At 37.0% G+C, this 144,179-nt stretch overlaps 1 protein-coding gene across 1 annotated transcript; it reads right to left on the bottom strand.

Annotated features, from left to right (window-relative positions):
* Positions 1-16,382: 16,382 nt before the first annotated feature.
* On the bottom strand, positions 16,383-75,828 carry AHR (aryl hydrocarbon receptor). The gene is given in 12 exon segments (XM_032692834.1): positions 16,383-19,356; positions 19,358-19,438; positions 22,667-23,948; positions 24,742-24,883; positions 26,378-26,487; positions 28,245-28,447; positions 29,263-29,393; positions 33,641-33,764; positions 35,425-35,514; positions 38,909-39,024; positions 67,767-67,954; positions 75,505-75,828. Coding segments are annotated over 12 exon segments (2,622 nt in total). The 5' UTR covers positions 75,561-75,828; the 3' UTR covers positions 16,383-19,257.
* Positions 75,829-144,179: the final 68,351 nt, after the last annotated feature.

A 144,179-nucleotide genomic window follows, 5' to 3' on the forward strand; every position in this document is an offset into this window, starting at 1 on the left:
GTGATTACCTTTGGTTTACATCAGTATAAATGAGAAAAGGAACATGCTTACCACTTACAGACAATCATACTATCGTATTCTCAAATGTAGCCTCTGTAAAAAGAACATTTTAAGTTATTTTTTTCCCTTCTCATATTGAAAGCTGTACTTGGTATCTATCTTTGTTGTGATTTTTTTCTTTTGTGGGAAGGATGATTAAATTGATTTCAGCAGCTGTTGAAATTTTCAAAAGGAGAAAAAAACATTTATTATATAGTAGAGCTTTGAACTAAACAGATAGTTTTGTCCAAAAGTCTTATTTCTGAATTGTTTGGAAACAAACTGTACATGCCACAAAAAAGCCCACAATATTATAAGAATAGATAATCCCACATTTCACCTGAGATTCTAAAATTTAAAAAAGAAAAAAGAGAAATCTTCTTTTTGTGAAGAAGTGAACTCCACACATTAGAAAGACAATACTTTTCTAGCTAAAATAGTACTAGATTCTTTAATGAAGGCAGATATCAGTCATTTATCCTACTTGTTATTACTCCTTTGAAGCCAAATGCTCAGTGTAGATTAGTAGAATTCCTAGCAGTCACAGAAAACACCACTGTTACAGCTGGAGAAGAAAATGTTGGCAAAATATGGGAGAGTCATGGTTAATCTCAGGAAGAACAAGTTCTTCAATTAAAAAAATGGGAGTTTCTGCACTGCAGTAATTTTATATCCCCCATTTAAAATGAAATAATAATCAAACAATTTGCTGTGCAGATGCATTCTCATTGCATTAACTGAGGCAGAGTGAACAAGTTCTAACAATATGGTGATTAAAACTGGTCATATTTCAATCCAGAGCTAGAATAGACTGGAAGGTTCCAGTAGATAAGTACTGCAAGAAAGCATCTTTCATCTTTCTCTAACTGGCTGGAAGCAGACCAGGTCAGTAGTAACCAGAAATTTTTATTGTCCTGAAGAAAGATCTTCTGAAGTTTGTTTTCTTGGTGAAATGAAGAAGCAGTTTCAGTTCCATGTACCAGTAAACCTGGTAAAACTGTTGTCAGGGGCTTTGTGGGCTAGCTCAGCACACTAGCAGGAGTTCAGCATTCAGGACTATGCATTTACATCTCCCTAGGAATATTCCCCTGGAGAACAGGTTGGGAAAGCTTGCTGTGGGAATGTCAGAAGGACAAACAGTATTAAAGTCACACATGCTAAATTAACATGTAAAATATACAAATTATTTCAAATAATTATACTTTTTTATTTGACACGTTGAGACCTGCTACAGACCTGCTAAGCATCTTTAGAGGCTGCAGGAAATATACTCTAAGTCACATGATGCATGATATGAACGTCAAACTGCAGAGTGTAGGAAGACTCTGCTCTATCTGCACCTTCTGCACTATTTCTGTTGGTTCGTCTTTTGTAAGAGAGTTATATTAACACTCAGTGAGAACCTTATACTGCTTGTTTCTGAATTTGAATGAGTAAGGAAAAAGTCTGCATTAAATTTAGAAAGAAAGACTTGCCTTCTTTCTTTATTAGTGTAAATAATCTTGCTTCGAGTCAATACCAACCCCAGAGCTGTCAGACTTATGGGAAATGATAAGTAGACCTCTGCTTTGCATGTAGGAGAAAAAGGCAGGAGGGAAAATCTGCCTAATTTGTTTGTGTGAATTATAGTATTTTTCTTCTGCACAGTGCTTGAGGTAGTCTCGTTGAGGAGCTGTTGTTCCAGTTTTGGAAATGATGCACTGTAGTGAATCTAAGCATATCTACAAAACTGGAGGCAAAGAGAAGGCTGGCTGATGGGAGGGCAAGAACAGCACACATCACTGTGCAAACAGGCTCAGGACTCCTGCCTGAGTAAAATATAGCTTTCAACATGGTAGACTGACTGAAATAATTTTTTCATAAGATCTTGAATCACTCAGCTCTATTTAGATGTTATTCCTCCTACTGAGAGCTTCTCTGTGGGACTGCTCAGGCAATAGCTGAATTAATGAGCTAAATTTGTGAAACCAGAGCACTTAGTTAATGCTACAGAGACAGCTCAGGTCAGACTCATCCTGCCTCTTTGAGCAGTCTAGGCAGATGGGCATGTAAAATCAATTTGGGGTGAGAGGGAATTGTTTGCCAATTATCCTGGAACTAATCAGTTAAATTTCTGAACTGCATGCCTGATACTCATTTATTCTCTTCTAGCTTCAGATTCTGTAAATATCTTCCCAATCAAAACCAGCCTGTATTCCCAGAGACCTTAGGATACTTTCAAAGAATCACTGAAAACATCACTGGTGGCAAGGACTGTTCGTGACCCTCTGCCCTCCAAGTTCAGCCTGAATATGACCCTGCAGGTTTTTCCCATGTACTGAGAAAATAAAAATGTTCTAGAGCAGACTGGTAACTTGCCCTCTTGCTTTTATGTCCCTATCACAGCATGTGCACTAATGACCAAAGAGATGGGAGCCTATGAAGTTAACTCTGTACTTGATATGTATGTATCTTGTAAGTATGACAGGCAGTTAGTTACAGATTTTTGCTTTTGCTCTTGAACAATGGTAAAAGAGTATGTTGGACAAGAGAATCTACTTGACTATTTTCAAAGTTCAAAATGTATTTTTGGAGAGCTGGGAAAGAATAAAAATAACTCCAGATTCAAGAAATTTAATCTTTCAGAGTATGAAAAAAACCCTGAAAGTCTTGAAAAACAAAGAGGTTTAATAAGCCAGATACATAAACATTTCTTGAAAGTTGCTGCTCATGCTACCAAGAAAACCATAGAGTCACTTTGCACACATGACAATGTCACTTCCTAGTAAAAAACTGTAACTTGATGACGACTTTTCACTCTGAAGGCAGGAGCATGAAGATGCTTTTCTATGGTGCCCACAAATAAGCCTAACCTTGGGCATGCATGAAGTTGATTATAAGAAAGCTGACTAGAAGGAAATCAAAGAAATTAAAAGGACACACATTAGAAGTGTTCTTGCTGCAAATGAACCACATTTTGAACTCTAATGGATTCTGGTTTGGCTATAGTGTTGTGTGCAAGCTTGAATTGTAATGTTTTATGCACATGTAATGGTAGGTTAAAGTTACATGTTTATTAAAAGAAAAGCTACAAGGCTTAGCCAATATATGATCATCCTAGATAAAAGCTGATTCACTTTGGCCCAAGGGCAGAATCACTGGGATAAATCCTACTAAGCGCTAAAATCAGAAAGAATCAAAGCTACAAATCTGGCATGCAAGAGCTTTAATCTAGAAGCACTATATACATTGTATTATAGTTTTGATTTTAATGTACTCATTGCTTGAGGAAAAACCATCTGCTTTACATTATGCCTGTGGTGCAGAGTACATTGATTTCATCACATCTCTGTACAGCATAACAATAAATGGACTGTGAACCATTCTTCAAATAACTTCTTTAAGAATATAACAACTGGTATAATATTTCAAGGTATGAAAACACAACAAGAATGAAACAGAATAACTGCAAAAATGCACTTTGAAAGCATGATTCAGAATGATATTGGTCATCTTTCATTTATTTTATTGTCCATTTTGATGGTTGGCTATCTTCAGCTGTCACTGAAAAAATTCATTCGAAACCTTCACTTTGTTCCTGCTTTAGAGATACTGTATTATATTCAGAAGAGATATTGATCCTCTGCAACATGAAAAATGCAGGATGTGTCCTGTGTTTTTTGGTTTTTTTTTTTTTTTGTTTTTGTTTTTTTTTTTTTTACAAGAAAGTTATTACTTAAACACTAAGGAAAAAAATTAGAGAACTTCGGATTTCCAAGAATAGATTAAGGCAGAAAACATTTCTAGACTTTACGAATAGCTGGGTTTAGAAAAAGTTGTCAGGTTGCTTTCTGGAATAGGACTTTCAGAACAAAATAAAATACCCAAAACAAACACAAAAGCACAGTGCTTGCAAGCGTTTTGCAAAAGAAGGCAGTAACCTGTTTGGACACAGAAGCAAATCTAACTATCTGGAACTTTTGGAAAAGCAGCATAGATGTGATGATGAGCATAATGTTACACAAGCTTTATCATTGTGCAGGCATTATCTACAGCATAGGGTGACATACATGGTTATTATGCTCTTTCAGTAGTAGCCAAAACAATACTGAGCTGGACTTAAGTGACTGCATGATGTGAGGAGCAAGCCCTTAAATCCTATTGTTCTATCACTGTATGATTCCCTGGCTTTGGAGGATAAATAATCACTGACCAATCACAATTAGGTGAGTGATTAGAAAATTTGTCCTAGCCATCAGAAAAATTCAATGGTGCTTGATAACTTTGTGTGTGGGATGGTATGATCGTACTCCTTTAACACTGAAGGTCTAGCTCTGGTGATCTAGCAGTTCTTCTCAACTGATATTGGAGAGCCTTTCTGTTTACACTAGACCAGACTCCAGTATCTGAATCATTCTCCAGATTTCACTTGACTGTACATCAAGATCTTTGCAGACAATAATAACTGAAGTATGGGCATTAAGCTCACATGTAGATTCTAAAATTAGGCTGATGCTACTCCCCACCCTTTCACTCTGCTGTTGTTACTGCTGCACTTCTTTTTCAATTGTATGAGTCAAGACAGCAGTAAGTAATGGCCATGCAGACTAGCTGGCGCGGATCATTCTGATTCATCCATGAGTCTGTAAGTCAAAAGAAGTTTCAAATGCTCAGTAAAATGGTCTCACATGCTGAGGTCTGCATACGTGCAATACGAAACCACTTTTTTTACTCAAGTTTATTTAAAGGGCCTCACGTCTACATGGGGATCTATAGAGTAGTTACATTTTATCACTGGAGTAATCTCCTATGTTTTGGGTGAGCCCCACTGCATGACTCAGTGCTTCACAAGTAAGCAACCAGGAATGCAGATTCCCCATTTCCATCAAGAGCTAGCCATACTTATGAGAGAAAGTGAACAGCTCACTTTGGAATGGAATTTGCTGCTACAAATGCAATAAAAGGAAAATAGGTAATCTTTTGCATGGGAGTCCACTAATTCTCCCTGCTCAAACCAGAAAGGTCCATCTCTAGCAGGTTCTATGACTGTGCCTGACTCTGTCCGGAGAGAAAGTACCTGAGCTCTTCTGTGAGTACATCAAATAAGCTACATTTCTTTGAACCTATTTTGACATATTTGTGAAGACAGAAAAAACAGGAAATGCCTCACAAAACATGAAATGTAGGTAAGAGAACCCCAAACTAGTTTACGTTTACGTTTACATTTCTTACTTTACATTTTATTTTAACCTGGGACTGAAAACAATTCTGATGCAGGAGATCATTGAATCATAGAGTATCTCAAGTTGAAAGGAGCCCATAAACGACCATGTTATACCCTAAGCCTTCATTTTTCATGTGTGTGGACAAAGCACACTTCTTTCACTGCAGTAGGCAGAGGAAGTGACCATACATTAAAGTTCCCTTTTTGGTACCTAAAAGAAGACTATGAAACTAAATGAAATCACTTTTGTGTGACGTGGCATTGTAGATATTCTTTTCTTCTTCAGTGTAATTCAGTGGGTCTCAGCATACAACAGAATCCAATTAAATCATGATAAACATAGATTCAAACAGAAGAGAGGGCTTTAACAAAACTAGTCAAAACAATGGGGAAGGACTGCTAAGTGGGTCAAGGGGATAAAGCAAAATATTATGCTATTTTACACTAAACACAAAGGAGTCTGATGACCTGACCTTACCTGACATCTGTCGGGACCCAGATGTCAGAACATATCTGTAATGTTCGGAGTCTGGTACAAGTGGTCAGTGGCTGTATGACTTCAAAGGACAGTCATCCCCAAGCAAAATGTGTTGTACAAAGAAAACCCCTTAAGTAAATGACCTTTCTGATAAAGACCATGTTGGTATTTCAGGTAAATCAGACAGTGCTTAAACAACAAAAAAAAAAGGCAGTAAAACCCTAATGAATGCTCCTGCATTTGGCGTAAAGCCAAAGAAAAATGTTGTACCACTGCTTTTCAGAGAAAGTGAAGTTACTATTCACTTCATGGGTGTGGGATAATTGTTTTGCACTTCTTTGAAGCCAAACTTTTTAAAAGGCAATTTAAAGCATCAAGTAAATTGCATGTGTTTTGAAAATAAAATACCTTTTATTGATGATACAGACATTTGGCCAGGAGGAAATCTATAAAAGGAGCATATTTATAGGCAGAAGTGATAGGAGGGTTTTCTAAAGATTAGAACTCTATAAAATACAATCTTTTGGGGGGTTTTATTTGTGATTCTTACTGCATCTATTCTAACAAGATGATTTCAGTGGGAATTTGGTTCCTGTGTGTTTATACATATATATATATATATACATATATATATATATGTATATAAAACTGCCTGATTCCCCTATGCCCAGATCTTGGTGAATGATAGGAGTTCTCAGCCTTATTCACTTTATAGGGGACATGCAGATTTTCAGTACACTTCCTGGAACCTCTCTGCTCATATTTTAACTTTATTTAGAATAAAATCTTCTCCTGGATAGATAGTCTGAACAATTTAATCACTTGCAACAGCTTATATGAGGGCTTACATTGTGCACATGTCCCAGGTGAGTTGTCTGAATTTTTTCAGTCACAGATCAGCCAGTTTGTAGAACTGTGAGGCATTGTCCAGAGAATTTTTTGGCCTGGTCAGCAAACTTGTCTTTAGCCAATTACCTCATCTGCAAACCGAAAGATTACTCAGAACAAGAAATAGGAGATAAGAGTGGAGCAGTTATGGCAGAGCTCCTATTGGAGAAGTGGATGCATCATCTATGAAAAATATCCAGTAGTGTTCCAGCTAGCTGATGCTAGCCAGAAACATGCAAAGGATATGCCTGAGGAATCACAAGGAGCTTTGAAAGACTTTGCTTCAACAATATCTCTTCAGAAATGTTCTTCCTCCTTATCAGGGCAGAAACCTGGAGAAAAAAGAGTTAGCACAGAAAACTAAGCTGAGTACCAGCAGTTTCAGCAGAGCTGAATCTGGCTGTATCTGGTTTTTGTGCCCTCCTAAGGCAGCCTGGACCAATTGCTGTAACACCCACTGGTACTGGCAGACAGCCTACACTCTGCACTGTAAAAGCTTTCTGGTCAACTTTTTTATTCCCTGTCACAGAGAGGGAAATAGGTAAGATGTCACTAGCAGCAACAAATGGATGATTCCAAAGGCCTTTTGCTCCCAGAACACTTAGTTGCACCCTAGTTGAATGTGTTGGATAATTGATAGAACGATTTTATATTGAAGGCTGAGCACCAGAGGCCAGAACTGAATTGATGAGGTGGTCAAATTTGGACATAAGTGCTATGTTTTCTTCAGGGAGATGAGATGAGATTGTCAATTTTTTGCATGTAAAAATATCAGTGGCTTCTGCATTCCAGATGCCTTGGTGATACAATTATCTCTTTCAAATTTTAAAAAAAAATTATCAGTACAACATAGACCAATTATGAACAAAAAACGACTGTGACCTGGAGGTGGATTAAAAAGATGTTATTAAATTCAGTTTTGCCCTCCTGATTTTCATGCCTGTGAGAGGGTACTTAACTCAAACTAACTGCCTATCAACATCTTAAAAAAATCCACATGTTGATCATGTCAGAATGTAAAAGAGATGTAATTATTTTATAATTTTTTCCTAATGCTCCTCAACAATGTGTAGATGTCACAATGTGGCAGTGATTCCTGTACATGGAATAGGCACCAATCTCTCCTGGCCTACCAACTGCTGCTGTAAAAGGTTGGGAAATTGCTAATGCACATACATTATATAGCCTATAGCTAAAATGGCACTAGATGCCTGTGTTTATCTTCCAATGCATCATTCATCAACGTGAGTAGGAGATTGAATTTATGAGTTCAGAATTTCAAGATTTATTTGTGTAACCACTAGCTACACCCTAAGCAATTAAACAGCTTATACCTTAGTCATGCTCTTGATATTCTGTAAAATACAGAAGAAAGGTACGTCTAGCATTACATCTGGTAACAGATCCTTTCCCTTTGCAACAGTGAAGTATTTCAAATAGTCACTTTTCATTCCTCAGACTTAAGAGCAAAATGGATGATGACATTATTGCTGAGCGAGAAAGAAAATATGCATGCCAGTAAGAGTGTGTCAGGAGATTGCTAATTGCTGTGTCAGTAGATTGCAAAGGGTTCAATTTCTCAGTGAAGGGCAGAGACTACATTCTTTAAAACTACACAGATGCTGAGGAAAGGCTGAGTGGCTGAGGAAAAAAAATAGAAATTAGGAACAACACAAAAGCTGATTTCTCCACCTGTAGAAAAGATAATCTTCCAAAGGTGTTTAGAAAATAAACCACATTTTTTTCTATTGCCTCAACCTCTTTAAATAGTATATCATCATTTATGAAAAACATCTACCAAGGAGTGGCAGGACTGAAATGTGGAAAGAGCCCTGGTTTTGTTCTATTATCATCAGTTTCTATCTTCCCTTCTTTGATGCTGAAACAGTTGTAGCACAGATCAGAAAAATAAGGTTAAGAAATTACCACAGTCAGTGTTTTCCAAGGTATATATATTCATTTTTTAAATGGACATAAGAGCTTTTCTCTGTTTTGTGTGAATGACAATCACCTCCATCTTCAGAGGCAGTAACTATTACTGCTGGGATGGGAACAAAGTTAGGAGACCCAGAGGTGACATTCAATGCCAGAGACTGCCAGAATTGCTTTAGATGTATGTGGACAGTACAGTTATTTTCACAAATATGTTCTGTATTTTTCTACGTGGGCAGGCAGAAATGATCTCTTTCCTGAGGCATATAGTTCCTAAATAAGGTAGGCCACTTCTAAACTCACCTGTCAGCTTTAAACAAGGTAATTTTCTTACTTTGCAGACTGAACCAAATCCACTGTGACTGGGCCTCCAGGTGAGGAAGAACAGTCAACAGCACAGACACTGGCAGGGATAGAGTGGAACACAGAATGTCAGTGGGTAAATCTATACTTATCTTTTTGTTTGCTTGTTTTTCCTATAGGCCAAAAGGGTTCCGCAAAACATTGTCTGAAATACTGAGAACTGGCAAATATAGGATTTACATGCAATTTTTGTGAAGAATCTCAGATAACTTATCCTGCAGTTTGTCAAGTTCCATGAGGTAAAATAATATCATAAGCAAAGGAAGATGTATGTTCAGCTGCTATAGAGCATTTTGATGATAGCTGAGAAAATCTTCTGCAGGCTGAGACATGACACACAAAGGCTGTCAACTAGGGAGTAAACACCTTCTCTTTCCAATTATTCTGGATGAATTTTGAAGTGTTTGTATGAGTAATTTCCAAAGGTTTTGTATGATTTTCAAAAATACATGAAACCAAAAAGCAAAGGCAATTCGGCAGGAATCTATGAACCTTTTAAAAGCACACAAGCAAGCACCCACTCTTGGGCTGTGCACACATGTTTTTTCCATAGAATGAAAGGCCCCAGTCATGGACTAAGCAGAATCATGAATTAAAGATGGGAGAAACCCATTAAGTCATATAAATTGTTCCCAGAGTACAAGCTAGCTCAGTCTAGGTCCAAGTGTCCTACACAATGGCATCTCTAACTAACACCCAAGAGACCGTTACTAGATGTCCTATTACTCCCCAAGCTTCTTTAATATTGTGTTTTATCTTTCTTTCATGATGTTATCTAACAGCTCCCTGCTGCATCCTCTTCTGTCAGAACAGATCTCCCTCACCTTTTTATCTTGATTGTTTTGGAATTGCAGACTGTCACCTCTTTCAAAGTAGGAAGAAAAAAAGGGAATTCTTAGTGATGGAGAAAGAGACACTGGATATGCACTTGACATGAGTTTGCAACATAATATTCAGCAAAACCAAACCAATAAAAATTTGGCATGCATAAGGAATTTCTTCATATAAAGGAGGCAAGAGATTTTCTCACGTGTGTATGTTTCTAATACGATGAACAGCCAATTCAACTAATGTCTCTTTGTCCAGCACTGACATAGTAGACTGTATTCACTTTCAGAAAAACAAACAAACAAAAACCTACCACTCTTTCCCCCCCAAAAAAAAAACCCAGCTTGCTGAAACAAAAGTCTTTTGGAAACACAATAATAAAAATGTTACAAGGGGAAGGTTTGGGGATTTTTATTGAAGAATTATCCTGACAAGAAAAAAATAGTAGCTTGTCACCTGTCACTTCTGCTGGATCAGTTTGCTTCTTTTTACTTGTCTCTTCATACCAATTATTTTATAGCATGGTGTATGGAAATACCAGTCCCTGAATACGCATTGTTCAAATTGACTAAGGGTAATAGTCAAGAAATATTTTGTTGTGTGGCTTTCTGGAAGGCAGCATCTTGAGATAACTACATAAAGAGACTAGAGGGAAGCAATGAAGAGCAGAAAAAGACAGGATGAATGAAGGGAAATCTTTCTCCCAAGGGAGAGCTAATACAGGCCTGCTGGGATCTTGAGTGAATAGGAGGTACCACAGTTGTCCTAGTCAGACAGATGAAGCTTTTATACAACAACAAGGAATCCTGTTCTGTCAGTGAGAGATGATGTAAGAGGTCTTTGCATCATTCTGTGACTCACTAGTAATGTTTCTGTTTACTGATTTGAATAAATCAGTTGAATAAAGTTAGTCAGGTTATGTACTTCTCCTAAATGCTCTGCTGTGAAATAGCCACTTTGAGGATTCCTTACTGATAAGCAGTGATTAAACAGTCTGATCACAAGCTGTAGAAAACCGTAGGTCATAGCTTGTTTATGTTGCTCCCCAGAAAATGCTTAGAAGACCAATGACAAGACTTTATATGAGCAGGGTAAAGAGCACAGTAGAGATATAATTCAAAGCTCTTGACTATTTTTAGTTTCTAGTGTGCCTAAAAACAGGCTTTGAAACATTATGAATCAGAAAAATCAGAACAGGATGCAATTTATCCTGCAAGGCCAAAAATCTTAGCCTAAAGGTCTCTTTAATGTGATCTTAATGGCACTGTACTGACATTCATCTGATGTGAATGATTTTGTTTAGGCAGACTAACAAAAAAAAAGGCACAGAGCCTGCACTGTGGTTACAAATGAGTATGATCCCAGAAGCAGATAAGTAGCTGATTTGCTCCAAAAGGGGCAGGATCTCAAAATACATTCATGGTGGGTGAGACTTTTTTAATCTCCAGCCAAGAGTTACTATATTTTCTCCTTCTGCTACTAGGCAAAATGTGCCTGGACATTTTACAGTGTGTCATAAATTAAAGAACACCAAAGGGACCTTTCCTCTTTATTATAGCAATCCACACCAAAACCACAGTCTGATTTTATATTGTAAATTAAACAACATATCTGGTTTCTAATTCCAGCGAGCTGAGCAGCTAGTTGTTAATGTGGCCCTGGAAAAGCATTTCATGCATGATTTAAGAAGCTGAGTGTAGATAATTGTATCTGAAATTATAGCACTAAAAATACAGTCTGGTAAATGAGAGGTCAAGTACTGGCTTTTGAGGGATGGAAGGAGATTCCTTCATCATTTGTTGCATGCAATTTCTAAAGAAGTGTTTCTCAAATTTTGGGTTACAATTAGGAAGTTATAAAAGGTTTCAAAGACTTAAGGGGTGGGAGAAGTATGTACAAGTTCTATTCCTCTAACATGGGGAATGACGAGTGAATACGAGTGGGCTGTAATACCTGGCTGGGTACGTTTATCTTAGCCAGAGAATTGCTACCTACCTCTCCCTGCTGGCATTGGCTTGGTTCCTCCTTGGCAGAAGAATTGACTCAGGGCTGCATGAAGACTGACAGGCCAAAAAGTTGAGAAAGATTACTTGAGAGAAGACATTGCTCAGAAGCAATTGGCAAAGCGAGAGCTGAACTATTGCTTTGAGTTTGGCACAGGGGCAAGGTCCCTGTTCCCAGCATGGAGGGGGCAGAGGAGGAACAGTGATGACAAGGGGCAGTCCCAAGACAGGTATTCTACTTGCCAACTCTGCTGTTAGACAGATGGTCAAGGTCTAAAAAAAAAACCAACCAAATCAATCTCTCCTCTAAAGCTTAATAAAGAAGTATTATTCAAAAATTCCCTTTATGCTGCAAAGTAGTAAAAGCTGTTTAAGCTAACACATATAAACATGTATGTTAGGTATCTGTGTTACTCCCAGTGCTCTGAGCTGCTATAGCAGGAACCACTCACTCTGTTCCTTGCTTTGCTATCTGCTCTCTTTACCGTGGCACAGAGGCCAGTGAGAAGTTGTAAAGAACAGTAGCAAAGAAGTGTGGCAAAGCTACACAAAGCAGATAAGCAACTTAGCAACTGTTCAGATTAGGTCCTGTTACCCAATAGATTTTATCAATTGAGGGCTGCTACTTTAATGATATTTCAAAGTAGACAAGAACTGACCCAGCAGTTGTCACATTAGAGGAAAACTGATTCTAAAATAGTTTGGTATTTGCTTTAGGCATTAGGTGTTGTAAATCATCCTGTTTACCTAACTTCTTGGAATTTTCTTTCTTCCCCCCACCCTTAAATAACAACATTAGGTGATCTGTGTTTGCAAGTGGCTCATTTTGAACATCAGTTCAGATCTGTTATTCTAAGTTCCTGGGTGGAAGCTTAACTGGTGTGTTTGTTGTGATGCTCCACATTTGAATGCAGTCCTTCCTGATGCCAGTCAAGCCCTGGCAGAAAGCTTGTACTAGAACCACAAGGCTATTGCATAAAAGGGAGTCACCAGTCAGACAAGTCTGGTCTAGGAGCTTACAGTTGGCTCTGGGCCCTGTGGAGTGAGCATTACTTAGCACTCTAGATCTCCCTGCACTGTCTGTACAGGAGTTAAGAGCCTTGGCAGCAATTCCGAGCCATATTTGTCCTTTGCATATCCTATTAGTGACTTCAGCTACTGTGCAGTGTAGCGGCAGGAGTCTAGCTACCTTGTTCCCCGACAAAATGGGCAACTGCTCCAGCCATGAAGCAACTGTTCCTGCTCTACAGACTCCCATAGGCTAAACTCATCTGCCTTTACCATCTGGGAGCTATCTGCCAAAGTGATTTGAAGAGACTTTTATACTATGGCCCTTCTGCAGAAGCTACACAGTTGTCTTCATTCAGAAGCAGCAGAGGCTACAAACGACATTGGTAATATCTAAACCTTAAGCTTAAATTGATCTTCTTGTACTCTTATCTATTGGAGCAGGTTCTGTGTAAGGTTTATAGGACCCCTGAGAGTGGGTAGGCAAGTGTTTCCATTAATATACAAATATCCTAGTTCCAAAAATAAATAAAAGTAATGAAAAATGTTCCAGTGGTACATCCACTCAACTCTGGATCTTTTGCCACATGTTTCACTTTTGTCCAGATTCTAGCATTAGAGAGCAATGGGCATGCTGACTTCAAAGCACTTTGAACTTTCAGAAGTTTTGAAGTCACAGCTGAGTCAGAAAATCTGTATCTTTTTCATGTGTAGCAAGAAAGATTTTAAATGCTGGTTTTAGATGTCCGCAAAACAAGGAGGGAATGAAACAAACTTGATGAATGTGACTTCATACAGCTGTATTTGAGGGGAGAGGCAAGAGCTCAGAAACATGTCGATGAGGTTTATCTACATTCTTTAAACTGATCATTTCCACATTTTTTCTGCTTAACAATAATATTCTTGGTCTGAAGATCCTGTGATTTTTAATTTGCTTTGTAATATTAAAATTTAAATACAAAGTTAGCTTTTTTTTTTTGCCTGAGAATTTCCTTTTATTTATTTTGTTAAGAACTATTGAGAGACTGAAAATAGATTTGAGCCATAAAGCTAAGTACATAAAAGTTTACGTACTGATAAGTCTCTGAAGTTGAACGCAGATCCTTCTTTATACTGAATGAGGCATCACAGCCCCTTTCAAGGTTTGATTAGATGCCAGTATAATTAGAACATTCTTTGGCACTTATCACGTGTCTTCATGATCACAGGCTGCTTTGTGTGCATGCATGTGCATGTTATGCAGCAATGCTACTGCCACACACCATGGACTCACAAATGCTATACCTTTTTGTCCAGTAACTTTAGGGACTTCTGCAAGCAAAGGACTGTTTTATTTTTCATGATTGGCACTACTGTGAACTCCTACCAGCTCTTGGCATTGTATTTGAAGTTCTACAAGTAGAAAGTCATTCTGCTCTTACTCCACAGTTCTATTTGTAACTCGGAAGTGCAACTTGCAGCTTTGTAGAAAAAGGTCTCAGAGACACCTGTGATTATAATGTTGACGAGAACTTGGAAAATAAGCGCTTTAAAAACCTATATAGCAGCATGGACAGCTAAAATCAAAAGGAATAAACTCTCTGATAAGGCCATTTATAGCATATTTCAGCTGCAGAAATTCTTCATCTACTGCAGATGTAAAACCAAGTATGAAAGTCATGCTGTTTTGTTTCGTTTGTGGGCTTTTACATTTAAACCTCCATCCAAAACGGATTACATTTACCCTCTAGAGAATAAAAAAGATGCTGATGAAAAGCTGAACAAGTGTCCTAACTGCTGGGTCATAGACTGCCCTGGGCACATCCAGACAATTATGATCATACATAACCTTCAAAACAGTGTTAAAATATCTGCTGAAGTTATTAATTCCTGAATGTTGTTCATAATTTTATTTACATCCGGGCTGGATTCAAGAGAAGATAAGAGCCTGTTGGCTTTGGCATAAATCATAAAAATATTTAGGGTCGAGGAACTCTTTCTCAAAGACTGTCTGCTTTGGAAACTAAAGTGTATATAGCTTTATTTGATGCTAATAACCTTGTCAGCTGGACATTGGATAGAAAGGTCAGGTTATGGAGAAGAAACTCCATTATCCCATCGACTGATCACATTTTCAATTTCACATATGCAGTTGAGTCTTTAAAAATTATTCACTTAGATGTTGATGGCTTACTATTATGGCTCTTCTTTACCTGTCAGGAAGATGAACTTCAAGAGTTTGCTAAAGTGGAAGAATGGGTGTTTCTCTATAGAGCTGGCTCAGATTCCCTGGTAAGTAATTAAAGTGAGTATTGGTCCCTGGAAAGAATGAAAATGATATAGGGGAAACCAAACAGTGCCCCATGCTAGAACTCATTACATGTTCAGATTTTGTAAAGTGTACAGTGGGTGGAATTTCAGTATTAGTTTTAGATGTCAACATTTATTCTAGATGCCTAAAAATGTTTTGGTCTATTATTACTTATTTAAGACTACAAGTGTCAGCTATAGAGAAAGATGCTTAGGCAGAGAGGGAAAAAGGTAGGAAGATAATTTGTCAAATTCATCAATGAAAGAATAAAAATATTAAAAGTGGAATCAGGCTCTTACTCCAGACAAAACCTTTAACCTAACTTACTAAGCTAGTTCTCAGATGAACAAAATCTGAAAATAAAGCAGCTCTCAGATTAAGTGTGTGAGTGGAAAAAATAGTTGCTCATTAGGAAAATCTTCAAAAGTTTTCCAAAGCTTCAAAATCTTTTCAAATAGCTCAAAAGAACTATTTGGGAAAGCTTCCCTCTGACAGAGCCTTGAGTAAATTGATGACTTCTACCAACAAACTGCCTGACTCTACCAACATCACTGAGCTTTTGATGCAGTGGCCTACTGCAGGTTAGGGACCACCATGGTCGTTAACTTTCATGTTGAATTAGAAATAGAACCGAACTTCATTAATCATAAAGAAAATGGATTTCTCCAGAAGAAAGCATCTCTCTCCTTCAAACAAAACAGGACGGTGAGGTCCTATGCTTCTGGGAATAGGCTGATGTGTGTCTTGAAACTTTTAACAAATGCAACAGACTACAAAAAAAGGATGACCAGTGTTGCTTATATTATTGCTTGATTATTTCCAGATGTTACTTAATAGATTTGAAGTCTTGTTGAATTATTCCAGTATCTTGGTATGTCTTTTTGTACTATGCAAGAACAGTAAGCCACAGGACTGACATACAGAGTTCACAGCCTAGTACGGATTCTGGATAAGACGTGTCAACGCATTACAAGACAATAGTGTAGTTGAAACCAATTAAATTCATCTTCTCATTAAATTTGGTAAACTGCATGGGGGGTTACAGCAAAACATTTGCTTCAGCGTTACACTTGATTTTAAAAGGTTATCATGCAAAGACAATGTAGCACACAGAAAACAGCAATATTAGTAAATAGAAAGAAACAAAAAGAATTGTTTTCTTAACTTAGAGTCACTATTTATGAACCAGCAGTAAACAGTGAATAGGTGACTAATCGCCAGCTACATATCATAAAAGAGAACATGCTTCTTTCTAGCAGCATCTATGCAGAAATCATTCCTACCTCAAAACTGTTCAACTGTGAATTTACTGTGACTAAGCAATGAATATAAGAGCCTTCCAACTACTAATTGTGGCTTACTATTTACAAACTTTATTTATAAACTCATTTTCATGCAAGTATAAAATACTAATTTCATGGACAAATACACATTTGTTCACCACTCTAAATTATATACACTGTATTTGCATCTAATATTCAGAGAAGTGCAAAGTCCACAGTGACGTAAATAACAAGTTTTGTAAACTATTAGATGACAAGCTCTCAAAAGATAGTAGTAACAGCATGATAATGTACTTTTGTTGTATACTGCTGAAATCAAACATTTTTGCAGTAAAAGAACATACATTTCAGCTACATTCAAGTGATTATTTTATTACCATGTATTATGTCTTACAAACTTTAGTGGAGATGAGCAAGAGCGCTACAGAACCATACGTTAATGCAAGAGGTGTATTGCATGGTATGTGCAGGCATAGCAAAGGAGAGATAAGAACTGGAAAGAAAAACAAGGTAAGAAAACTTGTACAAAAATGGACAGTAATACTGACTAACACTGGGTTATAATCTTACTTATAACAGACCTGAAGGGCTAATAGAGATCCAATTCAGAAACACCTGTGCACTGTAGGTACAGTTTGGTGCAGATCAAGAGTGCACTAATACAGTCAATGTTTTACGCTTAAGATAATGCACAAAATACGCTGATATGCATATAAACAACTAATTTGTTTACATTAAGTAGAGCAGCACAGTTTTAGTACTGCATCCTTGGCACTTAGTGATAGGACAACATGTATTTGGTTTAACTAAATTCATAAAGAGGATATATACTGGTTTTGTAAGATGGAAAACATACATTATCCCTTTGAACCTTCCAGTTTTACAGCATTATTCTAATTTTCAAGTTCAAATGCCAACATGATACACTAGCTAGATATGGAAGACGTTTCAGATATTGGCTTAAAACAAGACCTTCAATAAAAAACCCTACAGAATCACAAATTAATTCAAATGATACTAAGTAAATCTGCTACTGATGTAATTTGTGCTGAAAACAAATTCTGAAACTTTAAAAGAAAAAACCAACCTCGTAATACAACCCACAATGTCTTTACGGGCTTTTCCTGAATAGTAATTGCTTCCTTAATGTCCCTTTCATATATGGTAATTTTACTTAAAAGAACTGCTGAAGTTATTAATCTGAACATTTGTAACTGAGTTAGAAGTTTGGCCTAGCATATCATATCACACAGAATGGAAGAAAATATGCTCTTCTTCAAAGGAGCATGTTTCAGCTATGAAAGAATTCCAGTTTTATGTGATTGTCCTTTATTAAACAATATTAACAACTGTCTGGAGAGAGTCAATTTACTTTTGCCTGTTTAAAACAAACTGGCTAAATTGCCATTTTATATTACATATAACAAATGTTATACAATTGTTCTTAACATATGGTGATGTAACACTTTAAAATTAACTGTTTAAAATATTTTACAAAGACATTTTATTATATATGAACTATACAACACACAAGCGTATGAAATATTTTGAACATATACACACTTCTGTATTTTTCATGTAGATTATTATTTTGCACCAAACATTGGTGTCAGCAATTTAACAGTCCTCTCAGATAAAAGCAAAACAAAACCTCAGAATGTTTAGTGAATGTGTTTAGGTTTTTTTCTTTCCTGAAAATAAAACATATTAGAAGAAGAATTTCTCTAATGACTTTTTTCTTTCCCCAATTTCATATTTTGGACAAAGCTTTTCAAATGGATCAACATACACAAAAAAGAATAAACTCTTGCAGTGCAATTTGCCAGAGATAAAGTTTAAACCAAAACTGACTCTTTCCCCACTAGTAACATTGAAAATTTAATCCTTTTCAAAATCCATTTTAATGAAAATATTTGCATAGAGCAGCCTTGTATTATTTCTAAAGAACATTATGAGCGTTTTAACACAAGATAAGGCACATGTTTTTCAGCATTAATAATCTAAAACTAATCCTGAGGATCTGCTCCTCCCCCTCAGCAAAATCTGCTTTTTTAATATACCCTGTATTACCTGAAGAAAGCAGAAAAGCAGTATAGAATAAACCCAAACTCTTTAGCTGAACTAAATTCAGAACATCAAGAACTCCTGATAATAGTGTAACAAATCCACAGATAAAGAGTTAAGTCACTCTCTAAACAAATTATCGTTAGAGGGAAAGAAAAAAGATACAGCCAGTAGCACTGTAGATGTTAGCTAAAAGTTCACAGACTACGGATGACATTTATAGTGAGTTTTGCTAAAATAAGCTCCCATCAGAAACAAGGTAGCTAAATTGTGAGGCACTTAAGGTTGACATGAAAAGGAGGAATGCAAGGGGTCTGTTTCATAGAAAACCTGAAGTTGCATATCATATCCTTGTATTAAGCCTTCTATTAAAGTGCTAGAAATGGAGACTTAAAACAAAAGGATTTAAATACAAAATAAGTGATTAAAGAGCTTAGTATGCATTAAAATGAAGTGCTTTCGATTCTTATGAATTTAGAGCTTTTTAATAGATTTTAAAAAATAAAGTCTGGAAATAATCCACGTGTGAAATCATCTTCCTTGTGCCATCGATGCTATTTGTAAAGTGCCCAATTATTTTCTAAACAACAAAACCATTTGCCTTATCTTATGTTGTATAGCATGACATACTCTGTAGTACGTATGTAATCCATACTGCAATGACACAGTCAATCTGATGGAAAACAGCACATGCATACTTTTAGTCAGAAGTTTAATTCCACCTGTCACACTAAAAACCCAGGTCTTAGATTACATATCCACCAGTATATAGTGCAACCAATCTCATATTCTCCAAACGTAATTTAGCTGTTAAAGTCTGATGCTCAAAGAGAGACTTATCAAGCTTTTCCTCAGAGCAGCCTGATGCCCAGACAAAATCACAGATGGAGCTCTAGATCTGAATCACATAAATCCACTAGATGCCAAATCTGAGAAGGATCTGGGTTCTTTCGGATGATGACGAGGCTGAAGATGTGTGGCAGTCTGTGCATTACTGATCACATCTAACTGAGAGGGATATGATTCATTTACGTTTCCTCCATTGAAACTGTTTGGGAACTGGCAGGAAAAAAAGAGAATATAAACGGTTAGTGTGGGAAAGCAATTTATTTATAAGTATTTAAAAATCCTCCTAAAGACATATACTGGATGAAATAATCTTAAAATACATTGATTAGCTGTAAAACCTTTTTTTTTAATGATGAATGAGAAGTTAATTTGCATTAAAGCAGGGACTGACTGAATCATCATGAAAACTTACCCATGCTGAAATCAGCGGAAGCCCTACTTCTGGCTAAGTAAAGAAACAGTTCTGTTATCTAAAGCATAATATAGAAAGTACAGTCTGACTGAGCACTCCTGCCACATTCAGCTGTTACGTTTTAAAAGCAACCTATTTACATCTTTCCATGTCTGCAATGGCATCCAGATTTTACAGCTCTTCCAGGAATGCACATGCAGTCCTATTGGTAAGCTGAAGTGCACTGCGTTCAATCCACTGGTTGAACTATTGCAGGATGGGCTTTTTTGACAAAGGGTCTTCATATTGACAATGCCAAGTAAGAGCAATGAATGGTTTTCATCAGTTTTAACATAATTGTTCATAGGATTATTTTAATCAACTGATGTAATGCTTCCTGTCATGCTATGGAAAAGTCACTTTATCTACAAAATACTCCCTTCAGTAAAAGAAAAGACAAATGCAAAGAAAATACAACAAAGTATTTTAAACATTTCCATCATCTCTTCAGGAGTAGCTTATATCTTAAGTACTCATTCATTCAAGATTTGTCCTCGAAAACATGTCTTACACATTCATTCATTCATTCATCTATCAAAATATGCTGGGTTTTGGTTCTTTTTTTCCTTCAACATAAGCATTGAAATGTGACTAACTGTGCACAGTTCTGCTAAGTTTTTAACAACAAGACTATAGCCATGTGAATTAAGTTTTTAATCAAAGTTGACATACTTTTAAAGACAGCTACGACAGCATACATTAGGATTACTTTTGACAGAAGCAGATTACTTCAATATTCTTCACCAACAAGATGACCATGGTCATTTAAATTTTTAAGAACATTCTTGACACAGAATCTAGTACTTAAGAAGCACTAGTACTGCTTAATAAAGAAATACTGACCCCAAACAAGCAGCCAAACTAGGCCTTTCTGTCCACCTCCATCACTGAAAATGATTTTAGACTACATTGGATATGATCCTACCACAATTACAAGTTAGGCAGAAGGTTAAGGCAGATGACCACAACAGACCCTTCTGCCTTTCTAATCCTCTAGTCTTTTCATGTAGAAATCAATGGGAGTTAGAAGTCTGAGGAAAGGATAGCAATCATGGCTTGTGCAGCAACATCTGTCCTCTCTCTAGGCTCTAACCACTGACAGGGATGTCAGTGTGCTAAATCCAGCCACAAAGACTGTCCTACTTTGGTTTGGCTGTGTGAACATAGGCTCAGACAGCAGTATCCTATCTGCTTAGTCGCATGAGGCTTCTGCTTATGCAGTGCTACGCAGCCCCACAAAGCACAGGAATACCCTAACGAAAGGGGCTGAATTTGCCTCTGGACAACTTAAGTAAAGATAATTTTTCACTAAGTGGCCTTTGTTCATTTTTTCGACAACAAACTAAATGCAATATTGTTATTGCAGCACAGCATTCTTGTAAATATGAAGCAATAGACAATATCTTTTTCAGAGGTGCTGTCTTAGTCATTAAACTTTTTACAGGTAGATGTGAAGAAAATGTAAGGAAGAAAATAACAAAAAGGGGTCATGATTAAGGTAGTGTAATGACAAAATAATCTGCAAAATGAATGTAATTGAAACCAAATATTAAAAATAAAGAAATGAGAAATGGAATTGTGAATGCACTGGTTGTTCAAAACTGATGCATCACACCGGTATAGTATTTGTGAAAAGAGCAATTCTTTGTTGTTATACAGGCAAACTTGGATGACCCTGGAACTGCTCTGCAATCCTATTATCAAGCACTACGAAAGACTAATAACACTGATACAGCCAGGCAACATACAGCCAAGCAGTGCTCAAGTTCGCACACAGCAGTTCATCAAAGTCACTTCATGCTATTTCAGCCCTTGGGCACTCAGGGAGAAGCTATTCATCTTGCTGAACTATTCTATATTTTAGGGAAATTTCTGCAATTCTGCAATTATATTTTTTTCCAGTAGCGAAGCAGTTTTAAAAGGGTATGTTTTGTACTTGTATTAAGCATATCAAAAACCTGGATATGTTCTAATTGCATTCCTCACCTTTGCCTTGCACAGGTTAAATGCCAATTAATACTTTAATTCTGTAAATGCTTATGCATGTGCATAAGCATTTGCAGGATCAGTACTTCAGAACATTAACTCATTGAGGAAGGAAAAACAAAGAATTGTCACTCTGTACTTGAGCAGCATTAACAGAAATAAATGGTACAATTGAAAGTACTTCAACAAAGGTTATTCAGTATCAAGAATTTGTAATTTTTTTTTATTTTAAAGTTAATTTTACCTATGAAGTACTGTATTTAAAACTGTAGTGTGTGCTACTGCCAGGGTGCTCTCTTCTAAAGCTTTTATTGTGCATTCTCCTTTGTGAAAAAGGTCTAACTTATTGCAAATATAACTTTTTCCTACTCTCTTGTCTTTGACAGATAATTTAGACAGCAGCTTGAGGAACTAGCTGACTTTCACTTAAAGAAATATTTTTTTTTTTGCAGTAATATTGTGTGCAGGAGTACAATAGTTCATATTTCATGCCATTCATATATTATAATCTAATACTTTCAGTAATCCTAAAATCATTGAGGAACCTGAGTAGCTAGAGAATACTAACACTTTAAAAACAAGATTTTTTTTTTCATACTTACAACATATTTAATGAAAATCAATGTGCCAAGCAATATTACTGACATCACTCCACTCCTCTAAAAAAGGTGTATAAACAAATTCCAAGCTTTTGATCAATCTACTTTTGTTTTGCTCCTACCAGGAAAATTACTGGTAGGTACAACAGACCAGTTCACTCACTCTTGATTAATATGGCCAACGAGAGCTATCAGGCTGCAGATACACATACATGTAAACTTGACCAAATGCAACTCTCTTCAATATAATGAACAAATAAAGTAAAGACATTCACACACTGCTAATCCATCTGTCTCAAACTCAGCAATTCATTCATGACAAACTCTGCACCCTGGTAGCCACCCAAAACAATATAAACTCAATTCAAAATGCAAGTAATGCAGCAAGGCTGTTTACCATACCTTGTTCACCAATGTTTGTTGTTGTTGATTTGTCATCATAGGATCATATTGCATTTGATCCACGCAGCTGGGCTGTGCCTCCTGCGTGCACTGGTACATAGAAACAGCGCCTGCATAGCACGTTTGAGGAGTTAGCATAACTGACTCAGAGTTTATCCCACACTCGAGATTTTCAGGGACTTGCTGTAAACAACTGAGAAAATCCTCAAAGTTGGAAGAAGCGGAATAGGTCGATCTGTCAAAAGCTGATGCAGGGAAATCCATTTGAGCAAAATTAGAAAGCTGTGGCATCATTGCTGTGGGTTGCTTGTAAGGAATAAACTCTTGCCTACACTCATAAGGAGAAGTGTTCACTTCTGATTTGTAAGAGAACTCGGATGTAGCGGCATGCATGCCAGGGAACATGTATTGCTGGGGCTGCTGCTGCTGAGAGCAGCCAAGAGGCATGCTGATGCCAGAGTTCCAATTTGTGAACATCCCATTGACTTGCATATGTTTCATCTTTTGACAGAGCTGCTGCTGTTGTTGCTGTTGTTGCTGCTGCTCCACGAGCTGTTTCTGGTGCTGATGAAGTTGATGTGGATCTAAGTCTTGCTGTACCAAGCAGCCTTCATTCTGGACCAATGGCTGCTGCTGGTTACACTCTGAATATAAAAAGTCAGATTTATTTAAGGAATCCTGAACATAAGTCAGGATTTCATCAGTTATGTTGATGTCCCCAATGTCATCCACATCAGATAATTCAGTTTTAAAGAACTCCTCATCCTGCTGAATACACTTTAGATCTTCAAAGTCAATACCCAGATTTTTCATGATGCTGTACAAATCACTGGTTTTGTTATCCTGAAAGAGTGCTGCACTGTCTTCAGGAAGTTCAACAGTACTGTCCTGGGAACACTCCATCAGCTCCCGTTTGAGAATGTTGTGACTTCCAGCAGGTAGGAGATTATCTGTCCAACCACTGCTAACAACACCGCCCAGTTCATCCCTACTGTCCGCAAAGAAGTTCCGCTCAAAGGAAAGTTTATGTGATGCTGGAGGGCAGAGATAAACAGACTCATCTTGCCTTAACATGACACCTAGAAGGGAGTTTGGATCAACGGAATCATTGTGTAGCGTTGCTTTGGCTCCTTTTCCCGCTGTGCTTTTACTCTTTGTCTGAGAGGGATCCATAAGGCTTGACATAGGGAAAGATACCTCATATAACACAGCCTCACCAGTGGCAAACATGAAGGGCAACTTCATGTTACGCTTCCGTAGATGTTCTGCCCCTTCTTCATCTCTGAAAATAAATCAGATATGTGCTATAATACTGCACTACTAAACAGTTACCATAATCTTTTTGTCCTCTGGAATTAATATAAAAAACCTGAACTATTCTATTTGTAGGCATTTTTCAAATTCCTGACTATTCCAGCTCAACTTGCCTGAGTTAAACCAAGAGGCAGATTATGAAATAAGGAGCTTATAACTGTAATACCACATTTACATATTAGATTTCTAATTAAATCTAGATAGCATACACCATTTTCTGTGCATTATGGGTTGAAATAAAAATAAATGGGCTTTGTTCCATGTATTATGCTTTTCCTGGTATAGCAAGTAAATGAATACTTGAAGTACCTCTTTTTCTCCATTTTTACAGACTCCTTAGCAAAATTATTTAACCTGTATGAAAATGCTGAATTCCATATTAATTAGAAGTCAGTTCGACACCATAAAGGACTGAATTTCTTTATATTATTTGTTGGTGAAATCCAACTGCAGTTGGATTTCTCAATTTTTGCTAATGAGGATACCGAATTAAAAATAGGGTGGATGGAATGTGCTTGTACCACTGCCCTTACTCTCTGCACGAAATCAATGTCTAAAGTTTTACTCAAAAACGACTATGCCACATAAGTACTGAAATACCAGAATTTTTTTAAGCGTTTGTTAGCAAATTTAAAGGTTTTCTTTCTGGAATTCAAAATCTAAAGGGCGTTTATTAAAAACAAAGAAATCCTTTCTGAATATAAACAGCTTCAAAAGGTTTCAGTTTTCGAAGTATACTACTTCATGCAGTAATGACTTACGTAAGAGGTCTTTGCGTGGCAATGATGTAATCTGGTCTTCCATTTTTGTAGACAAGACGAGCATTTGCCTGTACCCAGGCCCATCGATTTTCTTTGGTTAGAAGCCTAAATACAGTCATTCCACTCTCACCTGTCTTCATCACTAGAGTTAAAGAGTAAGCATTCTTTTTACTGTCCAGCAAACAAAACCACCAAAGTCTCTATGACAGTCATGAAAGCAATCCCATCTGTGTAGCAATTTTACAAATCTCATGTCCTCAATTACCCAATTCTGTGTGGCACTAATGCATTTCCAGTGAAACAGGATGATTGATCACTTTAAGAGGTCTAATTTACTGGTAAAATAAAAGTCAAAAGTGCAAGCAATTGTAGGCTATACACTACAGACTGGTAGCATTCTGTATTGAGCTTCATCCTTTATTTCTTCAATAACAGAAATTAATAAATATTAGAACTTGTAAGTGACAAAAACCTAAGACTCTCCTGTTTCCAAAAAGTGACTATTACTTAAGCAGTTAGAAAACACATTCGTTCTGAATCCAGTACTTTCACATTTTGACTGGTTAATGCAGAGGTACTTCAAAATCTATTTTTCACTCACACTACCACCTCACTAACAATGCTTGATAAACATACTACATTTTCATTGTACATTGTTGAAAAAAAAGTATTTCTAGATAGAAAAATTAAATAAAAAGTATTAGGAAAGCTTAAGAATCCTAACCAAAAATAATCTTTGATACAAGACCTCTTGTTTTAATCTTAGCATCCTAAGTGGAGCAAAACCAGTTTTAAGACAAAATTTCAAACTGTTCATTCTGAATTTACATCCCAATCTATTCTGGAACCATTTCTTCCTTATTCTTTATGAAAGAAACAAAAGCACTGACAGGCAACAGTGACTGAGCTATACTCGAAACAGAAAATGTGCTTAATAAAGGCTGAGAACTAACATACTGAGGGAGCTATTTAACTTTATATAAGGGGACAAAACAAAAAACCACTTTCAAGAGAAGTCAGTAGAAAAGAAGAAGCACCAAAATGTCCTGAAGATGACTCTGTAAATTCCAAAGACAAATATGTTGCAACTAACAAAAAAGTAAAACCTAAGTCCACTAAATAGTTGTAGATTAAACAGTTGATACCTATTTCCTTAGCTTAAAACAACATACTTCTCTCCATAAAATGTTAGTTAAAGCAAATCAAGCTGTCAAGAATCAAAACCAGAAATGGGTAGGATACTAGCATGTTAAATCACAGATTAATTTCTGGTAAAAATCTTATACCAGTATCAAAAGAAAATGCTTCATTTAACCTGCTAACAGGAAAGCTATCTTTGAAATAGTCTCCTTGCCCAAAGGAAGTTGTTGAAATAGCAGAAGTTGGGTTGAGCAGAGAAGGAAGTGAGAAGAGCAAGATGTGACAGAGACTGGAATATATATCCTACAAGGGCCTAGATAGGAATAGTAAATATTTCTTCAACCACTATAAGTTTTTATAGGGAGGGAAAGATTGCATGAAATAAACAGTGTTCTTTTTGTTAACTTTTTCTTTAAACAGTTCTTCATATTACATTCATACTGAAAAAATACTCCATACTTCGATTTTTCAGCCTTTCTTGGGGAACAAAACTTACTTCTAATATGATTTTCAGCACAATAAAGCATATCAGCTGCATGAATAAACTGGTATCCTGTTCCTCTCATACACAGCTCTGCTTCAGTGTATCCCAGGACAATCTTTCCTCTGGAAGTTAAAAAAAAAAAAAATTGCAACGCTGCTGATGAACCAAGTCACAGAATAAATGCCAAGCAAGTTAATTATGGCTAGAACATTTCAGACACAAGTGCTAACTATACTTTGTTGCAATATCAATTGTATGCGGAAGCAGGGCAGCTGTAATAAAAAATACAGTTAACAAATCATAACATCTTAACTAGTCTACCAGTTTGCCTTCAATGACTAGAAATGGTTTCAAAAGCTGTTAGATCATAAAAAAAAATGTGGATGCCTCCATCTGGACTCTCAAATCCATACTTTTGAACATATTCACTTCTAGCAGGCAGCTCCCATTCATTACAATGAAAGACACTGTTTTCTTAGCCCTATTTCATAGCATTTACCTGTAGGTGCTTGCATGTAGAATTAAGTAGGGGTTTAACTTTACCTATCTAAATCTTCTTGCCTAATTCAGTATTTTTAGTATCTTAAAGTTCAAAACAGAGTGTATCTCATAACTATACCCCCTTTGCTATTTACTGATTTGGGACCCTTGCATTTGCATTTAAACAAGATACACCTCAGAGGAATACTGTCAAGAGCCATGTTTGACCCTGGTAACTAAAATTAGAGTACTTTACTAGAGGTCGGGGAGATGAAAAACTTAACAGCATTCATGTGATCTCTATGAGATACATGATAAAATAGTAAAAAAGAGACTTAAACAGGACTTGGAACAAGGAAATGGAGAGCCAAAGACAGGATGGTAAAAAAAGGAAAAAGTAGGGATGGGGAACAATATATGTAAGAGTAAAAACTGTTACAAAAATTGAAGGTTTCAAGCGAATGAAAAAAATCAGAAGAAAGAGATGCCTGTGTTAAGATTTTGCTAACTTTTACTTGTATCAGTTTACAGAAGTCAAGTAAAACATTTTGGTCTCACAGTAGACAGAATACTGAGTAATTTGATTCTATTCTACAACTAGGCATAGAAATCCATATGAGGTTCCACTGAAAATTCATCTGAAAGCATTACCAGTCAAAAATAGGAGGGAAAGGAGAACGAAGGAAGGAAGGAGGCCAGAGGCTTTTATTTTGATAAAGAAGCATCTTAATGGGCTTCTTGCCATGTTGATGCATAGTTACATTATTTTGATCTAGTAATGCACTAGTGTTTCCAAATCTCACATAGGGAAAAGAATGGTTTGGAAATGGGTAAAAGTAGTAATATAAAAAAGGACTTAATTTGTTTATTTTGAAGAAAATGACATTTCCATTGTATTTTACATCTATTTGAACTGAATGAGAAAATATGCATGTAGAATAAATTGAAATGCTTTTTCTATCTGTTCTAAAACCAAATTTCAAAACAGATTTAAATATGAAACTTTTCTTAACTCAGTAGTATTCTGCCTTTTGGGCTTTTTATTTTGGGTTGGGTTTGTGCCTTCTTTGCTTTTTGTTTTGTCTTGGTGTGTTTGGTTTTTTTTGGGTTTTTTTTTTTTGAGAGAGTCAGTGGTGCTGTTCTGTTTTTTAAACAACTGAAAGTCAGAAAGCAGTATGCCATTTCAAGGAAGTAGTCTATGACAATCCCATTTCTGTTTACTTACTAAGAAGGCTGAAGAGAAAAACCATAACAGTTTCTGAGTGATCATCACTGAATCAGCATACGTACTGAAGGAGTAGCCTGCTTTATATTTCAAATGAAATACATGAAATGTGAAACATGAAACCTATCTCATCAGAAAATTATTAGACTATTATGCAGAATAATTTACACCTACTTTGCATCACAGCCAGTAGGTGTGAAATCCAGTTTGTGTTTAGTTCTGAAGATGAAGTTTTTGGTTCGTATCTCAAGGATGGATGGTGGCTGAAGGGGAGTAGCTACTGCAAACAGAGCAAGCTGAGGAGACAAAGTAGCACCATCCTTCCCTTTCTTGTTTTGTCCATGGAGAAACTTTAACCGTCCTTGAAAGTTCATAGCCTTAGGACGAAGAAAAAAGTAATTGTTATATGTTGAAAATATTTAGGAGTAAGATATTTCTGTTATGAAATAAAACATACATTTTTATTTTTTCTAAGTTCATCAGATTCAAACTTTGTAGCATGGCACACATGAAAGTTACCTAGCAAGTATAGAATACTGTTGTTACACTCCTGAGTGTGACACTTCAAGATCTACTAATCAACACAAAAAGGAATTAATGAAAGGTTGTTCTGGGAAAAAATCTCCAAACATGCAACAGCAAGTGTCAACTGGGGCTTCTAATATTCTAAAAAACATGGCATTATACATCCATATAATTATAACAACATTTATCTTGCAGATGTATATATTTCATTTTGCAATGACAACCAATTCTATTTGTAGAAAGTCACTAAGAGAATGATAACATATTTGTTCCAAAATCTACACAATTGACTACATTAAAAAGACTTTCCATAATAAGGGAAACTATGGTCCTGTTAGTTACTATAACTTAGTGCATCTCAAGATACCCAACAGAAAATAATCTTGTAATGCTTTTTTATCTGCAAATCCCACAGTACTTTACAAAAGCAGATGCTTATTTGCATTTCACTGAGGAAACTGAGCCATGAGAAATGAGGGAACCTGCAGCTGGTCATGACAACATGTTGAAGGAGACATATTCAGTGTCACTAGCTGAAACATTCTGGTTCAAGCAGCTCAGATATCTTTGGAGACTTAACAAATAAGTTTCTGTATATCTTGTTAGAAGAATGCAGATGCCCAACTTTTAAGCATATGTGGAAGATTTTACATAACTCTATACTCACCAGGAATCCAGATGAATTATCGAGGAGGCATCGTAACCTGCAGATGAAATTCCTTTCCATAAAGGAAGAATTCTCTGGAGGAAGTTGGTCTGGGTTATAATAGGTTGCTGGCTGTGAAAAGCCATTATCTTCTGCAGGAAAGGATTATTTATAAGGATTATTTTTAGAAGAACACCTAGTGAAGTCTATCTATAACAAACAATCTTCCGTCTCATAAACAAAGCATCAGGTCATGACCAGAGCAAGAACAATGTAAACTGGAAACATCCTCAGAACCTATAATGATTGCAACACTGGTTAGTTATCAGTTCTTCTGATGGGATTATGTTTTACAGGCTATGGTATTTGAAAACTGCATACAATTTATTTTAAAGTATTTTTTCTTTGGGGTTTTTGTGTTTGTGTTTTTAATTTATTCATTATGTTTGTCAACAACCTAGATTCTGAATCAGTTGCAGAGAGCAGAGTTCTCAGCAGAGAGCACATCCATGTATCCTATAACAGTAGAGTCTGCAAAAAGGGTCCCTGTAGTAGCAACTACAGGAACCGGGTATTCAAAAATGCAGGAGATCAAATGGTTACTTTTCAGACAGCCAGGTGAAAGCTGTAGCAATAAATAAAAATAAGCATCTTTAGGAAACCACCACAATAAATCAATGTGGGTACTTTCTCTAATGGATGCAAAACCACCGCTAAGCAGTGAAAATATTTCTGGGCTCTGCTGATCAAAACACCCTAGTTACCTCTCCAGAGGTACTTGGAATACTTGTGTTTTGTGGATTGTTTTAAAAAATACTAAAAATCACGACTGTCAGCTAGGATAACAACACAGTTAACCCCTTTAGGAAAAGCATTTGCTGCTAAGTGGCATTTAAAAAACAGACTTAAACATTTGGAATATAAAGTAAAAACAGAAGGTAAATCAAAAACTTCCAATAGAATACATATGGTCTGCATGAGACTACATACACAGAAATACCAGAACATGTCTACTCACAGCAAATTTAGCAAAGTGATCATGTTTACAATACATATAAAACCCCACAAACTGGTCATTCCTTAGGAATTTATATATGTAGAATACTAAGTAAAAACTGTTTAAAATGCTACTGTAGAGTGTTAAATACTCTGTTATTTAAAAAAATAGTCCATGTACTCTGAGAGAACTGATTGTCATATATGGACAAAAGAACAGTACAGATTTTAAGAACCCATATTGACCTTCCAGAGTCGGAGATGAGGTGGAGAGAGTATATCACTTCATAACGCACCACATTATGTTTTCTGGAACATAATTTTGTCTCTTGGACAGCTGGAAAAACTTACAGATAGGTTCAGTGGTTTGCACAATGGCAAACCAAACCCAAAGGAAAACAAATCCTTACCAAAAGCCAGTTCAATTTATTCTCCTATTAATTCAAGGGTCAGAACTGGAGCCAAATGAGATTGCTGATGGCTCACCAAGAGGCCTTGCAACCTAAGGCCATCTAAATCCAACAAAAAATGTTGAGTTATCCAGTTTTTCAGATAAATCAGGAGATATCTTTTTTTCTTAAAAGAACTGCTATGCAAGGTCAATTTTTTCTGAACAAACTTCAACATATTGAGAAAAAGAAAAAGGGCTCTAGGCTATAGTGTATACGAAAAGGGATAATCTGAAATTACAGCCATCTGCAAAACTGTGCATTGGCCAAAGCGACCATTATGAGCTAATCCCACAGGACCAGAAACTCAGATCCCTGTAGTCCAAGATAGCTACCAGCTAACTTTGATACTATAAAATAACAAATTCCCACACTCATCATATGAATGCTTCTCAACAGACAAAGCAAACTTAATTCCTTACTTTCTGCTGTTGCAGATTTTTTTCTTTTTTTATTAATTCCCTAAATGCTGGTGAGAATTTTCAACACTTCTGAGACAGGTTGGATGCTCCCTGAAGAAGCAATGATTATGAAGAAAGAGCAAAGAAACAGCTTTCAGATCCTAACTTATAATTCAAAAATATCAACTCTGACTGAGTGCAGCTCCAGCACTCAACAAGAAGTGCAAGTCCTTCTGCTGGCATCATTGGCCCTGGTATGCTGGTATGCTCTTCAGCATTTCTGCCACAGGAGAAACTCAGTGTTATTCTTCTGGTAAATACAGAGATGAAATCTATAGGTTCAGCAGGTTCAGCTGGGTTCTCTGAAGTGTTTGTCAACTTTCATAGTAAAATGGGCAGTTCCCAAGAGTGAGCAAAGCTTTGGTGGAAGAAGTAGCTCTTGAGACGAGAGGAATTGAACTTGAAACATGAGGGAATGGGCTTCAAGCCCAAGCCTCCTACATTTGAGAAAGGAATAATACTGCGCTTTCCCAGGCAGGTAGGAGGCAGAGATGCTTTACTGCCAGGACCTTGTGGTGAAGTGACTCACTGTAAGAGGGCAAAGAATCTTACAGAGCATCTGCAATCCCTGGAGCAAAACTACCAGTTAACACTGCAGGGGTTAGAACCCATATCTCTCATGAAGCTCACACTGGATCTCATCAATACCATGGAGCGATGCCCATAACATGCAGTGCATTAAGTCTTTGTCTTTAAGCTCAAGACCATACATGGTTGTGTAGCATGTGAACTTTAAAAGATAATCCAGACTTAAGGCCCCAAAGCAGACTGAAAAATTAGGATTTTGCAAACTTCTCTGGAAATAAGACAGAACTGGGAGGATTGTCTGGGAAGTACAGTAACAGCTGAGGAAACCAGTGGTTTAGGGGCATACGAGAGTACTGAGTGAGAAATAACCAGTCCAGGCTAACTGAAGCAGTATTAGTTCCCAGACTCAGACTGGAATCTGTGCTGAAGCCTGAGAACAATTATAGTATATCTATAAATATCTACATAATGCTAGATGAATGTATTAAAAAGGAAATCAATTAACTTGGCAAAAATGGAGAGCACTCTCATGATCATAGCATTATCCTTTGTTGTAAATCTGAATTCAGTTTAAAAATCCTCAACATCCAAACCTTTTATGCTACCCAAGGCTCAAAAGTCATTATAGAATCACAGAATGGTTTGGGTTGGAAAGGACTTTAGAGATCACCTAATCAAAGCCCCCTGCCATGGGCAGGTACATGTTCCACTAGACCAGGTTGCTCAAAGCCCCATCCAACCTGGCCTTGAACACTTTCAGAAATGGGGCATAACTAGCAGCTTTTAGTAAATCAGAAACACAAGATATGAAACAAACAATTGCAATCCTGCTCAGCACTTTCAGTGATTCAGTCAAATCTGATGTCAATTCAACCTGGTGTTGTACTTTTTAAACATAACCTTTCATAAATTCATATGCACTTGCTTAAGCGCTATAGAACACCATTTCACTCTAAAGCAAACAGTAAGTCACCACATAAAAATCTGGTTTCTGAGTGCCAGCAGCTGTTTGCTATACTAAACTGTACTATTAACTACTTGTGCAGCATATGCAGCAGGACTGTTTAGATTGATCCATAGATGATATAACAATGTTGACCACTAAATGAAAAAATGAAATATACTGAGCTGTGTTTCAAACATCAGATTTGTTGTTATTAATTTCTCTATCAAATCATGACATTTCCATACTCTAAAATATTAAATATGAAACTGCTAAGAGTTTAAAATCAAGTTACTTTATGAATGGTAGATTTATTAAAAAACACTATGGACTTCTTACAGATTAAAAAAATACCTATAATCAAGTCACAGTAACAGAGAATTTTACCTACATATTTCATTAGCAGTTGTGTAAAATGGAAAATTAAAATAGAGCAGTTATTGTAATTATAAGGCAGGCACATGCTTCCTGTATTACATGTAACTATCTGTACCTACACATCTTTGTTCTGATATATAGGCAATGCCTTTCCCATTAGTTTTTTCTCAATACAGCAGGACACTTAAGCATCAGCCAATAACGTGACAACCCAATGCTCTAATAAGCATACTATTTGATCTTAATGGCTCATCTATTTCATCTTTTATTCCTCTACCCCTTTTATGGCCAAGAGAAGTGCTGGTCTATGTGGCAAGGAATGCACTGTTCCCTATATTAACACCATCACTAACACATTCTTAGACTGATCAGACATGTAAGACATTGTCATTTATGCTCCAAATTAAAATTTTCCAATTTAAAGTATAATTAATATTTTTATGATGCTGTGCTATGAATAGCAGTGCTTATTTAAAGTGCAAAATATAGTAATTCTTACTGTTGCCTAAATAAAATTCTAGTAAGTTTAAAAGAAGTTATTCCTTCCTTTCTTCACATAAAGTTATCTAAACTTTTTTACATACACAAATTAAAAAACCCCAGCTAATCAGACAGACAAACACAGAAATTGGCTGCATTCTCACCTTGTGTACTTGGTCCAGAATCTGCTGACTGGGCAGGATTTAATGCCCAATGTAGCTGTCGCTGAAACTCAGGTCTGTCTTCTGTGTGAATCAATTCAAACACACTCTGGTGTATAATATCCGACTATGTACAAATGAAAAAAGAACAAGATACATACAATCACATGCACGTGGCAAAGCCTCACAAAACAGTTTTTAGCAGCACAGAGAATTCATGTACACCCATGACTGCAAACATGGGAAACAATATTAAAATATATTTTCTTAGGAAAAAAAAATAACACTATGTCAACTATCTCTTTACCTGCTTTTATCTAAGAAAGGTTGGAACTTTTATGCTTAGGTTCTGTTTAAGTAATTTAACTTTACATACTGGTAAATAAAGTACTTGCCAGCTAGTACTTGACTTGACCCATTATACGTGCTACAGCAATACAAAAGAAACCAAGCAGATTATGAACAGTGCATTTGTTTGCCTGAAAGCTTTGTCACTCCTTAAGGATGTGTAAAACATGTAATTATTAAGCTCTTATATCACCACCAATTGTGTTGTTAGGAATGTAATCTAAATGGCAAAGGTACAACACTGAGGATCAGTCATTGAAGGAAATTAAGGAGGAAAAAAGCACCCAAAATATTCAAGATAAGACTCAATCGACTGAGAGGAGTTAAGTTCCCTGTTTTCAGCATGTTTCAAAGACCCGACCATTATATAAACAGAAAATATTTAAAATGAAACATAGAGCTAAAGTAATTGAGGTGAACTGGCAAAAGCAGAAGTTTAACTCAAATTTGGCTTTGATGAATTTAATAAAACAATCAGTATTTTCCAGAACAAATTGCCAGAAATGCTAGTTTTTGTAAATTTAAGACTTCACTTCTATATCATGCACTTGATTTACTAGTATTACTATATAAATTTTATGCCCAATTTGTTTCCCAAGCTTTTCTCTTTTTTCATTCCCCAACACTGAAAGAATATGTATCCCCAGGAATAATGATGTTTTGTTTGAAATACTTTCTTTTACACAAACATTCCTCAGTTCAACAGTTATCTAAAATTGCAGACCAACCAGAATTTCTCCCTATTTTTAGACAGCAACTGAATCTATCAACATTCAGCATCCACAGATATACACTGATAACTATAACTAAGCTTCTATCATCTCCACATAAAGTAATCCCAGGAGTTCTGTAATGAAGGCAACATTTGCCTACTATGCTTTGGTCTTTATTAGTTTGGTACCTGGCTTGAAAGCCCACTAAAGTCAGCCATATGCGATCTGCACCATAAATAGTAAAGAAAAAAAAAAGCTTGTTTTGAAAGAAATAATTAAATAAATAAACATGACCAAGAGAACACTAAAATTCTAAAAATACTAAAATTACTCACTTGATACTTAAAATCTCAAGCCATATGGTAATAATTTTGCATGAAAGGTTTCTATTAAAATAATTACCTTCCCATTGAATTATGTCTCACTCAGCATCATAAACTGGGTAACACCACAGTATAAATTTCAAACAGTTGTTACAGTGAAGACTAATTAAGTGTGAAAACTTCCTATCTTGCCTAACTCAACTTTGGAAATTATATTCCTGTTGTGCTTGGCCTGACATCCTGGCTATGTAAGCCGATAGAAAAGTAATATGGTTTCAAAGTGATCCAACCCAAAGTACCTAACTGAGATTTTTATTACACAAACTATCAGACCCTAAATACAAACAATGTCCTCTGAAAGTAAGCAAAACCTCTGCAAAAAAAGAGGAAAAAATAAACTTACTTGTTGGAAGCCCAAGTAGTCTTGGATGGTAGAAGAGACGTAAAAAACCAGAGCATCTGCTGTAACAACTAAGACAAACCCATTTAATGCCTGGGGAGGAAACACACCAATCTGTCACCTTCACAGACAAAATTCCAGACAATTATTGCGGCTGTAAGTCTGCCTATACTCTACTTTCCCAATAAAATGTGAGGCATGCAAAACCATATCATTATCTAACAGCATAAACAGAAGGATTCTTCATTGCATCTCTCTACCTGTTACAATGAAGAAAACTAGCTCTAATGGAAAAAAAAAATAAAACTGTTCTTTTGGAAAATTCAGGGGAGAAGCCAAACCCTGTTGATGACTTTTAAATACTTCTGACTGTGGATGAGGGACAACAGTATGAACAACTGTAAGTTTTTCTGATATCAACCACAGTTCACTATGCTTGCGTGGCTCAAGCCTTTGTTACCCCCAGCTGCCCACCAGCACATACAAGAGCCATGCCACAAAACCAGTCCCAAAATCCACTCTATTCATAGTGCAGGCAGGCCTCTGTGAACAGGAAATCAAGCTATCAAGATCATCCATATAGTCCAAGAAAACATTTTATAGCTTACTTAAAATAGAAAACCTCTGCACAAGTGGACTGTTGCAAGTAAACAATGTTTTTGAAGAGATTTCCCCCTCCATGAAGCAGCAGACTAGGCGGCTCCACACTCAAAGTCACGCAAAGGGCATTTATCTGAACTCCCAATCAATACGGTTCATGGCAATTGTTGTGATAGCAAACAGTAAATTTGTGACTTGGCAGCTCATCTGAAAGGTGCCGATTTACTTCTATGGATTTCAGTCAAGATTTAACAAAAGGCTGTCTCAAGGGGCTGGATTAAGTACATTGTGCCACTTAATTTCCTCAACTGCATTCAAAGGGAAATTTGGCCAGCATATCCAAAACATTTTTTAAAAACTTTATTATGCAAAATAATTGTAACACAGAAAACGTTAAGTAAGTGAAGGATATGCTATATCTTACTGTAAAAACTTAATAATATAGAGGTTAAATATCTGATTAAATGACTGGCCTTTAAATGCTGTGAACCACCCCTATTTAATGTGTAGACATATCTTAATCTACTCTCATAGAGTTGTGAGCTCTGTAAAAACTCCTTATACAAGTTTAGTGAATTTTACATTAATAAAGAATGAGCTAAAAAAACCTTAATAATCATTTGAAATTAAATAGCATAGCCAATCCAAGAAATCTTTATTTGTTACATAGAATCCTTGGGTTTGCTGAAGTTTGCAGTAATTTCAAGAGAGCAGAATGCTGCAATGGCAGGTGCTTGTGTCCTCTGCTGACCTACTCTGCAGGGCATTTTGCCTCAAGTGCTGGATATAAAAAGTCTGCAAGCTGCCCAGTATCTAACTCTGTCTCAAACGTTAAAATTGGTTATTCTGGTCTGTATCATATAAAGCTACGTACACCTCCTGTACCTGGATTGCAACCACATTTTACTGTGGCTCTGGTACACAGTTCACCCTGAACCAGGATTGCTACTGAAAAAATCATATGCATTCTGTAAGCCAAAAATACTGTAAAATGCATGTATCCGGATATATCAATAAATGGGAGGTAAGTTCTGATGGAGGCTTTTGCAAGATGCAATCCAAAAATAATTCTTTTTAAATAAATAGTGAAATTTCTCAGGCAGCACTCTGGAGCACTGAAGATAAAATTTGTGCCTCTAAAAAATGCTCTCAATACTCCTAATACAAAGGCAGTTACAAAACTGTTCATTACTGGTGAGAAGTCATTTGCCTTGCACTTTTTATCATAGACTTGCTTAGACCGTAATAGATCATGTATTTAAAATAAGTATTGGAAATAATTTTAAAAATTATGAAGGACATAGTTTTGATTTTAAGGAAGGCACATTTGTGTATTTGATCTCTACTTCCACAGTATATTGAATTGGTAAGGCAGTTGCAATGTTGACAATTTAAGACAATTTCCCGTTTGTTAGGAAACAAGAGAAAACATCTGATGAACAAACAGAAAAAAATACAAACAATATGGTGTGTATTCATACCACCTTTGCAAAAAAACCCAAACAAACTCATCAATTATACTTTAAGGGAACGATTTTATCAATATTTACATCTTACTGATTCCCTGTATCTTCTAGAAAATTCCCACTTTCATCTCTCATGAATTTTTACATTACCTAAGATAACTCTATTTGTATATTCATTCTCATAATTTTTTCACATATATAAAATATTTACAAAACCAACTCCTTTAGGAAATTCATTTAATTTACTTACTTCACAAGATGGGGAGAATTTACAGTAAAATAAGTATATTATCCATTTAATTTTCATACTGGAAAACAGTTCCCTCATATCACTTCCACTTGGAAGTCATAGAACCCCCCCTATATTTCACATAAAATAGATGCTTCCAATATAAACCTTATACTTTATCTTTTCAGATAATTCTTGCTTAAAAAGAAAGCTGTTCACCTGCAGTAATTCCATAACTGTTCTTCATGATACTTTATTAAGGTTAGAAAATTACATACATGTCCTAGTTTTTTAGTTGGTTAGAAAACAATTTTCAACTAGTATTAATTTAAAGTAATTGTTTTGTGAGATTCTTAGAACTTGTTTTCATTTCTACTCTTTGAACACCGAAATTAATTTTGCTCTAAGCAAACAATTGACTCTGACAATGATTTGCCATTTCTAATAGATACATCAGTGGGAAACCTGGGAAGAAGACAAATTATCAGCATATTTCAAATGAAGCTGCAGGTCACAGTAAAATCTATTCTGTGAAACTAATTAGAACATTGGAATACTTTTATTAGTAATTTCCCAAGTTTAATCTGGACCTAGTATTATATCATTATTCATATGTTTTGACACTCTGGGACATCAAAACAGGCTAAAGAATTTAAGAAAAAAGAGAAAACCACCAATACTCTTTTTTATTAATACTTTCCATTAGTTCATAATATTGAAAGTTATGAAAGCTGAGATACTTTTTAAATTTTGTCCTGAACCTACACTATGGACACTGAGTTCTTTCAAACTACCAAGAAAGCTAGATATTTCAGCAACCCTGAGGTCTTTTAAAGAGAAATTGTTTCTTTTAGACAATTAGTCACCAAATTTACAGTCAATTACTAACTTATCTGACCCTTACAAAGACCATTACTTTACATTAATATCTTTATTAACAATAGATGCAAAGAGCTGGGAAAGAAACCTCCAACAAATTACTTGGAAACACTGAAGTGGAGCACATATTCTAACACCACTCTACATCACTAGCAGAAAAAGTGCAAGAGTACTTTTTACCTTAAAGAAAACGAGAAAAGGATTTTACAATAAGAAAACTTACTTTTTCAATCTCATCAGTGAATATAGTATGCTACATACAATAGTTTTTTTAATGTAAATCTTTGTACAATATATCCTTTGCAAAAAATACCTGCAGTAGGAGTTCTCCTTCCAGGATCTGCATTCCTTCTCCACACTTTGCTGTTCTACAGTTTTCCTGAATGCCATTTCTTTCTGGTCTTGTAGAGTTAGAAGATTTTAATGCAACTAGAACAAAGAAAGAAAAACGTTGAGCTATCTTTGAAAGGTTCATTAGAAATTTACATAATGATGTGCTATTTTGTGTAAGAAAAAATGTATTTAAAAGACACCATTAAAGTCAATCTAATGAAAATTTCTGTTTCCATGTCAAACTTTTTCCTTACCTTTAGAGCTAACCTCCAGATTTGTCATCCTTCTCATTCTATACTATAATACTTTCACTACAGAAGTAGTAATATTGAAATCAATCCAAATCTCATTACTTTATACCTCTTTTTTTCCTTCTTCTTGTCTTTACTATAAGACTCACTTCTAGTCTGTCACTCTCGTGACAAACAAATGACACTTGTTTTCATACAACAACCTCCTATAACCTGACAACAACTCTGTATTAAGGTATGAAAACAGTGCACTTATCTAATTTCAGACATCAAACTATGGTTCATCAGATACACAAACCTGCTCTAGACATAAAGCTCCCTTCAGGGAAAGGAAGGAAAGAAACATGAACCCTAAATGTGCATTACACACTAAAGAACACAGAGAAAGGTATTTCAAACAAAAATATTTGGGTTGGGGTTTCTTTTTTCTACCATAGTTAAATTTTAACCATTTAAACAACTAAGCAAACTTTCCCAATTTCAGATAAAATACTGAAACCATGAATCATCATTATTCACGTCACAAACACATCCAACTAAAAGAAAAAAATTATTCAGTGACTAAGAGATTGAGAATCAGACATTCCCATCTCTGCATCCTTCCAAGAAACAAGATGCTATCAAGTAAAATTAGTTACCAGCAGATCACCTATAACTCAGAATTTACCTACCTTACATAGTTCCCAAAAAGAGAGAAAAAAAAAAATTCTTCAAATCTGATATTAGTCTGAGTAGGTCTGCAGTGCCAAAAGAGCTTAAAATTACTTGAGCAATTGTACCTTAAACCTTTGCCATAAAGCTAAAGGTCACCACCTGCCCTAACCCCAAAATTTCTAAGCTGTAAAGCAAGGGAAATTTATAAAAACAACTGCACTTCTGTAAAATACCACAGTTTATCTCATAGCCATGAGATATCCACCCTAAATTCCAACCAATTTTTCAACCTGCTGAAAACTTTCATTTTTCCACTGCTCAGAACTTTAGTCAAGAATCCTGAAGAACTTCTGTTCACTTGCTTTTAAACTACGCTAAATGATATTTTACACTACCTATAATGATGCCTTTCAGGTTTTTTTAAGCTATCACTGCATCTTACAACTTTAAAGCCAGACAGTTTTCATTAAAATATCCCTCAAAGGCAGTGTAGAAGAAAAACGTGTTCTAAAATGACATTAACTGAATAATCAGATCAGAATTTATCTAAGGGTTTGCTTTGAAATTTAAACCTTAATGCTGTTCTTCCTACCAGATAGGTAAAAAGTCCTGCAACAGACCACACAGAGTTGCAGTTGCAAATTCACTTTGAATTCAAGTGAATGGGATATGTAGCCAATTTTTTTTCCTGAGCATTATTTGAAAAGGATACCTAGAATATTCACTAAACACTACTGAAGTCCACAATCAGTAGAAGAAAACTTATTATCTTTTTAATTTATATTTTATGATTATTGAAAAAGCCCCATTCAGCTGTGGAAGTTGCAAGTAAAGATGCCTAATCACACTTACCATTCTGAAAAATTCCATATGTAATGATACACAGGTGGTTTCTTTATCTTTTATAATGTTTTATGGAATAAAATCTGATAGATAAAATCTATCAATTGACAGAGCTCTAGAGCTCAAACACAGATGATGCACTAGTGGCTATATTCCTCTTAACTTTCCAAGTGTACAAGAGGTACACATGAAGTTAAACATTTTCCTGAATTGGAACCTACACTTTTTGCAGAAATCAGAATGTGGGTGGAATCAAGCTGGTGTAGACTGAGGCAGATGGAAAATTGCTGACAATCTGGATTAATAAAAATGGAAGATATAGTGGAAAAATAGAGCGGTGTATAGCTCTTGAAAAAAAAAAGAAGCAACAAATCCAAATTTACCTTGTTTTGACAGATAAATCACAGGCCTGTTAACACCTGTTACAAGCCACCCAAATCCCTGGCACTGAACAACCCTGGCTATGTGAATGCACACTAGCAATGTGTGGTTCTATACAGTCAAACTGAAGGCTACTAGAAACAAGGGACCTCACAGTAAGGCAGTAATTCTGAACAGACATGGTCACAGCACACAATGATGTGGTCTTGGAAACATCAGCTGGAGATATAGTAACACATAATGAAAAGGAGAACTAAATCTAAAAAGCATAACTTATCCAAAGGTAATATTACAGTCAACATGACCTAGCTTAAAACGAGCCATGTGTTCTGGTAGTTCTCAGTCTATGTTACTCATGTCATCAGACAAAATAATCCCAATGGTTCATTACTTTGTAATCTTTGAATCTCTGAATTAAGTACAACTCATTTTGGCCTATCCCCTCTTAATTTTCAGCCATGGGAAATTAAAACATGAATACTCCCACAGAGTAAATAGAAAAAATCTGTATACATAGTCTAGAATACATTCACAATCAAATTACTTCTCAGAATTTCCCATTAATAACTTTAAATCAACAAAAATAAATCAAAGTTGTTCATACCTGTAAAAAACCAAACCAACCAAAACCAAACCCAAACCAAAATATATCTGTTACACAATTCTAGCAGGAGGGCTGGATTGTAAGCACCTGCTTTCCAAGTTAATGATTGTCATTTAATCCTATGTCCAGCAATAAGAATCATTTCCATTGCCTAGATTTCCCTGATTAGAAGTACAAGCTGAATCCCAAAGACAATAAAACCAGATAGTGACCTTTGATAGATTTTTTTAGACATAAAACAACATTGTATTTTCTAGTACATTTCCTTCATAGTTGTGAAATGCTTTAGCACCCAAACCAGCAAATGTAAAAGACAGTCGGTTTTACATTTTATCTATAAAGATAAATTAAATAACAATGCTGACATCAGTGCTTACCAGCTTCTTATCTCTGGTTCTAACTGTTACACTCAGGTGATAAGAGACTTGTATGGAGATGCAGTGTACTTTATTAGACTTAACAGTATGTATTGGGGAAAAAAAACCCCAAGTTTGACATACAACTACTTCTTCAGGTCTGAAAGAGAATTCCAGCAACTGAGTTCCACCTACTGCCAAAAGCCATCTTTAATTTTAAAGCCACAAAATTATTCATTAAAAAAATTATATTCAATACCTAAAGACAAGAGGTATTAAGCAACCTTTCTTCTTTCCAGGGAACAACAGTCAGTTATACGAATGAATTATAAACAGCAGGCTGAATCAACTGATAATACATGATAGATTAATTTAATGAATTATCTGCTGAGATATTCAGAAGTTAATCTAATATGATGAAAATTATTAAAAAAATAAGTCTATCCACCATCTCATTTAACCTCCACGTTGTTCTCATAGAAAGGTCCTAGTCCAGGATGAAAAAGGTCTTTTGCACCTTCAAAACCTTGATCTCTAGGGATTATACTTAGTAGGTATACTCCCTGCCCCCAGCTTCAACTCACAACTGGTGTTCTCTTGCTTCCAGGCTTTAACTCCGGTTCTCAATGAGAGCCTTTGTCACGACTTCCTCACTTGACAGCCAGCTGCTCCAAAGTCCCAACTCCACTATTTCATTCATTTCAGCTTGCAAAATCAATGACCATGCAGCCACCTGTACCTATCAGAGCACTTTCAGCAGGAATCTTGTAAATGATGATTTCTTACTCTGTCACAGAGCAAGTGCAAATATACTCTACTGATTTCTTTGGTAGGCCTCTACCTGTACTAATTGTTCCAACCTTAATAAAGTAACTGGAGATGCAGAGAATTCAGCATAAGGTATATGTCAGCAACTATTAGCCACGTTTCTGATGGGCATTTATATAGAAGCCTGATTTAACACACATATATTTGAGATGTCGACTTTACTATTACATTAAGAGAATAATATTAACAGTTAAATTGCTTAAAGTAATAGAGAGGCATTTAAAAACTGTTCCAGTTCCCCTTTTCATGAAAGAAGTGACAAACCTACAAATACTTATACAAATATTCAAAAGACATATCAGTAAAAATGAAATCTAATAAAAATGCCTCTAACATGCATGTGACTAATGCCTTATGCAATAGTCAGTTGTCTGTCCATAGAACAAGAGAGTGGTATTCATCACAGCATATATCAGGACACTGTCAATACTCAGCTCATCCAAACCAAGTTTATTATACTGTTTTCCTCAAATCCAGAAACTACTACAGTTGGAAAAAAACCCCAAACAAACATTTTGCTTGAAAGCATCAGAAAGAACAAAATAAACAAGAAAAAATAATAGAAGTAGGGTTTTTTTCTGTGTTGAGTGACTAAAGAAGTTTTTCTGACATAAATCAAGAAAATACAACACATTTGCTAGTGCTCAGCTGTGGAGTCTGGAGATAATATTCTCCATTGAAACCTGAGCATTTGCAAACCAAATGTCTCTTCTTATTATCAAAGGAGTGAAGAAATGTATGATTAAACTTTCCATCTCAAAATTCATCTAAACCTGCCTCGTGTTATTAGAGTGGTGAATATAAACCGTTTCAGCAACCACTGGCTGAAAAGCTTCACAGAAACCATACCAAGATACTCTGTGGTTAGAACTTTTTCTTTTTGCTACATTTTCTTCACCAAAGAAAAAGCATAGTAAATAGTTTTAGAGGAGTCAGAGTAGCTCACTGCAGAGAGGTGTAGAGAATGGAAAATAAAAATGGCAAGCTTTAACCAGACCTTCTAAAATCATATTGACATGCAACAAATTTCTTTAAATCGGGCTCAAGATAATTTTTACTTTTAGGTGAATGATCTCTTCTAGGCTAAAACTGTATTAAAGTAACACTTGCCTAATATCACAAGTATATTGCTAGCACACCAGTCATGCAGTCCTGAAATTTAATCTTAAAAAGGTTCACAGAACTGCTGTATATCTAATCTTGGCACAGTTTCCACAATTCGGCCAAACAGGTCAAAGTTTGCAGTCAAAGCCAATTGAGACTGCTTCATAACCTTTTCAGTAGATTTATAAATTCTACTAGTCTGTTCTGAATTACTTTAAAAAAACCAACAGTTCTCTTGAGGGGGGTGGTCTTACTCACTTCAGCAACAAATGCTAACCCACAACATGAAGTTCACCAGCCAAAACAAGACAAGGAGGGCACTGCTGAGAAAACAGAGATTAATATTAAACTCTTGCCTAATCATTAACATAAGATGAACTGTTTATACTGGCAAAAGATCAATTTTACGTGGAAAAAAATATTATATATACCCACATTTTGCACCTGCAATCTCTGATACTGTAAAGGTAAAAATGTTTATAGAAGTTAAGTGACATGAAGAAAAAATGCAATTAGTTTTCTAGAAAGATAAAAGATGCATTGACTGCACATTTTGTAAATAGCTACATTTCTATACAGCAGAAACTCTACATTTCACTAATAAAACTTCTGAAGGATTGCTTCATATTCAGAGATACAAGAGAAAATAAATACAGTTCAGAATTATCATACCTGTAGCTCTAAAGTTTTAGTTATGCTACACAAAGAGGCAAGATGAACTTCTGTGTAGGCTGCATGTACAAATAAAATATGTTACATGTATTGGCGGTAAGTTTTCCTCTATTTTTCATACTTAAATTTTCCATTTACTATTTTTCATTTATGAATTCTGAGTAACTTTCAAGACAGCTTTATAATGGGTCATGTGGATGGAGAAATGTATAAGAACATGCATATTCCATTACTATCAAACCTCCAAAATGTAAACACATCAATAAAAATGTAAAAAATACATCACTTTTCTGACACAGTCCAGAGCAATATCGGCAGAAAACATCTTACAAAAGTAGTCATGGAAGTTGAATTACCAGATTTTGTAAAAAAAAGAAAAATGAAGGTGATAATGTACATTTGGAAGTGACTAGTAACAAAGGATACCTTTTTTCCTCTTAAGCATCAGTGAATGCACCAAATTATGACAATATTAATTATTGTCATATTTATTCTTATAACACTAATAATATATTTTAAAGCAGAAAAGTTACCAATAAAACATAGGCAGGAGCTGCCTATGTTTTCCATAAAAAAAGCCAAAATAGCTTATAAAACTAGTAACAACCAACCTTCAGCCTCAGAAGACACAGTACTTTGATTCATGAGCATATTTTCAGCTAATGTGGAGACATATAAACATGTCTACATACTTAGGGAAAGCAACTGAAAGAACCATTGAGCCACAAATGACAGGTATTTCTTGATTTGGCCTCAAAGAAATCGTTCATGGTTCAAGAGAGAAATTGCCATGAAGCAGCTATCACAAGAGGATAAATCATCCCACCGTGAATATTTTAAAGAAATATTAGTAGGTTATGTAGGTTGATGAAGGAAACAAAAAAGAGATTGAGGGGAAATAACACTTTTGCCAGAATAAGTTTTAACAAGTAAGATTAAAATAAATTCATTTTCACTAATCAAAAAATGAGAAAGGAACAAGGGTAAAAAGTAAGTGGTCAGGTTCTGGGCAGTTGAGAGTCAATAACTTAACTGCTGTACAGATATAGATTGCCTACTAATGTACAAGTCTAGAAATCAAGAATTTCTATGTGTGCAGACTTTGTGCAAGTGACTCAAAACAGAGCTGCACGGTGCCACAGACCTGCACCGTACATATTGCAATTTCTGCGCATGTGCACTTCTCCACTTCCAGTCATCCAGTACTTTCTTTATAACCCAAATTCAAACCCAGTAAAACGCAAACTCATCAGCTACATAATCAGACATGGCAGAGAGAGTACGAGTCTACCCAGCTGTGAGGATGTTCAAGTACACAATAATTTTTACTTAAAGGAGAAAGAAATGTAGGATTTGCCCAAAGATGCTTAGGCTCAAGAGAAGAAGACAAAAAGGAAATTTTCATCTCTAAAGCAGATATTCCATAGGTTAAATGTGTCTTAATACAAAAGGTTTTGACAGAAACTATTAGGAAGCTTTAGTGAATGCCACCAAAGCAACTACTACAATAAGTCTGTATGTGTTTGCTAGACTATAGAGAAATATTTATACTTCTGGTATAATCAAAATAAAGAACTTTCAATATTAAGAAACTTTCTATTATTAAGAACTCTAACATGTCACAGACCGTGGATGAAAATACAAACCAAAAATAAACCGTTCTGTCAGCATTGGACTGAAATTACTCAAGGTACAGCTTCAGAACTTCCCAAGGGCCCCGCTGTACTTACACTTCAGACATGTCTTCATACATATTTTACACTCAACAAGAGAAAAGCACAGAAGTGGTACACATTACTTGAACTGCTGCAGGAGTCTAAAATAGTCTCTTCATTGCAATCAATATATAACGAATATACATGAGGAATAAAAACAGGACACAGCATTTTTCTCAATGCCAAGTACCATGGTTTCTGAATGTGTGATATTTGAGAATCACCCAACAAAACCCACCTAATTTTAAAATGACCTTGGGTTTCCGCTACTATACAAAAAAGGTCCAAAGTGCAAAATATTATTTTTCATTTATCTGTGATCAAATACTATGCTTAAATATTTTAGCACGAAAGCTATTTTTGGCATAAGGAAGTCTGTTGCTTGGCCTTTCAAAATTGACATGTCTGTGAGTTCAGATCAGTTCTATTTGTTTTCCAGGTCTATGGCAAGGATACACTTCCAATGTTCAGAGTTATAAATCATAAAACAGACAAAAACTTGGCAGGATTAGCACTTTTTTGTACCTAAACTTCAATCAAATTTCCCTGGCCAAGACTCAAATGGAGCCACAAATTTCCCAGAAATTACATTTCTGGATCACAAGATTATTTATGAGATAGTAAATGAGCACACAGTTCTACCATTGGAGAAAAAAAATCATTTTTTTAAATCTAATTTTGCTGCTTGGTAAAATTTATCAACACCAACAACAAACAGAAGCAGAAAAAAAAACTTTGAAAAAATTCAAAACCCTTCTGTACAACTTCTATTGATAAACCACCATACAGAATACTGTAGCACATTATTTTAATTCGCCTTTAGTCCAGTTTTGTATTTTCTACTTGAACATAGCATGTATTTGAATATATATCTTTTACAGAATAAGATTTTAATTTAAATTTGCCATTTAATTTTTTATTAAATTATATATATAGAAAAAAAGAAACAAACCTGTATCAGCTACTTTTTAAAGTATCTTGAAAATTCACAAGGTGAACCAGCAAGTTGGCAACTTACTTGTTTTTTTTATACCATGTAAAATTATGTGTTTAATGAGTCACAATTTAAATCACAAAACTCGTTTATAGTAAAACAAGGAGATATATTTAAATAGTTGGTTGTACTAACAAGCCATTGTTCAGCTAAGTGCATAACTACACGTGTAAATACCAAACAGGAGGAAAAAAACCATAAACGCTTTCTTTCTAGCACCTGAAATATGGAGAAGCCTGTATGAAACATCTCTAATTTTCCCTAGCATTATTTTTATACCAGCAGAAAGCCTATCAGAAGAAATGAACCTTAACCTCCTCCTCCTATGGAAAGTTGAATAGGTAACAGCAGGTAACCAGGACAGGAATTAGATCTTACCTAATGAGTTTATTTGTGATGGGCTAAATGTATAGCAACTTCCTGAGCCAGAATTTGGACAAGATACTGGGTTTCCACTGTTATTTTGGAGAAACATCAAAACTTCATGGTTAAATATCCTGAAAGAATGATGTTTTAACTGCAAAAGTATGCAAAAGTGACAGCTGTCTTTCCTCACAGCTTTAGTCATGATAGCATTTTTAGACAGCAGAACTATGTATCCAAAAACAAGAAAAGCAATAAACAGTGCAGCATCCATGGCTTAGGTATATTTTTCACATGGTAACAGCCACTATTATACTTTTCAAACAAAAACAGGATTGTAAGATATGTTACAGTGTATATATGGGGCAGAGTAGGTGGTGGGTGGGCAGGAAAGAGAAAGACTGAAAGGCTGAAGGAGGAAGTTATCAAAAATATGCCTAAAAGTTGAGAGGATGGATGGTTTTGTGGTTCTGACATCGTCTTCCTATGCGATGTGGTAGAAATCAAACAGGCATCATACATTTCAATTCCTAAACTATAAAACTGGAAAACGTGCACTTCAGCTCCAGCAGCACTGCAAGGATAAATTCAGTAAAGATTTGGAAGTTCAGATTCTCTGTTTGGAAGAGATTTTAGTGCCCCCTGTGAAAATCATATTAGATAACCAATAGTTTAAAGCTTATAATTGCACAGTATTTCAATATCATCTTTCCTGACAGTTTTGGTTTGCTGTGCTGAGCTGTAAAGTTTATGAATTCAAGACCTATGAATGTTTATAGCCTCAATTTAACAAACAAGGTAAAAATTTCAATGGATTTCTAAACAGGGAGCAAAAAAAGGTTGGACTGATACTTTTACTGAACACTGTGCTTAGGAGGTCGCACAGGACAGAGGTCTGTATTTCTGATCAAGCATCAGAAAACAGAAATAGCAACAGCAAGCATTATATAACTTATGTTGCTAAGGGTTAGACTGTGACGCAAAGGAAAACTATATTTTATTCATTATGACCCCTAGGAGGAGGGAAAGAGACAGGCAAGGAAGGCTGCAAAGAAAGGAAACTGGAGGAAACAGACTAAACTAGAAGAAGAGGACTTGGGGGGAAACAGGAACCTCTGCCCCTATCATTTGCTCTCCCCCATAGGGATTCATTTCACAGAGGGCCTGTTTTAGTCTGTCCACAAGTGAACCTGACATAGGTGATCTGACAAAACCACAGGCAAATCATGGGTTTAAGTTTTACAAAGTTTATTCCATTAATTCTAATATTAGAGGATTTTATTCTAACTACGAAAATGTACCTTAGATACAATGAGTACTAACACAAGCCTGATACTGGGACAACTCCTTTACTCATCTTTCAGAAACTTAATTGAGTTGGACGTGTATGAAGACACAGTAAACATAAAGCAGAAGGTTATTATTTTGATTAATGCATTACCAGGTTCATCTATCAGCTCTCACAGACAGAACATTTTTTCAATATCTCAAAAGTATTTTAACATATTTTCATTTTTTAAGATTCTAAAATATAGAGTTTTACTTAGTATTTAAATAATCACTCTAGTCAAGGTTCTGTTCCCAATAATACAGAAATTATATGTCCTTTTCATAGCATGAGCTTTTTAGTAAACCAAAAGCTACATAATATGGTCTTAATATTTTTAATACTTCCATTCCACTTTTAATAAACTGCCTCAGAAATCAAGACAGATACCAGAAGTGACTATGTGACTCGTGTGGACTTGTAGAATTTTTTGGTTGGAGAGAGGAGGAGTTAGGGGGTGTTGAGGATTTAGGGGTTTTTTTTCCTGTGGTGGGGGATTTTTGTTTGGTTTTAAACTATTTATAAAGACAGTTTTTTCTGAGAATGTGATAGCACAAGGGACCTTTCTAGAGTTGTGACACTACCTAGCCATGGGGCTCATAGGGGATCGATGATGTGTTGTTGCAGTACCTTCTATCACCACAATTTAAAAGGGATTTCCATCTGTTTCCACATAATTTGATTCCACAATTTTACAGAAAATATGATACTTTGCTGGATGCATAGAAGGAATGGTCCATTTCATTGACTCTTGATTTTACATACGTTCCTTTCTTGTCTAGGAATTCCATATATTCTTATTTCTAAATTGATATTTGAAAGGTAGTACAGAAGTAATTACCACTTCCTCTCAAAATGCTTTTTGAAGTATATTCAACCTTCACCACACCTGAAATGGCATTAGAAAGCTAAACTGGAAGATGCAACATTTTCAGACAGTAACTCTTGTTACACTTAAGAGGGACCACATCACCACAGTAAATATTTAGTTAAATCTCAAGAATGTTTAGTTCCTCCTTTTTCTTTAACCCCTCCCTGAAACTCTAGTAGGGCTTATTTTGATAATAGAAATCCTCAAATTTCCAGTGATCATTTTATTGTGTCCAGCTTATTCCTATGTCCTCCTGTGGCAACACTGCCCATTAACTTCAACAGCTCTTCTCCCTTCTCAGTGTTAACCTACCTGGTATATTCACAGACAGGAATAATAATCCCTGGCCTGCATTTGGCCATGCTAACTGTGAGAAACTCAGAGTCCTCTCCTGTAATATACACTCTTCAGGCCTTCTTGCTACCTGTTACAATTATATTCATAAGACTCTAACTTGATTTTTCAAACTGAATGACATCTCTCTCTCAAACTTTCTGGAAAATCTCTTTTTTTGAAATTGAATTTAACAAATGGAGTAACCATGCTTTACAGGAACATACCATTCAACACTATCTCCAAGATTGCTTCAGAAAAATCTACCAAAATCTTCAGAAGGGAGAAACAAAAAACAGCTAAGTCCTACTTAATGAAAAATCCTCCCTATCACCGTATTTTAGTCCCACCAGAAAAGCTGAAACAAGAACAATTACAAGTTTACAAAAATACTTTTATCGGTGTTTATTAACTGTAGCTACTGAAGTGAAAAACATTCATAACATTTTAGTTTAGCCAGTTATTGTCTGGCTCCCAGACTTCTGAAAACAGTTACATAATAGGAAATACTGTTTTAACATGGACAATTGCAGTAGAGATGGATATGGCTATAGGCCAGAGTACTGTACAACAACGACAGAAGGCCAGATCCGTATGAAGGATCTGATACATGAAATCTGGGGTACTATACCCAGTATAATCACAATCTAAATACCGTATGTACTTCAGTTTCCTAAGTTCCACTGTAAGCCCCACCACGCATAGCTGCCATAACTCTCTCTGGATGGTAAGGAATGGCTTGGCACCCACCTCATTCTGACCCAAGCACTGTGCAGAAACTGGATTTCTCATGACTCTCCCCCCATATGGCATAAATCCAGGTTCTTCTGACAGCTGGTAGCCACTGATTCTTTTATAAGTCTGGAGAAAATTACAGAGCTCTTTTTTACAGTATTGGGATTTAACCCCAGGTTTTATTCTTTCCTCTGTTACAGGTGGTTCCCACTCCTTTCTTTTCCACTGTAGGAGAAGTCTTAAAGCTGGGGTTACAGGTAATAACTATTCTTCCTGTTGAAAATTATCTACCATACAGAAAAGAATTTAAAAAAACTAAAAAAATCCCCCAAAAAACCAAAACCACTCTCTCAAGTCTGAAAGTTAAAATCAGAAAGCAGGTTCACATCTGGGGCACTGACTACAAAAGACAAGGTCAATTCCTGATCCAGTCCTTGTTGAAACAGCCATTCCACTCTGTTATGGCATGGATGTTTCATGGGAAATGCATAATCTTGTCTAGAAAATTCAGTTTCCAAAAGACTTTAGATCTAGTAAGGTAATAAAGAGAAATCAGAAGGCAGCATACTGAATTAATCTTGACAGTATATTTCTTATGCTGTAAAAGGTGGTTTTTATAGGTAAGGCTACAACATCAGTAAGGATATCTGCCCTCAAAGTGGACACTGCTATAGAGAATTGGCAATCACTGATATTGGCTTCCACATAGAAAAAAGAAACAGAAACAAGCTTAGAGCCAAAATTTGATTGCAGCGTTATTTATAAGGAATGGAATAATATGCATATATTTGCTTATGAACACCTGCGTGATATTAAATTTGTTTTTACAGTTACACAGATTTTTTACATTCTTACCAAGATAAATGTACTTTGCTTCAAAATTTCAGTTAGAAGTTTGTGCCATGCCTTTATCAAGATTCATATTAGAGTAAGCACAAATCAACTCATACTTTAATGGTGCCATCTGTCATTTTTTTTTGTATTCTGCTGCCAAAGCAGCAGAAGATCAAATGAAATAAAATCTAAACATGAGGTTTCATTTACCCTGCCACAAGAAATAATGTTCAAGGTGGCAAAGACAGATCTGTTTGATAATTATGTATTTTCTGCTAAATTGTTCCATATGCTTAGAATATTTGTGATTTAGCCTTGAAGAAAAGCAAAAGCACTTCTGGTAGTTAAGCAGCTCCCCCCTAAAATATGCATCAACTTATCTTTGTACAATTGATTCTTAAGTAAAAAGATTTACATTAACTGTTTCTGCTTACTATGTTCACCAGAAAAAAACCCCAATACATAGTTACAGAAATATAAGCATTTACACCTTAACAATGTAAAATTTAAGCAAAACCAGTGCAAAAATACTTTGAAACACTTTGTTGACAATTTCATTCAATTCACTCCATCTCCTTTACTAGGTCATTTGAATTATTAATAACATTTACAAATATATCCCTTTGACAACTGTCATTAATGAAGAGATATATTTTTATATAAAATAATCCAGTTCCAGCTATTCACCATATTTGTTTAATCTTTTAATAGAAACTAAATTTTGCCTCCATGTTTAAGACATTTGCTTTAGTTCTAAAATTAATCCATCCAATTAAAGACTAGCTTTGATAAAACAGAATGAGAATCTATTATTAGCTTTAACATGTTAGTGAAGGAGATGCATATAGGACAGATTACAAGATGACACAGAGCTCTCTGTGGGATTCAGATGGTGACGGTTACTGAGAGGAACACCACTTCCTTCCTGCATCCCAGCCCTTTATGCAGGAGGATTCTGAACTCATCAAGACTTTTTTAATTAGTGGTTATAAATTACAGCATATTCTGATAATATTTTTTTTCAAATATATTGCCACTATGAAGTGTTTTGTACAAATGAGTACTGATTGATTCCAGGCACAGTTTCATCCTAATTGTCATAACCTTACAGTACTAAAGGAGGAACAGCAACGTGAGAATTTTTGGCAAAAGTTTAGATGCATCAACATTACTGCCTTGCACATTACCATTTCTGTAACACAACTGCCAATCACAATTTAAGGATTTAATATATCACATAAATTTATAAAAGGAAATAGAAGTATGTTTCCATTTCTAAGCAGTTTTCATCTCTGTTGGAGAAGAGCTTGATCACACTTACATACAAATAAATTTTTGATACAGTTTATTAATTCTGCAGCTTCAGATATATGCATTCCAAATGAATATTAAGCTGAATGATTCTCATTCTTATAGCAAAATACAAGTAATAAGATGGAAAGAAATATTCAAACAAAACAACTAGGCTGTGCAAGGCTGTTTGAAAAGCTCATGATTTATGCTACTTTACCAATTTAGGAAAAGTAAAACGAGCCTGTAGTGTTTCCAGCTTTGTGGTATATATGTATATCATCTACTGAGTAAAATAATTTTAAATTGACCCTGCTAAAAGCATGACTGGTCTCTCAGGTATGTTTAAACACAAAAATTCAAGTGCAAAAAGGAAATTAAGGCGGCATATCACTAGTAATGTCTATACTGGTGTGTGAGCAGAGGATAGTACTGACATTTACAAAGATAAAATAGCAGGTAGGATAGAAATGGTCTGTTTTGCACAAAGCATATACATAACCTCTGAGACGGAACTGATCTTGTTCACTGTTACAAAAGACAGACAAAATTGTCAGGTGCTCCTCCTTCAGGACAGCTTGGCTTTCCAAGGAAGACAAAAAGTTATATTGCTACGAACTTTCCTAGCCTACTTCTATTTTTAGCAACAAAAGAAGTTATTAAAAAATAGTGCCTACAGTATATCAGATTTGTTTTCCTGCTCTATGCATGGAAGGCTGTGAAAACTGTTAATACTTGTCTCTTTCCTCAAGGATAACTGGCATAAACAAACTATAGGGAATTCCTTTCTTATGAAAGGAATGGGTGTTTAGTCTACTTAGTACTGTAGTAATTTACAGCTTTCTGCTTTTATGTACCAAATGGTATTTCCATCCTTAGATCCTAGAGCCAAAAAAGTCTACTCTTTCATTTCAAACATTTAGCAGTATTACACAATACATACATAAACATATAGCTGCCAGCCTTGCAGAATAAATTCAATTGACAAACACTTTACATCCAACCTGGAAGCAACTTACTCTGCAAGTACACCAGCAAAAACTTTTGCTACAAACAATTCATCCAGCCCATAAAACAAAAAAATCACAACTGATTACAACTTTCATTGTTGTATGGCATAAACATACAAAAATAACCAGTCTCTATAAAATAATTTATTATTTGCATTTCTTAGTTCCATTTATCTTATGTACATAACTTTCTTATACAGAAGTTCCAAGTGAGGTGGTAATCTTTAAATTCAATTTGAGAAACATGTACTCCATTATCATATTCAGAAAGTAGACAGCAACTTTTATTTTCAGAGATGTATGTAGAAAAGGTGATGCTGTAGCAATCTCTAAAATATAATAGCCCTCCCAAAAACATATCTTTGTATACAGATGAAGCAACTTATTGAGCTATACTGTTCAGAGAGGAGATGCATTTCACAACATGAGCTGCCGTCACGACTGTTACTTGATCTGATGAACGGAAACATAATGGAAACATAAGTAAATAGTAGCACAAGAAACATCTCCTTTGCAGACTGGAATGGAAGTTACTGGTGACATACAATGCTGGCAAAGTAATCTGAAGTTGCAAGGCATGAAATGAAAACACTTGCTAAGGTTCCTCTCAAACACAGCCGTGTTTCTCAATTTCATGCAAGTTTTTTGTCACATTCTTCTGTTTTGGCATAATTCAGATCAATTCAAATCCTGGAAGAAACAAGCTTTGAAGATTCCACCTGTGTTCTTGCACTCAACAGGTAGAGCCTAATGTCATGTTATTTTTTTAAAGTTTGCCTGCTCAAGCACTTCCTCTTCTGTCATTATTATCTCCAGTACTTTCTTCTCTTAAGTTAGAAGAGGCAGTGCAAGGCTCACTAATTTTTTTACATTATTAGTAATCCAGTTCTTGATTATTTTTTCCTATATAGCTTATAACAGTTATTACAATATTCCACCATTTCATCTTGTTTCAGGTTTCCTTATTGCTTACTGTAAAATGTTCCTTTTTGTTAGTTTAACTTTGCTTTTAAACTTCTCATTTGTGTACACATTTTATAGCTTTCTCTTATCAGGTGTCTGTCTTATTTAATTCTCTGACTATGTAACCTAATGATTTTGTAAGTGTTCTCTACTTTCATCCTGTCTTGGATTCAATTTCATATTTTTTTTTACAGTCTATATTTTACTGAAGAAAACACTTGAAGAAAAGTACAAAGATCAGTGTTTACAGAGCCACAGTGCGGTCTACTCTCTTATATGGATCTGAATCATGGGTCATCTACCGCCACCACCTGAGACTCCTAGAACGCTTCCATCAACGCTGTCTCTGTACAATCCTAAACATCCGCTGGTCAGATTATGTGACCAATACATCTGTTCTAGAACAAGCAGCAGTCACAAGTATTGAGGCCATGCTGCTGAGAACACAGTTGCTTTGGGCAGGACACGTCTCAAGGATGAAGTTCCACCGCCTCCCTAAGATCTTGCTTTATGGTGAACTTGCCACTGGCTGCCGCATGAGAGGAGCCCTGAAGAGAAGATACAAGGACTCCCTGAAACAACATCTCAGCCTTGGCCACATTGATCACCATAACTGGTCTACTCTGGCCTCCAATCAGGAGGTCTGGAGACACACTATCTTTAACACTGCTGATGCCTTTGAGAACGCACGCAGGATCACTCTTGAGGAGAAAAGACAACGCAGAAAGAATCGTGCCTTGCAGAATTTACCACCTAAGGAGTCTTTCTGCTGTGCCTTTTGCAACCGGACGTGCCTGTCTCGCATTGGCCTTTTTAGCCACCAGCGCGCTTGTAACAAAAGTGGGTAGAGACCTTTCCCAAATCTTTGTCTGCGAAGCCTGGCCATGATGATATTTTACTGGAAAAGCATTTTATGAAAAGGTCAAAAATACTAAACTGATCCATGTCATGCATTCATCACTTCTTGAAATTTTGCCCCAACTTTTGATTCTGAACATACCTTAACTCAGATTTCACAAGCAGGCAGCTGAGATCCATTTGGTGAAGGGTGATCTGCTTGAACACACAGATGCACTCTCAGAAATATTTTTTTCTAAATTGAGTCTTTTTATTGTTTACAAAAGTTAACCTAATTACTTGGCCTGTCCAGTAAAACATAATTTATTTTTTTAGGGTTGTTTCCACTACTGCAAGCACTTTCAATTAAACAAGCAGTTGTGTCTGAGAAGGAAATCACCTTGCACAACATAATACTCTGAAGTCCAGGCAATTAACCACCTTTTCTACTAAAAACATTTTCTGAATCAATGTTCCTTTCTGTATTACTAATGCAAAAATGTTAAAACAACAGAAACACCATAACTGACCAAGAACTGAAACTGCCTAGCAACCTTTTCTTCTGATATGGTTTGAGAGAAGCAAATGTCCATTAGCCTCTTGAATTCTGAAGCGAGTTAAATATGTAAGCTGGTTTTAAAATGTTTTCAAAATATACAAATCAGGCTAAATGCAATGGGAAAGCCTGCTGACAGCGTTCTGTTAAACTTTTCCTAACTCAGGTCAAATACACAAATCTGATAAAATCAGCAGGGTATCCTCAAAAAAATTCTTGACAGAGATCTCTTGACTTTTGACTTACCCAAAATGCCACACCTAACATCTCGTATTCTGGTTCTAGACCCACTAAAATGGAAAACTAGCATGAACATCAGCAGTTAAATGCCTGAGCTCTTACTGCCGTTTTCTACTCCCACCCTGACAAATGTATAAATTTTTGGCTAAATCCCACTCCTGAAGTCATGGCCCCTGCTGTCTATAAAATTTACTACTAAAAAACAGTAAATTTGCATCAGCAACTACAGAAAAATTATGAATAAAAGTAATGAATAAAAACATGCCTGCTGCATGCTTAGAGCAAAATATTAGTTACAGAGTAATTGAACTCTCACCTATAGTATCACACCCACTTTTAAGAGCATTAACAGTAGCTATGACATTCTTAAACTTGGCTGAAGTTATAACATTGAAGTAATACACTTACTGGTTTTAATAACGTTTTACAGAATGAAGACATTAGATTTTACTAGATTTGCCTAACACGTATACCATATCCTGTTTTAAAACATGTACGTAATCCAAAAACTTGAAGTTTAACCAGGTTGTGTATGGAATTTTACCTCAATTTTCATAGTATACTTTCTTTTGAGCCATTCCCAAAATGCAGCTCAGCAAGCCCTGAACTGGTTGTAGAAGCAGATTGGTGTTTCATATAAGACCATTAAAAGATTAAAACAAATAAAATACCTGTTTTTAAAAAGCTGAAAAAACATTATACACCACTGTATTTTGCACAACACTGATTAAAACAAACCCAAGCTCTGCTACACAGATAAGCTGAGCTCAGAATTTTTTATGGTTTTATTCTTTTAATGTTGCTTTTTAAAGAAAGAGTTAGCCGCATTATTAAGTGTGGAATGTTAAGTGTTTATGCAGTAGTCTCCCTTAAATGAGGGACATATCCTCAGTTGCCACAAAGTGGTACTTAACACATTGCTATGTTTTCTTAAGTAGAAGGAAAAACCAACAACCAAGTTGTTTATTTTTTTTTCTTAAGTGACTGAGTGATGCTGAACTTATTTCACAGCATGATAATTAATCAGTCTAGAAACACCACAGTAAGCCAACATGCGCCAACCTACAAAACCAGGAGTTCAGAGACTGCATTTGGAAGACTCAACTCTTTGTTCACACAAACAGTTGCACTACTTAAAGCAGATGTTCCCAAACTGTGCTATTCAAGACACTTTAAAGTCATTTCATGTGTGTGGTAGGCATTAGGAGCCACCCCTCCTGAGCTGGGGGTGGGAAAGAGAAAAGGAAAAAAAAAAAAAGAAAAATAAAAGAGTCAGAAGTAGTTGCAACCACTACACACTAAATGCTCATTCCCTTAAAGCCTACCAGCATGTGTGTGCTTATTGCTCAGAATATCCCCATCAGGTTCCCAGATTTAGAGAATGTAAAAGGAATACAAAACGAGATTTATATGGGAGTTGAAAGGCAAGCAGCCATTTTTGAGAGCAAAAAGTAGGCAGAAGGTTACAAGACCATGAAGTGTAGAAGCAGGAATAAACTATTATGTCTTTGTCAGAGAGGGTCAATGGTATCTATATGCTGGGTGGCAACTTCTGAGCTTCCAATACATCAGTGACAGTTCTGCTCAACTTAAAGCAGAGCCTGGAGTTGAGAAAAAATAACCCTGAAGAATGACTGCACATGACAAATATATAATGCAGAAGAACAGCAGTTAGTGTGCGGCGCTTTTATGGTTAGCCAATTGTACCTATTCACCTGATAACAGAATTTTAGTTCAGGATTTTTAAATTCTTTTTTTGAAACATACATAAGGAATAAAACTTCACTTTTGCTTTTATCTTGCACTTTAAAAAAGAAAAGTAAATCTCAGGAAATATGCAGTTGTTCAAATTTCTAAACTCTCATTTGGGCTTTGAAGCTCAACAACCACATACCAAACCATATACTGTTTGTGGTTTCAAGACTTAGAGGCAATGAACTCTCGTTCCCTAACTATCACAGAGACAATAGTCACCTGCTGAATTACCAAAACCATATCTCAGCACACAGACATTTCTTCTATTTCCCATTCAGTTGCTTGTCTGGATGCATTTTCCTTGCTTCTACAGAAGAAGAGTCAGCAAGAGATGCATGCTTGTAAATTGTAACTTAATGTCAGACCTATTGATATGATACTGCTTTAGCCACAAAAAAGGGAGGGAAAAAAAAAATCTTGCTAAATTTTTTTGAGCTGAGCGATGAAAAAAATAAAAAAAAAGGTGAAGCAATTTATTTCCTTGTGGAACAAGATCTATGGGAAGTTGAGTCTAGATTCACAGTTACCTACTTTTGAAGTTTTGGTTCCTAAACCAGAGTTTTCCTATAACATACTTTTTCCATATGTTAGAACAAAGAAAAACATTTATATGCATAAAGCTAATCAGACATTACATATAATTTAAAAATCATCAGCCACTTGTTATGCTTTTGATTTGTAGGAAATACTGAGTAAAAAATGATAGTTAATACCATAATTTTGTTTTATTTAAATCACCAATTCTGAAATGGGTTAAACTCTTCACTAAAATCAATCTTTCTGAAATAACTGTTCCGTCTGGTTTATACATTGATCACAGTTTTTATTAAAGAGCCTAGGAATCTAAAGTGGTTTTTAAATCCCCATTACAGCTCACAGTTTTTTTCTTACCCTTCATTTTTATTGACAAACTCATCTCACTCAAACATGGACCTCGTACTCAATAATTAACTCAAATCCTTTTTTTTTTCCCTTACTGAAACGATGCCTTAACTTTCTCTTCACTGAACTGATGGCTCAACAGCAGCTTCATAAAATTTTTTTGCCTAGGGAATCTCCCTACAATTTTAACTGGAAGAAAGGGAAATGGTCAATTACATTCCATGTATGTAACAGGACATTTTATTTTACCAGTAAAATGAAATGTAGAGTTTTGCCACTATTGTATTAAAAGGGTATGGAGACGGATTTAGAAGGTTTCTTTATAAGACCATTCAAGTCCAACTCTTGTTATCTATGTAAAGGTATTAATGGATAGGTACTTTCTTACAGAAATCTCTTATTTAAATTGAGGGGGAAAAGACATACATTCCACCAAAAGAGATGAAGTCCTATTTTTTATAACAACTCAAAACTTTTCAGCAATTTAACAGAAAACTTGCGTTCTACCTTCAAATGCTGATAGGGTACATGAAGAAGGGCAACTTTTTTTTTCCTTCCATATCACTAGATATAACTTATTAGCATTTATGCCACCTGATAGCGTATGGACCAGGAATTCATATTTGCATTGCTACCCTTCTGAAGGATCAGCTACAAACCACAAAATTATATACATATATATATATATTAGGCTCCACCTGTCTAAAAAGTTTCCCATTAAACAGGTCAAGAAAGCATATTAACAAAAGCCTTCAGTATCAGCGTGCTGTATTATATCAGAAGCATTTCAACATCCTTTAATGCGATCAAATCAACAGCCTGGTCTCTGGTAAGACACTACATATAGGACCATACAGAGCATAATGATATCAAAACAAAATTAAGAGCAGCTGTGAGGACAAGAAGGAAATACTGGAATTGTTTTCTGTAGGCACATCTCTTACCATTGTCTGATAAAAGTACACCAAACAACATATGGTATAAGCAAGGAGGAGACAGGGCTATCCTGATCTTTTCCTCCAAAAATGCAAAATATGGCACATTGAAAAAAATAATCAATAAAGGAAAGACATCATCCTTTGGTTTGTAACTAAGATTTAGACACCAAGAGGGAAAAAAGAATTCACTACAACTGAATACTTCAGTACAAAAAGCTAGTGTCTTGTGCTGGGCCATAGAAATTGTACTGCTGAAGATGTGACAATGGAGTCTGATGGGGAAGCCAAAATATTTGACCAGTCAGGCCATGGACTTACTCCAGTAAATTCCTACTTTATGTGATCAGTTAGAATTTGTCTTGAGGGGCCAAGTATGTATGTCTTTCAGCTCATAAGATGTTATACAATGCCACGCGTAAAGTGTGCAGTACTGTGCAATTCAAAAGGCACATGGGTTGAATTTCAAGAGCCAATTATTCAGTGGAAAAAACCAAGCATATCTTTGTTCAATTAAAAACAGAGTTTAGCATGCATCACTGAGGGCGACTAATTCCTATTTGTAGGTCCCCTTTAATGTTCACAGCTGGCAGGCAGCAAACCTACATTTTCTTAAGGCAGTTTCAGATAAATGAAGTAAACTGTAAGAACTAGAATAGAGTTAAGTTTCTAGAATAACTATGGTAAGTTTTACCACTAACATAGAGTTAGGACAGCCCATCACTGCACTGAGGAGCAGGAACTCCAAGGAAACTTTCCCCAGGAAACATTTATCAATATATTACCTGAAACTCTGAAGAGGATTTTGAAATTTGTAATTTTTTACCTTTCCAGATTCTCTTAAAAAGAAAAGTAATTTATAAATTAATCAATTACAACCAAGCTCTGGTAACTAGAATTAGCTTCTAATTATCTAGCTAGAGTTCCAATTCACAAAGCAATCATTCTTTAAGCAGTCAGTGCTCTATCAAAGTATGTATGGAACAGAAATTGTTTTAATAGAGTTGAAGTTTTTGTTTACTCAGGAAAAATGAACAGCGTTATAACTGGTTGGAACTGTAAACATCTACAGAGCTTAATCATACAAGCATGTCTTATTTCCTGTTTGACTTTATCTGTATTCCAATAAAGAAAAACTTAGGCATTTCTCAGCCTGCACAGGAGGAAAACTGCTGAGTCATAAGGGTATAGACAGCAGTGAAAGCTATATCAGTATTAATAGATTATTTGTACACATTTCTATATGTGCATTCACACTGAAGCCTTAAATAACTTTTAAGGCCAAGCAAACTATACTTCTACAACTTCAGATGGATGAATCATGAAGTCCATGGAAGACAGATGTTGAGAGCCTGGTGCTACCTCTAATTATACTTTTCCACTCAAACTGTCTTTGGAGAAGGGATCAACAGTTACAGTGATTTGTAAAACAAAACCAAAAAGCTCCAAATCTCATTATCTTTAGGTGCTACAGCATAGTAATAAAAATCTTAGCAAAGATGACAAGACTTGGAATACACTACGCAGCAGAAGCAGCAGCACTTCCTGAGGCTAAGCTTTTATCTTGCTACCTGTTCTGGGTCTGAATGTCTAACACTAACAGTGCCAAACTCCAAAAGAGACGTTGTTAGAATAGGATAGATTATATTTTAGGCTCTGACCTTGCAAACAAGAGAGTCAGGAATATAGAGAAAAACCCAGAACCATATGCTTAAAACTAATCTCCCTATTAACAAGGGCTATAGAGAAAAAAACAAATGCTCTGCATACTGGGACAGGGTTTTCAAGAAGTTTTACAACAGCTTTGTGAAACATAAGAGGTTCCTACACTGACTTTCCATATGCCTTTGATTAAATAATACACATAGGGGAGAGAAGAAGAGATAACTTTTCAATTCTTTTCCTTGCAAAGAGACTTCTAAGAATGTTTAACATCCATCGCTAAAATACTGCAGTGTAACAGGAAAAGAAAATCCAAAGAACACATTCACTATTAGCATTTGTACCTGGTTTCTCCTCTTTATCTGACAAACGCATTGACATGTTAGGCTCTTACTTAGTGATATAAACAGAATTTTCAATTTTAGATGTTCAGTTTGGGATATATTAAATCTCAGTTGCATCAATCCTTAGGGGTACAGGGCTGCCCCAGCTGCACCAGATGTCTAGTGACACAGTACTCCTAAAAATAAAATTTTTCTGAGCAAGCTAAGAACAAGCATGTAACAGTGAAAACATACACATTTTTAGATTTAAGGTGATGTCATAGCTACATGGTTTTAATCATAATTTTTGAAGATCAGAATTTAGGACTTCAAAGCCTAAATCCCTGTTTATCTTCTGTTACGTAAAATACAGGCTAAAATAGCCTGTAGCAGACAGCCAGAAATGCTCAGTATGAATCTTGGGGGATTGTGGGCAGTGGGGGAGGTCTGGAGGAAAAAAATCAACCAACCAAACAAAAAACCCAACAACAACAACAACAAAACACATCAAAAAAACACAAATAGCAGAACAAGCATAGAATAGGAAATAACTTGAATAATATGATAGTCGGATACTGAAATAACTATACAATTCCAAGGTTCACATTTTGTAATAATTCTGGATCGGGGCCAGGGGCAAAGCCAGCGCAGAAGGAAACATCATTAATTTGTTTGGGTTGTTTTGGTTTTTTTCCTCCAGCTCTCAGATAAGATTCAAATCAATTGTCCACCTAACACTTGGCAAAAAGGCTATCTATATCTGCTAGTTTGGAGATATGTTGCTGGCCTTCTCAACGTGACAGAATAAATACGTTGCCTGTCTTTCCCATTTGTACACCTTAGCCATGCTTTGCAGAGCAGGAACTACATGTGGTCTGTTTTTTCCAGTACACAGTGATAGAACAGTGGGCAGCACATGAAAAATACATTATCAAGGAATATATTTTATGTGATGACAATGGCTGCATTGCAAATTTGAGATATGCTATGCCAAGGAATGTATGTTAATTATACTACAAAGTAAAAAAAGGCAATGCAAACTTACTGGGGAAAAAAAAAATTATTTTGTTATTGCTGTGCTTACCAGAATCACTTGCATACAACATGAGAAACTAATTCTAAACTAATTTTGAGCAGAAACTTTCTTCTATAAATGCAGAATACTGCCCAATAAGCAAGATGGAAAAAAACTCCATACTTTAAACCACAGGAATTCTTAGTGAAATGGATGAAAGGATAATTAATAAGCAACACGTTGAATTTTGTTTCTAATGTATGGATATGCACACATAGCACAGCTACTTCATTTTTGATTCTGCAAGCCTCTTTTTTATTCTCAATTTACCTTTAAAAAGAAAAATCATGCCCCTAACACTAAAAAAGTGATTAGTCATACAAACTCTACTTTTAGCCCTTTAATCTGTTTCGCCAAAACACCAAGAAAAATCTTTATAAATGTTTTTCCCTACTGCAGTAAAGTATTTAAGTGATTCTCAGTTCATCGTATAAGGACCAAAGCTAGAAGCAAAAGGGCTTTTTCCTTTCATATGCGTGGGGAACACAGGTTATGCCTAAATGATTGTCCAGTTGTGCTCCATATGCTGAGCTCACACTAACCTGCATCTGCACAAAGAGCTGTTGTCCCATATTCCACTTTATGTTTTTCACTGCTGAATGCACACATGCACGGGCACTTAGCATCAAAATGGACTGAAATAATACCAGGACAACACAAAGTCTTTAGTGATTGTCAGCAGACACCTGACTGATTTATCCTAGTCTCTTAAAAATAAAAAGCTTCCCCTAAGCCACTTTCAGAAAGTATCTTACATGCACAAAATAAACACTCTAGAAGTGATTTAAGCTAACCTGCTTGACTTTGAGGACTGTTAATCCACTTGAGTACAGGCAGGTAGTACTGCACCGCTGAGAAGCAACACCACCCTAAATCACTTCTTAGCTTTGACTCACCACATAAGACTTTATAAAGAAATAGACTTGAGACATATTATTTTAAGCCACTACTGAAATTTCCTTTTTGAGTACAAGGTCAAATTCATACATATAAAAACATGCCTGAGTGCTTGACAGGGGATACAGAAAGCCTTCTGACACCATGTGGACTTGAGAATAACCTGACCACACAAAACTAATGTATCTAAAGGGTCCCTTCACAGCACAATAACTTAACTTACAAATGACAACAATCAAAAGCAACTGCTTAACAGAATACAGTCACCAACACAAGAAAATAAGATGTTTTGAAGCTGTGGAAGAAAAAAAATACGTGCACCTACTTCCTACAACCTGAAATATGTCAAGCATGCAGAAGTCTACCACATTTCAGTAGACACTATAGAAACACTAACCCGTCTTTAGCTCCGGAGAACATTCTGTACCATTTTAATTAGCAGGGTCAGGGGAATATGCTTTTTTTATTGGTGGGGATATATATGTATATATACACATATGTGTGCATATACACGCACACGGACCCCTTAGTTTTTAAAGTAATGACAAAAAAAATGTGTCTTAAGTGAGGCACATTTATTCAAATTGATGTAACTTTTAGAAACGTCTTTCACAAAACAGTTCTTTTTTTCACCCCAGACTTCCACCTTCAGTAAACAGACATTCACTCTAGATTATTTAAACTTGGAAAAATGCAAGTGTTTTCTTTGAAAAAAATATCTATTGTTACAGAAAAAACTTGGGTTTCCTTTCAAGCAAGATCATATGATTACGCATTTATATTTTACTTTCCGCAGGAATTTACACACCCCCCATTTGCATCCTGTTATTCATTTAGCGTTTCCCTTTACTTCAGCATGCTGTGTTAATAAAGTGGAGCAGTTGGCTCAGTCTAGGCACTCAAGGTGACAATCAGTGCTCACTGTTGCATTTGTCAGATTTATTCCACAGGGTTTTCCGCATATCTTCAATTACACAAAATATGCCTTTGAAAAAGCCATCCTGAGAAGCACTGCATAGATTGGTCATGCAAATCTAAACTAGAGGTTTTCAGGTTTTTTTGTTCATTCTCTCATCTTTTGTTCATTCAAAGTACCAATTTTTCTTTTGGAAGCTGAATTTCACTGAAATAGCTTCCATGTTATTTAGGAACATTAGTATAAAAGACCAAGTTTTCACTATTGTCTCTGTCATGGTCATAAATTGGTCACTCTTACTGAAGTCATTGATGTTAGTCTTTAAACACCTTGAGATGGAAACTAATGACTAACCTGACTTGTAGTCCTACAGTTCAAAGGCCTGAAAAGAAGTAGTAAAAAGGTTTCTGCTAAAAAAGTGTTAAGACAACTTTTACTGAAGCTATTCTCTCTGAAGGTATAAATTAAACTTGCTTCACTTTGTACTATTAAAAATGACTTGCACAAGGTAAGCAACATCAGATCATTTATCTTTTCAAATTTATCAGGCTTTTTTATATTATGGAGTCTAAAGGAAAAATATTCTCTTGTAATGCACCCTAGTATATGCACTTGTTGCTTTCCTACAAGGCAAATCAAAATTCTGCTCCTTAATTCATTATAATGCAATTAAATGTTCTATATTCTACAGCTGTTGTCCAGTATGGTAGCATTAGCTACAAATGTTTGCCTGAAATGGATACAAACCTAGTGCTATGCAACTAAGTTAGAAACACAGGTTGTTTGCTTCAATTCCAGATCCACAGTAGTTAAACTGCAACTTGAATGCAAATATAACTTCTCTGCCACTAATGCACATCTAATTCATCACCACTCTAAATGGCTGAAAGTTACCATATGTTCAAATTAAAACCAAGCAACAGATGTAAATGTTGGTGTGAAGGAATTCTGAATGTCTCTTTACAGTTAAAGGTATGATTTTTAATTTTTTTTCCTATATAGAAATCATAGTCTTAAACCCCTTTATTACGGGACCTTCAAGTGTAAATTGGAGGGAAGGGGCAGGAAGAATAAAAATCAAACATTTCCATTGCATGAGAAATTGAGATTTGTTATTATCACTTCATCCCAAGCAAAACAACACCTTGCAATCTTGGGCTTATTTCAGAAAACACCATTTTAAAAGCCACAACAAAACACATTTCATTGAGACTAGAACTACACTTTAGTTCACCAAGAGAACACAGACAAGCAAAATAATTTCTTTTAAAGCAACCTACCTGAGATATCTTGCAAAGATTTTTATGAAACTGACGTTCTAAAAGATTTCTCTCATTGGATGGGAGAAAACTTTTTCATGTGAAAAAAACACTGCCAGAAATATTTGCCCAACTCTAGCCTTAGACTGGATTCCATACTAAGAATTGTCCTGAACAAGCACAGAAATCAAGACACTTGCATATATTCTTCAAGCAATAAAACACACAATGTGAATTTATGAGCATTAATAAATTGAAGCCAGTTGACACAATAAATGAAAATAAATGTTCTGTATTCCTGCAGAAAAAAAGTGAAACTATCTTAGTCAGGTTTCTTGAGTTCTTTAGGCTGAAACACTAAATCTTAAACTAATGAGGACAGAGGTTATTTTAATGTCCAAAAAACTTAGTTAAAAAACAGCTTGAAATTATAATATCAACTCCATCGTAATCAAGATTCCTTAGCTACAGTTGATCAACAGAATTTCATCTTTAATATAATATTGTAAAAATCTGACTGATTGGTTCAAGAAAGGCCAATTAATTCAATAAAAGTTCATTGCTTTATTCCAGGAATGAAAAGTATCAGACTATTTCTGCCTTTGTAGAAACTGGCATGAAGCCAGCCAGCCTATCTCACCCTACAGAACAGCTCAGGTAGTGATGGAGTGGGGTAGGACTCTTTGGCCAGCTCTGAGGCGGCCAAGAACACCCACTTCTGGCCTGATGACTACTCCAAGTGCTGCTGTATTACCCTTGTCAGGGTTGGGGTCAGTGAAAACCTGCCCACACAACTGGAGAACCTTAGATGTCGTCTTAATGCCTCATGTCCTGCATTAATCAGGGCTTGGACCCAGGAAAGACTTTGTCTCTATTCTTTACAAATCACCTTTGCAATGAACTAAAGGAAGAGGCAGTAGCAACTACTTTATATCAAAGCAAAGTTATTTTTGATGTATCATTAAGCAAAACATATCGCTGATGGGAACTCACATGACATGTTTGGAATAGTAATAGTTTTATGAAGGCAATTTTCAGAGGGGGAAAAGAGAAATCTCTTGGGTATTTTTTGATAGTCTGATGAAAAGGACTGGAGGACTCATTAAAGGCAATATCAATTCCAAATGCAAAGCTTTGAAAGCCTGGTAACCTAAGTGAAATATAAGTAGTTACATTTGGTTTCAAGAAACTGGAAAGCTTACTTTATACAGTTACATTGTATATATCCACAAAACTGGAGGTTCCATTGAAATAAATTTATTTTAATAGAATTTAAATGTAACAGTTTTAAGTACTTGAACAGGTGAAATCAACATACAGTATAAACTGAATTTTACAAGCAGTTCAAAACCAAACAAATTTCCAACACTTACCATCAAAAAAACTTTTGGCTCTCAGGTAACTGACACTGAGCCTAAGCACAGACAGCTTATCCAATTTGGCGATAACATCTTGAGGGAAAGGCAGGAGGCTGGCCAAGCGGTCCAGCTCCGCATTCAAGCGGTCCCTGTGCCTCTTGGATGGATTGGACTTGACTCCTTCAGCTGGGGACGGCTTTACTCTGCGGCAATAAAACAAACACAGTGTAAGTTCCTCTCCAAAATGAAGGCAAATATTCACCAAGGCTAAGATTACAAATTGTCTCAAACTTTAACAACCAAAATGTTTTCCCAAGTGATTTTGTTTCCCATCAGAAAAAAAAAAGAAATAACCTAAGATGGCTTAACCTCCCCTCCAACACACACACACTGTTAAATGAAGCAGTTTGAGCTACAATGTCTATTTGAACATGCAATGGATATTTGAAATCTTTGAGACTCAGCATTTTTTATAAAAAGCTTCCTACATTTTCAGTCACTTATTCTTCCAAATGTTAGTATTATAATAAATAATTTGGTAACTTTTAGTAGTATCTGTGTCCAAATACATTTGAAGTACACTTTTTTGCTTCAATAATTATTTCTCACAGATGTCCCTAATTTTTGTCAATGTTTGGATTAGGTTATTTTCAGTTGAATATAACAAAAGTTTTAGTAACATGCTAGATAATGAAGGATCCAAAACTGCACAAAAAACCCCCATGAGATAAAGTTAGTCTGCATGTGAAATCTTTGTAGCAAACACTATTGAGCTCATCCTTTAAGTCACCTCTCAGCTGAAGGCATTTCATTTGAGTACAGCATGACAAAGAGATGCCTTTGTACCTTACAAAGAATGATTTCAAAAGCTTTTCTTGTTATGAATTACATAATGAAGTTCTTATAAACTTGCTATTTTCCATTCATATCCACCCCGAGCTCCAATTCCAGCTATTTGGATACTCACACCTCCCATGCACACAGAAGTCTGGGAACAAGTTTAAGCCCTTACTCCTTCAAATTACAATTAGTCATTACAAGCCAATACTGAAACAAAATAATTTATCTGCACAAGCCATGGTAGATTTTATGATCTTTTTTAAACAGTTTTCTAATTAAAGAGTGATTCATTCTCATTTTTCCAGTATTGAGGTTCTACATGAGATCTGCACCATTTATCAGTTCATGCTCCTCTCCAGGAATGTTCGTTCTGCAATATTCATCACTCAAAAATACTGAGCATAAAGACATTCAGCAGCTAATTTCTTCAGTATTTTGTTTAGTCTGCTTCCAACTGTCATACTTATATCAATTTTACGATGAGAAAATGCAAAAGCATCAATAGTTATTTTTGCCACTGCTTAAAGTAAACCATACAGTAAAATAATTTCATCTTGTGTTTCCAGCCAAATAAGTACTGCTGGAATGGACATTCTTATTTTTAGCTTATTTTTACTTTATGTTTCAATTACACTTCTTGTTAGTTTAAATTCAAGCCCTTCTTTTTCAGCCATTGCTTATTCAAGTGTCACTTGTCAAAAACTTGCACTTAAGTCTGGCTGCCTGCTCCCCAGCACTATGACTGTCCTTTTGCACATTAAAGGAGGCACATGCCTTATGTAGGGCCTGGAAACGTGAAGGTGCCATAATACAAAATGTTGTTAATAGACAAAAATATAACATAGCAGCAGCAATTACTTACTCCTCAGATAAAGTTACACTTGCTGCAGGGTAAATATTGTCTAGGACATAGTTTTAGTAGAGCTTTATCCTAAAAATATTAGAAAAGTGGGAAAAATAAATGAATCAAGAAATATGAAAATTCTTTCTCTTTGAAAAAAACCCATAGCTTTATCATCAGTGGCCATGGATGACAAGCTATTTGGTTAGATGTGTGTGCTCTGGTCACAAGTCCTGAGTTTGACACTGCCAGTTCACCATATTCCCAAGTGAATATTAAACTTCGAATAGTTTAGCAAAGCTTTCTTCATATTCTCTTATGCTGGCAGAATACTAACTTGTACAAGCCATAGGATTACACAATTTAAGTATAACCCTAACAAAATAAAGTTCAAAATCACCAAACATTAGCAGTAAATTAAAAGTTATTTCTTAATTTTTTTTACATATTAGACTGCCATAAATGTCTGAATAATAAATTCCAAACTTTAAGCAGGTATCAGTTGTATAACAATCAGGGAATGGCTAACTAATATCAAATCAAACTGGTCTGCTCCTGAAAAGTGGAGGACTCCATAGAAACCATTCAACACACATAAACTTTTCAAACTAAATAACAGACTGTTCTATTTTAACAACTGTCCTCTGGTTTACTTTAAATTCACAATTTGACAAAGTAGGTTGAAATTATGTGCAACTGTGCAGTCATCTCATCAGGTTATCAGTTGTTGATTGTTTTTCTAATTTACATTGACTTTCTAATGATTCCTCTTTTCTTACTTTTAACTAATTGAAAGCATTTTTGAATATTATGTTACTACTATTTGCAGCATAAATCTTGCCATATTCTCTCCCTCCAAATCAAACACTGATTATCCCTAATTTTCCCCTTTGTCACCCAACTAAAATCCATTACATAAAAATGGATCCTTCAGTGACAAAGGGAATAAGGGCGGAAGTGCCAGGGGCATAAGCAGCAAGCTAAACCATTTTCCATCCACTTATATAAACCCTCGATGCTAAAGACAGCCCTAGCTTCACTGCAGAAAATTATCTCCAAGGCAAATTATGTACTATGTCAAGATTAAATCCATGCATGTGTTTTATTTAAAAGAAGAAAAAAGTACTAAAGGAGGTAATGTATTTTAAGCTGATCTTTCGGTTCTTAATCTTTTACCTTCTGATTTCCCTAATCAAAGGCCAGAGGTCCATGTACACTCAGAACCTCTGAACTGAGCTACAACCCTTATCATCCAAAAGCTGCAAGAAAAGCAAGCGCACTTAATTTTTAATTTAACAATTTTAAAGGATTTGCCACCACAGCACTAGCTAACTACTGTTTTCAATGGTCTTCTACAGCCTACTCAATCAGAAATTTTCATTACACATGCTTATCATGTGTGCCTTCCCAGACATTAACAGCAATACATTATTATAAAGTGCACTAGCACCAAAGTCTTAATCATTATCAAAAGGCCAAATTAAGTTTCAATATTTACATGCTAATTTTATCATTTTGAAGGGAAATTGAAGCAGTTTTTGAGAAAATGCAAAGAAAGCACAAGTTTATTTTCTTCATGATATGACAACATATACTTTGGGAAAAAAAGGAAAAAAACAAACTAAGCACTGAAAAGCATGATACCTTATTAACAAGGCTGAATTGTGAAATAAAGTCAAGAGAATAAAAGAATGTGCAAGAAGAGCACTAAAGATACAGTGACACGTTTAAAAGAAACATAATTATTCTAAAAAAAACTAATTAGAAGTTCATCAGAACAGTTTTCTTGCTGAGGAAAAAAGGACATAAGAAAGAATATACAAGTCGCCTAGTTAATGGATTTAATCTTCTCAGCTATGTATATTTTTCATCTCATATTTAAGAGTAAATGCGCATATAATTCAGTGTAATTCAGGTATATGAAATGCATCAGTTATCACTAAGCACGTATTACAATCCTAAAAAATTCTCTATTTACTTAAGCAACTGAAAAATACTTCTAAGCATTTACTCTTATTTCCCACACCAAATTTATGATTACTGAAAATTCAGCTGATGATTGCTTTGGAAGCAACAGATATGACACGGACTATCAAGCTCTTAAAAACTAAAGTTGTCATCAACCAATCTTGAAGGGGCAAGAGACTCTTTCCAGTGGCTCTTTCAGCAGAGACTGAAACCAGCAAAGATTCAAGCTGCTGAAAGGATAAAGTTGTTTTACTAAAAAAACCTCAAGCAGTTGCATACTACTTGTCCAATGCTGGGCTACTGTTTGTCCTCCAGTAGTAAATAGAGTTTTAGTTTGTTTGGTGCATGAAGGACTCAACCAGAGTAATAGAGACATCCAGAACACCAATCGAGAATGAAAGTTTAACACTCAGTTTTAAAATATTTCACTATTATTTAAGATAACAAGCCAACGCTACTTGAAAAAAAAGAAACAAAAAATTATGTTCCTGTCTACTGACCATGTTACCTACATACCTATACCTCCATTTGTTGCAGATTCTTTTCTAAAAAGTATGCTTTTGCAAGAAACATTGACCAAAACCAAACCAAAAGAACCAAAACCAAACCTTAAAACCAGTGAATTTTAAGTAGCAGTCTATATGTAACATACAGCTACACCAAGACTGAGAAATATATATAAGAAGTTTATTCTACATATGATAACAGCCTTATTGCCTCCATTTCAAATAAAAGGTGCAAACTGCTGTTTGTAGCCAATACTGCTTTACACAAACGAATATTTCAATGATTATTTTTCTTTTCTGATGAACTTCCTTTCTGAAAGCTTGTTCTGGCACTTCTTGTTTGTTTGCCTTCAAAGAATACATAAACTGTTTCAATGTTTTAAATGAAAATATCTCTGCTCTGCTTTCTAACATTACTAGGACTACTCATCATTAAGGATAGAGTCAAACCTCTGAAGTACTTAATGTCATAAATATATTCAAGATAACACAGAACGAAACCCTATCATAATTTTTTATTCAGTCTACTAAAACCCAAGACATTATGCTTTTTGCATCTGCATAGTATGAAACATTTAGAACTCCCCACCCCATTCTTTGTCTATTACATTTATCCAGTTATACAAAACAATTCCTATCCAAACATTGAAAAAAAACCCAAAAACAAACCAAATCAGAGCTAGTAAGCAGAAAGACATAAAAACTGCAAGTTGGATCTGTACTTATGTAATACCCTTCACCTCATGTTAGAATCTATCTGCAGTAAGCTCCACTTCCATAAAATTTGCATTTTATCCTTCCTACTACAATCCTAGTATATTAATTCACTTAACGATCGCTAGATGAAAGAAATTTAAGTCTTGAAAAAAAGACCAAAGCAAAACGCAGGGGCCACCCACTGCTCCCGAAGTCTCAGGGGGGAGTGAAACCCCCCCAGCCCTGCTACCACCAGGGGGACTCGCAGGGCTCAAACACTGAATAGGGAGGAAATTGAAAGACTCCAAGGTATTAAGAAAGTGATTTCTGTAGCATATTACAAGCAATTGGAGTGCACATGTTTAGCATCCTCTTTTTTTTTTCCTTCCTTACATGACAAGATGAAATGCAGGAACAGTTGCCTATTATGTTCCCCCATGATTGCTTTTCTTTTTCAGCTGTGATACTGTAATTCCCTACTGAATCAAAAAAGTACATTTCAACACTTGGCACTGTCAGGCAACAGCCTGTGATTCCCTTTCAAGTTCAGTTCTTTACATGGCAGATAATAAAAGGGGGTAGTTGCAGGAGGCATGTTTCTTACACTGGTTTTGAGTTACCACCATGGCTTTCATGAGTTATTTACACCTGAAGTAAGAAGTATTTCTTCTATTTAATTTTTTTCAATGGCAACTATGACAATATATTAGGACCTTCTTCCATTTCTAAAGACTATCTGCCTGTCACCACAGGTTACCAATTATTATGTGCCATTCAGAGTTACATACATGGCAAACAAAACATTAGAATTATCAACAGAAACAAACTCTTCTATAAAGATACTAGTCCCAGTAATGTATCACCTTTTTTTTTTTTTTTGAAGAGCTGTGAATTCTACTGAGGGTAGGAAATATCATTATCAACTTCAAACAGATTAAAATGACACTGGTTTCAAAGCTTTATTAACCAGCACCAAGTACATCTTACCTCCCTCCATCAATCAGTTAAAAAAAAAAACTTATTACCTGTCTCACTTTTTTTTGGCCTAAAGGTGTGGTCTGTAACTAGTTATGTGAGAAATTGGAGCACTCTGACCCATTAGAAATGTTCTGCAAGGCTGGCCTAACAGAAGGAGCAGCCAAAGAGTATAGGCATTTTGAAAAGAAAAGAAACACGTAAACGTTACATGCGTTACATAAAAATAATTTCCAGTAACCCCAACAAAGTAGGTTAATAATCAGCCTCCGCTTCAATTATGGGTGAGCACACTATTTCAATATGAATACTTTTATTTTGAGAAGAAACTTTTCCCTCTGGTCCTAAATGACACAGTCCCTCAATAGATAAATAGTTCCTATTAGTAATAAAAAAAAAAAGAAAAAGGCTTCAAGTTCAACTAATCACAGCAGCTCAGACAACTTACATAACGGGTAGATACAGGGAAAAGGATTACTTATGTAGACACTACAGTATGGTAAAATACAAGGTTTCACATCCTCTAGCCAAGGCTAACCAGAAATTAAGAGTAAGCCAGACATTAAGCTATCTTACCAGGCAAGGCAGAACACCTCGCCCTTTCACAACCAGAACTATTTGCCTTTAGCTATTAATAGCCTACAAATACATGTCATTTCCTCATGAAAAAACACTGATTTCATTCTTAAAAGTCCAAATCTACAGTGTGAATTTATCTAGGTACCTCTACATTTTTATTTGGAAAAGAAAGGTCAAAGAAGAAAGCACTGCTCTTTTCATAATTAAAGCATTTTCTAGTAAGGGAATTAAAAAAAAAAAAAAGAAAATTATACATTTTTAGACTTTCTGTGCTAACTTGTACGGTTACACGCATTCATTCTATCAATTCCAACCATAAAGAAGCAAGTGTTCAAGCTAATTCCCTTCCCCCCCCCCAAGACAGTTGTCTGCTGTGAATCTAAAAACATATCATTCACACTAGGATTTCATTAAATATTTGTCATTGTCTCCTTTAATTCTTTTGTAGTTCTGGTAGTTATTTTACATCTACAGAAGTACCCCGCAGAAATGCACAAAGATTTTTTTAGCTTTCCTTATTTTTCTTGCAACTCAGTAGTTTAGCTTTGCTACTTTTTATGACCTATAGATTCTTGACTTTCGGTCGAAAGTGCAAGTTAAGCATCTCCTCCAGCCTGAAAATGCCCCTCTCATGAGAGTAGCCTTTTAGTGGAGCATACAAAGCCTCGGATGCAAACCTAAAGCAGGTGCATCGTAGAAAACTACTCAGATAGTAAGCTGTTCCCACAGTTTCAATGTGACAAATTAACAAACAAAAAGCCACCATACACTAGACTTTTTTTTTTCCCCTCTTTCGACCGGTCTACAGCATTTGGGTTTCTTTGGCAAATAAACGCATCTCATGGAATACCGGAGGGTTAAAGCTGGGGGTTAAAGCCCTAAACGATCGGAACCGGCCAAGCCGTTCCCGGCTCCGACCACTCGCTCCCCGCAGAGACACCTGAGCAGTGCGGGAGCGGTGAGGGGGGAGCGGGCAGTCACCGCGGCACCACCCGCGGGACCCGCTCCGGCGGGGCGAGTGCAGCCACCGCGCGGAGCCGTCACCTCAGATGCCTCCCAATCTAGGTCAGCCGGCTGCGCCGCGCTGCCGGCACCGCTCCCTGCTTCCCCCGCCTCGACCCTCAGCGCCCTGGCACTCCCTTGGGTTTTTTTGGGGGGAAACAGCCCTAAAAACAGTAACAAACCCGCCAGCACCTCGCGGCATCCCCTCTCCCGGGCGCTCCTGCCCCGCACGGCGCCGCCGGCCGCCCCCGCCGGGCCTCCACGGCAGGACGGCGCGGCCCCGGGAAGCCCGTCGCTCCCACCGCCCTCCCCGCCTCGCCCCCCGCCCGCCCGCGGGGCCGCTTACATTTTCTGCACAGGTTTCCGCCGCTTGCGACTGGCGTAGGTGACATTGGGGTTCATCCTGCCGCGGCTGTAGCGCCCCGCGCCGCGGGCACCGCCGGCCGGGGGCCGCCGCCCCTCCCGCCCGCCTCGCCCCGGCTGCCGAGAGCGGGCGAGCCCCACCGGCGCCGCAGCGCTCGCCTCGCTTCGCCCGCGGGCCCTGGTCCTGCTGCCCGCGGCCGCTCGGAGCGCGATCGCTCACTCGCTCGGTCGCGGTGGCGGTGGCGCCTTCCCCGGCCGGGCGAGGACGGGAGGCGGAGGCGCTGCGGGGCGGGATCCCAGGTGATCGGCGGCGGCTACACCCACTCACCGCCCCCGGAGGGCACAGGTACGGGGGCGGTCGGGGCTTTCCAGCGCCGTTCGCCCCGCGTCTCCTCGCTGAGGCGATGCTGGTTCCCTCTGCGCCGGCGGGAGGGTGCGCGGCCGGCTCTGCACCCCAGCGCGGCCGCCGTCTGCTGGCCGAGCGCCTGTCAGTGTGCGCGGCGCCGGGACCGCCCCGCCCGGCCCGGCCCTGCCCCGCGCCCGCTCCCGGCCGGGTCTCGCCCCGCCCGGCTGACAGCGCCACCGCCCCCTCGCCGGGGAGGCCCCTCGCGGCGGCGGTGGGGCGGAGGGAGGAGGGGGCGGCCGAGCCGCCATGTTGGGAAGGTCACGCGAGGAGAGGGAGCACCGGCGCGGCAGCGGGGGGAGACCAGGGAGGGCTCCAGGATGGGGATGGGGTGGGGAGAGGGAAAACCCCCGACCTTCTGGTGGCCGGGGAGGGGTGCGCGGGGGGCTCCCGCTTCCAGTAAGAAGAAAGGTCATCCCCGAGCGGTCGCGTAGCCCCAGTAACAGAAAATAATCGTGGCCAAAAAAAAATGAAATCACAGCGTTCAGGTTGAAAGACAAATGACACCAGCTCAGCGGCACGGCAAGGCCCATGTCTGTCACTCCTCCGCCCCCTTTTTCCCCCCTCCTCACCTCCCCGGGCTGACACCGTCATAGCCGCAGGTCGCCCGGCAGAAAAACTCGAGATAACACGCGACCGCCCAAAGTAAGGGGTTGCTGGGGAGAAGCGGAAAGGCACCGGGCTCCACCGAGGACAAGGACAGCAGGACACCTGGGGACAGAATGGGAGTCACTGGGGGCAAGGCTGCCCCCTCGTCAAGCACCGGAGGACCGGCGGGGCCCGCTGACCGAGGGCGCTGCTCATCTCTCATTAGGGGATGAATCCCTGGGTTATTACACTGGCATTTTCGGCGAAACACTCGTTTTAAAGGAAAGGAGCAGCATCGCAAAGAGTTACTCCCGAACTGCTGGCAAGGAACACCATCCGAGGAAAGCCCGGTGCCGCTCTGACCCTCCGCCGCTTCCCCCCCGCCCCGGTCTCTTTCGCCTCCGCCGCCGCAGAAGCATAAGAACTCTTCCCTCCCCCGGAATAACCGCAATAAATTTTGTCTCAGCGCTAAACTTGAGAGCCTGGGAGTCGCCCTGTGTAAACACGGGCTGTTCGCGGTCACGGCTGAGACGACAGCCAGGAGGAGCTCCCCTTTTCCTCCCCTTTCGACGCACCCGCGCCCCGCGGGGACGGCCCTGCACCGCCGCCGGAGCGCAACCACAGCTGTGGGCTCGGCCCCGGCCCCGCGGTCCGGTCCCCCCTGCTGCCACCGCGCCCAGCGGGCGGGAGGCTGGGGCAGTGTCCGTGGTGCTGGCCTGGTTGCCCGTCCGCAGGGTCTGGCCGGGCTGTCAGCATCGCACCAGCGGCAGGAGGCTTGCCCCTTCCCTCGCTGGTTGCTGGAGCCTCGATTACACAAGCGTTTCTCCTCCGCTCTGCCGACGGAGGCGATGACTGAGGCCCCGGTATTACCGTACGGTAAAAACGTGGGGATGTGCAAAGCTGGCCCTCAGGCACAGCGGCTTTCCCTGGGGCGGCGTTCGGGGATCCCGGGGGTCTCTTCGGGACAGGCCATCCCATCCTGCCGGGCACCTCCGCGGGCGCTCACAGCGAGCATTAGGCAGCGCAACGCGCGCTTCGTTACCAGCTATATTGCTCGGCTTTAGTCTCCTGGGATGCTATCCCAGAGGTGAAGTACTCTGAAGTCACAATATGCAGATAAAATTAAAACTACCTAAGCCTTAACGATGCTAGTGGGGCTTGTCAAGTGCCAGGGGTTCGTCAAATTATGTTTTGAAAAAATATGTCTTCAGCAAACAAAAGTTTTGAAAAAATATAGTAAGATGACTTTATGCCTTACGAGGTCAATGCTTTGCAGTTACATTCCTGCCACATTCCCAGCCAAACATCTTTGCAGAGGATGCCAACTCTTTGCTAGCTGCTATCTCTCCTCAGTCCCTTTCCTCTTCACTCTTGGTTCTCTTCACAAGATCCTACCAGCATCCTAGAAAATCAGGCAGGCAATACTGTACGTCTTACTTTCTTTTCTCCAGTCCCTTTCTTCTTTTGACTTTAGGGCTGAAACTGGAAATTCATGCACTTTCTTCACTCCAAACACATCCATCTATTCAAGCACTTAGTTTCTTCCAACCTACACTTCCCTGTCGCTTTCAGTACTCTTTTCAGCCCTAGCCTCTCCCTGCTCACTGGTTTCTTTCTCTGTCATCACAAGTATGTTGTGATCACTCCATACAACATAAAATGCTGCTCTGGTTTCGTTCTTCTCTTCACCCACATTATCTTTGTGTTGAAAGCTTACAGTCATTGTTCAAGACTCCTCTCCTTCTAGTTTTAAATTTAATTTCTTTCACATTGTCTTTTATTTCCTCACTTTGATATTGAACAAAGTCTCTAGTGACTTCTTATTCTTCACTGGACTTAAAGATCCCAACTGTTCCATGATCTTTTCTGCTACTTAGGTAGCAGAAAAACACCTGTATTTATGCTGTCTTATTTGCCAGCTCCAAATGTACTGGGGGTTACATGAAAAAGGCAGTAGGCTTTAGCTTCCCATAATAGATTTCATCTCCCAGTTCCCCTCTGGGGCCATGGGACTTGCATGGTTCCAGTGAGGTACTGTGGTTAGTCTTCAACTCCCTGATTTGTAAATAGGGAGTAAGGTAAATTCATGCTGCTAGGCAGATACTGCATCCTCTGTGCATTGGCAATCCACTGCCTGCTGTTAGAAATCCATTCTATGGATCAGCCACCCTTAACAACAAATAGGAGGCTTCAGATATTCAGTGCACAAAGAACCACAGAATGCACAGAGAATGTCTTTATGTATCACTGGGGCCTTTTAGATATTTACCTAAAAATTTCTGTATCACATTATCCACAACTTTTGCAAATCTGTCCTCATCTGATGTTCTTGTTGTCCCTTTGTCTAATGCATTGTCTCAGTATTTTCTATTTGGTAATTTGGGTACAGTAGACATCTTGCCTCATATTCAGTGTAAAACAAGCACAAACTGCAATCTTAGAACCTTTGCTACAGTATAAGATTTTTGTTGGACTTTTTCTTTTTTGAACTAATATTTTGTCAGGTTTAACAACATGTTTGGTCTTGCAAAGGATGACTATGGTCGATGTCATGTGGACAGATCACTTTCATGTGTATTTTACAGCTCTCATCTCTTCTCATTGTTTCTCTAGGCTACTATTCAGGTGTTTTACTATGTCTAAAGAACATAAAATAAATTCTATCAAACCAATAGCAATCACTTTTCTCCTCACGCTCAAATCCAGCATTTTTTCCCTTCCAGTCATGAATCATGATGCCATCCAAGGATGAGATTTTTAGGAAAAATGTGTTTGTGCATCTAGTGAACTGTAGCTTTACCTATCCCCAGCATGTGTGAGGTCCAGTAGCCTTTGTGGTTATTATCCTCTGAAGCTTCCAGAGCTCTTACTTGTCAGCAGTCACTCCTGCTGCCCTAGCTCCAAAATGAGCAATACACTTTCGTTCTACACAACTCCATGTCCTGTCCCATTTCTGCTTCTCCTGCCCTGAAAAGTCCCCTCCTAAGATCTGTTTCCTGGTTCTGCACTCATTTCACAAGGCAGGGACTGTTTGGAAGAGGGAGGACTTTTATTAAATGGACAGAAATTCCTGAGTGGGCTGTAGTTTCACAGGGTCAGTATGAGACCAACAAAAATCTTGTCATTTGGGAGGAATTTATAAGAATTATAAACACTGCTTGTTATCTTAGGGTCATCTCTGACTCATTTCTAGCTTTTATCCTACTCTTTCTGTCTGTGTCCAAAATTTTACTTCCCTCAGCTTAATTCTATGTGCTGACTTCTAGATGTTTGCAGTGCAAATAACACAGAAGAAATCTCGTTTGGTTATCTGTGACTTCTTTTCTGCTTCCTTTTCTGCTTCTGGAGACAAGGAAAGAGGATTGTGATTTAAAACTGTTATTTATGCATATCAGATTTTGGGGATATACAGAACTACTGTTGATTTAGCTGTTATTTTCCTTGCTCTGCTAAGAAAGAATATCTATGGCAATTCAGATGAGCTGCTACTCTTCCTGCTCATTTCAGGGAAGTAATCATCTATGGAAGTTGAATCAGAGTCAGTGAATTGCCTACATACTTATTCTTTGGTGACTGGGAAGGTCACATAAACATATCACTGAGAGAAACAAGGATTATTGAGGGAAATTCTACCCCAATTTTTAAGACTTAAGAAGAAATAATTATACAGAGAAAAAAGAAATTCAGCAATGGGGCTAATAGTACAGAAGCCTCATTTGAAGGTACTAATTGAACCGTGTACAGTTTTAATCAGATTGACAAGAAACTTCCCCCTCCCCCACCCCACTGTTTGTATTTTTGTCAACACGGGACAGAACCAGCATATTCTTTTTCTTTTCTCCCATCCCTGCACCTGGCTCCCCACTCCCACTACCCTTGCAGGTGCTTTAAAATCTCACCCAGTTTCTATTGAGTATTTAGCTTGGGGAGCATTTCGAGAAGTGGAAGAGCCATATAAAGGATGAAAGATATGAAGCACAATTAGTATTTGGGCAAATAGACTATAATCCTCACATAATGGTTAGTGCTGAAAGGTCTTCATTAATAGTGGTATTTTAATTATTTTAAGTTCATTGACTTGCACTAATCCAATGAAATCTATAGTCTTAATTGTTCCAACAGAGCCGAGGAAAAAATTCTTGAGGAGACAAAAAACCACATTTAGAGACTGTGCTCAAGATTTTTTCATGTGAAGAAAGTTTAAGAAATTAGTAAGTATTATCTGTAAGGCAGGATCATGATTCTGCTCAGATCTTATGTAAAGCAAAAAGCATATTTTACCTGTAAGCATAGGAATAAAGGAACAATATTATTATGGAGTATGTATAAAAGTCAGTACATTGCTTACTATTCTCAGTTTTTTTCTCATGTGCAGAAACAAGTAGAAGAGAACAAGTTTATACAGAAATTGCCTCTCTGTTCAAGAGACCTCCCTTTTTTAATCTGAAACTGAAAAGTTCTGAAGAGCTATACAGATATAGCAAGAAACTTGAATGAACCTTGCCTGCCTAAAACATTCCGGAACCCTTTTTTCCCCCAACAATTAGAAGTAAACTTTATTGTACAGCTAAAATAGTCTTACACTGTAATTCCCAATGAGCTTCTTTTTTGTCCTGTAAAATAAAGAGCCACTCTTTATTTTAATCCAACGTAATCTACTCCCAATCAAGTACTGGGAGACATAAAGCAATCAGTGACAAGTCATCCCTTTCCAAGGGCAAGTCAGGATGACCTGGCAGAGCCTCTTAAGCAAGACAGCAGCAGTTAGATACCTCTATGACCGACTGCCACTCCTTCATTCTCCTCTCCTTCCTTGTTAATGGAGTAAGTTTATATTTGCTACATGAATATGCAAAGAGTTATGTCTATAACTACAAACCTATTTAAAGAAAAATACTGTTTCTGCATATCTTGTATGATATTTTCTATACTCAAACCACCAGGATCGACAAATAGGTTATGTTCCCAGGATTCTTCCCTGCCATTGAGGCTCACTGGCACACAATGAATCAGATCCAGACTATTATATTTTCTTAGATTCCAAATGAAGGTGTCTGCATGCAAACTGCAAATGGCCAATGGCCTGTGCTAATGCCTGAACTGCCCCTGATAATCATGTGGAAACATGCCCAAATTGTCTAAAGGTTGATTCTAAGCATTTAAAACTACCAATAGCAGAGTTTTAACATCCTGAAAGTTCCACTTGTTCAATTTACTAGTACAGATATAACCTCAGAGTACACTTCCAGTACTTTTGGCCATAAATGTTACAAATAGCCTACAATTACTAGTATGCAGAAGCAGGAAAGTTTTGATAATAACAATAAATCACCATGACAATCAGCAAATGTGGGCAGCATATGATCCAGCTGCACCAAGATATGATCTTGCTGCACTGAGACCTTCTGTTCTGTTATAGGCATAACAAATACATAAAGAGCTGATCATTTTACTTCTGATTTAAAACCACTACTGAACTATATTTATTAACAGGGCTTTGTTGCTAAATTGGCTTATAATTTTAACAAAACCTGTGGTTTGAGAGGCCCTGAAACAAGCTTACAATTATGATGGCTAACTCAGTAGGCTGCAAATTCTCTTTCTGCTCTCATTAAGAGGAAAGGGTATACACAAAGTAAGACTAATGAGTTAAAAAAATTATCTAAATTAGAAGTGACAATGCAGTTACCATGCCAAAGTTTAATTTCTGTACCAACAAACCTGAGCCAATTTTAATAAATAAAGCTAGTTTTAATGAATTTTAATTTAGCCTTATGAAGCCTTTCCATGACTAAGAAAAGCTAAAGGTATTGTATTAATTGTGATTGTATTATCTCTCATTTTAGTGGGACTTCTTATCAAATCCAGTAGGTATACAAAGAGAAGAATATGACAAAAATACAAATAGATACACAGATATTTAAATGTCAAAGGCCAAGGCTAAAACCAATGCAAGATCTGTATGACTACACAGAGAGATTTCCACAAACATAATGTATAATTAATAATAGACTAGAACAAGCAAACAAGAAAGTCCAAACATAGTGATTTTAATACCTACTAGGAAATAGCCTGCTTGGAAATAAAAATGAGGACTGTCTCAGTTACATTCAAACTACTTTCATTGACATGATACAAAATGCAGTCATTCCTTGAGTTCATTCTTCTCGAAAGCATGGTGTGCTGTACCTGTGTTACCCCTGATGGCTAATTGCTCTACCCATCATTTAGAGCCTTCTGTCACAAGGAACCTGCAGCCTCCCTGGGTAACCTGTTCAGGGCTTACTCCTAGAGACTGTTTCTCATTGAGCAATTGTAATTTTTATAGGTTTTGTCATTTAGATGTCTAACATTTTCCCATCCAGACTGACTACAACTTTCCATCATTCCAACAATTAATCTTCTTTGATTTCAACTCTGACTGAGACACCTGAGGAAGTGAAGAGAGAAGACTGACTCTGTTAAGGCAGAAAAATAGGGAAGGAACTGCCTCTGAAGAATTAAAGGCAGCATGAACCCAGATAGCTACCACATTACATAGAGAAAACAATAACACTGGAGAAAGAGTAGCAGGAGTGGGTATCTTTTCTGTGGGAAAAACTTGAATGCTTTTATTCTGCAGATAGTAGTCATGGCATGTTATTTCTTCTCAGCATTAAAAGAGAACGTGCATGTACTGAAAACTGCCCACAAACCATTTGATGTATTGTTTGCTTTATCCTTTCTATTTTTTTCCACATTTATGCTGTTAAGTGTTCTAACCAGACTGTTTACATGTATCCTTAAGCAAGCCACAACTGTTGCTAGCTACATATCATCTTTATAGTCTCATTATCTCTGGTTGTCTGAATTCTGTCTGGCTCACAGAACTAACTTGTAGTATTTAACACTTGCCTGTAGTGAGTCTTCTGAAAACCTTCTAATCAAGGTGCCCTGCATACAGTATAAATATTTTGCTCCTTAATTATGGTAACTGGCATGTTACTTTTCACAACTAGCTACGTAGCATCAGCTTCACTGTAGAGCCTCGGGTGTTGTCTGAAAAGTAAGATTTTAACAATCTCAGCTATGCAGAAGCTGTCTCTTAAATGTTTTTGTGTTATAGACATACAGAAGAACCACAGACCAATGTCTAGAGTGTTCTTTTGCAGTGCAGAATGTCTGTTAAATATTTTTCTATTTACAATAATAAAGATACTGAATAATGAAGATACGGAATTAGAAAACTATCTGTGCAGTGAAAAAAAGCTGTTCTTCTGTTTCTTCTAAAGAATGTTGCCTCCTTTACAATTTGTATTCTATATTATATATATATAACATTTTAATGTCTCTGACAAATAAAATACTGGCGTGGATAAAAAATATCATGGACACTCTTTGCAATAGATTTTATTTTTAGAAGTGCTTATTTTTAAGGTATGTCTTTAATCTTATAAAAAACAGTAGAAAAAACAGCTTTGAAATCTGCACATTACCAGTTGTTTATGTCAGTGGTCTTAGCAATTCTAGTAATCTCAGCACATTAGTGTTCAGAACTGTTCTTCAGTGTTTTGCACAAATATTCTTACTGTGTCCCTGCAGCTACAATAGATTGCATCATCAAGCTTTAGAATAGTCAATGGAGCTGTTATCTAGACTATCTGCCAGAGATAAAAAAGTTACTCATTTCAGAGTTATAAAATATTGCTTGTTATTTCTGAGGGCATACATCTAGAGCCAGTTCACAGCTTCTTTCATAAGGAAGACTTACTAAAAGAGATATCCTAGAGGCAGCAAAACTCCAGCAAATATGAATTTTTCATCCAGGATTCCTCTTATAAGAATTCCCTGAGTCGACATTTGGTAAATTTGAATCTGGGCTCTTTCAGCCTACAAAGTTAAGGATGAGGTTTCTCTAGTAATGGGCAGTACGATAGATGATCCTTCAAAAGTGATTGCTAGTCCTTTCAAGGAACACATTACAATATTTTGAAGTAGAGTGGGATTTGAAAAGAAACCAAACAGTAAGAACAGAAGTTGGGTGAGGTGATCTATGTTAAGAAAGACAAACAGCTGCATGCTGGACAATCTGAACCTTTTGGCTGACCTTCAGGCTTGGCTGAGGGTGGCCTGTGGTCTGCATAATGTCCCAAGACCGGTGTGATATGCTTTCCAGAGATGGAAGAGTAATTCCTGGTCTTGTTGCTACCTCAAGCCTAAAAAAATCAGGAGTTGCAGTTGAAGATTACTTCAGTTATTGAAGTTAACTTATTGAATGAAATGCAGCAACTCTGTCAAATTTTCTTTTTTCCTTTATTTCCTAGTAAACATTCCTACTATCCCTACAAAAATATAAATACTATAATAATATGAAGTGAATGGAGTCTATGCTTCATCTAGTTCCCTATTTCCATCACATCAGAATATCTGGCATAGTCTTGTGCATGCTAAATAATAAGACAATACCAAGTTTTTCTTGGTGCAATTATTAATTCCTTATCTGATAGAAGTAATTAAGCATCTCTATACAATCTTAAGATGTTTAACAATAAAAAAGGTCTTGTGACAATTTATCAAAGTCCCAGAAATGTGTAAGTCTTACTTTCTAAAAGTGGAATTCATACAGCACATTCCTAGAAATGCAACCAGAATTGAACGGGAAGATAAAACTGATGAAAAGGAAAGAGAATAAGCACAATGGATAAAGAAATACAGAAATAGTAATAGGCCTAGAGCTAAAAGAGGTGATTATTGAAAAGAGGTGGTTATTGAAGAAAAACTGACAATGGCTAAGGAGAAATTTGTGACAAAAAAGAAGACATTAAATAAAAAGAAACAAAAGAGAAAACCAAAGAGTTCCACTAGTAGCTCATAGAGTCGTGGAAGCTATTATCTTGTAATAATTCATTTAGGAAGGTCACCACAGGATTTAGTGATCAATATATTGTAACATTAAAAAGAACTTTCTAGAGTTTTTCATGCTGGTAGTTAAAGAACCAAAAAAGGAATTCTACGAATTTAACAGCATATGTATGTCTGTGGTGTCTGGGTCATTGCCAACATCTCAGCTCTACTTAATTTCCTATATAGATGTTGCCTCTTACACTCACGTTCCAGAATTAGCCAGTCCAAAAAATGGACAAAGAAAGGGAACGATATAGGAAGAATCTTCAACTTGTTCCCATAGAGCCTACTTTTGTCTTTTGGCTCCACAGAGCATCTTGTGAATTTACAATAATTCTTCCACAGTGAAGCCCTCAGGGAAGGGCATACACAGGGAAACCTCCAACTCCCCCACCATGCAGTCCTTCTGCAGTAAACTGAAAAGAGAAAGCCTTTCTAAAAGGAGACCTGAAAACAAATTTACTTTGGGGTATTAGTCTTCCTCTCAGAACCTCTCCCCAGCAACAATTGTTTCAGCAGTCCATGTGCCAGAATGTTATGGCTAGATAAAGTTTGTTCAAGAAGTGTTGCTATCCTTGTATAAAATATTTATGTCATTCCCATAACATTCTCAATATGTAGCAGATCTGTATTTTGTGGTCTCCATTGTTTAAGGCCAAAGTTTGAACTAAAGTCATGACAACATTTATAATGGACACAATGAGGCAATTATCTTCATCAGGGCAGAACCTGGTAATTACCTTATGTGTGTTTTCCCCTTGTTTTCCTTCCCTTTGTAGCTATACAGATGGAAGAAACACAGCTCAGTGGGTTTTTTTGCCCTTCATTTCAAATTTTTCTATCTCAGGCAGAGCAGAATAAAGAAAACTGCCAGTTTAGGATTTTAGGCCTAAAATAGTACAGTTCCTGGTGGTTGGAAATATGGTTCTTAAAATAATGGCTGTGGGTCACCTGAGCTGCTTTTATAAGATGAAAATAATAAGAATAACAAGAATTTCAGACGTTTGTGTCATTCTATTCGTGTTATGGTTATTGACACTCTGACTTTGCTGAGTTTACTCCTTCAACATCTATGGACATTCTATCCATAAGCAGCTAAATAGTTGCTACCACAATGGAATTTCACACAGGCATGATGAATGAGGTTAAATGTGATGATGATGCTCTAGATAGTTTAGGCTTGCAGTGGCTAGAACCACCTACTAGGATCCTTCCAAGCTTATTACAGCTGCAGCCCATAAGCAGTGAAAGCTGCATTATATATATATATATATATAAATATATACATACATATGCATCAAACTCTCATTCAATGATTTGTATGTGCCTTACATACAGTCAGAAAAACAATAATTTCTTACATCAAGTTATATGCAAACGTACAGTTGAATTTTCCACAAATGAATAAATGATTCTGGTTTAAGCCAAGATGTGTTATGGGGGAGAGAAAAGAAATAATATCTTTTTTGCTGTTGAATTACTAGTATTAACAGTCAGCTTTTAATGGAGTGGTATTCACATGGTATAAGAACATCCAGTATTGGTAATATTTGATATATTATATTCATTTATTTGAGCTTCTTTCACACTGATATTTGAATGTATCCAAACAGCAGAGGTAATATATGTTTTCTGAAATACTTGATAAGAGTAACATAACTTACAGAATAAGCTTTGAACAGTGCTCCATATTCTAACTCACCTGTGTCTTCTTTATGAAATAAAATATTATTTTTGAGTAGCTAGGTCATTTCCATCTATAAAAAGCACAGAAATCACAGTGTTTAGTCTGATAATATTTCCCAATCCCTTCAATCTATTTAGCTTAACAGATGTACAGAGGCACACAGATGGAAACAAATCAGTCCTTTTCAAGCTTGGTGCTCAAGAAAATAATCAGGACAGCAAGCTAGCGACACTATTCCCTGTCTTCTTTGTAACTGAAACTGTTGCAATGGTGACATGGGAAGAAAAAGCATATTATTTTCTAGAAAACTATGGTTACGGTGCGTGTTACAGCCTATCTCATTCCCAGAAATCACTCCAGTTCAAGAGAAGAAGTGGCTCTCCTACTCAACTCAGAGCATCATGCTGCTTCTGTTAAAATTAGTGGTTCATCCAAACTGCAGGGTCTGTTAGACCCTGAGCCTGGGTGCAGGTGCTTTCTGGAATAAGGTGAGCTGCAATTTTATATAGTTTTCTCTCTTCCCTTATTTCCTGTGCTCCAGTTTACGCTGGCAGAAACATCAATAGGAAGGTTAGTCAGTGTGTACTGTGTATCAAGGTACCTGAACTGCAGAATCAATTACAAACTACTTGAGCTTGGTAGTCTAACTGTGATCCAGGAAGAGATATTACTGAATATAAAATCAACAGAAGATAACCAATGATGTCTACTTTTGCAATTTCATCATACTTTTTTTAAGAAGTGATCATACTTTTCTAAGGAGTAATTGGATTCACTTGAATAGGAAAAAACATCCAGTGGTGCTCTTTGGTTTGATGAGCAGACACCTGTACTGCCAGATGTACAGATCCTCAGGCTTTTCTACCTTTCAAGTCGGTATTCTGCAATCCAGTCACCCCGACCAGCAGTGAGGTAGCAAATATTCAGCATGGCTCACTAAGGAATTTCAGCTGGGATTTGACCCTACAGGACTTTTCTTGAGGGAACTTGTCACAGCGTGTTTCTGCTGACAGAGGGCTTTAGAAAACAAAGTAATTTATATTACTTTTTGCAAGATAAAAAAGCCTTTAGGAAAAGTAATAAATGAATAAATCCTCTTTGTGAGCAAATCCCACCACTTAAAAGAAAGCAAACAAAAAATCAGCCTGTTTTTTTAACAGATGTCAATGGCATATTTTTGATAACATCTTTCTTTTGAAACTTCCACCTATTTGAAGGATTTTTGATATTTGTAGTTTCCCCTGATCCAAGGATTACTGATTTACCTAGGCTGTATTCCTACCAAACACCCTTATCCCAACCTACCCAATGTTCAAACACTTTTTCTCTACAGTTTTGAAGAGATATAGGAAGTTTGTGCCAGCATCATTATTGTACCTTTCTATGTCACTTTTTAAACTATTCCTTTATTGCTTTCTCTTATCTAATGCCTTGCTGCTTAGCAGACAGTCAAAAAGACAAAGCCAAACACATTAGTCATTGAAAGTACCTCCCTCACCCTTCATCAGAATCTCTTTTGTTTCTTTTGCAGCTGTATATTGCACAGACACATTCATGAAATCACAAACAACTTTGGTTATTTTAAAGGCATTGGGAAAACAAGCAAAAAATCCAGAAGTAGAAATATCCCCTTTAACTGCTTTCTTACAGAAATTAAACTTTATTCTCCAAGAAAATGTTTGAGATGTCTAAATTAAATAAATGATATTACATGGAATGAAAACAAGTACTTTTTAATGTAATTGTTCTTACGAAAATACTTACATGAAGTTTTACCCACTGTGACACTTAGTGTGTAAGGAAACAAACACAGAGGTTGAAATTAGAAGATTTATAAACATGATGTAAAATTACAGATGTAGTGTGTAAGTTTAGGCTTGTTCCAAAATATAGACTCTTTCTTTTTTTTTCTAGAGATGAGAAAGAAAGATGGGAGAGAATCAGAAGAATTGTTTATTTGGGTTGAATCGAAGTGGCAGTGTTTCAGACTTGCTAGAAAAATGAACATTTCCGTATCTCCAAGCTTCTTTTACAGAAGAAAATTTCTCCATTTGGGCATGGGTCAAGGTTTTGAACCTTTGGAGTAAACACTTTAAAAAGCACTGAAATTCTTTTTTCAATGTCAACTGAAAAGAAAGTCAGGATTAGTGCTGAGTGGAGTCTCTGAAATAAGTGAATCTCATACATACAATAAATAAACTGCTTGGATCCAGCTCTACTCAAAATAGATGCAAATTTGCTTTTTGCGATGAATGTATACAGTACCAGGCACAATGACTCCAGCACAATTCAGGCTCAGATTTCTAATGGAATCTCAGACACATTTCCCATGTGTTACTTATTCCACAAGCTATCAAGAGTACATAAATAGGCATCAGGTTATATTCTGCCTAATAATTAATACATAGATTTGAATTATCATGAGAAGTTGAGTCTTGAAAAAACAGAATTAAATTGAACATCCTTCCTGAAATCTGAAAATTATGGAATACCTTACATTCCTTAACATATCATATTACAAATAAAATAACACAATTAACAGATGATACAGGTAATAGCAGTATCAAATCCAAAACCCAGGAGCAATTTATTGAGCCCAGTCACCAAATCTTCTGAAGAGCTGCTGTTACTGTGTGGAAAACAATAAAAAGCAGAAGAAGAGTTTTCAGGGAAATGTTTTAAAGGAATCATTGCTCTTATGTGGTTATGTTGCATACAGTTAACAAAACACTAATTTAAATAACTATTAAACCATAAAAGTTTCTGAACCATGAAAGTACTGCATAAACCCTGACTAGGCAGAACCCTAAGTCAAACCTATTTTCTTTCATTCCGTATTTTCATACTGGAGGGAAACAAAGTCAACTGTCTCTCTCAGTTCTCTCCACAGTACCGCCAGGAGTCAAGTGTTTCAAGATCAACAGAGGTAGCAAGAAAGCAGGGGGGTTTAGGGTTGTTTTAAGCAACTTCAGAGGGCAATAGAAAATTCACATCTATCCTATCAAGCACTGTAGCAATCATTTAACAACTTCACTAGGAGTGAGCTAAGACTCACAAATCCATATAGCCTTAGTCTTAAGGTGAAGTTCCAATGGCTCTGGTATTGCAAGCAGCAGTTATTAACAGGTGCTTGTTCACCTCAGTTTGCGAAGAAGGAAAGAGATCATTATTAATATCAGTGTAATTTCATGTTTATATATGGTACAACTAAATAGTTACAAAAAAAGTTATGAAAATGAGGAGAGAGAAAAATCCTAGAATACAGGGTTTAGGTAATATTATCCTCACAGAATCAGGCTACGTGGTGGGAATGTGCCTATAAATATTAATAAAAATAAAGCAATAGATAGTATTAAACAAACATAGTATCATGTCAATAAATTGGAAAGAGTAACTTGGAAACAGCACACAAATTTTTTCCAAAATCAAGGAGAACTGATCTAAAGCTTTGAGGCAATGAAGTCGAAGAGAGGTTAATCTGATCATGCAGCAATCCTTATGACCTCTTTATGTTGATAGGATCATTCCTCTTAAGCGGAATTAAAACTTATGAAGGAATAAATATGCTAAATTATGCTGAGTTGAAAATGCTTATCAAATTATATATTGCTGAAAATAGCTTTGCTGTGAAGGCTGCCCATGAAACAGCACTTGCCATCACTGAATCACATTACCTACTTCTGAAGGCAAGGTGCTGAATGACCTGCTTCTGCAGGAATCTGTTGATTTTCCCAGAATGTTGCCTTACTACTACAGTAGTCTTCTCTTCTCCAGCATTTAGCAGGCCACTATGAGGCACCTAGGTTTTCCAATTGCTTCAAGTAAAAATAATGCTAATGAAATATCAACCAGATTCCACGTATGACTGATCTAATTTTGCCATACTGAAATGAGTAGGTTCTCTTGTCTTTTTTGTATCACAATTCATAAACAGACCTGGATGTTTCCAGAAAAATTTAAATTAAGATGCCTATCATTTAACATTTTGAAAGAAATCCAATGAATCCACAATTTCTGATACAGATTGTGAACACAAGGTTGCGTGTAGTGTGTATAAACATTGAACTAAAATTAAAAAGCTCAATCAACTTTAATGCTTTGAATCATCTGGAAGTCAAAAAGCATCTTTACAGGAATGCTGAATGAACTGAATAAAAGGGAAAACAGTTTAAACAAAAATGCTTACATGAATATTTTTCTTTAATTATGATGTATTGCTGTTAACTATGTTCACTTCAAGCTTTTAGCTCATTACCATTGTGTCTTCCTTTGGACACAACTAATCAAATTGCCTCAGCATAATTTAATTCTTTTGGGCATAATAAGCTTAATGCTTTATATAGCAGTGCTAAACCCAACAACTGTACAGAGTCCTGTAAATGCGAAGAGTAATTCGTCATTGTATAAACCATCGTGCGCAATTACCCCAGTTTAGACAAAGCTATAAACTACTTCAAGCAAGATTTCAGAGGTGTCGGTACATGGGACAACACAAAACTATTTGTGCAAGACAACTTTCCAGTCACTAAAAATGTATTTACAAATTATGGATGCATTTCTTTTTATTTTGCAAGACTCCACAACATAGCACAGTATAGAGTGTTGCACTCTACACACACTAAACACTCAGATGCAGTTTCAGAAATATTTTAATTAAAGTTATCAACGACTTGAAAATAATTGCACTCAAACATTTCCTTACTCTCTTACCAGCTGTGAAAATTTCTGAGTAATAATGCATTCTGGGAGTGAGATGGGAGAAGGAAGACAGCTCATAGACACTTTTTATCGTAATGCTGAAGGCTATGACTGTAGCTGGTATGCAATATAAAAAAAGACGAAGTATCAGGAGGTCTGTTTACCTTTTTTTAAACCCAATGTGACTACTGAGTATACTGACAAATCTCCTATGAAAAAGCAACCAACCTTTTATTTAAAATATAGAAAGATATTTTACATATAAATAGATTTTTAAAACCTTGTTTAACTATAAGAATCAATATTTGCATTGATATCATATGATTAAGTTAGCAGTTTCTTTTGGAGTATAGCTACTATTACTAAGATACAGTTACAATATCTTTTATATCTGAATTTCTTTTCGTAAGAGTTTTTCTTAAATTTCCTTAAATTGAGAGTCTCACCTCCTCTACTACTATAAAGGATCAGTTCTGGCAGACCTATTTAAAATATCAATAAAAAAATTTGCTATTTGTGCTAGATAGACACAGTTATTTGTATTATTAGTAATAAAGGTACAATATGTATTCCAGTTCACCTTCTGTGGTATTTGCTCTTTGCTTTTTTTAATTTAAAGAAAACAACAAACCAAAAAAACCCTAAACAAACAAAAACAACACCCCCCCCCAAACCAACAACAAAAAAAACCCGCACAAAACAAAAACAAAAAAAACTCAACCCAACCCAAACCAAACAACAAACAAACAAAACAACAAACAAACAAACAAACACCCCCCAAAACCCAAACAAACAAACAAACCCCAGAAAAACTGCTTACTTGGTCCTGTACAATAGAAAATACCAAAGTTATAAACAGACCTAAACATTTCAGGATTTTGTGTCATGTAATTGTGTAGGGGTTTTTGTGTGTGTGAATTATTCTGCAGAAAAGTGAAACCCATTTGTATGGTTTTCAAGGTTATGCAACTTGCTGAACTGACATTTGAAAAATACATGTGACTCAAACTGTCTCTGATTTTGGGGAAAACTTCTGGATTCTCACAGTTCACAAAAGAAGAAACCCATGGAGACCTTTTGAGTTGGCTAGGTGGTACGACCAATTTCAACCACTTCCCATCTCCAAACAAGCCACCAGTTGTCTCTCCTCTGTTGCTATTGTAACAATTGGACACTAAATCTAATGTACAGAAAATATTGAGCTTAAAGGTTGTTCCAGACAGAGCAGCAGAGAAATTAATCCCTCTTTTGCATTATACACTTAGGAATATACTGAATGAAGGCAGGAACCAAAATATGGTCCTAAGGCCAGTGTAAGGGTGTAAGGCTAATGTCCTGCATAAGGGTGTCAGCTCTCTTGAGGATTAAGGCAAAAGAAGCAAAGGTTTGCACCATACTGGGGAATTACCTCTTCTTCAAAGGGAAAATCTTGCCTTTCTCACTTTATTAGCCATCATAATACTTCTGTATTTCACATACAGAGATTGTAGTGTCCAACAGATGCTGCTAACTGTTGTAAGACAGTCCTCTTAACTGTTTTACTTAACAAGAAAGAGTAGAAAAATTGAAAAAAAAAAAAAAAAGCACAACTATAAATGGTCATTCCTTCATTCAACTTGATACATTTGCTCATTCTATTATTTTTACCAGAACAAGGGAAACCAAACAAAGATTTGGAAAAAAAAATAAAAAGAGGAAGGATAGTGAGGTAAAGTGTTTCCTGAACTTCATCAGACTTCTTTTTTCTCAAAATTTCTTTGTCTTTTTCACACAGAATCTACACAGCAACACAGTGATAGTGCTGACAAGTCCAATCAGTTCAGGTTTACTTCCCTTTTCCCTTTAATATATTAAAAATGGTAACAAGAATAACAAAGATGTTCCAGGCCACTAGTTTCACAAGAAATTCAACAAAAATCTGTGACTGGTTTGTACAAAATAAAGTTAACAATACAATTTTAAATGATAGTCATAGTTTTCTCCATACTTTGAAAAGATTTGTACTATAGCTTCAGCGGTTCAAGAAGGCCTCTTTTTTTTATTTTTTTTTATTTTATTTTTTTTTTATTTTATTTTTTATTTTTTGGTGCACCATGATTAAAAATGCTACTTAGAAAGATGGGAAAAGACTGAAGATTGAGATCCAAACCTGCCATTCAAACACTCTCAGGATTTGCACACATTCAAATCCAAGTATGAAAACATCTATATGTCTACTGGCCCAAATCTAAACACTCACACCAAAAAAGCTGGTATGCAAAATGGCTGAGGCTGATCTGAATTTAATTATCCTTATCTTAGGTTTTATAATCTAAATTATTAATGTTTTTGTTTTGCAGGAGATCTTTCTAAAGCTGTGGATGAAGACAGCACCTCCATTCAGTAATACTGATCATATATTTACCTTTCAGAAAAAAAAATATTAAAAAAACCCAACACCCACATTTGGACTTACACTCCTAAATGGGGATGGATTTTAGAAGAATGTCAGGAGTTTCTCCAGCAGATGCAATGTCTCAATTAGCATGTCATTTAACTTGTCTGTCATTCCTGAGAATATGTAAAACCCAAAACATTATTTCCTTAGCCACCACCCAAGAACATTCTGTATTTTGATAAGAAACAATACAAAGAGGATAAATTCTCTTCTCCTTGTCCATATTCAAAGTGAATATAGTTGCCAGTGAGAAGACTGAATGGCTGTAACTGTCCCATCAGCAGTGAGGAAGCTAGACTCTAAAGCAGAATAGTCAGCATATAAACTAAAGGAACTTTATTTGATCATAGTATTCTAAACAGAAAGGTTATAGATTAGATGATGCAACTTCATGTTAATGCATAGTATCAGATGAAAAAAATAAGGTATCTAAAATAACCCTAAATACATTTAATACATGAAGAGTATCTCCTGTAAAATGAGTTGAAATGCAGAAAGGAAAATGAACAATGGTAGTTTTGACAACCTCTACCTTGATCCTTATTTTAGGGATAATTCAATGATTCACCCAACACACATGTCTATGTAAATCACCTCTGAGGCTTCTGTGTGGGTTTTTCACTACATGAATACTGTCAAATATGATATTCTGGCATTTATTCTGTCCTTCTGTGTTGTTCCTGTGACTGGAACAATGGGAGGGATGACCTACTCCCCAGCATCTTGCTGTAATCGTCAGTTCTCAAGAGAAAGCTTCCTGCAAATCAGAAGTATTCACTCCTCAGGTGCTTTCCCACAAAATCCTTCAGACCGGAGGCTTAAAGTAAGCCCTTAAAGGGATCAGATTGTGCTCCTGGGGAGTAGTTGCTTTTATGTTCTCTTCTTTTTCTGAGAAAAGGATCAGCAAAACATCTGTTGTAGGATATGAAGTAGTTAGAAAAAAGAGGCTTTTGATAGGCCCAAAGAAGAATAAGGGAGAAGATGAATCCTAGAAAATGGATAAGCAGTATTAATATGCTGCTTGAACGTAGTTTTGTAAACTATCAAACACACTTCTGCCATGTCTACCATTATTACATACAGAAATATAATAAATTTTAGCTTACTGTAAAGAAAATAGTGAAAGTTCTAGGATTTACAGTCATTTGGGGAACGACTTCCTTTTATGTGATTCCTGAGACATCAGAATAAACATAGAGTGCTATGGAATGAGATGGCACATGATCATGTAATTGAAGGCAGTGTTGTAATAGGTATATACAAATGCAGCTACTGGTATCTTTTCCTGCACTGTAGAGTTTGTCCTCTAGACTAGAGTTTGTCCTCTAGAACTACACTAAGCAGTTCTATCCTTCATGTATTTCAATTCTACAACTCATAATGCTTGGGACAGCCCTCAAGATGTCAGCTGCAAGACACCTCAGCTATGGAAAAAAATTTGCAGCGGTGATGTAGTTTTATGCATTTTTCATCTTCTGAGATAAAATGCCAAGGGGCTTGATAGGGTAGCCAAAGAAATTAATTCCCATGGAATATATCTACATTATCATATACATTTAATTAATATCTGGGGAAAAATACTGAAAGAATGTTATTTAGGAGAATTTTTCAGAAGTTTTGTGACAGTAGTCACTGAAACCTTACTGTTTCCAGTAATAACTGCTTTGAGGAAACAGCACAATCAGCATCTATGAAGTCAAAACTTAGAAATTAGTAATTTTGAGGAAAGGAGCCAATTTAAGAGTACTTCATGCATCTGGTTAATAGTTCCTCTGTATAGCATGAAAAGATATTGTAGGAAAAGATTTGAAACTAACTGGAAACAAGTAGCTTAAAAGAAACCTTCTAGGAACTGAGAAAGATTCTATGTTGATGTCAATATGGAAAAGCCAAAATATGAGGCTCCTGGGAAAAAGGTGAACCACAAAAGAGACATAACTAGGAATATGACTGAACAGAACTAAATATCATTTTCTAAAATATTAGCCTGTAGATAAGCTAAACCCAAGTCTCTCTTAGTAATGAAAACAACTGAGATTACTAATACTTAATTAACCACATGATAAATTAAAAAAAATGTTCTTTTTAATTTTTTAGAAATACTAATGTTAATCTGTCAGTTCTTAAAATGAGCCATTTCCAGTGTGAGTGAGAAACATGGAACTGGGAAGTACCATATTAAAGCAACTCTGAATAATGATTTAATACAGGGCTCTGTCTAGTGTTAGATGAAAGCAGGCTGTGAATAAACCAATGTTCTTTAAGCCCTAATGGGATTAAGGCAGCAACATGATGCAATTTAATTATTCTTTCCAATAAGAAGCTGAAGCATTTGGGTTTTACTGCCATAAAGTAATCAATCATTTCTAAATGTTTTTTACTTTGCTGGGGTATTCAATATAGCATTATGTGGATCAGCTTAAAGGCAATTATGTTTGATTATTTTCCTCTCTTTGTTTATTATGTTCCTACTGTTATTTTAAATAAAAGGATCTCTGTAATTCTGGGTAGAACAGATTCAAAAACTATAATTAACAAACCCTAGTCATGGGTGACTCTAAATGTATACAAACACAAAAGAAATCTTGAGACAAATCTGAGCCTGATTACTAAATTATTCTAAGAACCATTACTTAAGTGTCATCAGCAATCCCAGGAGCAAATCGTAAATTGAAAACATGACCTTATATTTTCCCTAACTGCAGGCACTGAAAATTTACAGAACCTGACCTGCTTATAATTGTGAGCTCCTAAATCTTTGTTAGAGAACCCTTGACCTCAGGCATGAGACTGGGTCCACAATTCCCATTTTTTAAGTCCTGTGGCCACATTGGTTTGGGGTTTCTTCCCCTGCCACACTGTGAGAGGTGATGCACATGTACCTATAACATACCAAACGAGTCTGCAAGGATCCTTTGGCCTTTAGCAGGAGGAAGTTCTCTACCCTCTTTCCTTCTAGGCTTTTCTTCAGCTCAGTCTCTGATTCTAGTGTTAGTCTTTTAACCAAATGATCTCTTGTTTTCTTTATCTGGACAGCTTCTCATGAAAATGTTTACTGCACTCATCAGTGGGCTCTGAGCATTAGCACATGAACAGTCCCCTGCATGTTTGTACTGGATAGGTGCTAATGTTCGTCTCAGAAGTCCACCTGACAAGAAGAGAAGGTGTCATTTCTGTTTTGTCAGATTACAAGAGGGTGGCTTCGAATATACAAGAAATATAAAAGCCAAAATAGAATGATGATGTGGGGAGACAGTCTTCTTCAGGCATTCTCCAAATCCACAGCTTCTGTACAGGTTGAAAGGCCTCCAAGACACCTCTGAAATGCAAACATTTACTAGTGGCAAAAAAATAAGGTATTTTGCCTTGGGACATTGCAGTGTAAAAAGCCAGGTCAAAAGATTCAGAGCGCAGAGCGTTTTTGCTACTTTCAAGTTGTCAGGTTTAGTTTGTGCTAAAAGGCACTGTAGTCCCCAGTGAAAGGTAAGAAGCCGTTTACACCTCAAAGAGAGAAGAAGCTACCCTTAGCTGATGTTTGTGAGAAGTTTCCTGCAGCCAGAGTCCTTTATAGTGCAAGAACCTGGTTTACCTGCCCTCGCTCTCAGGGTGTTCCTGCTGGGGGCATCATCCATTTCCTGAGGGGGAAGGTCAGACCTCACTCCATATGCCAGAAGCCTACCTCAGTACCAAGGGTATTCTTCTTTGACCTCTTGATGGAGCCAAGGATCAGGAATAGCTCCAATTACTCTCAGTTTTGCCAGACTTGGCAAGAGAGAGCAGCATTTGTCTCTAAAGTTCCCATCTTTAAAAAACCATGTTTGGGTGGAAGGATGGTTATTATTGTTACTTTAAAAATTATACTTGAGTGGATGTATAGTGAGCAGAAAACATCAGTGTTTTAAGGCAGATTTGTGTTCAGTGACACCATGTTGACACTGGGGTCTGCTGTACTGCAGCAAAGCACTCTTTTTTTGGTGTTGACATTTCAATTTTGCATTTTGGTAGGATCTACAAAGTCTCTAAAATGGTGGCTGAAACACCCCACCCCCCTATTTCCCTTTAGTACACCTCCTGCCACTGCACAATGTGCATTTGTCTGGGTGTATTTCAGACCAAAGCAGCCTAGTAATGCTTTACAGCTTCCTCTTGGGATTTTTAGCAGAGTTAAATACTCAGACACGTCAGCTCAGAAGTGAAGATAACTGCCATTTCTTGATGTTTATACCACAGAGATATTAAACCACTTGATAGACATTACTAGTTAATCAGATAAAATGACAGAAATTCATTTGTGACTGAGAAGTCACGTGTTTGTTCTAATACCAAGTTCTCACTGATACAACTAAATAGTGAAATATAGATCTGAAACTACATCCATTGCCTCTGAGGCTGACAAAATCTTCAGTGCAATTTCTACTCCCACTGTATTTTTCTGTACTCCTCCGGCATTTTTAATCTATAGACTTACACACCCACACAGAGTTACTAATGAGTCATTTTCCCATTGTCCCATATCTACCAAAAAAAAAAAAAAAGAAAATATTTTTAAATTGAATAACTGGACTGTTAGATGTTGTGTTGCCATGGTTTAAGGGGTATGATGAAGCCACCAGCTCACCAGCCATGGTGGAAGGGGGGGGGAAATCAGAAAAAAAGGCAAATCTGTGGGTTGAGATAAGAATAGTTCAATAATTGAAATAAAATAGAATATAATACAGCAACAACAACAACAATACTAATAATAGTCATGGAAAGGCAGACAACAATAAAAGAGAGAGAAATAAAACCCAAGGAAGGTAAGTGATGCACAGCATCTGCTGACTGACGCCCAGCTCATTCCTGAGCAGCGATCAGCCCCTCTCAGCCAGTTCCCCCCTTTTTATATACGGGGACTGATGTTCTATGATATGGAACAGCCCTTTGGCCAGTTTGGGACAGCTCCCCTAGCTATGCTCCCCCCCAGCTTCTTGTGCACCTGCTCCCTGGCTGAGCATGAGACACTGAAAGTTCTTGACTGAGGGTAAGCGCTACTTAGCAACAACTAAATCAATAATAAATAGTGTGCTATCAATGTTATTCTCATACTGAATGAAAAAGCACAGCACAGCAGTACCAGTTACTAGGAAGAAAATTAACTCTATTCTGGCTGAAACCAGGACAGGTTTTTATAAAAATGACAGGCAAACAAGGAAACATGACTTCTCAAAATGTCACCAATGACATAAGTTCCATAAAGGACTTTGAATGAGGTCACAGTTACATATAGAGACAGCATACGTTGTGCTGATCAGACCAGCAGTTCCCTATCCAAGGGAGGCTCCCTCTTAAGAGCATCTGGTCACTTCCATGCAAGAGCAATCCCATTGAGGTAAGAGGAATATATGATTGTAAAGTTTAGCTCAGCTTATTAAAATGTCAGAGAACAGGGGAACACCCACTTTACTCCATGACTGCTTTCTTCAAGCATCTCAAATCAAAAGCATTCTTTTAGTGCTGGCTAATATCAAGAAAACATATATGATACGCCTACAAACTGTGCAAAAGTGCTCCATTTCAAACTGTAAGAAAAGAAAGAAATCCTAAGAAAAATAATGAGAGAAAATGATGGCTCAACACCACTGAGGAAAACTGTAAACAATGAAGAAATAATTTTTCTTAGGATCACAGGTGAATGCATCCGTCTTTGAATATCATGCTGCTCGTCAAACATAACACATATCTCTACCTTTTGGTAGTAGAAAGCAACCAAAGGAAAAAATCAGTCTAGGGGGAGGTAAAACATCTGTTACATTAACTATTAGCTGTGGGAATATATATTCACGTGTTTTAAAGAACCAGCCAGGATATATGAGCACATATTTAATTTCTCATATTCTCCAAATTTAATTTTAATAATTAAGAAATTAAGCTGAGCTCTTCTATGGACAAGTGAGCATACTATATATATGTAACGTTGATTTTAAAACTTAAATATGAGTAAAGGGCTATTTTCAGCTACCCTATTTTTTTCTCTTTTCTTGCAAAATAAGTGTAATTTTTTCCTGTGTTGCAAAACATTAACAGGATACTGGGGAAAATTTATTTTCAATTGTATTTTGTACGGTATATGGAGCATGGAGAGCATTTGCACCTGAGGTTTTCGGGGGGGGGGGGTTGTGAAGAGGATCTGTGAAATTTCTGTTAAATGTGTGAGGATGAAGAAACAGGAAAAAGAGAGGGCTGAGTATGAAATCATGTATGTACATTGACTGGATGAGTGCGTATTTATCTAGAGTGAAGTCTTTTGCAAATATTTTAGCATTATCCCTCTGCTCTTGATAACTGAGGTGGAGTTGTTGGGATACCTAACAAAGCAGATGAAATGTGGGCCTTAGTGACTGAGGAATAGTTAGGGAAATTTATAACTGTGCTAGGAGATACCACACTAGTTACTTTTGTCTGAGAATTCACTCAGACTAGGTCACATGAAGAGTTTGAAGGGGGCCACCTAAATATGAGGATGGATTTCACATGGATTTGTTTTTGTATTGTTTAAACTTGGAAAAGGCACAGAAGAAGGTTGGATTTATACAGTACTGACTGTTACTGACTGGGACTACCACAATCTCCTGTAGGCAGTTTATTTTACTACGGTCTGCTCAAGGCTGTAGAGAGGTATTTTTACCCTTAGAGGTGAGATGGTTAGGAAATGGTTAAGCATCTGCTAGCTGTGGTTTTTCACGCAGGAAGATAAAGGTCCTTAAAAAAATGTTTAGCTTTTCCCATTTTTCTTTTCACTTTCACTATGCAAGAAGCACATTTCTTTAACGTTATATGTCTTTTGATTAAATAAGTAAACTACATAGTTTAATAGCTATTTAACATCTTAAGTAGCTACAGCCAATAAAGGTATATAATACCAGAAAACTCAGACAGATTTTCTTAGACAATAACCACTTCAGAGAAGCAAATCTTTTCCTCTCCTCTTTACCAGTTTGCATACCTGGTGCTTTCCCTAATTGAGTTAAAGTCCCTAATGCAGTTATCATCAAAGTCACAACCCTCAGATTTCATTGGAACAAAATATAATCTTAAAGCAACTCATTATTCTTTATACCCTCCCATGTGATAGCCAGGCAATCTATTTATATCTGTGCCATTAAAATAAAGTACCAATAATTTAGAGGAACAATGTATGTCCCCAAGGACTGTATGTGTATGTAGAATCATAGAATACCAGGTTGGAAGGTGACTTCAAGGATCATCAGGTCCAACCTTTCTCAGCCAAAAGAAACCTGGGGGTAAGAAGTGGTCACGCTGGCATTTTGTAATGACTCTCTGTTTTTCTCTTCGCTAGAGTGAAAACCCTCTTCAGCACCATTGCAATCAGGATTTCTAGCAGGGCTAGTGTACTCCAGCAGTACGTCTTGACCACGATGAAAGATGGAAGCTCATCTTTGTCTATATAACAGGTGTTAACACAGATGAGAGCAGTACACACTCCTACATGGTGCTTGCACTTTTTTTGTGGATGAACACAGAGCTCATTCTTCCCTGTTCATCCACCTTTTACAGCTGGCATGACAGCTAAAAAGACACAGAAGGGGTCATTTTATCTGTCAGTCTGTCAGGGCTGTACTGTACTCTTTATACACTGAAAACAGAAGTAAAATATAACCTGTTTCCTATATGATAGCAATTGTTAAACAAATTTTTTCTGGCAGCTCAAAACTAGTACTGAAGTAGACAATGAAAATATTCTGGAGTTATTTCTGATTTAACCAAATTCTGACAAAGCCCTTAACTGAGAAAATAATAGAAACTTTTTGAACAGTTGATAATATCAAATACTGTGACACACAAAAGAAAGTCACAAGTTTTGTCTTTTTAAAATTCTCCCTCACCTAACTGCTAAAAAAATGCTAGACGACAGCGTATTCATGATTTCAATACAGTGATCCAATTAAGGCAGCCTGAACTTCAAAAACCTCACAAGTTCCCTGTCTCTCACAAAATATTAGCTTTTATTAGGGACATGGCCGACATGGCTTAGTGGTGGATTTGTCAGTGTGGGGTTAACAGATGGACTCAATGATCTTAAAGATCTTTTCCAAACTAAATGATGCTTTGATTCTATGAAAATTTTTACAGCAAAATTTTGTGGAATTCCAGTTTCCTTCCATATTACAATACACAATGACAACACTGTCTTTGCCAGGAAGCCCATCTGTATACACACTCTGTAGTGTGAACAATAATACTGTTTCTCCAGAAAGATAGTGTTGAATCTGTTTGCAAAGGAAATAATTTATTTTTCTGTATGTACAGAGCAAGGAAGTGCTGTTTCTCTATCTCTCCGGGTAACATGGGCGCACTTCTAGGTGATCTGCAAACAGTGCAGGCCTGGGCTGCTTTGAGATAGGAAATAAAAAGTGCACCTCTAATTTGGTGAGAAAGAGGTCTCATTTCTTATCCAAGAGAATTGCCTTAGCCATCAAGTATTGAGTATTGGGGAAGGTAAGGAGGCTATGTGATAGCCGCCATGGAACACGTAACAGAAAGGTTGGAGGTCTTCTACTCCTTCTGGGAGCTGTCCTCAGTTGTGAAACAGGGCAGAGAAGCATAGGGATGCAAGAGTTCTGGTCTAGAAATCTTGAGAGATGCCACCACCAATAAGGAGCTCCTGTCAATGACTACTTCTGTCATAACATGGTAGACAGTTCCCATTACAGCCTCATAAACTGCAACTGAATAAAAAAATCTCTCTGCTCTTAGGACTTAAAGCTCAATTGAACAAGAGTTTCTTGGTATTGTAGGGAGGCTTTAGTCTGTGCAGTAGAAATTATTTTATTTTATGGAATAATAATTTAGATTACAAAATTTTAAATTATAGAAATAGTCTGCCCTGCAATAAGAGAAATGTATGCATCTAAACCCTGGAAATTATGCAAATCATACACATGTAAATATCACACAAAACTTTTCTTTCTAAATAGAAAAATATTTGATCATGCAATTAGTGGGTAATGTGCCAGCTCGAGTCAGCTGTGTGAATAGTGTTGTCACTTGTCTTGTGATGAGTCTGTTCTTACTAGAGGAGTTTATAAAGAATATATATTTCATTCACAGACCACAACCTATCTACATTTCAGCAGATGTTTTCTCACAGCAGAAATTTTGGAAACAAAAAGTTAGTCCTTTTAACCACAAGATATGAATCACACTGCAGCAGTGTGGAAACCACGATCTAAATATGATGCACATTCAGAAATAACAAAATCAAAGATAGCAGTCTATTGTGATAACTGTAATTCTTAAGAATTTCTACTGGAAATCTTGTGTGCTTTATGAACAAATTAAAGACTATACTTATGAATGAGAGCAATTAAATTCTTCTGTCTCTGCGTATTTATAGTTTATATTTATTCTCATATTTTAAACTATGTCTCACTGAGCTTTGTGGATGTGAGATGCTATTTGCACTTAAATTTTACAAGAATTAAAAATAAAGTTGATTTCCATGTCTTGAATCCTTTCATCACTCTTTTACCATACCATGTTTTAGATTCTCTTTGTTTTCTTCTTGTAGCCCTAAAGTTTCATCACTCCAGGACTCAGGAGTCACAACCAGCTTCTATCCTGACCATCTGGTGTCTGTGGACTAAAAAATGATAATTAAAAAATCTTAGTTTCTGGGCATCTTTGCTTTTATATGAGGTTTATTATATCCAAGCTGCTAGTTCTGCAAATGAATATAACCTTGCAGGGAGGTCTCTAACCCAGGTCAGCTGTGTCTGCTCTGTACTATGACACAGATAGTGAAGGCAGCACCAGTATCAACTCAGCATGGTTTGCTGGAGAGATGCTGGATTGGCCATTGCTGTCCTATGATGTGTAGCTTTCCCAGCAGGTGTAGAGCTGGCTCCAGTACAGTGCTCTGCTGGGGGAACTGTACCTCACTCCCAAAAGTTCTCCACCTCCTTTGTACTTGCATTGTGTTCATCACTTCCCTTTCTTCCCCTTCGCTGATATGTTTATCCTACAGTCCTTGAATACACAGAATTTTTTCTCAATACTAGTAGTAGTTACTCAATACTAGCATAGTTTTAATTTCATCATAAAGGCTGTGTTGTAACTGTAGCACAGATGGGTGACGAGAGAAAAGAGAGATGAAGCACTCAAGGGAGAAGAAGCTACATGAAGTACCCATGTAAGTTTGGTGCGCCTTGTCTTCATGAAGGAGTTGCTAACCTGTCGTACTTGGGGGCTATCATTTTACCTCCCCCAGAAGCTAAACTCTAACACATCTGAACGTCCTGCAGACATTTATTTAAGGCTAGAAAAGACAGATCAACATGTCACAGAAAGTAAATGTGTAAAAGAATCTAAAATATATGCATTTTGTTAGCAGTCAGCCAAGATGCATGCAAATAAAATTCATCCACTCTATCAGAAATATTAGAAAAAGCTCTATTCTGGTTTTACAGTTTAATCTCATGAAAATTTTTGATATTTTGGCCTGTGAAATAAAGGACATTTTGTCACAAGGAAGACGAATATGTTTACCCCCCTTTTCCCAGATCTTGTTGAGCAATTCTGAATTATCCTGCATTTAAAGACTACAAATGACATAATAAGCATGTATGTATTCAAAAAAGTCCTAACTGAAATTAAAAAAAATAATTTAATACTAATACACTTTATTGTTCTTCCATACTGCAGGGCAGAAATGAAGCAAATAAATAAAACTGAATGCAACAGACCTGTGCCTTCAGCTAAAGTTGAGATTATTAATGGATGCAGACAGGTCAAATACTGTTGTGGTTTCACAACAGTTTCTTCTGTTTTACTTCCATATTTCTAAGAGCTTCCCTTAGGTAAGGAAGACATCTGTTTATGTCTGAAAACAATAGATATGCTCAAGCTGGAATGTGGAGGAGGTTTCTCTTCACAAAACAAGCACAGCACTCTCCTGGCAGGCTTGCCAGAGGGCACAACATAACTAAGAATATGAACTGCTCCACTTACCATCTCTGTAAAAACAAAAGGTTTTTCTCCAAACATGCTCTTGATGATACCAGGAGAATGTATCTGAAGCTAACAGTGGAATATTCCCATTTACTTCCTGACACTGGGGTAATCTATCCATCAAAACTCAGGAAAATGGGTTACTTGCAACATACTATAATTCAGACTATTGCAGTGCAAAAAACAATAATAAGAAAAAGGCAATGTGCCATATCAGCAATATATTTATGCATGAACAGAGCAAAATACTGGCCACCCTACAGTCTGAGAGCTTTTGTCCTCATTTGTAATGAAATTAATGTTTAACCTTATATGTCTACAATTATTCATGCAATTAAACATGTAGTCTATAGAAATGAAATCAGGTCTACACTAACATGGTAAAAAAAATTGGCTAGGCTTTAAAGAATCAATCATGAAAAAGTTACATGTACGCTACTAGTACGAGATCAGTGTTAGAGATAATGCCTTGGCAATGATATTTCCTTCAAGCTATGGTGAGAAGAGAAAAACACATTTTTAGTGCAGTCATTAAGTTAACATATTTCATAATTAATAAAGAATCATGAGTCACTTTCTGGGAACAGCATTAAAGGAACTTCAGGACATGGTATTTGAAGAAAGAGAATTTGTGAATCACAGAATAGAATCACAGAATGTACAGAGTTGGAAGGGACCCATAAGGATCAAGTCCAACCCTTAACCCTACACAAGATCATTCTCAAGACTCACACCATGTCCCTGAGAGTATCATCCAAATGCTTCTTGAACTCTGACAGGTTTGATGCTGTGACCACTTCCCTGGGGAGCCTGTTCCAGTGCCCAACCACCGTCTGGGTGAAGAACCTTTTTCTAACTTAAACTGTCTCTGACACAACTTCAGGCCATTCCCTTCGGTTCTGTCACTGGTCACCACAGAGAAGAGATCAGCGTCTGCCTATCCTCTTCCCCTCATGAGGAAGTTCTAACTGCAATGAGGTCTCCCCTCAGTCTCTTCTTCTCCAGTCTGAACCAACAAAGTGACCTCAGCCATTTCTCGTACAGCTTCCCCTCAAGACCCTTCACCATCTTCACTGCCCTCCTTTGGATGCTCTCTAAAAGCTTAATATCTTTCTTATATTGCAGTGCCCAAAACTGCACACAATATTCAAGGTGAGGCTACACCAGAGCAGAGCAGAGTGGGACAACCCGCTCCCTCACCCAGCTGGTGATGCTTTGCGTGATGACCCCGGGACACGGTTGGCCCTCCTCACTGCCAGGGCACTGCTGACTCACATTCAACTTGCCATTGACCAGCTCCCTTTCCATGGCACTGCTTTCCAGAATCTCATTCCCCAGCCTGTACATATTTCCAGGGTTGGCCCATCCCAGGTGCAGAATCTGGCACTTCATCTGGTTGGTGATTGCCTAGTTTTGTAATTTGATGAAGTCTCTCTGCAGGGCCTCCCTGCCTCCGGAGGAGTCAACAGGTCCTCCCAGTTTTGTATCATCTGCAAACTTGCTTAGTATCCCTTCCAGTCCTGTGTCCAAGTCATTTAGGAAGATGTTGAAGAGCACAGGGCCCAAAATGGAGCCCTGTGGAACCCCACTTGTGACAGGTCCCCAGCCCGATGCTACCTTATTCACTGTTACTCTCTGCGCTCAACCTGTGAGCCAGTTGCTCACCCGCCACGTGATGTGTTTATCCAGTTGCGGGCTGGATATTTTGTCCAGAAGGATCCTGTGAGAGACAGGATCAAAAGCTTTATTGAAATCCAAAATGATTACATCAACTGGCTTCCCCTGATCAACTAGATGGGTTACCTTGTCATAAAAGAAGATCAGGTTTGATAAGCAGGACTTTCCTCTCATGAAGCGATGTTGGCTGTGACCAATGACAGCATTGTCTTTCAAGTGTTTTTCAATACTTCCCAGAATAATCTTCTCCATAACTTTATCAGGCACTGAAGTGAGACTGACAGGCCTGAAGTTTCTGAGGTCCCGCTTCTTGCCCCTCTTGAAAACCAAGGCAATATTCAGCAGCTTCCAGACAGCTGGGACCTCTCTGGGTTCCCAAGACCTCTCAAAAGTCATCGAGAGAGGTTTTGTGATGACATCAGTCAGCTCTTTGAGAATTCTGGGATGAATCCCATCAGGACCCATAGATTTGCAGGAATCCAACTGGAGCAGCAGATCCTGCATGATTTCAAGGTCAACTTGGAGCTGATCATTCTTGTAGTCATGGTCCTCCAGCTCAGGGCACTGAGACCCCTTGGTCCGTCATCTGTGTCGAAGATAGAGGCAAAGAAAGCGTTAAACTCCTCCTGTGGTAGTGTGGAACTGCATTTCTTAATCATCCAGGCAAGTGATTTTAAGGAGATTTGGAGGGGAATTGGTAATTTCTTTTAGTAAAGGTGAGTCACATAAGTAAGTGCTGGAATCTGACAACATCACCAAATGATACAAGTAACTAGCAATATAGTTCTGAGACAAGCAAATCACAGCTTTCTGGCAAGTGTTTTCTCAAGAAAACTTGGAGTAGGTAAGGCAAGTATAAAGCACAGAGCAATTAGACTGTCTCATCTTTTAACCGTTGAAGACTTAACGGTTTAGCATGTGACACTGGTAAGAAAATTACTACTTTTCTATTCATTCATGTTTAAATACATATTTACATTGCAGCATTTCTTTAAGATTTCCAATAACACAAGTGAGAATCCAATAGTGAATGGAAATCGTCTTAATTCATACGCTTTTTTCAGATGTAGCTTCAGCAAAAGGTTGGGGTAGTAGCTCCTGCTTCTAGGAATGGGTTCGATTTTAGTCAGTGATGATCTAACATAATTGCATACATGGCATTGTAGTTGTGTCCTTTAGTGGACGTATTGGGTTTGTCTGAGAAGCAGTTAATTTTCCCCATAGCAGCTCTCACAGTGCTGTGTTTTGTATTGGTAGCTAGGAAGGTATTGATAACACACCAGTGTTTTGGCTACTGCTGAACAGTTCTCACACAGCATCACCAGTGTCCCAGTGTCTTTCTAATATGGGTGATTTGTTATTTATGATATTTTTCATCTGATACAACTACTACGTGTACTGAAGCGCTGCTTCCCAGGAAGTGGCAAGACATCAGCTTCTGATGGGAAATAGAGAATAAAATATTTTGGTTTCCTTTGCTTTTGCATGCATGACCTTTGCTTTTGCTTTATTAAATTGCCTTTATCTTGACCCTCAAGATTTTTTCCATCTTGTTTTCTCCCTGACCTGTCCAAATGAGAAGGGGAGTGATAGAGCAGTTTGGTGGGCAACTGGCATCGAGCCACGGTCAACCCACGATGACAGGGTACTCAACCCCTAGACCAGGCTCTCCTTTTCACCCCATAACACCTCAGTTCTCAGCAGCACAGATGAATCAGTTTCAACTACCAGAGCAACACCTCACTCAGGCTACCACTTAGCCTGGTTGTGAGGACAGAGCCACTGAAGACATCAGGTTCAATTCTCTCCAGTTTGAAAAGTCTGGTGCTACCCACTTCCTATGGAAGCATCAACTCCCATCAGACTTAACTTTGCATCAAACTTCTCAGATTTTCCTCCAAGACTTTGATAAAGCAGCTCTCTCCAGTACAGCCACTGTTCTGAAATGCTGAAAACGATGGGGGGAGTGGGGGGGGCAGGGGGAGAAGATCTGAAAATTCCAAAACTTTTAATCTAGGAATGTTATATTTAAGGTCTAGCAGTCCCTGAAATGAATGAAGTAAAATTAAAGTTCCCAGATCTTCTTTTGGGTATCATTCAGACAGATTCTGCTCTACTTTATCATGAAATTCCTTATCTAATCATGTCTAATACGAAGGCTAGTCCTTCTTGTATTGAAGAAGAGGAACCAGATCTTATGCCATAATTTCACACTTCTCTAATTTACTTCAAAAGAAAGAAAAACACATTAATATGTTCCTTTCCTTCTTCTCCAGGAAAATTACAATTCTTTTCTGAGACTTGTTCATCTACCAGAAGATTAATAGTAACATTAGTACATTTAATAAATGCACATTTAATAAATGGTACTTTTTATTAATAAAACATAAAGACTTTTATAAATTAAGGTAGACAGTTTAAAGGTAAATGTAAAAGAAGTCATAAGTTATCTTCTCATCTTCCTTTTCTGTCCTGCTTTTTAAAAAGTCTTTCTTCCCAAAATAGTTATCTATCTTTGTCTCGCATTCCAACTCTATTGCACAAAAACTCTTACCAAGCCTTTTTTTTCCTCTAGTAATCCTTTTTTCCCCTTCTAGCAGAGAGATGAAAGGCAAGTAATTTGTCTTTAGAGTCTCCAGAATTATGAGAAGCAAGAGATCCGTGCACAGAGGAAGTTCTATACACACTCAACTAAAGAGACATCCCAAAAATGTGTTTCTCAGTGGCACAATTATTATCTGTCATTGATCAGGTAACATATTTTGGGTATTGCAATGAGAAAGTAACAGTCTGTATTTTACATTAAAGGAGAATGTTTCCACTGAAGGCAAAAAAAATAGAATTTTTTTTTTTTTTTGCTTGGGAATAAGAACCAAGAAATTACAACCAAGTATTTGTAATCTTCCAGAATAAAAGTATCCAATCCTCATCCTTAAGAGGAAGCTTTATGAGTGTATTTTGTTTTCATTAGCTATTTTGTAATTATGTTCTTCCTAATTTAGGAAGCAAATTTGGAACATTTATTCTTAAAGAGATAAAAATTTACTTTTTGAAAGGTGAACACATCCACACAGTGATTTGTTGACCTTATTACAAAGTCTGAGGTGCAAGCTGCAGTAGGCACATCCGCACTTTTGTATTTTGATAGAATTTCAGCCCAAAGTGTGAAAATAACTGAAGTCAGTTTACTCCTGCAAGTGAATTAAATGGGTCCTGACATGAGCAACAGAAACAGACAACCCAAATTACTTTCAAGAATAATGCCTTTTATTTAAAATAGGTAGTCCACCTGCTTTTTGTTTCTGTTGATTTAAGACTGACTCTTCATTTGAAGAGAAGTTTTCTTCCCCAAAGGGGAAATATAAAGAATGGGAACTGATATCAAAAGACAACAAGCTTTACAAATGTATCCAAGGGACACAAGTACACAGTGCCTCAAGGGGAAATTAAAAAAAAAAAAAAAAAGAATAAGTTATTTCCAGATATTTCTAAATTGTCAGTAATGGTAGTCTCTCTATAACAGGTGACATTGTTTTAACTTAATCATTCACCCCAACAAATCTCCAAAACCCTCAGACAAGAAAGATCTTTCCAATTCCTCTGTTTTTTTTCATATCTCAGGAGGGATCCTGAGGTATGACTCAACAGACAGGTAAAGAGAAAAGTAGCAGAAATAAAGTTTACCATTTCACTATGCAAACCAATTGGAGACTTTCAGTGAAGCTCCTGGCGAAGCCCAGGATGTTCCCACTGAGAGGTGAGTGCAGGCATTGGCTGGGACCAGCTGCCACCGCCCAACTTTTTTTGCCTTTGTGCTCTTTCACTCCAGAGACAATCAATACAGGTAATTCTGTTCACATTAGACCTGTTCACAGATTAAATTATGGCCTAAGTAACTCTGCTTATTCTGGTTCACATCATTGAAGGAAATGCCACTCCTTCTCCTTTTTTTTTCTTCTGTAATTTCTTTTAATTTTTGCATTCCAGACAACATAACATCTGCACAGTATAATCAACAGGTGACTTCTTGGGGATCCCCTCCATGTGCTACCACAGCTCTCCTTCCAACCAAATCTCCTTCTCCAGTCCCTCTTCTTTCACCCTAACATCCCACTGCTGCCAGTATGCCCTACAGTTATCCAAAGGCTCAGTGGTGTATTATGGTAAGTGTTGTTCAAGGGCTATATTTACTGCAGAAAACTAATGCTTATTAGCTATAAATCCCATGGCAGGTATGTGAAATACAGTTGTGTCAGACATCACAACTTTTCAAAATATAAGCATACCTCAAATTGGCTAAACATATTTTCTTCATTCTTTCTTCAGTGAAATTAAAAAAATGAAGATAAGGCAGATGACCCCTGCTTTCTTTTATTACATGAGTGATCTGGAACAGCCTTTGCCTTCAAAATCTATCGTCAAGCATTTAAAAGATGAGAGTAAATGCTTGCAAGTACAATATAACATTGACAGAATTTCATCAAGTTCCTTTCCTTTATGCATGTCACGGGCTAATGGCTCTCCTACAAATACCTGCATTGCCTCTGCTGCTTTTCTCTCTTTGCTCTGCATTACTTTGACATGCTGGTGTAATTACACTGTGTGTCTGACTCTCATGTAATCATAAATGGACAAATATAAACAGCTTCAAAATGTGCATTTAAGGATCACTCTGTGAAGTATATAACCCCGTGGCTTCAGATGAAGGACCTTAGTTTAAAAGTTTGCATGTCAATCTGAGAGGAAAGTAGAAAGAAGAAGAAAAAACTCTTCCATGGATAAGTTTCTCTATCTCCAAAGTGTAGGTCACAGTATGTTTCAACCCAGAAGGACTCTGAATGCAATATCTCAATAAGAAAAAGGCAATGCACAGAAAACAAGCTCACACTCTGTATACAGTTACCTGAAAATTCATGCAATGAGATGATCACATCCATCGTAACATGTTGTTGACTCATTGCTAGTACAAGAGAAAACAATTTCCCCTCAGGGTCAATAATAGCTTATCTGCTCTCTCTCATTTGCCAAGAGAAAGAATAATAACCTTGAAGTCATAGCAAATGATCTCCACCTGTGACACCTGATGAAATACTGAGGTGGAGCTGGCCAGGTGAAACTGTAGAGGTTGCAACTGTAAAAGAAAAGCATCTGTCTGAAAAAGACTGTGTGTTGAGACACAGGACTGTTTCAAGATTAACAAAAAGACAGTGTTCAGTAATGATTCCTGTAAAGGAATATGAGTCAAACAGTGTATGTTGTAGCTGGGGGGGGGTAGGGGGAGACAAAAAAGAAATGTCTTCTGTCTGAGTTTGGCATCTATGAGAAAAAACAAGTTCCTTCCCTGAATAAGTTTCTCTTCTTAATAACTTCCTAAACTCCCAAGGTATACTGTTTATTTTGCTCCTTAACTAAGGAAGTAGAAGCTAAAAAATTGAGAAAAATTATTGCACAACATCACAAAGGACAGACTATGTCTGGTTTAGAGAGGGGTCAGATCAGCCTGTGAAAGCAGAAACTTTGTACTCATGAAATTTAAATGTCAGTATAAGCACTTATATTTGAAAACATGTAGATGTTGAATATGCATGTTTGGGTTTGTTCATCAAAACTATACAGTTTTTCTCACTATTGATCCAGAGTCAGTGAAACTTTACCTTGGTATGGACTGGGGCAACCATGGGCTCCCCAGCTTTGTTCAGATGGCCTATTAACACGGTGAGATAGATGGTGCCAATCACCCCCTTAAACCGTGTGCAGTTTCAGTAAATATCTTTATGGGGAATCAGTCTCCTAACTCAGAGTCTCATTTTAGTCCTTCCCTGTTATAGTTTTATTTACCTGCGGTGAACTTACCTCTAGTGGAGGGTGCTCCACTAACACAGGTCCTTCATTTTCTGTACAGTCAATAGAAAGATGTACATGTATTTGGAGACCAGGAGAGTAAACCACAGACCATTTACCATAGGTGTTTTCTACCTCTTTGGTTGCACAGGCAATTTATAAAATCTTCTCCTGTTAATTTTAGGTAGATATCTGGCTCTTCTACTGAGGGTATAAGGAAAAAATGTTAGAAAAATCAATCTCTTCATGAGACAACTAACCTAGTTTTCTCTTGACAAGCCTAAATCTATCTTCTAATATGACTCAGTCAGTGTGAAACAGTTTTTAGACTTTAAATACTTTAGATCATCTGGGATACTGCTACTGATAGAAAGAAAAACAGAGGCTGTAACATACACAAGCATTAATTTTTTTACCAGGATTCTGCTCTGTGAAGGTTTAGTAGGTAACTGTAGCACATGGAGGAATTACCTGCACTTGGTAGAACTAAGCTCATCAGTCCATAAAAATCACCTGGTGAAGCTGCATTGAAGTAATCTCTGAATAACCTATAACGTACATAAAGCTGTGCTGAGTAGCTGGTGATATATATGAGGTGTCAGTGTTAGTTATCATCAGCTAACCATAGTCAGCCTTTCTTGCTCAACCTTTGACTCAACACAACTGCACTTCCATCAAGCATGGAGATGTCTGGCCCTTTACCAATAATTACGGGCTTCAGTTTTCCATGTGGTAAAGGAGGCTTTATTCTGAAGTCTGATACTACAAATATCAAAGTGGACAAGACCCGGGTATCAAGTCAGAGTCAGTCTTGGTCTAATTGGGCCACTAATTCTCGTGTTAAGAAATTCTAGTTGCTACTGACAACACCATGAACTTTCATGATGTGGATTACGTTGTGCTTTTGACTCTACAGTCTCAACATTCAAGTACATATTTATGGCTGGGAAAAATTTGTGGAAGATTTGTATTTCAATTTTCACCTCTGCAGAGAGATTTATTGACACTATTCAATGTAACAGGTATAGAAGAAGAAGCTACTTAGCTCCAGTAAAGACATCAAAATCCTTTCATTTTCCCTAAAACATTGTTTTCCAAGTTAGCAGGATGTATGTACAATTTCATGAGACAGAAAGAGAGTAATAGTTAAGAACATTGTGTCCTTACTTTGAAAGCTTTCGCTGGAAGCAAACTTTTATGATTTAATTCAACTTAGAAAATGGCCCAACAAGATCTTTCACAGTTGAATGTGCTTCTATAATTTAAAACATGCACCAGAAAACTCAAAAATCAAAAAAAGTAGTGGTGGTGGTGTTCCAAAGATAATACTACCTGACACATTGATTTAAAACTACTCTTTATTCTGTACTGGGATGTCAGTCAGTTTCAAACTTGTTAATTTTCTTTTAACTGAGATAAACATTTCACAAAGCATTTATTAGCGTTTAGTTGATAAAAAAAGATAAATCAGAACAACATGCAGCACAGTGCTTCAATTCTGAAGAAATTTTTCTTGGTAGAAGTGCAAGCATTAATACAGAGCATATAATGCTGTAAGTCTATAAAGACACACTTCATTTTCATCATAGCCATTACACTGCCACTTTGTCATAGTCCTAGATAATCCAAATGCTTTTTTTCTTGAGCATCATTCGCTTATTTTAACTCAACCATCACAGAGACAGAGGTAGATTATATTATTAGATTATTGCTAATTCAATGCTATCACTTAACAACAGAAAACAAAACTACAGTCAATAAAATGGTCAATAAATATCTAAACATTGCTGTAAATATTCATAACCAGAAATGTTCAAATGGCAAACCTGTAGGATAAATTTCTTCCCCTGCTGTTCTGAAACTTTCTCAGGCTCTTTCTGGTGCTGCCTGCTCAATGAAGACAGTTTGTCACATAGTACTGAACGGACAAAACAAGTGCAGGGTGAAGTTTCTGACAGGGTAGATCTGGTGTCTATCCAGTTCCATCTGGTGTGATAAGGCACCAGAGCCTAGACTTTCAGTTGGTCCACATCCTACAGACTGAACTCCCACAGGAATTCAGAATCAATGCAGAATAAACTCTATGTGTATCTTTATAGTATATATTTTCATTTATGCAATTAAATCAATTCAGAACTGACAATCTGATCTCTGGTATACCTTTTGTAGCTTCTGTTTAAAATAATTTCAACATTACTACTGGTGATAATGAACCCATGTACGTACACGTATATGCACTCACACATACACACACATACTCTAAGTAGATAATCTTATTGTTCCCTTTAACAGCCTATTATTTCTTATTTTCACTTGTGGCATCATGTCTTAAGTTTGAGGGAGCTCCAAGTTTCTCAAATCAGCATAGGTTACCACTTTATTGTTATTAGCTATCAAAATGTGTATATTTATTCATAGTAAAATCTATTGTAGTTCATTTTCCAGCACAATGTGTAGTACAGTGTGTGATTAAAGAACATGAGTTCTTGTAAACTTTGTGAGAGAAATACAGACCTCCCTGAACTCTGTTGAACTTAGTGGTTCTGCTGCTAGCCATGAAGAGTTCATCCTTCTACCCTCATCCTCTCTGTTGTTCTATAAAGAACCCAGACCCTCTTTAGCTCTAACTGACATTTGCCTAAAGAAACAATAAATGCTGGTTGTTAAAGCTGTTTTCATGGTGTTAGGAATTCTAATAGCACTCTAACCCTTACCACACACTTGTGAATACTGTGAAGTGTTCACCTTTATATGTCACCTTAAAACAGTTGTAATTTTAGAATCTGGAAATGAAAGCCAAAAATCAGAAGCAGAACTCTGTTAATGATTCATTGGTGATTCAGAGTGTCTCATTATCCTCTACTTGTTGCCAAGGGAACCTGTCACCCACTTCCTACCACATCATCGTTACAACCAAAAAAATGTCAAGCCACAATATTGTTTTGTTTCTATTTATGACTGCTAAATGCTAATTTCTTGTAAAAAATGACTGTGTAAAATAGGTTTTCTTTATGTCATCATTAAGTTCTTAGCTTAGAGCTAGCAGTGGACAGCCAGAAATCACATCAGGAAAGAAAGACAAGATATACAGCTTCCATTGTCTTCTGCAAAACTTTTATTTGGTTCTATGTCATTTGAACTATAGCACACTCTGAATCTTGCATTGTGAAAGGAGGTTGATGGTTTTTTACTGAAATATTTTCTTGATTTCTGAAACCATCTCAACAAGAAATTAGCTAAAACTGGAGATACTTGAAAGTGGTTTACTGTTTTGTAAAAATGTTCTTGGTTTGTTTTGGTTTGAGGGGCTTTTTGCTTTGTTTATTTGTTTGGGGGTTTTTGTTTAGTTTTTTATTTGGAGGTTTTTTTGTATTTTTAATGTGGTTTACATTCAAAATAGATTAAATCAATCTTTTTCAACAGTTTCAATGAACTGCAAACTTTTCTTACCCTATTCACTGCCAGTGAGACTGGCATTCTTGTCACCAGATATGTCTGCACTGAGGATAAGGATTTGAAGTGGCATCCAGTACATTTAACTGAAATTTTTTAGGCTTGAACAACTGACCTCCAAAGAAAGCAACTTGCTGAAGATTTTATATCCTGGTATGCTAAAGATATTTTATACTTGTCCTATATTTTCTGACTTTAAATCAGTTTATCTGAAAATATTTCCAAATTCTTTACAAATCCCACATATACTTTAGACTGACCTGTGGAATCACTTGGTGATTTCCTTTGCCTTCCTCAGACAGCTCTCTGTCTGAGAGCTGTAGAAGAAAAAGAAAGGTTGAAGAAAAGCAGTTTCTTAATGAAGAATAAAATAATAATATTAAAAAATAAAATATACAATTTTTTAAAAATTAAATAGCAGTGTTTTATGTATCATAGTATTTATCTTATCATAGTATTGCAAAGTTTCTTTGGAAGTTTGCCTTTCAGTGATCCTTTTCTTACTGAAGCCTGGGTGTTACAAATTGCTGGATAGATATGTATTGGGAACATTTCCTCGTCACACACAGAAAATTTGTCTCTTTTGGTATCAACACAGAATTAATCCAAGAAAAGTATGGAAGGTGGAGAAAGCTCCACTTCCTACTAGGAAGGGCACTCATTCCAAACTTGTGGCTTAGAAATTTTACACTGAAAGGCAATACTTTTTTAATTCGGAGTGACCTAAGACAAAATCTTTGCTTCAAGACAATGAGAAAAATTTTCTACTTAAAATATTTCCTATTTAAATATTAGAAATATATATTAGCATTAAATGTTAGAAATATTTTCCAATTAAAACCTGCATCTTCTAGCGAAAGAGGAAAGCCTACTCCCCAGGTTAATCTATGCTTTGTGGTGTACTTTCAGTAGAAATTCATCTTCTTCTTAACAGTTTTTTAATTTCTCTTTGCCAAACCAAAAATTTTTGGTTTATACTAAGATGTGTTTTGGCAGAAGTCTTGGTAAACCCATTTCAGTGTTAAACATGGTGGGTTTCGTCCAACAAAGCACTGACATTCTTAACTCTAGAGAAAGATTTAGATCTTATTCTTCCAGCTACATGAAATTATGTAGTGTTCCTTAAACACCAGGGACGTAATAAGATAGGAACTTAACAAGAATATATTGTAAAGCAAACACCCTGCTATGATTCAAAATAACCATGAGTAATATGTTCTAGGAATTCATTAAGGTTACACTGTTTTGGTTTAACTTGTCAGAAACAAATAGAAAAGAACTGGAAAAATATTTTTTGAACTTTCTGTTTATAGTTTCTCTAATTCCCCAAGAATTAAAAGTTAAAACATCCTTAGGTGACTATCAAAGCCTAGGACCTATGGAAAGAATAATTCTGTGGTACAAGAACTATGGAAATGGAGTATAATTCCATTTTATGTAAGTTTTCTTTTTAATATCATATCATACAATATTTTTTGTAATCTGAAAACTAAGTATACAGAACTATACAGGTATTTATAAAATCTATTTGCATGTTAATAAGAAGCTGTACATATTTGCAACTGTTAGATATATGAAAATACAAATATGAGACCCAAGTGAAGACAGAGGTGTTTGTTTCTCTCTTCCCGAAATTGTGTGAATAAAAGTAGGTTGTAATCATATACATATCTTTATATGCATCTATATATACACAGAAATAAGTAAGAAGAGATTTTAAAAAAAATGTTTCAAGGCTGCTTCTGCAGTCAGTGTTTGTCAGAAAATATTTTTTAACTGACTTTTTCACTGCAGTACGTAGCTGGCTGGGTAAGGGCTAATGACTGAAGCTGGATGCAGACCAGAACACCTCACTTCCCCCGACTTGTCTTTCCATGGTCTACTGCACACTCTCTTTTAACTTGTTGGGAAACTGAAGCAAAGCAGGTGATTTGCCCATCCCCAGAGTAGATTAAAGAACCTGTGGCAAGAAAGGAGAGCCAGTGGCTCTCAGACAGCTTTTGCTGCCATGTCCAGGACCCTGTGGCCTCAGCTGGGTGGATGCTGACAACCAGAGGAGAGTGTGTGACACATCAGCAATGGCTTGGTGTGGAGACCAGGTCAGAGGGGAGCCCCATGTCTTTAGTGATTTGGAGAGAAATGTAGGAAGGAAATATAGACTTCAAAGAACCATTATATTGCCGAACAAGGAAAAAGGAACCTAATTATAACTGTGAATGTGGCCAGCAGGGTCAGTGGTAGAGCTGGAAGCCAAGCTCTCTTTGCTTCATGTTACACTTCCCTTGAAGCTCCTCTTGTGTCAAATGTCAAGCATATTTTAGATGGTAACTGTTTCTTAACACAATTTTAAATTTTAACTAGCTCACTAGAAAGCAACAGTATTTTTTTTTTTTACTTCAGTGAGACCAGAATTTGACTGTGATCCAGGACCTGAGAACATTTCTTACATTAGATAAGGACTCCATTCGACATCAGGTTACTTGTAAACTTTTCTCATTGATTTCTTCTGAAGGAAGGTATTTGCACCCATGGAAAAAAAAAGGATAATGTTGGGTCTAGTACTTTTGGGAGAACAGACCACACTCTTCCAAATTGTCTCAATAATATTTTCATGCCCAGAAGGGAGGCTGAACAACACATTCCTGTTGTGAAACTTTTCCTTCAGTTACTGCTACAAAGAATGCCTTAGGGTTTTTTCCACTTTCAAAGCATCAAGTTTTGTAAGCCCAATTTAAAAACATGAAAGAGTATATTTGTTGCAGACTGACCAAGGAAAATTTTCTGAGCTAACAACAATTTATATATACAACTCTATGATGTGACATTTGTTTCAGTTCTGTAAAATGATCATAGGTTTAAGAGATTTTAAACGTATGATTAACATTAAGGTGCCATCAATTATATTTAGTACACTTCCCTATGCCTAAATTTTTTGGTGGGCAAGGTGGTTAAAGAATCTGAAATTTTGGTAACTTTTCTGTTCGATAGAAATACCTGGTCGCTGCAGTGAGACACAGCAGTTCTTCATCTGACCTTTTTTTTCTTGAAAAAGAGGTCTATCTTTGGTCCCTTGGCATCTTCAAATCTTCATTTTCAGGAACAGTTACTTTTAGATTCTCCTCCTGTAGCCTTGTTAATTTAACAAGCTGCACCACTCCTGAAGAGAGGAAGGCTGAAGCTCTTCTCCATGCCAGCTGTAGTCTTCATGTGGTTGTTGCCCCAACTAGATCATGGATTCAGTCTGCTTGAAAACTGATCTGGTGAAAGCAAAGACAAAACAAATCCAGCAACCTGCACTGAGGCTGGATGAAAGCAGCTCTACAAGTGCAATCGTAGCAAAGTTGGCATTCACTGAAACATAGGGTGGCCTTGAAACTTTCCGACAATATTCCAGACTGCCACCCAGTCAGAAAACACCAACGACTTCAGCTGGGGCCCAAATGAAACAGCTTGTCTGGATTGCCGGGTGGATAGCCATCTTTTGCAGCCTAGAAGTAAATAATATTGTTGCTGAAGGCATTCATGTTGCTACCTGCTACAGATCTCTACTTTTACATATATCAGAAATGTTTGTAACTTTGAAATTTTTCAGACAATTGAATAACACCCTTTTCTTTCCCTGCTCTAGTTTCACCCCAAAAGGAGAAGAAAAGCAAAACAACGGCCAGGTATTTTCAGGGTTTTCCAGGTGAAAGTTTTGTTGTATTATGTGTTGTTATGTAATCATGGGTGAAATTAATGTGTTTTCTTTTTCCTTGGGTTATTAAATCCATGCTTTGAACTCCAAGTGTTGGTATGCATTAAAGTCAGAAAAATATCAAAAGTTCAATGCTTGAAGGCATGTCTTCTTTTTTAGGCAGTGCTCAGGTATTGAACTTTGGAAAAAAAAATTCTATTTTTGTAATACTGCTGTGACTACATCTGCAGCTGTCAGGACATCTATATCCAATAGCCCAAAAAGCATTTTTAGATGAGTTAATTTTTAATGTGAAAGAAATAGTTTAGTCTGTTTTATTAATTCATTTAATCTCCACACTGTTTATCCTTTTGCCTTATGTTACCAAAAAGACTGTCACCACTGTCTTTAATGTCATTGGAGCACATGGGCTCTTGTTATAGAACTGTGAATGGAACATATTTTCTTTGTACTTCTTTACTCTTTTATGCCAGAGATCACTAAAATAATTCAAAGAAACATGTACTAGAATGAGGAGATATTTATGGGCTGCTTTACTCAATGCTAGATTACAGAAAAATGCAAAGAAACCCTAATCAGTAGCTATAAACCACTTAATGTTTTGATCCAAGAGTTATATTTTCCTGAATGTATCTGAAATCACTGCTTTTGTAAAAGGTACCTTATGTTGTATACATAACATTGTATACTTTTGTCTGTGTGCTACACCTACTCATTCTAGAAGACAGCTATAGATAGACACTGCTTTGCTTTCAAATAATGCTTTTCTCTATTTTTCTGCCTTTTTTTATTAGAAGATGTCTTATCAAGGAATCTTCAGTTACCACTAGTGTTGAGTGCATGAATATTACACCTTATCTGAAAAACAACTCTTCCAAGAATAAAGATTCTCAGCAGTGTAATAGCAAGGCAGTGGGTTAAGTCATTTTGGGATTAAACTACTGTTCACAGAGGGTCACGTTGCAGGCATTTGTTTTCTCTTGATGTCATCCCTTCTTTATGTTAAACTAATTCAATGCTTGTTTGTTGGTGATACATGATCTCTGTGTAACATAGCTGCACACAGACCAGCTGCTTTGACTAATAACAGAATTGTCCTGTGAATGTGTCTTGGCCACATTCAGTCACTGTTGAATGATTGGATACTCTGATAGTGTGACCACTGGATCTGGCTGATTCTTTTTAACTGAAACCTTTGGCTGAAAAAATAAGGACTTGCCAGAAGTGAAATTTTCCATTAGGCAGATTTCTATCTTTCCAGAAATACTTATATTTTTTTATCTCATAATTTATTTTGATATAATGTTTTTAAGTCCAATGTAAAATTTCATTGCGTTTTAACAACAGTTGCTATAAAAAACAAAAGAGAATTTTATCACCAGCTAACACAAGTGTCATGGTACTAGTTTTCTTAAATTAGTGGGTCTGTATTGAATCACAAGATGAGGAGAATAGGAAAGATTGTTAAGGCCTGATAGTGCTGAAGGGCTGTAAGAAAAAGTACCATCAAATGACAGCTTTAAGCCATCCCTTGTACAGAAAACTTATTTCAGCTACCTCTGTAGTGAAAATAAATTATCCAAGTAATAGGTCAAAACTTTAAAGAAATCTCACTGAAGTGAGCAGGAGTTTTCTTTTGACCCTTGGTGCTGGTTTTGACTACGGGTGTTGGAGTCGGCTTGAATAGCACCAGTCAAAGAATGACTTTACCCTCTCCATCAGGAAACTGCACCCATTGGGCAGCAACCCCAGAAATCACAGCCCACTGCAGCTTTCTGATTCTTTCTGTGATGTTTTCAAGAACGAATTGAAGGCGTGGAGCCGCAATTGTAGTGAAATCTTCTTTGATGCACCCCGGGATAGTTCCTTCCCACCTGACAGACCATTTTCACTCCTGTATCAATATTATGAATGCATTCTTTTTTGTTCTTATAAAACTGGCTTCACAAAAGAAACAGTGACTGAGCAAATTGCTCTGAAGTGACTGACCAACATCAGGAAATATAAATAAGATCTTTTAACTTCAAAGATCCAAAGTCTTTTAAAATTACTATGCTAAAGAAATTAGATTTAGATGTATCTCATGTTCCTCAGTCTTCTAAGTGAATTAGTATATGAGAACAATCTTCCCATTTCATCCAAGTGACAGTATCCTGGGTAATATTGCCCTAGTGTATTGCTGTATTTAGGTTAGGTAGTGGCTGAATATTTTTTCATGGTAACTAAATCCTTTAGCCAGCAGACATTACTGTGGGATTTAAGAAAGATTAAACTTCTAGGATCCTGCCAAAAACAATAATTAAAGTAACTAGGATCTACTTATATAAACAACTGTCATTTTATTTTAACTGGGACTTTTGTATTTTACTAGTGTCAAACAGAATAAGCTTCCAGGAGGCTCGATTTTCAAGATGTTCTCTTTAGTAACTGTATCTTTTATTAAAGAAAAGATGTGTTGTTAGTACAACACATCGTTTGCATACTCTGTCCCTGCTGAAAGTATTAACTCTTGAGAATTAATTACTGAATTAATGACAAACCAAGTTTTGAACAGAAAAAAAAAATCATGAAAATGCCAAGGAGTAAAAGATTGTGCTCAGGGCACCCTACCTCTTGCCCTGTAAGTAGGTGTAAGTCATCTGGTCACAGTTCCTTCTGAACTTCAGTGACAAATGCTTATTTCTCTAGGATGAAGCCTGGACAGGACAGGTTCCTGGGCAGGCTGGGCAGCAGAAGGCTTGCTCCATGCTGAAAGAGGAGGAGTCTATTCATTAATAGGATGGTGGGCTCCTGGGAAGTGCCTGCCAGTCCCTCCCCTCCTCTTGCTTTGATCACCCATCCATGCCACACATGCACAAAGACAGCCTGGGTCTGCCCCAAGGCAGCCCTGAAAGTCCCTCAGTAGGAAAGCGAGATGGGTAGCTGAGGACATGGTCCCCATCTTCCCTCGGGGTACAGGCAGGGGAACAAGGCTCCCTCAAACTCAGTGTGTGTCCAGCCATCAGAGGCTCCTCAACTACTACACAGTGACAACAGACATGACACAAATCTCTTTCTGTTTTCTTTGGAGACCTATGTTATGCATTTGCTCATGGTGGGCCCTTTGTGCTTGTTTTTCTCCAGTTTGAAGCCCCAAATCCTGACTGTGTCTTCCTGCACATTGCAGTGAGCTCCTATCCAAGTGCTCCATGATCACATCTCCCAGTTTTATGAACTTGTTAGGTACTAATAGGAATTCTAGGATGTGTCCCATGTCCTGTTGCTTTTAACATGTGTTTCACTTATGTCTCTACTTTTTCTTGCATTATTTTGTCAGAAAAAGAAGTAAAAAATTATGTCAGGCTGCTGAAAGTCCATTCTTAGCCACTGGCAAACCCGGCACTTATTTTTCATTCTCCTCCAAGTCCTGCTTGGAGGACAATGATTTTAACTCTATTTTCCTATTCTTTAAGTAAATTAAAAACACTGTATTAAAAACAATGCCAGCAATGTTTTCCCTAATAGACAGATAGACCTATAGAGTTTATTGGCATAATTAAAGGCAGACTGGTCTTTAAAAGCTAACAATTTCCACGGAGTCTAAGAGTCTGTCATTGAATTAAGATGAAGAAGTAGATGTATTTCATGAGGTCTTTGCTGAGGACCTGACCTTAAAACTCAGTGCCAAGTTTCTAGGTAAGCCTAAAAGAGTCTTAAAAGTCCCTCCAACTCTCAGGATGTACATTATCCCAAACAATTTAAATCGTACTGATTTAGTTAAAATTCTGGCTGCTGAAAATCACACTCTGAGGAACTAGAAGAGAAAGGTGTACAGGAAAAAATACCAGAAGGAGGGTGTAATAAATTTGAAATTAAAGAGACCACCAACTACTTTTACACAGATTATGTTCTGGCCTCTTGCCAGTGAAATTAGCAACATTTTAGACAAATACAACAAATGCTTTACAGTCTTAGAGAGATTTACAAGTGCAAAACATGCAGAACAAGAAATTTCTGATGCTATTTTGTATGTCTTTTTATAGAGCTAATTGCTCTTCTTTTTTTGTAATCAATTGTGAATAGAGTAATTGATGATTATTGACCCCAGATATAATGTTCAAGAATATTGTCTTTCCTCCTGCAACCTGTGTCCAATCTGACACTAACATATCCCCCTGTCAGAAATGAAAACTTGAAGGCTGGTCTCTCAACAGAAAGGATATGTGAGGATTGGGTTATACCTGGACTTTTATTGATTCTGGTATTCAGTGACCACGCCTGTCAGTCACCAGTTCCCACAGCTGTACAAGTATATAGAATCGGGTAGAGTAGATAAGTTGATTACTGAAGTGTAGGAATTTCTGTGAGTTAGGCTGACAACTCTGTGGTGTTGATGTAGTGTAACAGTGGTTTTATCTCCTCCTCTCCTTCCAGTACTTCTCTGTAACTAAAAGTTCTAATTCTGCTACTCCCACTCTTACTTGTCTATGCTTCAAAAGCTTTATATTACTATACTCTATCTTTAATCTTCATCTTCCGTGTACATCATTCCAGACAGCTTATGCACAGTTAACTTGGGCTATGTCTTGCTCAAACAAATTTTCTAAAAATAAGTCAGTTAGGTAAAAAGAATGTTCAAAAACAGGGTATAGCTAACCAGGACCACTACAGAGTGATACATGACAGCCAGAACCTTGAGCAGTTTTCTGAAGAAAGTCACGGTAGGGAATCCATTATCAGCTGATAAGTTCTTTCTACCATATTTGTTATTGGCCCAGGAGAAAGAGGATTATAAACAGGGAAGAATCTTACTCAAAGAAACTGAAAACATGACATGTCACAACATGAAGCACTGGGTACTGGGGATCATGATAGGGATATTAAAGGAACTTGTACAGACCACCAAAATATCACAACTTCAGGATATAACTAATATTCTGGGAACAAGAAGGATCATCAAAACAGTGGTCCACTGATCTGAGAATTTTTTTGCCAACATCCCAGCAGACTAACTGTAAAAGACTCACAAAATTCTACCATTGTAACCTCAGCAGGTAAACATTTACTTATGTATTCCCTGAAGCTGGATGTGCCTGTATTCCCAAGGGACGTTCATAGTTTGATTTATGAAAATACCATGTTATTGTATAATGACAGGAGTGTAGCCATGCAGGTAGCAGTGCTGCTAGTGTGCACAGTTCTCACCCTCCCTTGCAGGAATCACACAGATTAACAGCTGCAGTCATTTGTCAGAAAATGACCAAGCTGAGCAGGACTGTGGACTAAAATCATCAGAGGATTCATAGCACAGGCAAATCCCAGTGAACGAGCCAAAGGAGGGGCAGGTTAAAATTACAGAAAGCACCAAAGGAAGGAAGGAAGGAATTTCCATTTCACGCTGAATAATCTTTATATCAGGAACTCGTAGTACTTTTTCATACAGAAGATTTTATAACCATGGAAACTGTCATCCTAGTTTAGTGTAGGCTTCTATTTGTTCAGTGCTATTAGTACTAACTTCTTGTAGAATATGTTGAGCATCTTGTGGCACAGGTATATGATGGATCTCTCTCTACAGCCTGTCTTAGCTGAAGAATTCTTGAAGTACATGTAGACTATTACCAGTAAGTGAAAGGTTGGAAGTCACCCAGCTTGCCTATCTCTAGTTACACTTCAATAAATCTGGCTGGGAACCAGCTTGCACATTTCATTGACAAACTCTTCTATTTGGTTGATTTCTGAAAGAGAACATAAACTGTGCTGGAATACCCCCTGGGAAAAAACCCACACAACATTAAGGCAACTGATTTTTTAAAAAATAAGGCACTGTAGTCCAGTTATGAACATCTTAAGTATTTCCAGTTTGAATATTTTAAAAGGGTTGAATTTTCTTAGTTTAAATAGTAATTTTAATGGAAAATAGGGATAATTCCATTAATGTGCCAGATAAGCTTTTTTTTTTATATTACTAAAAAAAGCTATTTTGTCACTTTCAGATTACCCAACCTGTATTTTTTTAAAACAAACTTAATTTTCATCCAAATCAGTACATTTTTCCAGCCTTTTGATTTTCCTTGATTTAAGCAGCAGTTCTCCTTAAACTATATTATTCTTGCAGAAGGCAAATGGGAATGCATGTATACATAAATCCTGCACAGAGAGAGGCAAGTTTATCTCTAAGTGCCCTTCAGACTTTCAATGTAATCACCACATTCTGGATGGACACACTTATTCTAGAGGAACTGACATCATCTAAACTTGAAATAAATTTAAAATAATTATGGTACTTTAATCACTTAAGAAGTATACCTTATTTATCAGCACCATTTAGAACTTGATAAGATTACGGAAATTGAATGGTGACCTCACTCCCTCTCTTATGATCAATGTTAAAAAAAGAAATTCTGGCAAGAGAAAGCACAGATGACTTGTCGAGTGACAGAGAGCCTTTGTTGGCCACTACCCCCCTAGCAGTTGTCTATATGATGGCATCACAAGGGAAAACGAAAGCTTTGTAAAGCCAAATTGTCAGTGATTTTGTAACCTGGAGCCAATTCATACTTGCTTTTGATGGAGGATAATCAGTCCCGAGTGTGTAAACGTACCTCAATTTATTTTAATGTTAAAGGACAGTAATACGTATGTATGCTCAGTGTAAGGAGTATGTTTCAGGATTAGGAACATCGGTTTTGCAGCAGTTTCAGAGCACTTTTTAATAATTTGAAAGAATATTTCTAATCCTAACTATATCTGGCACCACAACACTGCCAGGTCTCATATTTCAAGTATTTCATGGTTGCCAAACACATGTGCAAGCTAAGGATGCCAGCAGTAAATTTAAGGTTAATTTCTTCTTTTTTTCACATTCATGTTGTTTTTCCCCTCCACCTAATCCCCAAGATCCAAACATTATCATCTTTAATTTTGGTTTTTTTTTTTGTATATGTTTACACTGAGTTGGAATAGGTAATATTTTCTTTTAAAAGCTCGGCCTATTTTCACTAATGTAGTAAAGTCCATTCTTTTTGCATATGGAATGTACAATTTACAAGTGCTAGACCAGTGGTTTGGGTAAATGTCATGAGAATTTATTGTTGTTTTGAAAATACGTAATGTAAGCACTGTTTATATTGTGCTTAAGGTGCTCTGAAAAGTAAGCCTGTCATCATATTTGAACCAAAAGGGAGAGGAGGGAGTGCTAACAAAGCATTTGCAGAAATTTTTTTATCTGGAGCAATTTGCTTAGCAAAACAAGTAGTAGCAAAATACTCACAGAGGGCCAAGCCCAGGGTTCTTTTCCTTGTCTTAATTGGGGTGATTAACATAGGGGCCAAGAGTACCTTAAGCTTTCCTAAATGTGTGCCACGAAAAGAAGTTTGCTCTGAAAACAGAGCACCAAATATTGGCCGCACCAGTTTCAGTGCAAGTTGCACCAAGATCTAAGCCTGTAAGAACACTCCAATTTGGGCTCTGAAGAAAGAGTTGTAGTGGGGAAAAAAATTAAGGAAATTTAAGCAACAGTAAGCTCAGTATCCTGGCCTGGAAGTAATATTTAATGAAGAGGTGAAATATGAAGATTATGAGGTATAGAAGGGAAAATTATGCCATTTAAATACTAAAACCTCAGGGATATACTAGCTATTAAATGAAGATGAACAGCTCTACATCTGTGCTGGACTTGAAACAAACCAGGGTTTATAATACTGTTTAAAACCTCATGTTTAACTGCTGATCCACAGCTTACCCCACAACACAGATGCCTAATGAGCAGATATCTGTGCTGGACAACTATAGAACTGAACATATTTAAATCATTTGCTAAGAAAAATAAAATTTTATGACAGAGGTGCAGAGACAGCTGAAGGACCAAATTCTGTTCTTAGTTACACATACGTAATTCCTCTGATTTCAAATTCGGATGCAGGAAGAAAAACAGATTTGGCCAGAATTTTATCAGTTTACCTCAGCAGACAGTTGGATTTCTATAATTTGTTTTTGTCTTTCATTGAGTGAGATCCACCTGCAAATTCAACTTACTATGAATCAAATTTCAATGCTATTAGTTAATTTTACTTACATTAAATACTACCTTTAATGCTGAGAAATTGTGGATAAAATGGAGAGGGATTAAAATGTCTCTAAAATACAGTGGGTTAATTGCTGGTGTAATATGTGGTAGCAGAAATAAAATAATTTTTCCAGATGTGCACAATGTATAACATATTCTTAAAAACTATGAAGCAAGCAAGCAACATGTTGACCCTTTATTAAGAGATTCTGGGTGACACTTTCAGTCTCAAATGACAACAGTATAATATTTTTATACCTATTTAGAGAAAACAAAGTGAGGATTTTACCCTGATATATCTTCATCAAGATAAGTGTTTTGGGCAAGTGCTTTCCATTATCTTTCACAAAATTTACAGTGAGGTAAAAAGTATTCTCATCTCTGACAGCACTGAAAGCTCAATAACTTTGTAGGTGCTGCATTGTGCAAGTTATAGCTCAAGAATAGGATAAATTATACTTTCCATGCATAAGAAAGGAGACCTCCTGTGGATGATACAAAGACTCATCCATATGCATTGATCCTTAAATGAGTAGCAATTCATTTAGATAAAGAACTTCATGTATTAGAGCAAAAGGTTTGATCACTACAGTATCAAGCCCTTGTTTTCCCCTACAGAATTCTGTAGCCATAGTGTTTATGAATGTTCACATCAAAATTAATTTTGCAAGGAATTATTTCCCCTCCTTTTGCTTAGGGGAAGTTTAGTTTATCCTTGGAAGCATCAAGTTTTAAGTTGTTTACTCAACAGTACTAATATATTTTAAAACCTAGACTATTATTTCTTAATGTAAATCAAACATAACATTTATGTACTTCATGCCTGCAATTCATGTTATGTTGTGTATTCTTAACAACTAGGGAATACCTTCAGAGAGCACAAGGTTGCTGTGGAAGGGAGGGTTTTCTGTTCTTAGTTTTAAATGATTTTGGCATGAGCCAGATGTTTTCAAAGTTATATATTAAAGCGATAACACATGAAAGGATTCACCTTCAATAAATTTATATCATGCTTGACTGTTCATTACCTTCTCCTATCTTAGTATAATGACCAGGGTAACAGTCCTTCAGTGAGGAGCAAAATTGTCCATGTATTAGAAAAAGATACTGGAAATTTAAAGCTCTGAGTTTAATTTTCTGTGGATTAGTATTCCTGTGGCAGGTTGGAAAATAATTAAGGAGGGTAAAAACCCCTAAGTGTGTATCTAAACTTATGACCCAAATCTAGGTCAGACATACGTTTTTGGTATGCAGATCTGGCATGCCATATTCTTTCATTCTTTTTCAAACTTTGCTGAACACACCACATGCTCCAACATGACCTGGATTAGAAAGGTTTTTATATAGAATATGTCCTTCTGTTTGCCTATCACAATACAGGACGATGCCCACCAGACCTTCAAATTTGATGATTTTCCCTTTCATACATTCCTGAGTAATATCACTTGTTATTTATCACAACAGGAAAGAGCATGCTGAGCTGCAGAAGCCTCAGATCTGACCTACCATGGTTGTTCTCGTATTCTAATGCAGCATTCATCAATATTGCCATAAACTATTTTTAAAGATAGAATGCACTTAACTGGCTTGTAGACATACTTCAACTTGCAGATTGAATTAATTTACCTGTCTATTAACCCCAGACAGCAAAGTTAAGTCCCTTAAAGACACCATTTTTTCAGACTCTGTTCCATGAGAATGCTTACCACAAGGTAAATACCCTGGTAACAGAGAATAAACATGCAAAAGCATCCCTAGTATTAGTGAGTTGCCAGTAAAAGAGAGAAACAATTATGCAGTGGGTTATGATTCAGATCCACTGACTCCATTGTAACAATGTCTCCTTTATCATTTCAACATAGATCATGATCCCATGCCAAGACAAATTGCCAAAAACTACCAGAAAAATATCCAAGCAGAGGTTTGGAGCAACAATATTAAAGCATATTCAGAGGATGCGTAATGTACACTCACACTCATTTGTTGTGTTGTATGGGACTTAGAGACCTTTTTTAAGACATTTCAGGTCCTCCTGACTGGGCTGAGCCTATTTGCCATGGTTTAGTATCTTGTAATTCTGACCAGTTATGTTTGTTTTGGGAGAGAAAAGCATTTACTCCAATGTCCGGGTGATATAAGCAGTACTGTTTCTTCCCATAATAAACAAGATCCTGAGAATGAATTTGACATTTTTGGTCATTGTGACAACCTCAGAGTAGCAATGTACTCAGAAGACACAGTCTCTCAATAGTGTAGGACTTTGGCAGTGAATAGCCTCAGACAAAATGCAAGTGCAATCATGTGAAAAATGAAAAGCTCTTTCAGCAGGGTACGTGTCTTCAGAAGAAATTACTTATTTCTGCATCCTCTTCAGCTTCTAAGCATTTTCTTGCAGAACTCACTGTATCCCCATCATTAAGAAGACATGCATGCTATTTACTGTAATTAGTCATGAGGTTTCCTTCTTATCTGCCTTCTCCACTGAATGTAATTAGCCAGTAACAATTTCTGAATAATAACTGCTTACTAATATAATAAGAAATACCAGGGATGGAATTTTCAAAGGAGAGTAAGGAAGTCAACTCCCATTGCGGGTTATGTTTTTAAAGGGAAGAGTTCACACGCAATTGCTTTTACGGAGTATTACTCACTAATTAGCAGCAAACTGCCTAGCAGAATCTGCAGTTTATGGAACTGGCTTGTAGCTGAAGCACAATTTTCATCAGAGTAATAGAATATTGATCCTAGGGGAGAAAATTACTTCCTTTTTTCTCTTTTCATTACCAAAGAGTCAGATGATTGGAGAAAAAAAAATTGATTTCTAATTGTAATTGTAGTTTGTGTTCTGCTCTACTTAAAACCTAAGTTGAACAGGGGGATAGTTAGATCCTCCCTAGGAGTCTTTTAATTCCTTCCAAAGGCCTTTAAAAATGGAGTTTCAAAACATTAAACACTGATGCAAAGACTGAGTCCTTGGTTTCTACAGACCCAGTAGGATCAAGCATCAAAGCTCATTCACATCCTCCTAGATCACCAAATACATCAAGGCTATGAGCCCTTAAATAAAGGCATATGGCATTATTTTAGACATCCTGGCTGTCTGATTCATCAAGGCAGGGTTTACAGTATGACAAAGGACAAACTGGAAGAACTCCAGCCTTTAGGAAAAAAATGGGATATGCTGAATAGTCTAATATGGCATCAGACACTTATGATTAAGACCAGTAATCTCTTCTGAAAGAAAAATAACAAGAGAAAATAGCTTCTCTTTTCAATGAAAGTGAGAAGGTAGACTTTGCTTAGGACAGAATGATGAAACCTCAAGTCAGAAAATAAAAATAGTTTGCTGGCCTGTGCTACTTATGGTTTAATCACTTTAGTGTATTTTCTGAAGGTGTCTGAACATGCTGTCTTACCAAGAATTTCAAAGTTTCTGTGAAAATTTCCTGGGAATAATCAAATTATTTTAAAAAATCTCAAATTCCTCTTATGTAACTCTTATGTTTAATATAAAATGGCTTACAAGGGTTAGGACACCTTTGAGGTAACGGCTTCCTGATTTCAGTTAGAGTAAAATCTGTACCACTTTGAATTGTAGTCTGCTTCATGTAGGTTTCAGATGACATATAAAAAATGGAAAATATCCATACCTCAGCCATGTCACCTCCTTCTCAAGCGGCCATGTCATTTCATCTGGTAGGAATATATTTTCATGCCTTTTCAATCGTTGGTACTTCCAAAGATGGTTTTTTCTGTATTTCCATAAAGCTATTTATTACACAAATTTATCAGCAAGCTATTTCACTTCATTTAAAAGACAAAAATAAAATATTTTAAATAAGGCAAGCACCTTAATTACTTCATATATCTGCAGCCAACTGATATACAATAGTTCATAAAGAAATAACTGCCTAAACTGTGGTTAAAGAAGTGTGGAAAACATGTTCCTTGCTTCCCACTTCTTGAGAATTCACTTCAGAAAAACCTTCAATGCTGGGAGCTGCACCCTACAGCTAAGATTGTTAAATCAAATCAAGTATCTAATTACATATCCCTTTCAATTAAAGCATCTAAAGTAGGAAAAAGGTGGGGTTTTTTTCAATCCAAGCAGTAATCAAATGCCTTGTATAGGTAGGAGTTGGTATTTTGTAGGAGCATGTATCCAAAAGTCTTACCTCCATCCAAAGGGACAAGCTTTTGCAAGGAACATCTGCTATGAATTTATTTGCCTAAACTGTGAACTGCTAACTGAAACTGTTGATTCTTTTCTTCTGCCAACAGCATAGTTCTTGGACCTAGATAATTGCTGTATTGTATGAGCTACCGTCATGCTTTCACACCTGCACACCTTTGTATGAGCAATGCTTTTGGGATATGACTTAAAAATACATCCATGACAACAGAACTTCTGTGTTTGTTTACTGGCTGGTTGCTCTTAAAGTCACTTGAAGTTTCCCAACAAGCCTGGCCTGCAAAGGAGTTTATTCCTGAGGGAAGAGTGGAAAAAAGGTAATGATGAATAATTACATTGTTTAGAATCTGACGTTCCAAAACTCATAAAGTCTTTAGAACAAGAAGTAACAAATATTCCAGTTTTCAGTGTCTTTACAACATCATTGAAATATCAAAAAAAAATTGCTTTCAGTAAATTGGCAATGGCACCCAGTGAAACTTATATAACTGTCTGGGTTCAGAAGAATACTTGTTTGAATGCCAGTGCTTTCCCAGATTGTGTCAGACACTCCTTTCATGGTTGTAAAAAAAAAAATACTCAGAGCCTTTCCCATCAACTGAAAATAAGCTGATATTCTTAATCTTTTCATTAATGCTAGATAACAGGGAGCTACAGAGAAGAGTAGCTGAACTTCTTCATGCTGTCTGTTGAAAGAGTCTGCTGTTCCAGTTTGAGAGCTTAACAAGATCACAAAGTAGAATCTGAAACAAGGAGGAGCCCAGCATGTCAAGAGTCATCTATGGTACAATTAATTTCATGCAATCTTTTCAACAGCTATGCTGCTAAAGACAGGCCAGCCATGTTGCATTTTAAAAGGGCTATTTTTGTAGAACAATGTTGCCCAAAGCATTTCCTGTTCTTATCGCTCCTACAGCAACGTCTGGAGCTTATTACCAGTAGCTTCTACTTTCAATAGTCAGTGTTTTGCAAAAGATGTTCATTCATGTTTTCTCCCCTTCCCCACCAATTTGCCTTGTGAATTTTCCAATAAAATATAACTGTTGTACTGATTCACTTAAGAAAACACAGACCTATTCACATCTAAAAAAAAATTGTTGAACAAAAGTCAAATTCTTAGACCTCCCCACTCACTAAAAATCTTCTGTACCTTGCAGCTAAAAATTCAAAATCTTGAAGAAATTCATTTGCATTTTATTATTCAATGTTTGTCAAGTAAGTAATTAAGTGGTCATGTTGAGAAGTCAGATTATGCATGTTTTTTGTTTCTCTTTTATTGAAAATATATACTAAGAACATTTGGTAACAATTTTGTGTGTGTTTGTTCTGTGATGATGGCCCTTACGTGCTGGTTGTTATGAGCTCATGGAATTATCTTGCTTAAAAATAGTATCAAAAGAATAAAACAATACAAGTGTGACACATTTTGGAAACTTCAAGGATAAAACTAAATTTATAGAAAATGTCTTGAATATGTGAATGAGGGTAAACTAATGAAAGGGACTCTAGGATGTGGTAGGTGAAGGGAGTTTATAAACCAGGATGTCTCTTTCAGGACCAAATTCTTAGAGTCCTATTGATGGGACAGGATAAACTGAAGTTCTAAAGCAGTTATGGGAAACCTGAAGTAAAATGGGGAAAAAAATATATGTTTATCACTGAAGTTGAAGTTCAGCAAGTAATGTGAGCACATACCCGTCTTTAAGCACAAAGTTAGTCATATAGAGAGAAATCCTGCCTTCACTGAAGTTACATTTGACACTTCTCAGAGATTCACCAAGGCTCAGATCTCTTCTCCGGTCCATTAACTTCAGAAACCTTCATAAACTGCATCTATATCTACACCAGCAGATTTTGCCAGCAAGAGTTTTCAAGGACAAATTTCACAGAGGAGTTTTTCAAGCTGGTATGAATTCCATGCCCGCCTCCCCATTTCTCTAGCGAGGTAGATGTTAGACACAAGGAAGTGGTATTCACACCGGTTCTGTGAGGCATATAGTTTTCATGACAAGATCAGTGGTGAAGGGCAGTTTTCTTAGTTACTTGATCAAAATTAACAGCCATGGGAGAGTCTGTATACCTCCATTGGCTTTACAGATTTCTGGTTCATACAGCGACTGACAGCTCCACCTCCACTGACTGGCCACTGGCCACAGCACACCTACTCCATGCCAGCCCATAGGGGACTAAGACCCTATGTCAAACCATTTCATCAAGGTAAAACAGGAGCAAGCAAATCACTTTTTCTTTTTTTTTGGCAGTGGAGATTTCTGGTGGTTTAATGAGAATAAACTGACTGCAGTGCAAAGGCTGCTGGGGACCAGCAGCAGCATCTTGATCAAGAATGAGAGGTAGGGTGGCACCATAGCAGCCATCATTAGCTTGGTCATGTAGTTCAAGCCCTGAGTTAATGACTTAGATGCTAAAAAAATGGAAACAGCTTTGGATTCAAGTGTGATATGCGTAAACTCGGTCTAAGCTTTTGTATATATTGTTGGGGAAAAAAATACAGAAAACACAACACAGAGTAAAAATTATGACTTGCAAGACCTCAATGTCAGAATGATTTACACACAGGCTTATGTGTCTCTTTATATGCTAAGTGACACTCCTAGGAATATATTGCTTGATAAGAGAAATAGTGCTGCCAAAGCCAGACATGCCACATAGGAACATGTGAGTTACCAGAATATATTTCTAAGTGATGATCATAGAGTGGGTAAAAATAGCACATTATCTAATTTTGAGGATTTAAAATTTTCAGTGAAAGACTTCTTCAGTGTTGCCAATAATTAAAAACAAAAAAAAACCTCATGAATGAATGAAAGTCCTGCAGGCATGAAGTGTACAGTGTTCAGAAATGAGTAGTCTCCTGTGTACCAGTTACTGCAGGGTTAAGAGCACAATAATTACTTCCTAAAATAATTTAGCTAAATACATGTTTTTTTTCAATAATGAGCAGGCTGTTACTGGAAGTAGACATAAATGTACCACTATTTGTATGCATTATAAAATCTGGAGAAGTGTTATATACAGGAATTCCCCAAGACTGGCTCTGCAATCCGAACCTCTGAGTCAGATTCTGACTTCTTTTGTATTCATTCAGCACTTGTATAGATCCAGTCAACTTAACTGAAAGACATGATTTTTACTTGCATGATTGCAGAGAGGCTTTATTCTTTCTGTTTTCAAGGTAGTGAGGTCAGCATACTGTAAATCAGAAGGCTGATGTGCAGTCCAGTAGCTGCTTTTGACAGCTACTTCATCTTCACAGTGACAATCTGATAGCCACACCTTCGGCACACATGGACAGGAACTTGGAAGAAACGGAAGACAGGAAGTTATGACATCAAAGTTAAGAGGCTGTTTTCTCAAGTCTCCCTATAACATCAGAGGGTAAGGTCTAAGGGCAGAGCCCTCTCTTTCTCTCCTCATACATCATAGCCTAACACTCGCTGTGCCAGCCAAAAATAAATGAACCTCCCTACTTCATGCCAGTTCAGTTGCAACTCGGGCCGGCTCCTCGATCGACTTTAGTGTGTGACCATACACATTTGATGTGACACAAGGCAGGGAGAGGTGCAGAGGAGTAGGAGGGCAGGATTGCCTTTTCCAGGGGCATTTTATTATACGTCCAAGTTTTAATCACACTGATTTTCCTGTGTGAACAAGTCTCAGCCCTGAACTGCCTCTCCTCCTGGTTATTGTTATTGACCCACCCAGTCACATAAGTGAAAAAAGGATTAGGTGTACCTAACCTGTGTCCACTCAAAGCAGTGGAAAAATCCATAATAAGTTTTATTGTTAGAGAATTATGAATATTTATGTTGCTATAGACTAATGTAGTTAGTCTGTGACACAAAAATTCTGTTTTTGTTGCCAACACATTAGCTTATGCCATACTTGAAGCACCCAAGTTACGTTATGTCAAAAAACTGGGAGTTTGTGCTATTTTTACCTCAAATGAGAGGTTGCCAAATATCTTACAAGAAAAATTATTTCTTACAAAAGGAGTTTGCAAAGTTTTCCGATAAGCTTGACATTTCTTCAGAGGTTATTCCAAAACAAATTCTTAGCACTGAGACCACTGAAAGATTGGAAAGAGAAAAGCTAACAAACTAAACTTAGACACTTCAAAGTAATCTAGATTTAAATTGCTATAGCCTGAAACAACTCCACTGCTCTCAGTGTGACAGGAATTATGTCCTGCATATTCAAACATGTTACAGGACATACACATTATGAGAGAATATTTAAACCCTGCTTTGTACTCCTAAGGATGCATGACCTAAAATGTATGCTTTAACTTCTGCCCAAACCACTGGGGTTTTTTATGCCATTTGTAGTCCATACCACTAATGAACTAAGAATACATGAAAGTCTTCCAGGTTTTGAACCTCAAAAAACTTTGCCATGAATGAGACAGAAGTTATGGATTTGTAACAGAAGCCCAAACAGGGAAAATTTAGGCCTGCCTTCTCTACACAATTTTTGATGACTTAGGTTGAAAATTTGGGTTTAGTCACATTTCTATTTCTGCTTACTCATCACTTTCTCTGGATTATTAATACATAGCCATGAACTCACAGATTGGGCTTATCACATCATTGATTTTTTGAATGACAGTCTGTTTTGAAAACTTTGAAAGAAAACCCTTCTGATATCAAATTTAGGCATACATTGACCTTTTGCTGCATTTCATTTTGCAACAATGTGAGAATTACTGCGAGGATATGCAACATAGAATATAGAAATTTCTTCTACTAGGTCATACTGAGTATGTTTCTCCTATGCACCATTCAATTAGCTCATTTAAAGGCAAGTCTACAAGACTATGTGAGGTGATTAATATAAAAGGTAAACTCACATTTAAGTAAAACAACGTACTAAGGAAGTACAGAGGAAAAAATCCTACTGGCAGAAGTATTTGGAAGCTGATTTTCCCATTTATGTTTTTGAACAGTGTTGGAAATGAGGTTCAAACTAGCAAGACAAGTACAAAATGCTGAAAAGCATTAGCTTATACAGCAATTCTTACTGGGCTTTGCCCTTCAGTCGTGCCTCTGAGAAAACAAATTGAATTTCCTGATTTCAAATGGCAAACTCTGCTATTACATACTTTGTGATTTCAAAGAGCATCTGTCATCACACAAAGACAAATACATGTCTTAGAGAAACATCTGGTGCTTTTTTAAACAAGCCTCAGGCCAGGTCTGCGCAATGAATGAAATATGTACTATAGATAGAGTGTTATTTAGTGTTGCTTTTCACTTAATCAACTGCGTGTGGAATGTTTCTATTGTGTTAACTATATCTAAAATATTGGCTCTCCTACCACTTTAGGCAACTGTTAAAAACTAAATACAAAATTATGCTTTCGGTATAACAACAAAGAGCAGTAAATCTGCTCCACTTGATTTCCTAGTTCCTTGCAGAATATCTGTGGGAAAACCAGTAGATATTCACCCACCTCTAAGAAGGCAAGTGTGCTTTGCAAAAAACAGCAATAAGCTCTGTTCTTTTGGCTGAATTTGCAATAGAGAAATGAATATACATCCAACCCCACCCCTCAACTGAGCTTATATTAAAAATCTGTAGTGTAGCTCAGAAAAGAATACAGGACAACTAATCAGCATAGAGGTATCCTTAAAGCTCTCTTTCTCAGATTTTGATTGCTTTCTTGGGCATTTCTTGCTGTGATGGCATTAAATCAAGTAGCAAGTTCCTCGCCTTCTGATGAGATGTCACAAGCTCATTTGCAACATTGCTCTTACACTGAAATTCAGAACAGTGATGGCTGTATAGAGCTCCTTCATTTTTCTTTCTGGTTAGATTTTGTCATGTCTCTTGTCTGACCATGTGTTTCATAGGAAATGTGTAAGTGGAGGGAATGGATGGGGGCATCACTATATGTATACAAAAGTTGCTGGGAAATTGATCTATGGCATACTGGAAGTTAATATAAAAGCCAAAAAGAGAGCACAAGGATGGAAAGGAAATGAAGTACCTACTGCAGATCATGTAGAATGACTATAATTATTCATACCTGGGACAACACTTCTCACTTTTCTTGAAATAAAAGGACTATGCTCTGGTTTTGATTCACTGGGGATGTGCTATTCAATATTGGTCCAAACATTTTTAAAGACTAGTTTCTAAATGTGATGCACATCTTCTTGCTCTGTGTCTTCTTGGACTCACACTACCCTGGAATGGCACACATTCAATGAGCAGATTTGATCATCTTTTTGTCTTGTCCCTTTTACGCTGTAGGGAAAAGGACAGCATTTCATCTTCATCCTCTACATTTACATCCTGCTTTTAGGTGAATGGCTCAGCAGTCAAAAATGCAACTAGTACACTAATGTAAATATACTGGATACATTTGGAGGACAAGGAACCAAAATAGCAACTATGCATAAATAGATAAGTCATAAAGTACTAAAAAACCACTGAATGGCAGAATCAAGCTTAGTGTATGTCTACATTCAAAACAAAACAAAACAAAAAGGACAAACAAGACCTCAGAATGCATAAACAAATAATTGAAAGTCAGCTACAAAGATCTATTGCTAGGCAATGTAATGTCCTTTCCATTGGAGTGTCTTTTGCAATACCGTCTGCAAATTTAATCTTCTAAACTAACTCTTGTTCTCATTAAGAATGAGTGTCAACTAAAAAAGTAATTTTGGAATGCATGAGAACTATCGTGCTTAAAGGCATAAAATAATCCCAGACAGGAGTCAGTAGGAAATTTACGTGAATGGGGAATTATTCCATACCAGCTCCTGTGCAGTTTTATCCATATTCTTCTGAAACAAGTGAAATGTGTCTCTGTTGGGTTGAAGATTGGCCATAGAGAATAGTGATATGATTTGAGCAGTTTAGGAGGGTTTTTTTATCCTCTATAAGCAGGAAAAAAATGCAGTAGACATCATATATTTCTTTTAAGCTGAATTCTTTGTGTTAATGTAGCAGTTTAGAAAGAAAAATATTCCTTTAAAAGGATGATGGCAGCCTGGCCAGCAGTACTGTATAGCACACACATTCAACAGGCAGCTCAAATTACAAAGAGCTTTTCCATTGTCTAAGCCAATAATCACAAAGTGTTTGTACTGATGCCAAGTTTTGCACTGACAGATTTGGGTGAGCATTAGTGGCAGTGAACTACAATGTTTTTTAAAGTAAATTTGGCACCAGATGCTAAAAAGGTTTGCCATCACTGATGCAAGCTATTCCATTTCAAATCTAATGACCATTAGTTGTGTTCTAACATGCTCTCTAAAACCATGTAAATATTTGAAAATCATAGAATCACAGTATCATTCAGTCTGGAAAGGACCTTTAAGATCATCAAGTCCAACCATTAATCTAGCACTGCCAAGTCCGCCACTAAATCAGGTCCCTAAGTGCCACATCTACATGTGTTCAAATATCTCTAGGGATGGCGACTCAACCACTTCCCTGGGCAGTCTGTTCCAATCCCTGATCACTATTCTTGTGAAGAAATTTTTCCTGACATCCACTCTAAACCACCCCTGGCACAACTTGAGGCTATTTGCTCTTGTCCTGTCACTTGTTACCCAGAAGAAGAGACTGATCCCCACCTTACTACAACCTCCTTTCAGGCACTTCTAGAAAGAGATATGGTCTCCCTTGAGCCTCAGCTGCTCCTAAAAAGACATGTGTTCCAGACCTTTCACCAGCTTTGTTGCCCTTCTCCGGCCATGCTGCAGCACCTCAAAGAATCATAGAATCATAGAAGGGTTTGGGTTGGAAGGGACTTTAAAGGTATCTAGCTTCAAGCCTCCTACCACGGGCAGAACACCTTCCTCTAGAGCAGGTTGCTCAGAGCCCGTCCAACCTGTGTCGGAACACTTCCAGGGATAGGGCATCCACAACCTCTATGGGCAGCCTTTTCCACCTTTGTAATATCTAGGCTAAACCTACCTTCCTTCAGCTTAAGGCCGTTCCTCATTGCCCTGCCACTATGTGCCCTTGTGAAAAGTCTCCCTCCAGCCTTCTGTAAGCCCCCTTTACATACTGCAAGGCTGCTATAAGGTCTCTTCAGAGCCTTCTCTTCTCCAGGCTGAACAGCCCTAACTCTCTCAGCCTGTCTTCTTCTTAGGAGAGGTGCCTTTAATCAACTTAATGGCTTTCCTCAGGCCTCAATTTCAATAGGTCCATGTCTTTCTTGTGTTGGGGGCCCCAAACCTGGATACAGAACACTAGGGGGGTCTCATAAGAATGGAGAAGAGGGGGAGAATCACATCCCTTGACCTGCTGGTCACTCCTCTTTTGAGGAGGATGCTCATTGAGCTTTCAATTTACAAACACCCACTAGTCCTTCTTCCCAGGGCTACTTGCAGTTAATTTTCTTCCCAGCCTGTATTTGTGCTTGGGATTGCCCCAACCCAAATGTATGACTTTGACCTTGACCTTGTTGGCCTGTCAAGATCCCTCTGGATGGCATCCCTTCCCTCCAGCTGTGTCAACAACACCACACAGCTTGGTGTTGTCAGCAAACTTGCTGACTCAGCTGCCAGCTGGATGTAACTCTATTCACCACCACTCTGTGGGCCTGGCCATCTGACCAGGTTTTGCCCAGTGAACTGTGCACCCACCCAAGCCATGAGCAGCCAGTTTCTCCAGGAGAATGCTGTGGGAAATGGTGTCAAAGGCTTTACTAAAGTCCAGGTAGACAAATCCACAGCCTCAACCTCATCCACTAAGTGGATGACCTTGTAATAGAAGGAGATCAGGTTGCTCAAGCAGGTCCTGCCTTTCATAAACCCATTTTGGATGGGCCTGATCCCCTGGTTGTCCAGTACATGCCATGTGATGGCACTCAAGATGATCTGCTCCATGACCTCTCCTGGCACTGAGGTCAGGCTCACAGGCCTATAGTTCCCTGGATTGTCCTTCAGGCCTATCTTAGAGATGGGCATCACATTTGCTGACCTCCAGTCAACTGGGACCTCCACTATTAGCCAGGACTGATGGTAAATGATGCAAGGTGCCTCAGTGAGCACTTCTGCAATCTCCCTCAGTACCCTTGAGTGGATCCCATCCAGTCCCATAGACTTGTGTGTGTCTAGGTGGTGTAACAGGTAACTGACCATTTCCCCCTGGATTATGGGGGCTTCATTCTGCTCCCTGACCCTGTTTTCCAGCTCAGGGGGCTGAGAACCCTAAAGAACCACTAGTCCTACTGTTTAAAACTGAGGTCAAAAAAGTATTTAGTTCCTCAGTCTTTTCCGTAGCCTTTGCCATTATGTTTCCCTTCACATCCAATAAAGGATGGAGACTCTCCTTAGCCTTCCTTTTGTTGCTAATGTATTTATAGCAACATTTTTATTCTCTCTTATAACAGTGGCAAGATTAAGCTCTTGTTGAGCTTTGGCCCTTCTAATTTTTCCCCTGCACAACCTCATGACATTCTCGTAGTCCTCCTGAGCTGCCTGCTCTGTCTTCCAAAGGTGATACACACTTTTTCCCCCTGAGTTCCAGCCTCTGTTCAACCAGGCCAGCCTTATTCCCTCTCAGCTCATCTGTTGGCATATGGGGACAACCTGCTCCCTCACCTTGAAGATTTCCTTCTTAAAGCATATCTTATGTATTCCTCAGCCCTTCAGGACTGCCTCTCAAGGGACTCTATCAACCAGGTTCCTAAAGATGCCAAAATCTGCCCTCAAGATGACATATTGCAGCAGCCACAGCAGACTGCTTGCCCTAAGCACAGAGCTCCAGTTGGTCCTGGCATCAAAGCTAATCGGCCAGCCTTCCCCGATTCTTACCCTTTGTAGAGCCAGCACCAGAAAATCTGAAGTGTTGTCCTACACTTCTTCATTGGGTCCTTCATGAGGCAGAAACACAGCCTGAAGATAGGCAGGAGGATTTATCTTTCCAGGAAGGTCTGTTCCTTATCCCTGTAAGCAAGCAGTATCTTCCTCTCAGCTGATTTACTGTATGACTGACTCACATTGCTGCTCTTCTGTGCTACTTCACCCACCTTCCTCTGGGTAGCAGCAGCCCCAAGTTTCCATGATCTTTTCTTTTATGACCATTATCTTTACCCATGAGTCTTGGTATAAAAAAAATCTATGATCAAAAAAATAGTCCTTTTCATGTTAAATCTGCAAACAAAGATTAGTCCTCCCTGCTCAAGTTTGGACTCCGGTTCAACTATAGTTCAGACAAATTCAATTATATAAATGAAATAACAAAATTACTTAATTTCCTTGATGCTGTCCCCATAACATAAAGTTATAAAACTGAAAAAAAAAAGGATAAATAGGCTGAATTATTGGCCAGAATAATAAATGGCTACATCATATGAATGTAAACAACGGTGATAGGGGAGGATATAAAATACACAGAACAACAATTGTTTTACTTTTAACTAATGTAAAGGTAAAAAATAACTCCAGTCTTATTGTATAGTAAATGTAGTAAATATCCCAAAAATGTGCAGTCCAAGGCATAAAAAAAAGTATATTTATATATATGCATGTAGTTCTTTGAGCACAGAATATTGTCAGATTTCTCTATTATTTCCAGAGATATCAGGTTACACTGAGGGACAGAGCAGGGGTAGGCAGGGCAAACTCTCATGTAATGAGGGAGGTTGCATTAGTCTGAAAAAAGCTTTCCATTTGATGGAGTGAATTCATACTGATTTAAAACCAATTTAAAACTGATTAAAAAAAGATTTCTTTCAAACAGCTTCCCTTTGTGGTATGTTTCTGTGTATCAGCAATGAATTATAGCTAGTGCACTCTGATGTCCATGAAGCCCCTGATTGTAGGGACTAGCAGCATCTCTTGGCTCAGTCTAGGAGGTTTGTGTCAGGGGCACGGTGTCATGTGTCAGGGGATGAAGCCAGAGGCTAAGACAGCATCATCACCCCTCTTACCCACTGGAGTGTTCGGGCTTGCCGTGCTGCTTGTTTGTAAACATCCTGGAGCAATTTATTAATGCTGACTTGTTAATTACTTTATTTGCTCTGGCTTACCCTTGGTAGGTTACAATATTTTGTTTTCTGTAGAAGGAAGATGACAAAAAAATGGGAAAGCAGGAAATCAGGGAAATTAGAGCTGTTGTAAAGCCAAACAAGTTGGAAAAGGAGCTTTATGTGGTAAAAGCCAGTAAGTCAATGAGGTGATCTTTAGAGGCAGAGAGATGCAGTGCCAGGGCAGCTGGAGAATAAGAAAACTTGCAGTGTGATTTTGGGCGAAGAAGGAAGATGTGGGGAGATTACAGAAATCAAACTAAGACATGAATGTTTTCTTATACTAAGGTTTGAGGTTTTTTTTTTAAATCCCTTTCATTTCCTCATTCTTTATTACTGGTAGAGTGTCAGCTTGCACAGTTTATGCAGTTCATTGACTAATATGTGGTAGGCACACTGAAAGGTATTTCTTTTGTCTTTTCAATCAGAAATTGACCTCATGAGAGTGTTTCCCAATAAAAAACCTATCAATAAAAAAGAGAAATTATGGACATGTAGCAACAAAACATAATGGGTACTGCAAAAATTACTAATGAAAGAAAATAAAAAATATGCTGATAGCCACTTTACACATGGTTATAACTTCAATGACTTAAATAAATTAGAAATTATCAACCGCACTTTCCTCCAGGTTCAAGTCTCTACTTTGATAAAACTCTTTCATTATTAGAGCTTGTCAGGACACTGCCTGCCCTTGAGACTATTTCCCTTAAGATCATTTTATCCCATAAAATGTATTTCCATCAGGTCTTACTGAAAACATAATATTGTTGTCAGAAAGTCATTCTGATAAAAAAAAAAATCTATCAGTCCTCTTCTAAAAGACAGATATTAAGAAGTCACTTGTAGAGAATGATTTACAAATTGAAATACAACAACCTAAGGCTAAACAAGGGTGACAAAATACCAAAAACCTGAAATTTGCATTAAATGAATCTCATGTTTGAAATCTGCTGTTTGACTGTTTGTGTTAATTTGTTTTAGCTTGATAAGACCAACAGTTTGAAATTAATTAATATAATCATGGAAAGAGACAT

This window comes from Chiroxiphia lanceolata, chromosome 1 (assembly GCF_009829145.1).
Source record: "Chiroxiphia lanceolata isolate bChiLan1 chromosome 1, bChiLan1.pri, whole genome shotgun sequence".
Taxonomy (NCBI): domain Eukaryota; kingdom Metazoa; phylum Chordata; class Aves; order Passeriformes; family Pipridae; genus Chiroxiphia; species Chiroxiphia lanceolata.